Below are 144179 nucleotides of genomic sequence, written 5' to 3' on the forward strand. Positions count from 1 at the left end.
CATAACTGTCATAAATCATGACCATTGAAGACTTAAAAAACCGACCTTGTCAGAAGCACAGCTGTGGATGCGTCAATCCAACTATTCCCATAATGAATACTAAGCGCCTCTATTTTCCAATATAACAGAGGCAGGGAGCCTCCTTTCATGAGATCCAACGATAAATGAGTAGTTCTACTTGGATTGACGCCATTTTCCCGACACCACCTTCATTTTTTATTTCATTGCATCTAGCCTACATATTCAAGTGTTTCTTTCATGCACTGAGGAATCCTCATGTAGGCTCCATATGATTCTGGTCACGACGAACTTCTCCCAACCTCAACCAAATGATGTGGATAAGGTTAGGCCGCTCATGTACTGGTCTATCATCTCCCCAACATCCTGTGTTCGCAATGAAGACCATTGGGAGTTCACCGAGGAATCCTAATGGAATAACCATACGATTCTTGCCTCCAATAACTTCTCCAACTTCTCCCATCGCTGACGAAATGACGTAAGGCAGGTGAAAAACAAAAGAGAACAATGTGAGGGGTCAAGGGGGTTCATATATTTTCACTGTGTTCAATATTACAATTACGGCCTAATGGACAGACATATATCATTTTGTTGTGTTGACAATATTAGAGCAGACAATGTAATCTCTACCATATTTACAAGAAATAGATTATTCCTATTTTGTTTCTTAGATTTTTTGGATATCATAATGCGGTAAATTAAAGTGGACTCATGAGTCCTGAACAAACGTACGAAGTCACGAATAACGAACATGTGGTCCATGTTTTAGCAGCTAGAGTGTGGTAGTTGCTATATCCATGTAGTAACTAAACCATCATTTCCAGATAACATATTAAATGCAACCAAAGGGGACGGTCATAAATAATTATACTTTTTCAAGATACAGTAATAAACTGATATGTTATAAATTGTAGCAGCTTCTCAAGAGTAGCTACTACACTCTGTAGCAGTTTGTGCGGCTTAGCTGCTATAAATTATAGCATTTTCTAAATAGTAGTCGCTACACACGGTAGCAGTTAGTGCGGATTAGCTACTACAAATTGTACCAACTTATCAATAGTAACTACTACAAGGTGTAGCTGCTACACTATATAGGAATTAGTGAGGATTCGCTGATAAACATTGTAGCAGCTAATTCGGAGATGTGATCTGCTAAGGCGAAGATGTTAACACCTAGTAATACCAAATCTAATTGTACTCATTAGGAGCTACTACACATGGTAACATCATCGGTAAACTAGATACTAATGCTACACTGTGCTACAGTAGCTGATACACCTTGTAGCCGCTAGTCCGCAGTAACTACTACACGATGTGGGAGCTACATGTCTGGAGTTTTGCAGCAAATGTGTAGTAGTTAATCCCTAATAACTGCTACACAGTGTAGTAGCTACTCTTTAGAATTTGTTACACGTTGTAGCATCTTCGAATAAGTAGATGTGAATGCAACAATGTGCTGCAATACTTGCTACACCATTTAGCATCTTCTGCCTACATTTCGTACACACTGACTAGCTAAGCCATCGTCCAGCAAAAGATGCTAGAAGGACACATAGAAGCAACAAAAGACTAGCTGCTACAACGTATGCCAGTTATACTGGCGGTAAGCTGCTACACGTTGTAGCAGATACTTAGGATTAGCTGCTACAACATGTAGCAGTTATTCTAGTGGTATATTTTATGATGTAGCTGCTACTAGGGGTGTAAATGAACCAAGCCACTCGTGAACTATTCGAATCTCGATTCTATAAAAGCTCATTTGAGCTCTTTTAATTAGGCTCGTTAAGATAAACAAGTCAAGCTCAAGCTTCACAATACTCGGCTCGCTAGCTCATGAACACGTTCATTAAGCCCATGAATCAACTTTTAAATAAAAATAATAATAGTTTTGATATTGAATTTATAGATTTTACACTCTACTTATGAAAAATATAGACAAATATATTAAATTTATTTATTAGAATAAAATTATAAATTTTAATAAGAATATTATATTTTTTTCTAAATATATAATTTAGTTTTTAATGAATATTTAAATTTATAATTTATATTTATTAAACTCGTTTAGGCTCGATAAAAGCTCAAATAAACTCGTGAGCCATGAATATAATTGTTAAATAAAGTTCGAGCTCGACTCGATTATAAACGAGCCAAGCTCAAACATTCAAGAGTTCGGCTCTGTTCTATTACACCCCTAGCTGCTACAACGTGCGGTAAATAGTGCAGTGCATGCTACAACGTTGTAGTAGCTATTACTGATTAAAATCATTTCACTTTTTTTTTTACCAAGTTAATATACATAGCAATGTTGTAGCAGTTTTTTTTACCATCATTTCCATATACCGCATTAAAGGCAACAGGATGGGGTAGTGAAATATAATTATAATTTATCAAGATAAAGTATGAAAGTGATCTCCTACAAATTGCAGCATCATCTCAATAGTAGCTACTACACTCTATAGCAGTTAGTGCAGATTAGCATCTACAATTTTGAGAAGCTTCTCACGATAAGCTGCTACATGTTGTAGCAGCTACTTCCGATCATAAAAACATATAATTATATTTTTCTACATTTAATATACATAATATTTAGCTGTTATACCATGTATTAGCTTCGCAAGGCATTGACAGCAGTATTACAAATAAATTTACACCACCTAGCCTATTTTTATGGGATTTACACTACCTTTACAATCAGTGTATCAATACGTTTACACCCCCACCTTGTCATTAATCCAGTGTTTGCTATTAAAAATTTTATGACGAACATGAAAACTAAATTCTCTCATTCAAGCTTGTCCAAATTCTGTTGGCCTTGGTACATTAAACTCTCAGCGTATCGCATCACAAAGATTGCACAATCTAACCTGAAAGATATAGTTGATTTCACAATGTTAATATTATAATTGCTAGTAGAAGTATGGAGATGTATAAAAATTATGAATAAACATATGTACTTAGGATTTTACTTGTGTTGGATCTGGGATCGTAGATACCTCAAAGTCTCTTGACATTAAGGAATGTAGCCCTGGATACCACATTTCGTAGGAAGATGGGTCCATATTTTTTAAAAAATCAACCTGCACGAGTTTAAAGTTTGTAACCAATACACACATACATCCAATAAATTATGATTTACTCAACATGGAAGTTACTTACAAACTTTTGAAACTTAGATGTGTATAGCTCTGGGGATCCAAGTGAGTTATAATGTAAATATTGAGCTTCTTGGAGATCTATGATCAGTAGGTATCAGTGATCATCTGTATTATTTAATGGACAGAATATATACCTGAGTGGCTTGTCAATGTCAGTGCTTGCTGATAGGCCAAATGCCTCATATGTTGTCATTGCAAACAAATCCTGTGTATGCAGACAAACATTGGTGGAGGCATATATTGAGAATAAAAGACTAGATAGGAGGAGTTGGTGTTATACTTACATCAAAACCAGCAGGACAAAATATAGATGACCAATAAGGTCTGCCGGAAGATTTGGCTTCCTCTGTAATTATTGCAAAATATGCATTTATGCAATCACCATCTCTGAAGATAGTCCAATCAAAAATACATAGGAAATATGACAAATCCAATGATATCATTCTGTTAGATCATATTGGATTTGTTGTAGCCCTACAAAAACCAAAAATAAAACATGTCCAATAATTTGATTTACATCAACACTCCCTATTGCTGCTACAATTAAAGCAGTTACATAAATTATATGTGTTATAGCAACTTTTATATCAGACATGGTTGATTTGATTCAACAAAATGAAATGTTTGTTTCACTATTAAATAAGCAAATAATGCCAAAGTCATTTAACCTTGTATTCCCAATAAAATTATACATTCCTAATCCATCATATATTTACATTTTAGTAAGTGTATAACTCAAGAAACTTCCAACTCATTTAGCTAGTTCAGTTTCAACAATGCCTCTGCCACCACATCATCTTTATTTTTCTCAAAATATGACTTCGCTTGCTAAAAAAATACATAGAGATAACTTTTCGGTGTGAGTAATATGTGAATTAGGACTAAAAGACAACACATTTAACCAACCAAAATCGTACCTTAAGTATTTTGAATTTTTGTTTGGCAAGCGTATTCAATAGTTTATTTGATGCAGATGTGGCAGCTACAACAGTAGATGGTTTATGGCCTTCTTGTACTTTAACAAGAGGCACAACAAATGCCTCTCCTTTGCCCTTGGCCATCTTTGACTCATGCTCATCTTGAAAAGTTACTCTTTTACTCCTTTTGGCCAAGGGCACTCCCTTAATCTCTTTGGCAGTTGGGGGTGTCCTTCTCTTTGTAGCAGAAGTCTTTGTCCTGGTTAATGGCCGATTGGCAGGTAATGGGTCAATAACCTTCGCAAGCATCTGACTTTGAAGATCTTTAATTTTTCTATCTTGCTCTATAATAATTTGCTCTTTTACCTCTATAATTTTGTCCTTCTCATCTATTATTTTATCCTTGGAAGCTAATGAAGTTTTTGCATCACGGGCACATTTTTTATTATCCTCAATTAACTCACTAATTTTATGCTCCATCTGGGCAATGATTTGGTCCTTGCCCTCAACCACAGACTCCAATCGAGAATTTTCGGCCTCCCTGGCTTGACATTTTGTACAAGCCTCTTTTGTTGGAACTCCAAGGTTGTTTTGGTGTGATCAACAAGTTAAGTTAGGTCTTGAGTGTTTTTAACCTTGTGTCTAAGTGTGCAGGAGCTTAGGAGCACAAGTAGTCGAGTGGAAGATACAGCTAGCGAGAAGGACGGCACGCGGTGCATCCGAGGGACGAGGCACTGCAAAAGAGTACACTGGCAGACGAGAAGGAAGCGTGCGGTAGTTCCGAGGGACGAGAAGCCAGAGCAGAAGACTACTCAAGGAGCAAGAGACGCAGCTAGCAAGAAGGTCGGCACAGGATGCGACCAAGGGACGAAGACTGTGGATGAGTACGCTGGCGGACGAGAAGGAAGCACGCGGTGATCCGAGGGATGAGAAGCCGGAGCGGAAGCTTGGTCGAGAAGACCGGAAGTTGGGTTCGGGTGAGCCCTATTGCGGATGACAGAGATCACCCAAGTGAGCGGAAGACTCGGTCTGAGGCGAACGAAGCCGGAGCAGAAGACCTGGGCTGATAAAAGTCAATGAGGTTGACTTTCCCAACCGGGGCGCTCGGAGTTGACTTTTTGACCAGATCGCGTCAATCGCGATCTAAACGTTGGGGGATAAAGTTTTATCCCCCTCAGGGCGCCCGGAACCCCTTCGGGGTGTCCCGACCAAGGCTATAAATACAGCCTTGATCCAGAACCTTTCAATCAACTCAGATTTGTAATTTCAACACTTGTGTGCTTCTTTTAGAGTTTAGCTTCTTTCGTTTTGCACTTTCATTGTTGTAAGAGGCTTCTCCGCCTGAAGGAGATATTCTAGTGCGACATCTTCCTTGGATTAATAACCTCCCCGGTTGTAACCAAGTAAATCACTCTGTGCCTCGTCTTTTCAATTTTAATTTATTACTTTCTTAATTTATGCAAGTGTTAGTTTAAGAAAGATCGAGAAAGTTTTTTCTTTTGATTTGTTTATAGGCTATTCAACCCCCCTTCTAGCTGGCCGCCGCGAACCAACAAGTGGTATCAGAGCCAAGGCGCTTTAGGAGGACTAACCGCTGAACGAAGCAACGATATAATGCCCAGACCAAGCATCTACCCACCAAAGTTCGAAGGAGAATTCGCTAGCTGGAAAAAGCGAATGCAGGTATTCTTTAAAACTGATTATGATTTAATGTTAATTATGGAGTTCGGTTTTACAGCACCGGAAGGTAAGGAGAAATACCATTGGATGAAGAAAGAGCAGGCCGACTATGTGGTAAACGACAAAGTTGAGTACCATCTACTAACCATTCTTCCACCACAAGAAGTCAACCGGATCGGCAACTACGACTCCACGAAGGAACTTTGGGAGAAGTTCCTTGAACTGCACGAAGGAACGTCCGAAGCAAAGCTCACAAAACGGGATTTACTCCACAACCAGCTCACCAGCCTACGACTTGGGGAAGACGAGATAGTTGTGCATCTGCACTCAAGGATAAAGGAAATCATCACCGGACTTTCGAATCTCAGAGAGACAATAAGTAACCGAGATTCGCTAAGGTACGCACTAAATTCCTTTCCTAGAAATTCAAAATGGGCATCACTAGTAGATGCCTTTTATATTTCAAAAGACTTAGAAAAAATTACATTAGAAGAATTCTTTTCTACATTTGAAGTGCACGAATCAAGATGTGCGGGTACGAAGGAGCCCAAGAACAACGTTGCCCTCAAAGCATCGAGAGACGAACCTGAGTCGAAGTCTTCTCTCAATGACGAGTAAATGGTAATGATGGTAAGACAGTTCAAGAAATTATGTAAGTCTAGAACTACTAACCATCCGCTGGGTAAAAAGAAAAGGATAATCCGCTGTTACCACTGTGACAAAGAAGGGCGCATCAAGGATAACTGCCCCAAGCTAAAGAACAAGGGCAATGATAAAGGTATGAAGCCTATTCAAAAACGCAAAGCATTAAAAGCGACGTGGGACGATACGTCATCTGAATCGAAAGTCGAAGCTTTCTCTGGACTTGCACTAATGGCAAGTCATCAAGACAATGACTGCGAGTCAAGCTCTTCCGAAATGAGCATCGAGAGCATCAATGAAGGGGGAGCCACGTCGGAAGATAGCAGGAGTTCAGGGGGAGACACGGACAACGAGATCAACAAGGTAAGTCAGGTACGATCTCTTCCTTCCGATAAACTCTTTAAATTTGTTAAATTATTAACAAAAGATTGTTGCAAATTAGAAAAAGAAAATAAAAATTTAAAAGTAATACTAGCTAAATCTTGCCCTCTAGAAGATTTAGACAAAACAAAATTAGAAAATAAAAAATTGAAATCAGAAAATAATAATTTGAAAATACAAATAGATAGTCTAAAAAATCATGCATGTTCAAATAAAACATATTTTAGAAAATACAACAATTTAAATTGGTATTTTTGATATCATAAGGGATAGATTAGAATTATTTCAAATAAAAATGTCCCTAAAAAATTCCTAATTAATCCAGTAGGTTGGAACCTATATTGGGTTCCTAAGTCTTGTTTAACTTGAATTTTTAATCGGATTTAGAGCTTTCAGCGAGAAAATTAGATATTAAAATTTCTCTATGAGACTTTGTCTAAGGAAGTGGTGTTGCTCCAATAACCAAGAAGGTCTAGTGCCTCGCCACGACCTGGAAGCTAAAATACTGAAATAAAATATTTAATTAACTTTCTGATAAAGTATTAAGATTAAATTTTAATAATGCTTTAAAAAGTTTTTTTAACCATTTTTAAAAAAATTTTCTCAGATTTTTTTTTGTGTAAAAATTTTACTTAAAAGTTAAAAGTTTTTCTGAAATTAGAAATTTCTACTTAAAATATTTACTTAGAAAAATTTTCAAAAACTTTTTTGCAAAGAATTTTTTTTAAAAAATTCTCTTACTTAAAGCTTTACTTAGAATTTTTTCCTTAGAAAATTTTCTTACCTAACAAGTTTTACTTAGAAATTGTTTAACTTAGAATTTATTCAACTTAGGGGGTGCTTGGTTCATTGAAAGGAATGGTAATAAGAATGGGATTGATAGAAGTAGGAAATAGAAATGGGGGCTTTCCCATTCCTCGCTTTTTATTACGGAATGGCTCATTCCCATATTTAGGGTAATGAATCCATGGGACCCATCACTAATTCCCCAAACCAAACACCCACTTTCAATTCCTTTCCCATTCCTTATTCTCATTCCATCCAACCAAGCACCCCCTTAGAATTTCTTTTAAGAAAGTTAGAAATTTTTTTTTAACCCTTAGATTTTCTTCAGGACCCCATTTTTTGTGATCAAAGGGGAGAAGGAAAAGTATAAGTCTAGGGGGAGGTAGACCAAAATTTAAATTTTCTATCTTTTTACATTTTATTGCAAAAATAGTTATTTTATTTTTTATGTCTATTTACCTTAGCTTAACTTGGGTTGCTCACATCAAAAAGGGGGAGATTGTTAGAACCCCAAGGTTGTTTTAGTGTGATCAACAAGTTAAGTTAGATCCTGTGTATTTTTAACCTTATGTCTAAGTGTACAGGAGCTTAGGAGCATAGGTAGTCGAGCGAAAGACGCAGCTAGCGAGAAGGACGGCACGCAGTGCGTCCGAGGGACGAGGCGCTGCGGAAGAGTACACCGACGGACGAGAAGGAAGCGTGCGGTGGTTATGAGGGATGAGAAGCCAGAGCGAAAGACTGTTCGAGGAGTAAGAGACACAGCTAGCGAGAAGGTCGGCACGGGGTGCGACCGAGGGACGAAAACTACGGATGAGTACGCTGGCGGGCGAGAAGGAAGCACGCGGTGATTCCGAGGGACGAGAAGCCGGAGTGGAAGCCTGGTTGAGAAGACCAGAAGTTGGGTTCGGGTGAGCCCTATTCCGGATGGCAGATATTACCCAAGCGAGCGGAAGACTCGGTCTGAGGCGAACGGAGTCGGAGCAGAAGACCCGGGATGAAAAAAGTCAACGGGCTGACTTTCCTAGCCAGGGCGCCCGGAACCCTTCCAGGCGCCCGAAGTTGACTTTTTGACCAGATCGCGTCAATCGCGATCTGAACATTGGGGGATAAAGTTTTATCCCCCTTAGGACGCCCGAAACCCCTTCGGGGTTCCCCGACCAAGGTTATAAATACAGGCTTGGTCCAGAAGGTTTCAATCAACTCAGAAATTATAATTACAACACTTGTGTGCTTCTTTTAGAGTTTAGCTTCTTTCGTTTTGCGCTTTCATTATTGTAAGAGGCTTCTTCGCCTGAAGGAGATATTCTAGTGTGACATCTTCCTTGGATTAACAACTTCCCCAGTTGTAACCAAGTAAATCTCTCTGTGCCTCGTCTTTTCAGTTTTAATTTATTGCTTTCTTAATTTATGCAAGTGTTAGTTTAAGAAAGATCGAGAAAGGTTTTTCTTTTGATTTGTTTACAGGCTATTCAACCCCCCCCTTTCTAGTCGGCCGCCGTGAACCAACATCTTTCTCCTTAATAAATTCTTTAGTAAATGTCTCAGGGACTTGTCCAGCCTTTTCCAGAGCTTTGGATGCCTATGCAGGAACATGGTGGGGAATTTCCTGAGCATCCGCTGCCTCTTCAGTAAATTGCTCAGGAATTTGTTCACAATTACCCTCCCAAGCTAATTGTAAAAACCCCTCTGCAATTTGTTGATCAATATGCTCTACAAGATCTTCTAGGGAATCGTTTGAGAGCAGGTGTGTCTCTAGGTCCAATGGACTTAAATCAACAATTATTTTTGTAGGAGGTAATTCAGTGATCCTAGACTTTATTGTCTCAACGCGGGAGCCTGACCACTTCCATCTGCATATTCTTGGAAGGGCATGCTGTCTGTAAGGATCCATTATTCTAACATGTTCACACATCCAAACCTGCAATACAATAAAAATTGTTTAAATATGATACTCTCTGCATAAATCTTATGAGACTATCATTATATTTAGGGACTTATGAAAAGGAGATGTGCGAACCCTCTGAGCATGGGAGCTTGATTTCCCGCAAGGCCCCTTGGTTTTGGCCTCTGTGAAAGCATCGGACCAATGACCCCCAGCTATGGGCTGATATAGTCATATATAGCCTTACACCAATTATACCTACCTAAATTGGCAAAATCATCTACGCAATATATTAGTGATTGTACTGGTAATCTAGATATACTGCTAGTAGTAGTAAATAAAACAGTAACAAAGAAATACAATATTAATAATTGGCAAAAGAGAGTATCAGATTCAACAATTAGAGGTTATTTGCTGAGGGTGACCATCTTGTTCTCTAGCTCCTTCTGTATACGCTCCACATTATGGAAGTGTTGAAGAAATAGTGGGGTGGGGGTTGCATGCTATTGCAAATTAACTTCAGCGCCTTGGTCTCGGAGTCCAAGAATCAATGAAACGTCTTTCCTAGTGAAGCTAATCTCCTTATTTTGAAAGATGAAGCATCTAGCTTGAACGTCCCAATTGTCAAACATATTTTGGATTAGGCTTCGAATATTTGCAATTTCAGGCATGGCTACTGCCCAAGCAAATGGGCTTCTATTGATCATCTCCATCTACCAGTCGGTTATATGGAGTGATGATATAAACCCCTTGAAGTGAGGGTAGTTACTTTTACAGTGCACTTTCTTGCGATATGCACGGGAAGTAGCAGTTCTTTGGCTCACCATTTAGTTCTATATACTAAAAAATACATAAGATCTTAATGATACTCAGTTGCATTCACTGCAATGCAATTGATTTTCACCCATACTATGATACCTGACACTCTTATTTTTAAACCATAATCTAATACATTACAATGTCTATAATTTCTCCTATGTAGTTCATTGTGACTTGTTGCTGCTAAACATGAATACTCTACACGTTGTAGCAGTTAGTGTCAAGTAGTTACTACAATAGTGAGAAGCCAATCGACACTGTAGGGTTTAACCACGTTCTATCATTTTGTAGCAGTTCAACGACAGGAGCTGCGACAGCAAAGATAAACATTTTTTTTTTAACCTCTTGGTTCTTTCAAAGTAAACCCTCATTGAATAGTGACCTAAAAACATTAAACCCCATTGTAGCAGCTAGGAGACGGATCAAAACCCTAAAAATTCAAACTATCAAAGTAGGCAAAGCTTTGAATGATAAACCCTAAGACAATACTCACGATGGAGGCGAAGATTTGGATGAGAAACAAGTCGCCTCGGTGAGGTTGACTGACGAACACTCCATGGGACACCGATGTACTATCAAAGAAATTCCTTTGAAATATTTGTCACACTGCGAGTTTAGGGATTAAAACTTTGACCTATGAGGGTAAAAATGTAATTGCACAGTATATATTAGCACAATAATTGAAAAAAGGTATTTGGGTAGAAAAGGTTATTTGGACAGTCACACTGCTACAACGTATAGCAGCTTCTGAAGACTAACTTTTTCAACGTGCTACAGTTACTTCTGCCATGTGTAGAACCTCATTTAATTGATCTTAATAAAAACTAGATATTGCTATGAACTATTATTGGTTGAAAATACATAATAACATCTTGTTGGAGCGTAAACAAAGAAAGAGCTGTTAGATCGTTGTAGCGGCTAACCTCCCGAGTTAGCTGCCACAGGTTGTTGCAGCTACATGTAGAGGTAGCTGCTACAAGGTATAGCAGTCATTAGTCGAAGTAGCTTCTTCAACGTGTAGCAGCAAAGCAAACCGAAGGCACTCAGACAGCAGAAATAATTTTAAATGTTTTTTTTTGCAAGTTGATAATCTTTGTACAAAAATATGGCTACTAAAAAAAGGACTTACGGATTTAGCTGCCACAGCTTGTTGCAGCTACATGTAGAGGTAGTTGCTATAAGTTGTAGTAGTTATTAGTCGAAGTAGCTTCGTCAACGTGTAGCATCAAAGCAAACCGAACGCGCTACAGTAGCGGAAATTATTTTAAATCATTTTATTTGCAAGTTGATAATCTTTGAACAAAAACATGGCTACTAAAAAGAGGACTTACGGATTTAGCTGCCACAGGTTTTAGCAGCTATATGTAGAGGTAGCTGCTACAAGATGTAGCAGTTATTAGTCGAAGTAGCTGCAACAACGCATCGCAGCAAACCAAAACAAAGGCGCTGCAACAGCGGAAATTATTTATAATCATTTTTTTAGCAAGTTTAAATAGGGAGACGACAATTAAATATTTTGAGGGTTAATCTTTTTACAAAAATACCGATTTAGCTGCAATAAGTTGTGGCAGCTACATGTAGAGGTAACTGCTACAATGTGTAGCAATTATTAGTCAAATTAGCTGTTACAATGTGTGGCAGCAAACCAAAGCAAAGGCACTGCAGCATTGCAAATAACTTTTTATCATTTTTTAAGCAAGATGATATACAACTACAAACAGGTGTAGCAAGTTATTAGTCAAGGTAGCTGCTTCAATGTGTACCAGCAAAGCAAACCAAGGGCGTTGCAGCAGCATAAATAATTTTAAAGAATTTTAAAGCAAATATATATATATAGCTATAATCAATCTGTAGCAGCAAATCAAAGCATGGCACTGAAAGACTGGGAAAATAATTTTTAATCAAGTTGATATACACAATATGAAAACTATGGCTACTAGGTTAATCTCTACTAGAAAATAGGGCTGCTAGAAACACGACTTACCAAGTTAGCTGCTACAAGGTGTCGCAGCTACACGGAGAGTTAACTGCTACACGTTGTAGCAGCTACCTCTCCATGTAGCTGCTGCACCATGTAGCAGCAAAGGAAAGTCCAAGTGGATGCAGGCGATTGTTGCATAAATCATTCGGACCTTCTACGACGACCAATCCAAATCAGATGCAACAAGGGCAATTTCCTGCGAAGTAGTTAATGCAACGTTTAGAAGTGAAGCAAAGGCGCGGTGCATCTTTATACAATTATTTCAGCTAGCGCCTTTACCAATTTTGTAGGCAATAACGGTGTGGATTAACACAGTAGTTGTGCGATTGAAGACGCCAGAGAAACTTTCCCGCCAGGAGCGCGAGGGACGAGGGACAACGGAGGACGTTGAAGGAGGGAGCGAGCGAGGGAGAGAGAGAGAGTAAAATACCGAAAAAGGGCGAATAACCATAAGGGAATCTTCTGAAATTTTTAGAAAGTTTTCGAGAATTTTTCGAAGCTCGTATGATGAGTTTAAGGGGATCAAATATTAGGCCCCGGGAAAGCCTATTTAGGCTACCCCATTTAAACGAGGAAATGTTAATTTTCTTTTTATTTTTCTTTTGTTTTTCTCTCTTTTCTCCCCCGCCGAACCCGTGCCCTAACCTCCTCGCGCCGAGCCTCCTCTCACGTCGATCCTTGCCCTAACCGCACGTGACGGTTCCTTGCCTCCCTACGTACAAAACCCCTCGACCAAGGTGTTGGGAGATTGTTGGTGCAATATTCCCCAGGTCAAGGTTGACCTAGTTTGATTGAGCTTAAATTGGGTCAAGCTCGAGTCTTAATGTTTATGTTTTGATGGTTTGACAATACATGTTGATAATACATGTTTGAAAATACATGTAGACAACACATGGAGATTGCAGGTGCAATTGTTCATGTATGGAGATTGTGATGGAGAGCCAAGTAGGTCAAGGTTGACCGAATACTTGACTGGAAAATCCTGGTGAGTGAAGCCAGATGAAAGTCCTAACTTGGAGGTTAGGCAAAGGAAGTCCTAGTGAGTGAAGCTAGGTGAAAGTCTTGGTGAGTGAAGCCAGGCAGAAGAGAAGTCCCAGTGAGTGAAGTTAGGTAGAAGGGAAGTCTTGGTGAGTGAAGCCAGACAGAAGAAAATCCTGGTGAGTGAAGCCAGGTGAAAGACCTAGTATGTGAAGCTAGGCAGTGAGGAAATCCTAGTGAGTGAAGCTAGGTGAAAGTCCTGGTGAGTGAAGCCAGGCAGAAGAAAATCCTGGTGAGTGAAGCCAGGTGAAAATCCTGGTGAGTGAAGCTAGGTGAAAGTCTTGGTGAGTGAAGACAGGAACGGGGAAATCCAGATGGGTCAAGGTTGACCAGACATCTGGTGTAAGTCCAAGTAGGTCAAAGGGATTGACCGGATACTTGGCACAAGGAAGAAAAGTCCAAGTAGGTCAAAGGGATTGACCGGATACTTGGCAAGAGGAGAAAAGTCCAAGTAGGTCAAAGGGATTGACCGAACACTTGGTGAGCGAGTCCTAGCAGGTCAAGGGTGACCGGATGCTAGGCACGATGAACTAACAGGTCACGGATGACCGGATGTTGGTTTAGGGGACTTTGGACTTGTTTTTGGGCAAAAACAAGGAGCCGGATCGATCAGTCGATCGATTGGCACATGCCCAATCGATCGGCCGATCGATTGGGTGAGTCCTTGCAACAAGACTTCTCCCAATCGATCAGTGGATCGATTGGGGAGAAGCATCGCGCGAACAGAACAGCTCTGGATCGATCGGGCAATCGATTGGGAAGCTGCGATTTGGCGCGATGGGGTCTGGATCGATCGGTCGATCGATCCAGGCTATTCCACAGAGCACATCCAAAGCCTCCTCGATCGATTGGGAGTGTTCCAATCGATCGGGATCCGACCGTTGGCATCGTATTTAGCTGCAGGCGTTCGATTCCTTCGGCAGCGCTTCATCGATTCATCTCAGATCTTCACTGTGCTCCCAGAGCTTCTCCACAAAGTTTAGATCGCCAGTTCTTGAAGGTTCTTGGAGGTCTTCCAAGTCAAGAGGCGGATCTACAACTGAAGAAGAAAGCTAGGGTTAGGGTTTTCAGTTGTAAAACCTGTAAGCTATTGCTTGTATTTGTTTTCCTTTCTTTCTTCTTGTACTGTGAGCTTGTAGGGCTTCTCCGCCTTCGGTAGTTATCGAAAAGGAGTGATTTCTCAGTGGAGGGTGCGTGAGTAGGTGTGGATCCTTGGACTAGTCACCTCTTGTGAGGTGGATACCAAGTAAACCCTTCGTGTTAGCATTGTGTAGTTTGTTTCTGTATTTTTCGCTGCATATCTTGAAGAAACAAGCAACGAAGAGAACGAAGAGCGCACCGAGCTATTCACCCCCCTCTAGCTACACAATCGGTCCCAACAAGTGGTATCAGAGCAAGGCCGCTCTTCACTGAAATCATCGCCGGAAGGGGCAAAGAGCTAGAGGGTGAAGAAGTTGGAGCAAAATTCTTCAAGTCAAAGATTTCTTCAAGCTCAACTTCAACATGGAATTCCAAGACGGGCTTCGATTCGATACAAGAGTGCCTCCATCATTTATTTCAACAAGCTTCGATCTTTGGAAATCAAGGATCGAGAATTTCTTGATGATGGCGATAGAGCAATGGTTTGCTCTCATGGAAGGTTTCAAGGCTCCAACAAATTCCAAGGGCAAAGTGTTAGTTAGAGCCCTAGAGCCAATCATTTGATGATTGTATGGACTCATGTATATCATATTCTTGTATATTAATAAAGGCATTTGTTTGGTTATTATACTTAATTGTATTAGTGTCAAATAGACTAAGTATAATAGCGTCCTTGAGTAGAAGGTTCATACCTATATCAATCGATTAGTTGAATCGATAGTGAGATGATATAGGGAACACTACTCTAAATCATTCCTAGTCAAGTATTAACATTCAGGGACAATGTTAATGCAATAAGACTAGCATGTAGGTCAGCTCGATGACTTGATCTCACAAGTCATGGATATGGAGATATCAAGTTGACACATGTGTATACATTAGAGAATGTATACTGAATGACCCGCCATGAGAAAGTATCATGGATCGTTATATGAGTGTCATATACTTTCTCATGTGGCTATTAGTATGACTATTAGTCCTTGGACCTGAAGTCACCATGGATCTCTACATAAGGAGTTATGTACTTTAGTTTCGTCAAACGTCACCCGTAACTGGGTGGACTATAAAGGCGATTACTGGGTATGTAATGAATTATGCAGAGGGATGTGAGTGATGTAGATGGGATCTATCCCTCCCATATGACGGGAGCGACATCGCTATTCTTGATAGAGTGAGACCACTAAGTGCATGGCCATGCCCAAATGAGTCAACATTAGATGTTGAGCTCATTTGATCGAGTGAGTCTACTTGGAGTTCAAGATTTAGATTGATTAGAGGATGACACGGTCTATGCCTCATATTGATCAATCTAGATGTCTAGGATACAAGGACAATGTCATATATTTTGTGAGGAGTCACAATTGGTAGTCACAAGGTGATGTCGGATCTCGACATTCTTGTAACTTGGGTAGTAATGATGTGTTGCTAGATACCGCTCATACTTATGCTCCTAAATGGGTTTAGGGCATTGCCAACGTTACAAGAACCTATAGGGTCACACACTAAGGACAATTAGATGGAGATTTGGTTCATATGATGAACCAAGAGGATTAGATTCATTTGATGAATCATATTGGATTAAGAGTAATCCAAATTGGGCTAATTGAGTTGGACTCAAGTTGATTCATGTATTCAATGAGTCTAATTTAGATTATGACTCATTAAATCAACTTAATTTAATGAATTAGATTCATTATATTAAGTTGGCTTGAATTATATGGTTGGATTAGATCAACCATGAGAAGATTTGATCAAGTTTGACTTGATTTGAGAGGAAGAGAAAAAGTCATGTTTGACTTGACTTTTTGCCACATCACTAGTGAATTGGCAAGATGCGGACCAATAGGATTGCTCCACATCATCAATGTGTGCCACCTCATGGAGGTTACAAGCCTCCATAGCATTTAATGTGGCCGGCCCACATTAAATGAGGAGGTTACACTTGTTTCCATGTCATTTAGTGAGGTGGCAAGATGTGGACCAATAGTGTTGATCCACATCATCCTAGAGTGCCACCTCATGGGGGTTACAACTCTTAATGGTCTCCACATTAATTGGAATTAATGTGGGGAGTTACACCTCCAAGATGTGGTCGGCCACTCTAGTGGGGAATGAAAAAATATTCATTTTTTTCATTCAAGTGTGATTAAGTCATCTTCTTCCTCTAGAGCTCTCTCTTCTCCCTCTCCTCATCTCTTGGCCGAACAAGACAAGGTGCTAGCACACCTTTGTTTGGTCTTCTCCATCAAGGATTGTTCGTGTGGATACTTCTAGAGGACCGTACACTTGACGGTCTAGAGATCCGGCACCTTGGACGAACGAGAAGGGCTTCGCTACAAGGGTAATGATCTTAACTTTAGTGTAGATCTAAAGTTTTACAAACTCGTACAAGAAAAGGTTTTCGAAAAGTTTTGTTTACGAATCTTTGCACGAGATCCATGGCTTTGGGTGACTCGGGGTTTCCGCGACGCGAAAAAGCGGTTTTCGCGGCCCGACGAACCCAACACAAGATTCGTTTATATTTTTATGAAAAATATACCTTCTGTGATTTTCTGTAAAAATTGAGTTTTAGAGTTTTATGAGTAATTTTTCCGTAGAAGCGAAGCACAAGTGTCTCGGCACTTGTAGGCTCGGCTACCGGAAAGTTTTTTCCAAATCCGTTTGGGACAGCGGGGCGGGTGCCATTAGATCGCAAAGGAGCAACTCACGATGGTTAGATCGTGGGTAGGGCATTTCCCCTAAACCCGCAAGGGAATTTGCTCCGCGATTGCATAAACAAACCCGCCGGGAAGATTTTTCCGAAACGGCAATGTCTCGACCCAAATCGTTTTGGGACAGCGGGTTTAGGCATTGTTGGATCGCAAAGGAACCCTCGCGATGGTTAGATCGCGGGTAGGGGCGCTGCCCCTGGGCCTCACAAGGGGATCCGTTCCACGATTGCGCCCGAAACCGCTAAACGGGACCGCCGGGAAATTTTACTCATAAAAATTGTAAAAATTATTTTTAAAATTATAGAAAATTATGAAAATATATAATTTTGAATTATATATTAATTTGTGATAGTCATGGCCCAAAATACCCAATAAGATTGGATTTGTGTTGTAATTCATAATACGGCCTACGTGACGTCATATGATTGTGTGTGCTGTATTTTATTTTTTTTCCACGGCCTGCGCGTCGTGCCTTTCTCTTATTCTGGTTGTAAATTAGATTTAGACTTGAATGTAACTCGAGTTTCAAATTGTAATGTACAAATTGGAGCGGTGGAGGGTCCACACGAGACGGAGTTCCGAGGCGAGCACGAGCAACACAAGGTGGTCAAAGGGAGGAGCTTGGAGAAGCTGTTGACCCTAGGTTGACCATTCGATCTTCTCATTGGCTTGAGAAGATGGTAGGGCCATGACTAAATCACAAATAGATTAATTAATTAATTGTTATGTATCTGATGCATGTTTAATAATTAATTAATTAATTAGTGCCTTAACGATTAGATTAGATCTAAGTCGTGCACATGATGCACCCTTGCGATTAGATTAGATCTAAGTCGTGCACAAGATGCATCCTTCTCGATTAGATTAGATCTAGATCGAACCAACTCTAAATGCCTAACCGTGCTGTGATACCTATCACTACCTCGATCACATGTATTGTTGAATCTGCCAAAGCAGAGCAATACATATTATCTTGGTAGGGTACGGAGGGACAATCTTGGTCCCGCCTATCAACGCATGGGTGAATACAAACTCAATTAGATTGAGTATTCCTAGTTACTCGGTTGGATCGAGTCAACTATAGGCATTATTCCAACGGTTGGAAAAGATAGGTCAAAATCACATCTATATTAACTCTCGGGCGTATTAGCCAAAGCTAACTCGAGTTTTAATATAAATGCGGATATTGATTCTATAAACAAGAGTTGCATAGAGATGTAATTGGTAATCGTTACCTACCGATCATACTAAGCCTTGGGCGTATTAGCCAAAGCTAACTCAAGGGTTAGTATGATGTGGATCTTGTCCCACAAGAATTATAGAATTCAGTGGGAGCATCATTTAATTAAAGGCCTAATTAAATGATTTTAAAGAATATGATACTTATTTCTGCATTTATTTCTGTTGTAGAATTGCCATGACGTCGAATACGAACATTTTCTCCCTGCGATCTGTCCTTAAGAAGGACAAGCTCAACGGAGCAAATTTCCTGGACTGGTACAGGAACCTGAGAATAGTTCTCACTCAGGAACGTAAACTGTACGTTCTGGAGCAGCCCGTTCCGGAGGCTCCTCCTGCCAATGCCCCGCGAGCTGACAAAGATGCTTACAAGAAGCATCAAGATGACGCATTAGATGTGTCATGTCTAATGCTCGCAACCATGAACTCTGAACTTCAGAAGCAACATGAGTTGATGGGTGCTTACGATATGGTTGCACATCTTTGTCAACTATATCAAGGACAAGCAGGGCACTGGAGGAGGAACTTCACGGGATACCTGGAAGATCTTAACAAGAAGAGAAATAAGATTTCTACTTCAGGTATAAATGTTATAGAAGTCAACCTCTCTATTTCTTCGTCGTGGGTATTAGATACCGGATGTGCTTCGCACATTTGTACTAATGTACAAGCACTGAGAAATAGCAGAGCATTGACGAAGGGCGAGATAGACCTACGAGTAGGCAATGGAGCACGGGTTGCTGCTGTTGCTGTAGGGACTTATTTTCTATCTCTGCCCTCTGGGCTTATACTAGAGTTAGACGATTGTTGTTATGTGCCTGCATTGACTAAGAACATTATATCAGTTTCTTGTTTGGACAAGAAAGGATTCTCGTTTATAATAAAGAACAAATGTTGTTCTGTCTATTTAAACGATATGTTCTATTGTAGTGCACCTCTGATAAACGGACTCTATATTCTAGACCTTGAGAGCCCTATCTATAACGTAAATACCAAGAGGTTCAAGTCTAATGACATGAACCAAACCTACCTTTGGCACTGTCGCTTAGGTCAAATCCCAGCTCCATAAGGATGGTTTGCTGGACTCATTTGATTTAGAATCATATGAGATATGCGAGTCATGCCTACGAGGCAAGATGACCAAGACTCCCTTTAGTGGGCACAGCGAGAGAGCGACTGATCTGTTAGGACTCATACATGGTGATGTATATGGCCCTTTCCTAGAGGCGGTTATAGGTACTTCATCACGTTTACTGATGACTTCAGTAGATACGGTTATGTGTACTTGATGACACATAAGTCTGAATCCTTTGAAAAGTTCAAAGAATTCAAGAATGAAGTACAGAACCAGCTTGGCAAGAGTATTAAAATACTTCGATCAGATCGAGGTGGTGAATACTTAAGCCATGAGTTTCGTGACTATTTAGCTGAGTGTGGGATTCTATCCCAACTCACTCCTCCTGGAACACCACAGTGGAATGGTGTGTCCGAAAGGAGGAATCGTACCTTATTAGATATGGTACGGTCTATGATGAGTCACACAGATCTTCCGACATACCTCTGGGGTTATGCTCTAGACACGGCAGCTTTCATACTCAACCGAGTTCCATCAAAGGCCGTGATAAAGACACCATATAGGATATTGACTGGGAGAGGTGTCTTTCATGAGGATTTGGGGTTGTGAGGCTTACGTTCGACGTCAAGTCTCGGACAAATTAGGACTCAAATCCGACAAGTGCTATTTCATCGAATATCCCAAGGAAACTAAGGGATATTACTTCTACATTCCCAGTCAACACAGTGGCAAAGACTGGGGTCTTTCTAGAAAGGGACTTTGTTTCTAGAAAGACTAATGGGAGCACGTTCGATCTTGAAGAAGTTCAAGATGCGAACAATAGCACTGATGCCTCGATGGAAGTTGAACTGGAACCACAAAGTGTTGTGGATAATGTTGTTCCACAAAGAGTTGAGGAACAACAACCAGTTCAAGTAGACATACCTCTTCGCAGGTCTGATAGGGTACGTCGTCAGCCTGAGAGATACTCATTTCTATTGTCTGACCATCCATGATGACGTTGTGCTCATAGAGGATGAGCCTACCACCTATCAGGAAGCTGCGATGAGACCAGATTCCGAGAAATGGCTAGAAGCCATGAGATCCGAAATGGATTCCATGTACACCAACCAAGTATGGACTTTGGTTGATCCACCTGAAGGGGTAAAACCCATTGGGTGTAAGTGGGTCTTTAAGAGAAAGACTGACATGGATGGACTTATCTATAAGGGTCGCTTGGTAGCTAAAGGTTTCAAGCAAATTCATGGTATTGACTATGATGAAACCTTTTCTCCAGTAGCGATGTTTAAGTCTATTCGGATCATGCTTGCTATTGCAGCCTACCATGACTATGAGATATGGCAGATGGATGTCAAAACTGTGTTTCTGAATGGAAGCCTACTCGAGGGTTTTGTAGATCCACAGCATACTAGCAGAGTATGCAAGCTGCATAGGTCCATTTATGGACTAAAGCAAGCTTCTCGGAGCTGGAATCTTTGATTCGATGATGCAATCAAACAGTTTGGTTTCATCAAGAATGAAGATGAGCATTGTGTCTACAAGAAGGTTGTAGGGGATATAGTTGTCTTCCTCATATTGTATGTGGATGACATACTACTCATTGGGACGGACATCCCTATGCTTCAGTCTGTCAAGACCTGGCTAGGGAGTTGCTTCTCAATGAAGGACTTAGGTGAGGCATCCCGCATTCTAGGGATTCAGATCTATAGAGATAGATCTAAGAGATTGCTTGGCCTAAGTCAGAGTACATACATTGACAATGTACTCCTACGGTTTGTCATGCAGAACTCCAAGAAGGGATTTCTGCCGATGTCACATGGTGTGAGTCTTTCGAAGACTCAAGGTCCCTCTTCTAGAGAGGAGAGAGACCGCATGGATAAGATCCCTTATGCCTCAGCCATAGGATCGATCATGTACGCCATGCTATGTACTCAACCTGATGTCTCGTATGCTTTGAGCATGACGAGCAGATCAGATCCGGTGAAAGTCACTAGATAGCGGTCAAGAATATTCTTAAGTACTTAAGAAGGACTAAAGAATATTTCTTGATATATGGAGGCAATGATGAGCTAGCGTAAAGGTTACGGTGATGCCAGCTTCCAGACCGATCGGGATGATTACCGATCGCAATCGGGGTTCGTGTTTTGCTTAAATGGTGGTGTTGTGAGTGGAAGAGTTCTACCTGTGAGGTGGAATATATTCTAGCTTCGGAGGCAGCAAAGGAGGCGATTTGGATCCGGAAGTTCATCACCGAACTTGGGGTATCGCTGACCCGATTAAGCTCTATTGTGACAACAATGGAGCTATAGCACGAAGGAACCTCGCTCACACCGGCGGACCAAGCACACAGCGCTTCCATCTCATTCGAGAGATTATCGATAGAGGAGATGTGAAGATTTCCAGACTACAGAGGCTAACATCGCAGATCCCTTGACCAAGGCTTTGGCACAAAGGAAGCATGATGGTCACACTAGGTCTTTAGGCCTTAGAGCCTATACTGATTGGCACTAGTGCTAGTGGGAGATTGTTAGTTAGAGCCCTAGAGCCAATCATTTGATGATTGTATGGACTCATGTATATCATATTCTTGTATATTAATAAAGGCATTTGTTTGGTTATTATACTTAATTGTATTAGTGTCAAATAGACTAAGTATAATAGCGTCCTTGAGTAGAAGGTTCATACCTATATCAATCGATTAGTTGAATCGATAGTGAGATGATATAGGGAACACTACTCTAAATCATTCCTAGTCGAGTATTAACATTCAGGGACAATGTTAATGCAATAAGACTAGCATGTAGGTCAGCTCGATGACTTGATCTCACAAGTCATGGATATGGAGATATCAAGTTGACACATGGGTATACATTAGAGAATGTATACTGAATGACCCGCCATGAGAAAGTATCATGGATCGTTATATGAGTGTCATATACTTTCTCATGTGGCTATTAGTATGACTATTAGTCCTTGGACCTGAAGTCACCATGGTTCCCTATATAAGGAGTTACATACTTTGGCTTCGTCAAACGTCACCCGTAACTGGGTGGACTATAAAGGCGATTACTGGGTATGTAACAAATTATGTGGAGGGATGTGAGTGATGTAGATGGGATTTATCCCTCCTATATGACGGAAGTGACATCATTATTCTTGATAGAGTGAGACCACTAAGTGCATGGTCATGCCCAAATGAGTCAACATTAGATGTTGAGCTCATTTGATCGAGTGAGTCTACTTGGAGTTCAAGATTTAGATTGATTAGAGGATGACACGGTCTATGCCTCATATTGATCAATCTAGATGTCTAGGATACAAGGACAATGTCATATATTTTGTGAGGAGTCACAATTGGTAGTCACAAGGTGATGTCGGATCTCGACATTCTTGTAACTTGGGTAGTAATGATGTGTTGCTAGATACCGCTCATTACTTATGCTCCTAAATGGGTTTAGGGCATTGCCAACATTACAAGAACCTATAGGGTCACACACTAAGGACAATTAGATGGAGATTTGGTTCATATGATGAACCAAGAGGATTAGATTCATTTGATGAATCATATTGGATTAAGAGTAATCTAAATTGGGCTAATTGAGTTGGACTCAAGTTGATTCATGTATTCAATGAGTCTAATTTAGATTATGACTCATTAAATCAACTTAATTTAATGAATTAGATTCATTATATTAAGTTGGCTTGAATTATATGGTTGGATTAGATCAACCATGAGAAGATTTGATCAAGTTTGACTTGATTTGAGAGGAAGAGAAAAAGTCATGTTTGACTTGACTTTTTGCCACATCACTAGTGAGTTGGCAAGATGTGGACCAATAGGATTGCTCCACATCATCAATGTGTGCCACCTCATGGAGGTTACAAGCCTCCATAGCATTTAATGTGGCCGGCCCACATTAAATAAGGAGGTTACACTTGTTGCCATGTCATTTAGTGAGGTGGCAAGATGTGGACCAATAGTGTTGATCCACATCATCCTAGAGTGCCACCTCATGGGGGTTACAACTCTTAATGGTCTCCACATTAATTGGAATTAATGTGGGGAGTTACACCTCCAAGATGTGGCCGGCCACTCTAGTGGGGAATGAAAAATATTCATTTTTCATTCAAGTGTGATTAAGTCATCTTCTTCCTCTAGAGCTCTCTCTTCTCCCTCTCCTCCTCTCTTGGCCGAACAAGACAAGGTGCTAGCACACCTTTGTTTGATCTTCTCCATCAAGGATTGTTCGTGTGGATACTTCTAGAGGACCGTACACTTGACGGTCTAGAGATCCGGCACCTTGGACGAGCGGGAACGCGAAGGGCTTCGCTACAAGGGTAATGATCTTAACTTTAGTGTAGATCTAAAGTTTTTACAAACTCGTACAAGAAAAAGGTTTTTCGAAAAGTTTTGTTTACGAATCTTTGCACGAGATCCATGGCTTTGGGTGACTCGGGGTTTCCGCGACGCGAAAAAGCGGTTTTCGCGGCCCGACGAACCCAACACAAAGTCCTCAAGAAAAGCAAATGGAGCCAAGAACAAATCCAAAGATGTGATGTCAATGATAAAGTGACCAAGCTTTTGGTCAATCTATTGCCTAGCCACATTCTTGGAAAAATTGGAGAGTTCAAGGATGCCAAGGAGCTTTGGAGCAAATTGGCATCAATTCATGAGATCCCCTCCACTGTACAAGATCAAGAAGAATCCAAAAAGGTGACTCAGTGGATCAAATTCAAGAAGAAGAGGACTCCGAAGTTGAGAGATGCTCAACTTCCAAAGAAGAAGTCCAAGAAGCCTCATCTTCAAAGGAATGAAATGAAGATGGCAAGGAGAGGGCATACTCCTTGTTCCATGTCCAAGATGAAGATGAAGAAGTCTCCACCTCTAGGATTGAGGGGGAGCAACCTTCGGTGACACCGGATCAAGAAGAAGGAGAAGTCTCAACATCCGGATCAAGAGAAGAAGAGGATGAAGAAGCTTCCACCTCCACAAGTCGAGTCGAATCTATTGGAGGAGCATCATTATCGGATCAAGAGGAAGCCTCTACCTCCAGATCAAAAGGAGAAGATGTCATCCCTACACATGAAGGTATAAATGTTTCAAATAAAAATAAAAATCATATTATATGCTTTGAGTGTAGGGAACATGGGCATTACAAGAGCAAGTGCCCCAAATTGGCCAAGAAGAAGGGTCAGGTGGCACTAAAGGGCAAAGTGAAGCCCAAGGAGACCGTCCCCACAACGAAGAAGAGCAAGGAGCACATTGTGTGCTTCTCTTGCAATCAAAAGAGACATTATAGGAGCCAATGTCCCAAGGGGAAGAAAGCGGTCAAGGCTCATGGAGGAAGCACGACTCAAGGGGGAGCCTCCAAGGTAAAAAGAAAGGTATCATTTATTGAGCCTATCCCCTTAAATAATGGTAAAAAAGCATGCTCGTTCTAATATTTATCATTTTAATGCTATTTACCATAAAAATAGGGAGCATGGTAGTATTAAAGAAAAATATATGGCTCTTCATGCTAAAACCACTCAATCTAGGGCTAAGAAGGTAGATAACCAACTAGGAAGTAATCCTAAGGATGTTAGATATTTACCTAAGAAAAAGAAAAATCAAGATTTGAGTGAAAGACCCAAGGTTGAGGAATTATGGAGAGAAAATCAAGTCTTAAGGTCAAGACTTGATAAATTGGAAAGAACCCTTAGAAAGATCACAAATAATACACAAGGGTCCAAGAGTCAAAACCTAGGTTTAGGACAACAAAAGTCATCCAATGGCTATAGAGGTTTGGGGTACAAACTTAAGGCTAAGAAGGATGTAATTTCTTACCATAGAGTTCCATATAGCTATGAAACCGAGTCTAGGTCTAAGGGTCAAGTCAAAAGTACAAGGGAAGTTATCCCTAGGAGTATTTTTGCAACTAAGGTGACTAAGACTTCTAAGAAGTCTAACAAAGTCACTAAAAAGGTCACAAGGAAAGAAATCCCTAGGGTTGACCTAGAAAAGGTGACCAAGACTTCTAAGAAGCCAAACAAGGTCACTAGAAAGGTATCTAGGGAAGTTATTCCTAGTGAGTACCTAGAGCATCCAAAGAGTGCCAATAGGTTTTGGGTTCCTAGGAGCATCTTCTCTACCCCATAGATGGGTTAGAGAGTGTCAACTCTAAGTGGAAGGGTAGTTAACCCAATCATGATGAAGTTGACACTCAAGGAGCATTTTCAAGGTTATTATTAACCTTTGAAAATAAAAAGGATAAAGGGTTTACTCTTGGAAAGAGTAAAATGTGTCATATTTTGAGAATTAGATGAAATTTTAAATGACACAATTTGAGAAAAACATAAGAACTACCAAGTTGGGATTTTGGTATGTTCTTAGGAAGTTAAAGGCAAATTTAAGCCTTAACTCAATTGATTACTCTTTAAAAGAGTAAATTGTGCCAAAATTTGAGGAATATACTTAATTTAAATTGGCACAAATTAGGAAAAGCAAAAGAAATGTCAAATTTGGTTTTTGACATTTTCTTGGGAAATAGTGGGCAATCTAGGGTTTAAATTTTTAAGTTAGCTAAGGATTAAGGATACTTAGATAGGTAATCTAGGTATTTTATCTATGCTAACTTGCCATGCTTTGCTTGCCCATCAAATGCCATGACATCATATTTATTTATTTGTGTTTGCACTCATGCCTTATTATGAAAAACACAAAAATACCATGTCATGTCATCCATACATCATATAGTTATAGGAAATTTTCTTTTGAGAATTATTTCTTTTTGATGTATGCCATAACATCATCATGCATCATTTTAATTCCTTGTTTATTAAGGACAAATGGCATTAATTAACAAGTAACATCCTAGATAGATATGCATGATCCCTAGATTAAGGTAAAACCAAACTTTACATCTCACAAAGACCCATAAGGTGACTTGTATGTGTTTTAGTGCACATTAGATACAAGTGAGATGTTAGGATGATGAACAAAACTCAAGATGTTGATTTAGTGCATTCTTTTGAGTTTTAAGTTCATCAAAACACATAATTATGTGGTTTCCCATCATTGGAAAAGCTAATGTACAAGTCATGTACATTAAGCCCAAGGAACATGGTGGGATATTGATTTTTGAAAATTGTTTTAAAATGCTTTTGGAAAACCATTGGTGAAGGCTATCGTTTGATAGTAATCACCATTGAATAGTTAGGCACAAACTAGAAGAAAACACTAAAGTTTTTGCAAGTTTTCTAGTTTATGCAAATCTTTGAAAATATGAAGTATTTTCTTATAAAACTATTTTTCCATGATAATATATGCCCTAAATAGTGTCTACACAAATTTTCATGATTTTTAAAATTTTAGAGAAGTTTTGGGGAGTTTCTGAAATTCACCGCAAGTGAATTTCAGAACTATCAGACATTCAATCGATCACCCGATCGATTGAAGGGTCTCAATCGATCAGGCGATCGATTGAGAGCAAACTTCTCGCAAACAGAAGCTTCCTGGATCGATCCACCGATCGATCCAGCCCTCCTGAATCGATCAGTGGATCGATTCAAGCTGGTTCAATCGATTGGGACCCAACTCCAATCGATTGAGGAAGCTGATTTTGGCTGGGAAAGCCTGATTTCAGCATTCTAAACCAAGTTTAGTCTAGGAAATCATTCCTAACCTCTCAAAATACATTTATATACATAAAAAGGGTGTTTTCATGTTGAAAACAAGGATGGATTGGTTGAGGAAGACTAAATTAAAGTTTAGGTTGAGGTTTGGTTTCAATAATGAATTTTTGAACCTCAAACTTCTAAATTTGGGTTTCCTAAAAGTTTAGGGATTCCAAGTCATTGTTAGTATAATGATAGAAGTTCACGACCATGTCTTTAGGGGGAGTTACTCTTTAAGGACATGAAAAATTATTTTCATACACCTTGGAAGGTGGTTTTACCTTCTTTAGTGAAAATGCTCAAGGTTGGGTATTGGAATACAATGGAGAGTGGATATCTTCATTGTTTAAGTTAAAAATGCTCAAGGATGGGCATTTGTCTACATTGGGGAAGAATGTAGGGTTAAAGGAAAATAAAAGGTATGGGACTTTTATTATCGGGTTGATCACAATGAGTGAAGTTGTGAACAACGTTGAGTAACTCTTCAGGGGGAGAGTTTGTTTTGATGTGTGCCAATAGGAGGAGAAATGTAGGGTTTAAGTTAGGACTTCATTATCTAAGAGGGAGTTTGCCCTCTTAGGAGGAGAATGAAGGGTTTAACTTATGCCTTCATTACCTAGTGGCATGAAGGAGGTTTAGGCTATGGGATTAGCCTAACTTAAATAAGGTATTGTCAAACATAAAAAAGGGGGAGATTGTTGGGAGATTGTTGGTGCAATATTCTCCAGGTCAAGGTTGACCTAGTTTGACTAAGCTTGAATTGGGTCAAGCTCGAGTCTTAATGTTTATGTTTTGATGGTTAATACATGTTGACAATACATGTTTGACAATACATGTAGAAAACACATGGAGATTGCAGGTGCAATTGTTCATGTGTGGAGATTGTGATGGAGAGCCAAGTAGGTCAAGGTTGACCGGATACTTGACTGAAAAATCCTGGTGAGTGAAGCCAGGTGAAAGTCCTAACTTGGAGGTTAGGCAAAGGAAGTCCTAGTGAGTGAAGTTAGGTGAAAGTCCTGGTGAGTGAAGCCAGGCAGAAGAGAAGTCCTAGTGAGTGAAGCTAGGCAGAAGGGAAGTCCTGGTGAGTGAAGCCAGGCAGAAGAAAATCCTGGTGGGTGAAGCCAGGTGAAAGACCTAGTGAGTGAAGCTAGGCAGTGAGGAAATCCTAGTGAGTGAAGCTAGGTGAAAGTCCTGGTGAGTGAAGCCAGACAGAAGAAAATCCTGGTGAGTGAAGCCAGGTGAAAATCCTAGTGAGTGATGCTAGGTGAAAGTCCTGGTGAGTGAAGACAGGCACGGGGAAATCCAGATGGGTCAAGGTTGACCAGACATCTGGTGTAAGTCCAAGTAGGTCAAAGGGATTGACCGGATACTTGACACGAGGAAGAAAAGTCCAAGTATGTCAAAGGGATTGACCGGACACTTGGTGAGCGAGTCCTAGCAGGTCAAGGGTGACCGGATGCTAGGCACGATGAACTAACAGGTCACGGATGACCGGATGTTGGTTTAGGGGACTTTGGACTTGTTTTTGGGCAAAAATAAGGAGCCGGATCGATCAGCCGATCGATTGGCACATGCCCAATCGATCGGTCGATCGATTGGGTGAGTCCTTGCGACAAGCCTTCTCCCAATCAATCAGTGGATCGATTGGGGAGAAGCATCGCGCGAACAGAACAGCTCTGGATCGATCAGCCGATCGATCCAGATTCCCCCAATTGATCGGGCAATCGATTGGGAAGCTGCGATTTCGTGTGATGGGGTCTAGATCGATCGGTTGATCGATCCAAGCTATTCCAGAGAGCACAGAGGCGCTCTGGATTGATCGGTCGATCGATCCAAAGCCTAACCGATCGATTGGGAGCGTTCCAATCGATCGGGATCCGACCGTTGGCGTCATATTTAGCTGCAGGCGTTCGATTCCTTCGGCAACGCTTCATCGATTCATCTCAGATCTTCACTGTGCTCCCAGAGCTTCTCTACAAAGTTTAGATCGTCAGTTCTTGAAGGTTCTTGGAGGTCTTCCAAGTCAAGAGGCAGATCTACACCTGAAGAAGAAAGCTAGGGTTAGGGTTTTCAGTTGTAAAACCTGTAAGTTATTGCTTGTATTTGTTTTCCTTTCTTTCTTCTTGTACTGTGAGCTTGTAGGGCTTCTCCGCCTTCGGTAGTTACCGAAAAGGAGTGATTTCTTAGTGGAGAGTGCGTGAGTGGGTGTGGATCCTTGGACTAGTCACCTCTTGTGAGATGGATACCAAGTAAACCCTCCGTGTTAGCATTGTGTAGTTTGTTTGTGTATTTTCCGCTGCATATCTTGAAGAAACAAGCAACGAAGAGAACGAAGAGCGCACCGAGCTATTCACCCCCCCCTCTAGCTACATAATCAATCCCAACACAAGGGTCTCGCTTCTTCTTCTTACTGTGCCCTAGCCACAGTCCGCCACCGTCGAACGGAGCAGTGTCGACCACCAAATCTCTCTGGCGTGCCCTATATTGGGTCCATACTCGTCGAGCCCTAAACCACTGATGCTGTCTCCACCGCTAAGATCAGGACACGCCGCTCGCCCTTGTGCGCCGACGTCGCGTGATCTGTTTTCCAGCAACCCCTTTCTTCCGTCTTGCTGAGCATCCCCCTCTTCCGATTGCTGAGTTCAGTTCGACAGTTGTCCCTCAGACCCGTTCATCTCCTCGCGCCAAACAACATCGCGTCGTGCCCTAGATTTGGTCCACCGCCACCCCTGCACGAGTTGGCCTTCAACCAGAGGCGAAGATCCAAGCCCTAGTTGCTTCACCCATGCCCTAGACCTCACCATCGGGTCTTCCTTCTTCGCCACCAGCCGCCGGCAAAGAGGAAACAAGGGGTATCGAGTAGGTAAGGCTTATTGGGTATTTGGATTTTTATCTTGTGCTGAATTGATGGGCTAATCGCTGTGGTACAATCACTGTGTGTTCTCTGTAGCAGCTACTCATAGTTTCCGGCAATAGATTCCCGCGGCTGCCATATCTGTTGTGATCAACCGGAGAGGTTTGGCGCTGAGATAAGATAAGAAATAGATTAATTGTTTCATTTGTAGTAGCGTACATAGGATTTGAACTAGAAAAGGTTAAGAATAAATTGTACTTGAATTTAATTAAGTTTAGGTTGATAAGGCTAGTTGCAAATCTTAATTGGAAGGTGAAATAGTTAGAATTTGTTTAATTCAAGGATTTTAAAATATAAAGGAAGGATAATATTATTGAATAGGTTTGGAGATTTTTATTTAGCTATATAGCTAAATACATTATGTTTGATAACACAGGACTTTAACGCGAGACGAGCATCTCGACGTCGGATTTGGACCGGATTAGACCTTTCTATTGAAGGCGGGTACCTTGACTTATCTATTTTAATATGTTATGTTGATATGTTTAGTAATATTTATGTTCATTTCTGCATTGGTATGTCATTATCTATTACCTGAGCATGCTATATTTATTTCCTAGTATTGTATTCATGTTCCTTTGATTATATATGACCTTAAGGAAATGACAAATCATGCCTTATTATGTTCAGGATCTAGGTTTTTATACCATATTTGATCTATGTACCTAAACCATTGATTTGATCAATTTGTCCTATAATACATATTTTGGTAGAGATTGATAGGATCAGGATATTTTCATGCTTAGTGTCATGCATCATCTCGCATGATTGCATGTTGTGCGATTGTTGGCTCCATTATTATTGAGCACATCGCCAGTTACATGGATCTGCGCATACAACCACTCATGAGTTTGTGGTTTTTATCAGGCAGGGTGTGTTGCAGCAGGTTGCTCTATCAAGGGCTCCGCTGGTCCACTCATGGGTAGTGTGACGCAGCGTGGTAGCAAGACAGGGATCCTTCCTCTGGACTAATTCAGGGAGATGAGAGCATTGAGCTCCCCCACTTATAATTTGAGGTAAGGAGGATAGGTGTACTCCGATAGCATCCCGTCCACTCAATCACTCAGGAGCAGTGATGGCAGATTGCACGGTTGTCACAGCTCTACTCACTCGGTCTCACCATCGTGTGTGAGATGGCTGACTGGCAGTAGGGGTGACCAGAACATGTCATTGGCATCATACGCATTGATGCATTTATTGCTTGTGTTTGCTGTACTTATTTGCTGCATATTTGGTGGATACATATGTTTGACATGCATACAGGATTTATGATACTCTCGGTCTGATGACCTTGTTATCTCTATACCAGTCCTGGTTAGTACAGTTTTTCTCCTGTTTATTTCAGTTTGCATTTATCATTCCTATATCAGGAGACTATATATACGCATAATTATTGCTATTAGTTATTTCTTACTATGCATGTTAGTAGTTACCTGCTGAGGAGTTGACTCACCCCGTTGATATTACTATTTCAGGTTGAGGTTGTCCGGAGATCTCCAGTCGCTAGTCCCCCTGCAGATCGCAAGGATGTTTGTTTGGTTTTTTAGTTTTTTTTCTTATTATACTATTTAAACTTGTTCTGGTTTTGGCACTTGGATCTTGTATGATCCTTTATTATCGTTGGATTTTATTTGGATATGTTCTGCTACATGCCTACTTGGACGGCAGAAGAGGTGAGTTGATTTTATTTGCGTCATTGTGATTTTAGTTTTATGGGTGTAGTTGAGTAGGAATATGATTTGAGTTTTATGGATGTAGTTGAGTAGGAATATGATTTGAGTTTTATGAGTGTAGTGGAGTAGGATATTTGAGATGTTTTCCTTATTGTTGCTTATGTTTGTTTTCTTTACTATTAAACTATGTGGGTGCTTGCTTTATATATATTGTTATTGTTCCGGCTGTGTTGATCGAGGTATATGTGGCCCTGAGAGCATTGTAGGAAGTTTCATATTGTCACTCGTACAGGGGAAATGCTGCAGAAATTTCTTCTGGTAGGGACTACCTGGGACGTGACAGAGAGAGCGGCGAGGGAAATTTTAATATTAAACTTTCCCAGTTTTTACCCGCGAAGTTGGCTGGACGACGGAGACGGAGGTTGCGAATGGGAGAGAGAGAGTGGGGAGAGAGATTTTAATTTGGGTCATTTCTGCCGCTGAAGTTTTGAACAGAGGCCCGAAAGGGAGAGAGAATAAAAGGAATATTTTATTTGTAGGGAAACCAAGCTGACAACGTCACATCTGCGCGTCGCTCACGATTGCGCACAAAACATCGCCCAATATATATATATATATATATATATATATATATATATATATATATATATATATATATATATATATATAACGGTTTGTGAACCGATCACGCGATCTCCCTCCACATTTGTGTTGTTCTCTTCCTAGAAGTAGAAGAACTACATGAGCGGAGGCTCCGCTTCTTTTCCTCCTCTCCCGTTCCTCTCTTCCCTCTTCCGTATTCTAGGGATTGTCTCTTCCTCCTCTTCCGCTCTTCTCTCTCTCTTTCACCTCTTGAAGTGAAGGACCTAAAAATGGCTTCTTTGACATGATTTCACTTCTATATATTGATCATCATGGGGGTCCGTATGGAGGTCTGAGGATTGTGTGATTTGAGCTTTGTTTCTTCGGATACAAATGGCCGATTTCCGGAACAAGGAGTCGGAACGCGAGTTCCGTCGGAGACTGGAGGAGCTGCTCCCCCGCCCCCTCCGCGGCGATGCTTGTGCAAGCGAGGAGACCGACGAAGCAGCTGGTGCCGGAGGAAGCGAAGGCCTCGATCAGAGTGCCCGCCGCCGTCGGCGATCCGACCTCGAGGGTGATGACCTAGCCGAGTCATCGGCCGCCGCGCGCCGCCACAATCGGATTTTGAGCCAGTGGGCTGCTAGGCAGGCGGAGGAGATGATCATCACCAACATCGAGAGGAGGAACCGGGAATCAGAACTGATGGCGCTCGCGCGCCTCCACGCCGTGTCGATGCTCGACGCCTCCTTCCTCCGCGAGACGCGGCGGGCGCAGTCCTCGGTCGAGCGCCCCGTGGCTGCCCGGGCGCCCTCCGTTCTCCAGAGGTGGCGCGAGCTCGAGGGCGAGTCGGTGGCCAGGGAGAGGAGAAGACCTGCGCCATCCCCCATCTCCACTGATAATAATCATCACCATGTCGAGGTTGACAATGCTGGCGACAGGGTTTCGAGCAGACAGCAGTCTCCTGACAATGACGGAGTTCGAGAGAGGGAAAGGGAGAGGGAGAGGCGGATTGTTAATGGTTGGATGACCGACATTGCCATGGCAGACACTGCTTCACAAATTTTGCCACGGAGTGGTAGTGGCAGTCCAACGAGCGAATGGCTCGATGAGAGGGAGCGTGAGAGGGTAAGGCTGGTGAGGGAGTGGATGCAGACTCTAAGCCAGCACAGGGACACTTCGGCTATTAGGAGGGAGGAGTGGGAGAGGGATTATTTAGTAACAAACCATGAAGGTCGTCGAGCCGAACCCACGCGAAGGAACTTGCTGAGTATCCGAGGAAGGCAGGCTCGCCATGATCTGATCATGAGGAATGTCAGGGAGAGGGAAAGTGAGCTTCAGGTCTTGTCAGAACGCCAGCCCGTTTCACAGTTCTCCAATCGCAATCAGATACAGGTGAGTTTGTTCACGGTCTCGTTATCTAACTTTCAAAGTATTGCCCTTCGATCGTTGTTCATCATCTTTCATTTCTCAGTTTGTCTCTCTTTTTTTGGATATGTTGGATACACCCAGCAAATAGTCCTTCATAATCATTCTTCCAATTGTTTGCTGATTCTAGTTATGTTCCTTCGTGGTTAACAGATCCTGATCCTACTTTAGATAACACGTTGTAGTAAACCTTGCAGAGCCACTCAATTCTGTGTTGAATTTATTCTGTTCAAAAAAATCTTGTTGCATAAATTGGTGTCAGATTTGGAAGCAATAGTTTTTTTAGATCTACATGGAGGATGCTTCCCTTAACATGGGGTATTACATCTGCATGCCTAATTGCTTGAGATAACAAGTTGGTGGTGGAACCTATAGACTATAGTTGTTTAACTTTTTCTCTGTAAGGGTTGAAACTTAGCAGAGTTTCCTTAACTTGTCTAACTGGGATTTGTGTACTAGTGTTATCGTTTACAAGTTATGTCACTCAACTGGATACGAGTATATGGATATTAGGTCTCTGATATAAATGCCCTGTTACACATGATCAATTGAGTTGTAGGTGTTTGACTCTGTGTATCAGGTGCGCGACACATGAATACAGAGGCATAGAAAAAGAGTAGAGGATCAGTGACTGCTAGTATCATAATTGACGCTATTCAGCTGGAAGTTGGATCATGATATTCCCTGTAATTTAGCAAACTCTTCAGTTTATCTACCATAGATGCAATTTTGAATTGATATTACTTGAGTTTAACAAGAAGTTTATAGGGCATTCTTATTACATCATACTCATGTACGTCATCTAGTGTAAATAAATCGACAGTATCAAACTCAGATCTTGTATTTCAAATCTCCAGTTGAAGATGTGTTACTTGAATTCTTTATGTTGATTTCTTTGACTTCGTTTGTTTCTTTCACTGTGATCGAAACTAAATGATAACCATCTTCCAGTCTGTGCTCCAAGGTAGCTTCCTGAGAATAGGTGATACCATTGAGGACGGGCAACTTCATTCAGATGCTGCTACTGAAAGAATCCACCTTAGACAACATCAGACTGTATCTAGCATCAGGTATGATTTCCTGTTGGCCATAATTGTCTTGTACAAATTCAAGGATTTGTTGGACTAATTTTGGAGCATTTGCTTGTGCTAAAACAATTATCTAAACTTCAGACTGTCTAAAAATGATATAAAACTAACTACAACTCTACTGGTTTTAAAAGTAGGTAACCTTAGATCAGATTTACACTGACTGGCTAGAAGGATTTTCTGGGATCTTTAGCGGAATCCAAATAGTGGTACTGAGAACTATTTAACTGATGCATGATTTTCCTTGTGTTGAACTATTAGCAAACTTGTCACACTTAAAGTTGCATCTTCCATATCAGTGACGAACTCCTTGTAAATTCTAACAATAACATTCCTAATCATGTAGACAAGAAATTAATCATAAATTTGTCTTCTTTGTTGTGAAGAAGTTGTGGATATTGGTCACAAAATACTTAAACCTCATCAATAGAAATTGAGTGGAATCCAATTTTTATGTTTGATGAGAATCAGGAATCACATTCTAACAGAATAAGTATACTTTTGTAGAGTTTAGGAAAGGGAACATTGTATATTTGTATTTTACTATCTTTCATAAATGTAAACATGAAAAAATGTAAACATGAGTAATTATATCTAATGAGCATAAGACTAGGTTATAGTACCTTATTTTTTTATCTAACAACTCCGATAGAGTGCTTTTATGGAAACAAAATATTTTTTTAGCATGTCAAAAAAGAAGTGTCTGTCCTGATTTGCATGTGTCATGTTATTAGAATTTAAATACACCAAGCATGTTGCTATATATCCTTAACTATAACAATCGTTATAACTTATTTGCATTTTCTTGCTCATTTGTTGGTTTACTGCCTGTTTATAAGAAGAACAAAAATATCATTACTATTCTACTGTTCTTGTACACGTTCACAAAATTAGATGGTTGTCGTCAGTCTTAAAAAATATGGTAACTACTATTTTCAGGGAAGAATTTCACTCTCAAGATGACCTTACCATAACACCTGAATCGCACAGCCAATCTGTTGATGGAAACAGAAATGGAACTACTCTATCAACTGCATTGGCTCAATCAGATGAGATACTTGATCAATTCCAAGCAAGAAGTATTCCTGTTGAAATCCATCAAACAGCTGAGCTGGATTCAGAAATACCAATGGAGAGTGGCATGCAAAACAGTGACTTACACTGGACAGATTCTGTAATTCAGGAAGATGAACAGCTACAAGGTGAAACAGAACCCGAGCAAACTGATCAGCAACAGGCTGTTGAAGTCGAGTTTAGTGCACAGCAAAATGTCCATGCTGATGAACCTGATAGGGACTGGCAGGAAAATTTAGACCAAGAGTGGCTTCCTGAGACACCTGAAGATGATGGATCAGGTGATCATCTTCTGGAAGCACGTGAGAATTGGCATGACAACAATCCTCAAGTAACTGAAACAAACTGGCAAGATAGATCATCGGACCCTTTTAGCAGTCCACATTCATATCCTGATATAACAAATCGATTTATCTCATCTGAAGATGATAGTGTGTACAATTTGGAACTTCAGGAACTCTTAAGCAGGTATTCATTCGTATTAGAATGCGCATCTTCACCTAAGGATCTTCCTTTCTTTGATTTCCTTTTCATTCATCCTATAGGAGGAGTGTGTCTAATCTTCTTCACAGTGCATTTCGTGAAAGTCTAGACCATTTGGTACAATCATATATCGAAAGGCAGGGACGTGGACCATTTCAATGGGACATGGAAGGAATGCCTAACCATGAGTTACTAGAGCAAGATCAGAGACACCAAACAGACGTGGTTCAAAGCCAGCAAGATTCTGTTAGGCAACTGCGTGCTCCACCAGCACCACGGCCACCAACTCCACCTCCACCCCCATTATGGCATGCAGAAGTTCATCATAGTTGGAGTCGTCAGAGCATCCGTCGCTCAGAAGTCGTAAGCTATATTCTCCTCAGTCTTGTTTAGTGCTTACGTCAAGCTTTTATTACTACATCATGTCTCTATTTTCAGTGCAATTTGCTGATGCTTTCTTTCTGTGACCTTAAAATCTCATCTCAACCTGATTTGCTCTTATTGGTGCAGGAATGGGATATGATCAACAGTTTAAGGACTGACATGGGGAAGCTTCAGCAAGTGATGGGTCATATGCAGAATATGCTGGAGACGTGCATGGACATGCAGTTAGAGTTGCAGCGTGCAGTTAGGCAAGAGGTTTCAGCAGTTCTAAACCGTTCTGTTGGAGAACATGGTCAGCAACTTCCTTTTAGTTTCTTAATCCCTACGTTCATTTCTTATATAATTAAACTCCATGGTTCAAAACTTCATTCTCATCCTTGAGTTTTCATCTTCATCTTCTCCATGATAAAGCATAAGATTCATTAGCTGAAACATCATATCATCCGGGAAGTTCAATTTTGTAAGCATTTTTACCACGATGCAGCTTCAGTGTGCTTTGTGAGTTGTTTTGGTTGTCATATCAAAGTCAAGAATCAGAGAGAACAGAGAGCTGAGTGATCAAAAAGATTTGATGTCGAAGGATCTACCACCTTCTTTCTCTCATCCTCACCTCATTTAACTATGCATCAAAATAACAACAGATCCTTTTAAACTATTTGTCATAATTTCAGTTTGATATACATTTTGCTGGCATATCTAATGTCCAGTCCATTTTTCACTCAGGCGAGAACCAGCAGCATTTATTACTGGATGGAAGAAACTGGAATCACGTCAGAAAGGGGACTTGTTGCGTCTGTTGTGATAAGCAAATTGATTCTCTCATCTACAGGTTCCAAATTTTTGTTTTCTACTTCGAATCTTTGGTATCAATTTCCAGTTCAATTCTCATGCACCATTCTTTCCTGTTGCATCCAGATGTGGGCACATGTGCACTTGCAACCGGTGTGCACACGAGTTAGTTCGAGGCAACAGTAAGTGTCCGTTGTGCCGCGCACCCATTGTTGAGGTGATTCGAGCCTACTCCATTGTATAGGTACGGACAATTAACTAAATTGAGAGGAAAGGAATCTGCCATTAGTTCTATTAGCGAGCCCGCCCATTGTTGAGGTGATTGGAGCCTACTCCATTGCATAGGAACAATGAAGATGACATTAAAAGGAAGGGAGCCAGCCATAAGTTCTACTAGCGAGAGATTCTTTGGTGCATCAGTACTTGTTTAGGCGTAGGTAACTTTTGTGCATACCCAAGACATGTCCCAAGTCACGTTGAGTGAACATGTAAAATGGCACTTTCTCGTCGCTGAGGTGCAAGGGAAATGCATTAGTAATTATCTTATCATCATTTCTATCAAATTATCAAGCCATATTTATTGTATCTTTCTTTATTTGTGAGGCGTATCTCTACTTCATTTTATCAAGTCGACTATTTATCCAGTGTGCTTGTAACCTATGTGCCCGAGTTGAGTTGGTTTGAGACAATGTCAAAAGCTTATAGCATTGCACACCTATCATCGCAGTGATCTGAGCCCAATCAAAATAGGAAAATTTCCTTCGATAAAATCAGATTGAGTTCCAATTCCAAAACTTCCATAAGCCACACATAAATAGCATGCTAGCAGTCAAATAAGCAAAAGAAGATATCCAACACAAAAAAAAAAAATTGTTGTTTATGAACACGTGCATGACTTCCTATAGAACTCTACCCCAGGCCCAACTATTACACGAGGAGGATCAGAGGAAAAAAAAATCGCACACAATTGCATTACACTAATATGATCTATGAACTCAGTAATTGCTCAACAAACCGGAAGACCACTGATGCTGTTATCAAAAACCCTAAACCCGTCAGACTGTTACAAACTAATTTATATGCACATCCTGAATGAAGAAAAGAATCGAATGGTGGACATAAACAGAGTTTCAAGACAACAATAGAAATTAATGTTCATTCTTCACGCGTGACTTTAAAATTCCAGGTTTAGGGGGAGAAATTATTTGTCTACCCATTGAACTGGGTTGAGAAGGTTGTGATGTATGATCCTGGTGCATGCCCATCATGCTGGAGCAATTGCCTCCATTAGGACGTGGCAGAGCGTCATCTTCTTTCTCTCCTTCGCATAATCCCATTGCTTTAATGACATATGAATGATCATGGAGTTCGAATGGGGTACTGCAGTTGATAATCACAAACACTAAATCAGTGGAGTGAATGTAGGACATATGCCAATCGTCAAAGTTTTGAAATCCATCGCAGGGAATTCATGTCAAATCACAAAGATAAGTTGTAATGTCATCTATGTACGTAATTGTATCTGCAAAAAAGAAAAGTTTAATTGAATAACAAAATGCCATTTGGTCCAAGTTAATCCTGACATTGCAAGGTAACCCTTAACCTTTTTCTACTAGAAATAGAAAGGGTTTCTTCATGAATTATGACTTGGTGGTAAGATTCTAATTTTTAAATTTGCCTTCGCCAAATGGAGTTGCTCTTATATATGTATTATATATGTAATAGGAATCATGGTCTTCGACCTTCCCCTCTCCACAAAAAGTGAAAGCTAGTACTCCTGATGAATGACCTACATTGCTGGTGAAAGGAACTATCAAAAGGGGAAAACAATAGAGTTTAAATATAACATTACAACAACAACAACCAAACCTTATCTCACTAGGTGGGGGTCAGCTATATGAGGTCTATCGCCTACTATATCAAATCTATTTTATAATAAATTTTATCTATACTTAAATAAATTTTATCTTATTTTATTGTTACTAACCAAGTCTTTTTTTTTATCTTCCTCTTCTTCGTTTAATATGCGTGTTTGTCAGAGTTTCATATTACCTAACTGGAATATTTATTAATCAACTAAGTACATGTCTGTACCATCTTAAATGTGTCTCTCAGAGTTTTCTCTTAATAGATGCAACTCCGACTTTCTCTCTAATGTTCTCATTTCTCATTCAGTCTATTCTTATATGTCCACACATCCACCTTAATATTCTCATCTCTACAACTTTCATATTCTGCTCATGTGCTTGAATCATAACCCAACATTCAGCTCCATAAAATATAGCAAGTCTAACTATGACTTTATAGAATTTTCTTTTAAGTTTTAGAGGTACTTTAGGTCACATAAAACACCCGACGCTCTCCTCCATTTCAATCATCCTACTTGTATTTTATGTAAAACATCTCTCTCAATCATTCTGTCATTTTGTCAAAATGATCCTACATATCTAAAGTTCTCGGTTCCAAGCAACTCGCCATCTCCTATTTTAATAATTGTCTCATTATATCTAATATTACTAAGCTTAAATTTCATATATTCTGGCTTTATTCTACTAAGCCTAAACCTTTCCCTTTTAGTGTTTTTCGTCAAAATTTTAGTTTAGTATTTACTCCTTCGCGTGTTTCATCTACTAAAACAATATCATCTACAAACAACATGCACCAAGTTCGTCATGTGTAGATCTTGTTTTTACTATATGTTACACTAGCACCTCTCATTTCTAAAATTATCTATATATCTTGGGACTCTATCATAAACTTTTCCTAAGTCAATGAATATCATGTATAGATCTTATTTTTACTCCCGATATTTTTCAATTAATTATCTAAAAAGATGTATAGCTTTTATTGTCGACCTTTCAGACATGAACCCAAATTAATTTTCGGTCACCATAGTCTCCTGCCTTAATCTAGTCTAAACATAACATTAACATCGCATTTCTTCTCAAGTCAAAACTATGGAGGTAAAGTATAGACTTGAGTAGTCCTTGGTAACAAAGCTGAGCATAAAAAAACGTTTAGAGGAAATAGTAAGAGAATAGGGCTCATGTTGAGAATAAAAATTTGAAGTGCTCTGCTAAGAAAAAAATACAATAAGACATTTGTTTATAGTATAAACAGTGTCGAGGAGAAGTAACAAAAACCAACAAAATTACCTGTTAAAGTCAAAATGCACCAGTTGCATGTCTTCTGAAATTTCCACCTCAACTGTGGCATGAGGACGAGTCTGTCGGCCATCAATGCAAATGAAAGATTAGTTGAGCATAAGCTTAAATTGCATTAGCAATTCTGAGTTAAGTTGTTTGCATGCCCGTGTTTGCTTTTTTACATACCAAGCTTTTTAAGGAAAGTGTCAATAAGTAAAAAAACAAAAAAACAATATACATATTCAATGTGTTAGATGTTCAGTATGTTCATGCATAAGAAGTTGAATCCTGAAAGTTTTGCTTCAGGCATCAACTAAATTAGTGCATTGTTAGACAGAGAGAGATTTATAAGCTGAGCACTGTAATTAGTGGCTTGATCACCCTATCGCCAGCCACCTACTAAACTGCTTCAAATTTGCTTTTATTAAACTAGTTTGTAAGTAAACCATAGATATGCAAGAATTGTGCCCTGTACTTTGCATCAAGGAAGGAGATTGCAAGAAAGCGAAAAAAATTGGTTGAAGTCACTTAAGATAGTTCTAACCAACACCTACCAATTTCCAAGCCAATATGAAGAAATGGTGTCAAGTGTATAATACAATTCCTCTGCTTATGTCGTTATTCAGTTAAAAGATAGTTTTCCTTCAGAGTGATGGGCAAATGAACCATTTCCTTGTCAAAATTTGCAAGACACTGACCAAGCCAAATATCCTCTGCAGCAGACATTATCGTCCCCTATTATTACCTGTAACTTGTAAGGAATAGTACAGAATAGAATGAAACAAGCAATCAACGGTATCAAGATTCATCCATGGCCAACAGGGACTTAGATTTGGGCTTAAAACAAATTCAAGAAAGCTGTAGTTTTCGTCTGTTTGTGTTGGCCACATGGACCCTTTCCTAACCAACAAAAGAATGCCTATATTAGGTCAGATAGCAAACTATAATGTCTCAAACTTAGTTATTGGAGCAAAAGGTGATATCGCTTACCCCAAACGGTCTAGTATCACTCGACCCACAGCAAAATATAGGTAGATAAATCATGGGGAATATTTTTTCCTAGCACAACGATCTTTCGTATGGGGGAGGTCAGACACCCAACGAAGCATTTTACACCCGCTGAGAATTGACCTCAAGGCCTATTAGAGCAAATACTCATGCAGATACCAACTGCCCCAAGTCTCAAACTCAGTTATGCATCAACTAAGGTTAGTCGATTGAAAAATCAGCTAAGATGATTTTCTTCTGCTAGATGGAAGCACTCTTAAGAAGAGTCTTGGTACAACGGTAAAGTTGTTGTCGTGTGACCTTGAGAACATGAACGGAAACAGGCTCTTACGATGCAGGATAAGGTTGTGTACAATAGATCCAATGTGGCCCGACCCTTTCCGAGACTCACATTGGCAGGAGTGTCGTGCACCGATTGGACTATGGAAACACTCTGAAACCCATTATCTAACCCATTTGCCCTTAAATCAAGGGTTCAACAATAGTAAAAAATTGTTTAAGTAATTACCATTAGACATTTATCGAAAAACAATTGGTCATTTACTTTGGCTCGGTCCTGCTAATGATTAAACTGAAGTTGCAATAACCATTCAAAATTTCCAGAAAAGAAACTGCAAGAAAAGCAAAGAAGGCAAGTTTGTACCTGAACTAAGATAAAAGGTAGAGCAACACCACCAGATGGGAGATTTCCTGATCCATACAACTGCTCATTCCTTTGCACCAAGTTTTGGAGACCTAAATACTGGTAAGAAAAGGGGGGGAAAGTGAAACAATAGCTATGCTCAAGAGATGAATATCAAATACCAATTCAAGCATGACAATTTGGGAAATAATATGTTGCTAAATAGGATAGCTTTATGCTGCTGATCAAATCATCTTATGTAGAAATAACTGGAGAACTTTAGCCCACCCAGTCGATGGCATTGCCATAAACCCAACCAGTCATATATATAAAGTCAGCTACAAAGGTATATAAATTAGAAAAGGAAAAAAAATCTAATTTCTCGTCATTTTTCTTTCAATTCAACACCAACTTATTAGAGATCACAGGATACTACAAACTATAAGTAGCAATCACTTCTTACTTTCGCAATTAAGCAATTTATTCTGCCTTGAGGTACTAGGACCTCTAATCACTACTCAGATTAGTTAATGAAAAATGGAATCTAAGGTACAAGCTTGTAAGTGACCGAATATTGAATATCAAGTAACATAAACATAAGGTAGTTCCATTTACAATTTGTGCTGACTATCTTACTTGATCTTGCAATTCTTGCAAATATGCAGTTTTCTTTTCAATCCTATTCCTCAATCCAATTCGCTCTGTCTGTAGGAAAACATGAAATTATAGATTAGTAAATTCAACCCATATTATAAGACTAGCTATGCTGAAAAGCTCAGTAATTTGATGAAAATAACATATCAAGGTGTCAGACAAGAGTAGACCTTTAATTCTTCAATGTCATTTAAACTAGTTCGTGGTAAACCTTTCCATTGTATCTCCTTTTTATCTTTAGAGATAATATCCATAGCCATGAGAACATTCAGTGCATCATACACCCTTCGCCTTATGTTCTTTTCATCATACTGTTGCTGCTTCAATAAAACACGTCAACTAATGCACTTTAAAATATCAAACCAGATTCAATGAGCATAATCTTTGGAAGGTCAGGCCATTTTCAGTTACCTGATCTTGAGATCCTGGATTATTGTTGGGATCTGCAAACTCTGTAACAAGTTCATCTGCAACCTGAAAAAGTAAAATAAAAAGTCTGAGTTTCCAGAGTATAATTTAGGTAAATATACCTCAACTCGCCATACAGTTTTAAAAGCAGAGACGGATATTTAGAACAACAAACAACTGCTATGAAATCTCACTAAGATATATGAATGCATCAATATGTCAAATAGAACAACTCATAAAATTTAATCTTTGACTCATAGGATTAGCATTTGTTAAAGAATGGAAGTGATATAGGTGACGGAAAGATTCACGTACAATTATATCACTAAAGCTATGGAAAATACCAAAGTTGATACAGGCAGCAATGAACAACTATAGTGCACCTACAGATTGTACCAAATAAAATTTAAAGAAAGGAAATAGGTCCGGCAGATGGAAATACACCTGTTAGAGAAACCATGACGTGGTGACAAAAAGAATTTTCATACTAGTAGTGTCACCTTTTTACTCATAGGAAGCAATCATAAGCCTCAAATATTTTCATACTGACAGTGTATTTCGCTGTTTGAATTAATTAAAGTATTTGTTTTTACCATATAAGAAATATAGCCAACATTAATACTTATGGACACCAAAGGATTGTCCAAGACAAAGTTAAACCTCCATTTTCTGTAAGCAGGAAAGCCTAGCAGTGAAAGTTCAGTTAGCAGATGTGCATTTGCTGATAAAGTTAATGTCCAAGATTCTAGAATATGATAAATACAACTGGATTCGAGTCCAAAAATCCATCTCTTCTCATTATGGCCATGAAAGAATGAAACAGAACACATTTGTGTAGAAGACAGAATTACTTGACATCTTAAGATCAGCAATAATACTATTTTCTGGTGACTGATTGGTTCGTTCATGTAGTTAGGTGAAAATGTGACAGAAAGATGATCTAGTGATAGACACAATTAACACATAGATTCACCAGGAATATCAAATTGCAAGCAGAAAGAAATAAAGAAAAAGCATGCAAGCATATTTTCCAGCAAATAATCAATCCTAATAAGTTCAAAGGAAAGCTAACCTCATTGTAAGTAGTACGTCCCTTGCTTTCAACTTTCTCACAAACTGAACAGTTTGGACATGACATAAAACCAAAGAACAAAATTTCAAATAAATTCAAAAGATTACATGATATGCAGAAACATATTGTAAGTACTTTTTCATTGCACTAGCAACACATCCTTGAATACAGCATTAGTGACAACAGATTTAAATCACCTTTCATGCTGAATTGTCGGAGTCCCCTTCCACTTTTATCACCTGAAACTGCTCGAGCACCCCTTTTTTCCTTTTTAGTGCTGAATAAAACATGTTACTATCCCACTCATTACCTTAATAAAGAATAATCATGAACTATCTTATAAGTATTATGTATTCATGACAAGCATATTAGCAGGAAACAATCTTCCCGAAGTATGACCAAGACACCAACAAAACATCATATTATCCCACGGCCATTGTCAATCCATGAGCACGAATGAATATGATCATTCTTATAACATGTTTGAAGCATAAACAAGATCAGAGGATGTATATACCAAACGATATGATGCAATCTTGAAGCAAGTCTTTTGGAGGTTAGATACATATTTTAGTAAGGATTATAATTTAAAACTTTGCACAAAGGCCATGGATTATGCCCATTATAAATGAATGTGTTGGCCAATATAGCATAAATAACCAATTTGTGTGTGTGTCATACATATAATTGATATAAATTTATAGCCACTGAATGTTCCTTGAAAAATCATGCCAAATAGCACCATCATTACCAGACACAAATGTTAGTATATATTGTGAAAGGAAATATGATTGACACATTTTAGCCAATAAACTCATGTTATATTTTAGACAAGTAAATATGATCAATTATCTCAATGAACCCAAAAAAAAGTGAGGAGAAAATAGCATGCTTCAAAGAATAAAAAAAAATCTCAACAAGATGGCAGTACAACTGAAAAGATCCACAAATTGAGGAGAAAATTGCAACAAACTGATTCGAGATTAAATTGGCAAGGGCATAGTCTACTTCAGTATGCATCAAAAAATCAGTAATCAAGCCTGTAACAGCAACAGTTTTCACAGTAATTTATAGAGGTTCCAACATTCTACCAATATAATTTTTCTTAGAACAATGATTCAGAAAATCCTCAATATCCTGAAATATCCTGAAATTTCCCGAATAAAACCTTCTGCAGTAACAAAATAAATGAAGAGTCTTTGTTTTCAACAATGTGGATGCCATAAGTTATTGCAATTTCAGATTTTCAGTCATCAAGGAAAAATAATTCCTATATCGAATCTCATTACTGACGCATTAATCAAAATTCCAGTTTGCACCCGACCAAAAATCCATCCTGCACCAATATCCGCACCCCGAATAACTCATGCGCTGACACCGAGAATTACTTGTCTAGACCAAGAACCCAACCAAATCATTCATCGGAGAAAGTAGCTCGGAGCGAGAAAAATAAAAAAGAGACTAAATTTGGAAACGACCCCTCACCCCACGGCTACTTCTGGCGTTCCCACGTCGTCCCTCTGGATTTCGAGGTGATTCAGCCTGACCAAGGTGTTCTCGCTGGCGGGCGTGGTCGCCACTGGCTCGATCCGGCTGGAGGGCGAGCCCACGCTGCTGCTGGTGGAGGCCGATTGACCGCCGGAGAAGGCTGGCGTGCCGAAGGAGGCTCTTGCGGTGCTCTTGCTCCCGTCGTTCATCTCCGATATCGCGTAAGCAGATCGACGGAAGTAGATAAACCCTAATCGAGAAAGATCGCAGTGCAAGAGAGAAGGAAAGGGGACGCGGTTGCTTGCTTGGTCATGGGCGGGTCGAAGGCTGCTTATGAAAAGGGGGCGACTCTCACCGAAGGTTATGCTACCGCTACACTCGCCTTTATAGGAATTGAATGACACGCGGTGGAATTGAGTGGAATGGGTACACTGTAGCAAAGGCAATTATTAACAGTCCATCCTAGGTTAGAGGTGATAAAGGGTTATAATCAACCGTCAAATGTCCAAAGAGCGAGTTGAAATTTTTTCTGACAAAAATTAATCCTGAGGGAACTAAGTATGATAAAGTGTTTTGGCCAGATAGAAATCGAGACACAAAAAATAAATAAATCATTTTACCTCCAAACTTTTCTCTTTTTCTAAAATGGCCATGTTTGAATTTCCAAGTTCTTGTTACTTTACTAGAGAACCGTGAAAATAAAAATACTTCCATGGAAAGACTTAGAGAGTACAAATCAACTCTTGCTAAAACACTTGTTTGATATTCTACATAAACAATTTTTCCATTGTGATTTTAGCTTGAACATAGGGATGTCTCTGGCCAATACTTCTCTTTGAACTTGTGAAAGTAAACAATGATCAGAGATCAGACGCACGGAAAGAACACAGTTAAAGAAGCCATGCATGACAATAATTCCTGTTCACGTATCGAGAAGGCAACCATTTACAATGAACAAGAATAATGAGCCGACATGTTTAGCAATCGCAAATTCAATAAATGTCTTGTCTAGTGATCCTTTGGTGGCTTATCATTTGCATGCACAAAGCCATCGTTTGGTTTCATCAAACATTGGCGGTCTGACTCTTCAGCCAATCCTTGTAGGCATGACAAATCAAATATGTCCGACCCATCTGCAAATACAAAATTTTCAGATATAAATTAGTGACGAGATCCATGGTTATAAGACCAGACCAACAAGTTCTAGCCCGCCAATTCACTGGTCAAATTAGTGGTTCACTTGTTTACATTGCAAATAGATCCAGGCATAAACCCGGCCTAGATTAATAGGCAAATCATAATTAAAACATAAACCAATATGGAAAAAAAAAAAAAGTGCTAGGACACAAGAATAAGTACTGCGAAAGAAACTAAAATGACCAGAATGCAATTACACTTGAAACGGAGCATGGTTAAAATATGAAAAAGACTTTTCCATTCGAAATTTAATTATGAAAATTGTGAATGAGGAATTTTAATCTTTAAGCTATATAACAAAATGGAACGGATTTTCTTAAAACTAGCCAATTCTTACATTTTAGGGAAAATCGGTTGGTCGATCTAGTTTTTGGTCCACGAACTAACCCAAGCAGCAGTATCTGATTCTAGTTTCTTGGGGCGGTCCAATCCAAATTTATAAGTATGATAAGATCACAGCGAGTTGGTTGATCTATTTTGAAACTGGACCAGCAGGTGAACCAGTAGTTCAAAAGGTTGCTGGTTGAATCCTGATTTCTATGCTAATTCATGCAAACTAAATATAAAAGGCAAACTTACAGTTCCGATTGAATCATGATTTCTTTGTTAATTCAACCGGTCCAGTTTTTCTACTGAATCAAGGATTTACCTAACAGTGCTGTTTTGAAAACATTGACAGAAGTAGATTGACTTTGTTAATCTTTCAGAGCAACAAAAGAATGTGAAACTCACCAGAAGAAGATGGACGAGGTGGTAACTCTCCGGCTGCTTCAATCCGGATGTTTTCAGGAAAAATACAGCTGCAGCATGATCCTAAACTTCGCAATCTCCACATTAGTTAATATGTCAAAATCTTTGAATTGGAGATATTTTGGATCGGGATGTTTACCAATTTTAGCGAGTCGATTCACCCATCCTGGAATTGGCTTCCCTATCAGCAGCATGCTTACCTCATCTGTAAAATGGTTGCAGTTCTTGTCCATCAAATGGTAGGTGTCTCCATAGTATTTCTCAGAAATATCTTCGATAAATAAGCGAAATTCTGAGCGACACATATTTGTGGTGCCCAGCCACACAGATCGTCTGAAGATAAATCCAGGACAGCTTTTTGGCTCTACTTCAAATACCCCGCTCATCGAGAACTCATGTGCTCCGAATCCATATTCCATGCCATGGGCTTCACAGAGAAATAACAGTAGAATTATCAAACTATGAGCTATGGATTCAAACTAAAAGAACGAATTGCACAAGAGGTATAATATGTTGCACTAAGTACTAACATTGTTTGATGATGGGGACGATAATAAAATCCAAAGACTATTCGAAATTAGATCATTTTCATGCACATGAATGGGAAGTGAGCAAAAAATTCCAAGTTATGCTTAAATTCTGAGCCCCAGTTTAACCCTCCACATTCTGAGTTTAACCCTCCATCATTAGAAATAAAGCTTTATAAGGAAAAGTAAGCTACTATTAACTTGGTCCTGCTAAGTATCTTGAGTCAATAATTGAACCTGAAAAGTGAGCTACTATTAACTTGGAACTTTCTTTTGTAGTTCATTGTAATGCTTATACTTGTAAAAGATTTCTCCACTTCCGATAGTTGACCAAGAAAAAGAAAAATAATAGTTTTCCGTGAGTGATCCACCGACATATCATAGCCATGGAGTTGGAGCCTTGGGAGCTGCCGAACCACATAAAAAAACATGTTAGAGTTTGTGGTTAGCTTACATTTGTGCTTATGTTTATTCCATTGCTAATATGTGTGAATTTGCCAAGAATTTGCAAGAGTAGTTGTTTTAAATCGCATTTGTAGGTACATACACTATTCACCACCGCCCTAGCGTTTGATCATCTCATCCTCATGATCCCAACAGAAATCACCTTGGATATTCACTATGAGCAATACAAACCCACTTAGGCAACAATTTCCAGCAGGAAAAGTTTATTCATAGCAAGGCATACGGGTTAATCATAGCAAAACAATGCACAATTTTTTCCCCAACTAATTGAAGTTAGATATGATGTACATTTAGTTTCCATGGATTAAAACTAAATCTCACAAATTCTCAGTTTAAACGGTGATAGAAAAGCAAATTAGTGATGTTCTATGAAGAAGTTAACCTAAAAAAATGAAAAGTTTAGAGTAGCACTCGCTTTAAACTTTCACAAGAAACATCATGTAAATGAATTGCAACTTCTTCGAATTCATCACAAATGCAATTGGTACGAGAAAAGAGAAACCAATCAACTCTTGCAATGATTACGAGACAGATAGTCAACATGGAATATCGAATCGAGTTAAATCGAACACTGAGCCATTGAAGACAGACCTTCAATCCCGGAATGGAAGATGCCGAGGCCCAAATAATATAAGTACTTATTTACCGGCGAGATGTCGTAAATGTTCAAATAGAGATGTGTCTTCCCACTCCCGTCTCCGCTCCCGTCTCCGTCCCCATCAATAAGAGTCCTCTGGTAAGAGGACTTTGCGACGACGGAGGGCATATTAGACGGGACCGGCGAACGAAGAGCGGAAGAGCCCGATCTGCCCTAGTTTCGCATAAGCATTGCCAGCACTTCGTGATTCAGGAATCCCGGCGAGGCAAGAGGCATCGATCGGATCAATCGCCGAGGAGGTGCGAAGCCGGTAGACTTGACTCAACCGGCGGGAAGGGGTGGCTGGCGCGATGGAGAACTCGCGCCGCCCGCTTCTTCGCCGATCGAAGAAAGGGAAAAGGAAGTAGAGGCCCGACATTTTGTTCCATTTTGACCGCGACATGAAACAACTTACCGATGCAGTTGCCACGTGGAAATTGAAGAGAGAATGTGAGCTTTGAGCATTTTACAGAAGCAGCCTTCGTATTTGATATTTTCCTAACTATGCCCCTATGACTTTTTTTTTAATCAAAAATATCCTAAGTTTTTCCCATATAAATTAAAAAGCGGTTACAAATTGAGTTGGATCGATCGGCACATCCATATTTCATTACAAATTGATGGCGAGATTAACAGCCGTTTGATAATTCTATTAACGTCGGCTAACAGCCGGTTAATTAGTATCAAATCCGTCGCCTCGCTCGTATCGCCGGCGGAGTCGTCCGCATAAGCCACGCGTGGCTCCTGCTCGCCATGCAGCACCACCTCGCTGCCGTTCCTCTAGCCACGCGTCGCCCTTCGCCCCCGAATCCACCTATAAATATCACGTAAATAAATTCAAGGCAAATATATCCCCAAATCTATTTTTTCACGATCGAAGAAATACCGATGGCCGACGTGCAGTACGGACGCGATCAGCAGCAGCCGCCGTCACACGCGGCGGTGAAGGCTGTGGCGGCGGCCACGGCGGGCGGCTCGATGCTGGTGCTGTCGGGGCTGACGCTGGCGGCTACAGTGATCGGGCTGGCGGTGGCCACGCCGCTGCTGGTCATCTTCAGTCCGGTTCTGGTGCCGGCGGCTATCGCGGCGGCGCTGGTGGCGGCCGGGTTCCTGACCTCCGGCGGGCTCGGGATGGCGGCGCTTTCGGTGCTGTCGTGGATGTACAAGTATCTGACCGGGAAGCAGCCTCCGGGGGCGGACCAGCTGGAGGAGGCGCGTCGGCGGGTCACGGCCAGGGTGAGGGAGTTCAAGGACCAAACCACCGCCCACTAGTGATTCATTTAAACAAAAAAATTTTAAAAAAAATAAATTAGCAAAATAAGAATAAAGTAAAATAAATGGATAAAATGGCTTTTCTAGGAGGTCTGTGTAGGCCTATGGTCGATCGATATATAATGTGTATGTAATGTAGTTCTTAACTATGTATATAAGATATGTGTGTGTTAATCTTATTCTACTATATAAATATATAAAAAAATAGAAAAAAAAAAAAAGAGACAAGTTTATTACAATACATTGTCCTTCTAACTACCGTCTCGTGTCGTCTCTGCCCAACCATAAGGCACTCAGAAGTCAGAAAACACTGTTGATGCTCCTCTTACATGGTCACCAACCGTTTGAATAAATGCCTGAACGGAACCATGCTTATTGTATGTCATAAATAATAAATAATTGATTAATTAATATTCGATGGTCCAATTTAACTCCAAACCGGTTTTTTTGGTTGAGGTGGATATAATTAGCTCATCCAACCCAATTATGTCTTAAATAGGCACGTCTTTAATTTTCCCAACGCCAAGTGGTTGCGAGTTTGCCCAACTGCCTTCTTTATTATTGCTCCAAATGTTTGCATCGCCGCGGATTAATTTGTTCGCCGCCCAAATTGCTCAACTAATTCCATTTAAAGCATCCAACGTGAATAAACACTCGACTTACGAGCAGCCGCACAATTTAATGTTTTTTTTTAAAATAAATATGTATTTCGTGATAATAATAATAATAATAATAATAATAATAATAATAATAATAATAATAAATAATGTTAAACGATAAAGATCATACGTTTCATGTGTCTTATAAAAGAAAATAGCAGAATATTTTATGAGAAAAAATATTATAAGAAGTTTGAAAATAATAGAATTTATTTTATTTTAAAAGAAAAAAAGGACATTAAAAATAAGATTAATTATAATTTTTTTAAGGGATTCCGAATAATACTAATATTTTAAAATATTATTTTATTTTTATTAAAATTGTTTAAATTCAATTAAAATCACTTTAATATTGACTGGTGTTAATTAATCGGGCAACTACGTCACCTAATCCGAACGAGCCTTTAAAGAGAGGAAGTGGCCGAAGTCTTTCCCCCAACGTCTCCCCGCCATTTTCCCCAAAAATGGCAAAGAGGCTCCACATCGACGCCATCCAGACGGCGCCACCAGGGAAGGTGACGCCGCCCGACCAAGCCCGGTCCGTCTTCATCTCCGTTCCCCCCGCCACCGTCGCAGTGATAGCGCAGACCCGGTTCCAAGTGGTGATGTACTACAACCCGGCAGGGACGGAAGAGTCCCCGTTGACGGTGGCGGCGCGGGTGAAGGAGTCTCTGAGCGCGGCGCTGCAGGAGCGCCCGGTTCTATCCGGCCGGCTCCGGAAGAAGGAGGCAGAATCGGCCGGAGGTGGCCGGTGGGAGGTCAAGTTCAACGACGCCGGAGTGCGGCTGGTGCACGCGACGGCGGAGGTGACCATGGCCGACGTCATTGGGTCAAAGGAGGCCCATGAAGTGCAGGCCCATTTGGCCTACTGGGACGACGTAAACATGGACCGTCCAGATTTTTCCGCGCTTTTTTATATTCAGGTAAATGTATTTATTTATTTATTTAGCACATGAAGAAAAGAAGAAAAAAAATTTGAAATTATCGATCAAACGTGGCAGGTGACCCAATTCGAAGGAGATGGCTACTCCATCGGTGTGAGTTGCAGTCTCCTCTTGGCTGACCCCTTCTTCCTCATTAAATTCCTCGTGTCATGGGCTGAAATCCACACCCAAATGCTGACACCGGCAACCCTCCTCAAATCCTCCATGTTCCACTTGAGCTACTTCCAACGACCCGACCGCCCCAACCGTCTCAGGTCGATTGAACTCGCACTCTCAGACACTAACCGCCATCCCTCCTCCTCCAACCCTTACGCCACCATGTTGTTCGAGGTTCGTCAGCGAGACAGTTCGCAGTCGTACGACGCAATGGCAATCGCTTGCCTCCGAGAGGCTACCGCTAGGCTCAAGGCGAGGCCTGTTTCGGAGTTCGTGCTCATCGTCAGTCACCATGTCGGCGACTTGACGGTCAAGACCCTGGCGAACTCAAGCTCGACGACGACAGTGCAGTCCGACGACGTGGAATGTGACGTGGCTTGGTGGGACCAGTTTGGAATGGAGGAATTGAGTCTGGCTCCGGGTAATAAGCCTGTGCACGTGTCGAGTCAGATTATCTTCGATGGGAATGATGACGGGCTCGTGGTGATCATGATACCTGAATCCGAAACTCGACTCTTGATCAGTGTCACACTGCCAAATGTGTAATTAATTATTCAATGTTTGTCTGTGTAGTCTTAATTTGCCTTCGAAATATGTGAAGATCATATTTTGTATTATGTTTCGTTATATATAACTATCCATATTAAATAGGCCATTGAATAATAATCACATCGATACAGCCACGTTGTGGCCAAAGATGAATGATGTCATCTCAGATGTTCTTTATTTTCCTTCTAAGATATTTAAAAGGGAGTTAAATTACAGTAACTGAGTGGTTAATCACGTTAAATCACATTGGAGAGATAGTTTCCCGGAGATTCGAATTGTACAATCGTCGTACTACTTTCAAGTTAAAAATAATTAAATATCCAATTGAGCGGCTCTTAGATATTGTAAATCATAAAATGTTTAAAATTTAGGTGTTATTCAAATACTCATTCTGAAACTGGAGACTGGACGAGGGTGAGATATGTACAGGGGAGGGAACGGGTCGAAGCTGGAGACTGGGCACTTAGATTGGAAGAGGATCAATGATGCCCTCGACAAGCACTTGGAGAAGTCCTCGCCGTCGACGTCCAGGGGCATGATTGGCAAGGACAGGGGCAGGCTCACGGTGCCCTCGTCCTCCTCCGGAAACCATCCGGAGCAACGGTCCTTAACCAAGCACAAGACCTCCGATGGTAAAGTTCCTACATTTGGAATTGTATTGTGGTATCTGCGAATATCTCTTTTGATTATGTGCTCGGTCTCTGCTTATTTGGTTAGGTTCTCACATTTGTGTATACTACTAAATTTGTTATTCAATCAAATGCATGTATTAGCTTGTAGCACCGAAATCATTTGCACATGCAATGGCATCCTCTTTTCCTAGAAATCTCATTCCAGTGAACCTATCAGGTTCATTTCAGGTGGATAAACCTGTCATCAGGCATTGTTCCATAATTGCACAAGCATACCTCCTTGGGAAGCATAATTGTGGCATATAGAATCTTACTTTAAGAGATTAGCAATCCTACAAATTTTGTTCTGCCATTTAGGTAGGAACGATAAGCCGTTTTTGGACATACTAGTAGTTCACTTTTGTAGTCTGTAGTCATTTTTCATGTTTCTTAGCCATATTTTTTCATAACTTTGTATTTTGTATCTGGTGTCATAGAAGAGTTAGAAACAGATAGGGAAGAATCTGATGTCAGTGGTTCTGATGGAGAAGATGCATCTTGGATTTCATGGTTCTCTAACCTAAGAGGGAACGATTTTTTCTGTAAAGTTGACGATGAATATATTCAAGATGATTTCAACTTATGTGGACTAAGTAGTCAAGTTCCTTACTATGACTATGCTCTTGATCTGATCTTGGACGTTGAATCTTCTCATGGTAAGCTTGGCTAATGTGTTTATGCAATCCTTGGCTAACTATCCTAGCTATCTAAACCCTTGAATAGCTAATAAGTAGTCTTTGGGACCATTTTTTCATATATGGATGCTCTAAATATAGTCATAAATTATTTAGTTACCCATGCATTTAGAAAATTATAAAACAACTAATCTAACAGATAGAAACTTAGACTTGGAAATGGACAAATTAACTTAGTAATGATGAGGTAAATAGCAAATGAATAAGTGATAATGAAACCAAAACTCTAGTTTTCACTTAGCATGCACAGATTGGATGCTTGAGCTTGACATGTCATGTATGGTTTCATTTCATATAAGCTTCTCTATACATATTGTGTGATAAAATGAGTGATCTGTCCCTGGGGTTCAATCTGAACAGGAGACATGTTCACTGAAGAACAACATGAGTTGGCTGAATCAGCAGCAGAGATGCTCTATGGCCTGATCCATGTTCGATATATATTAACTAGTAAAGGAATGGCTGCAATGATAAAACCCTGGATTTTCTCAAAATTTTCAATTTTCTCAAGTGATTGATCATGTTGACCATCTGTAGTGACTATTTGTGTAGCTAGAAAAATTCAAGAACTATGAATTTGGAAGATGTCCTCGAGTTTACTGTTGTGGCCTGTGGGCAGCCTTGTCTTCCTGTTGGACCATCGGATATTCCTCGTTCAGGCACTGTTAAGATTTATTGTCCCAAATGTGAAGATGTATACTATCCAAGATCAAAGTACCATGGCAGTATCCTTTCCCCATCTTCAGTATGACTGCTTAGGTTCATCTTGGGATAAAATTTCACGACCAACAGCTTTGCATTAATGGTATATAATAGAACAATTAATTTACGTGAACTTCACTTACCTTGCTTAGATATTGATGGAGATTACTTTGGAACAACATTCCCTCACCTGTTTTTGATGACATACGGGCACCTGAAGCCTCAAAAACCTTCACACCGCTGCATTCCGAGGGTATTTGGTTTTAAACTTCATAAGCCATTATGGACGAGTTGTGCTAAAGCATGAACCATTAAGCTGTGCTGTGAGCATGGAGGGACTCCAAGAGTGTAGCAGCATCAACTACTACAGATGATCCAGAAATGTTAGCTTTGTAGCATCGTGATGTTTATATATTAATTTTGTTAAAAGAATGGAACAACTGTACTATCTTATTTTTGATGCTTCTATTCACTACATTCGTATCACAAAGTAGCATGTTGGCTTTATGACACTGTACAGATTAATGTTCAGTGGATTTTTTTTTTGGCGATTGAAGAACGGAATGCAGCAGATAAAAAATATTCTGATAGTAGGAACAAGAGATCCTAGTGCAACACATAATATTTTATTTGATAGAAATAGATCAGTTTGCTAATTCGGGAAGGAAAACTTTCAATTATTACAGAAGATTTATAATCACCAAAAAGGATGGGAATTTTGAACTAGAAATGACTAGCACGAAAATAAAAAATAAAAAACTATTTTATGTTTACAAATGCATAAAGAAGATTCATTGTCAAAGATACTAACAAGTATCAAAATAATCAGAGTATACTTGAGCTTCCATCGTGGCTGGGTCGTAACCAGAGAGATGGTCAGCAGCATGATCTGAAGCCTTCTTAGCTCTGTAGTCATCAAGGCATTCCTGATAGAGGTAAGAAACAAAACCCCAAATGGCAAGAAGCATTGCCACAATCTTGATCCCATTCATCTTGTCATCAAAGAAGATGACAGCAAATATAGGCACGGTAGGCAGCGCCAGGGTGCTTATCACGTTTGAGAAGAGAGACGACACGACAAAGATGAGCCCCACGACGCCTACCGATGCCAACTGCCAGGAGAGACCAATCCAAACCAGAGTCATAACATATGCCAATTTCCCCTTTTTAAATCCCTCCATCTCACCCTTCAAACTCTTCCACTCCCCGCTCGCGAATAACCCAGCCACCGCAACACAACTCGCCACAAGAGCAGTATAGATCTGCATTTCCAATACAACTGTGAAAGTCTCCTTTCGGATAACCTTTTGAAATGAAAGCTGCATCAAGGAGAGGATGAGCGAGTAGGTAGCTGAGGCTCCTAATGTCAATATGAATCCGAGCACATACTTCCCCTTCGAAACCTCTTCAGAGCTCTCCGAATCCTCATTGACACCGAGTAAGGCCGCAGAGAGTGTCAGCAGAACAACAGAGTTGAGTATAGAAGCAGTAAACTTCTGGTCATTCAGATAGTAGGAAAAGATGGCATTGAAGGCTAGTTGAGTGGCACAAATGAGGGAGTAAGTCGAAACCGGAACGTATAGAAGACCATACGAATACATTAAGTTATCAGCGGCTATTAAACCGCCCAAAGCAAGGTATATGAAAGCAATCTTGATGTAAAGAGGAGTTGTGGCTACAACTGCTGGAGGAGGTTGTTTAGAAGGCAAAAGAAGTAAGGGAATGAAGAGGATAGGAAAGCATGCAGTTTGAACAAGAGTTGCCATCCACTTGCTATTGCCTCCTTGGTCATAGTAGAATCTCCCGAGAAGAGTTGCCACAGTTTGGCCGGCGAGAAGGAAGAAGATGTTGAGGGCCACCAAGAACCACCATCGCCAGCTTTTAATCCTTGATGTTGATGTTGTTCCTGACAGTGTTTATCAACTTGCATTAGAGATTTTGAAAAAAATAAAAAATAAAACAAAATTTTAAAAAATAGGATCTTGAAAACTAATCAAACTTCAATTTAAGCCAGCAGTATGTCACTTTGTGTGGCATGCATTAAGCCTTCAAAATCCGCATTGGGACTGCATTTCTAATTGGAACTAGAAAATTGATAATTCATAGACTTTTGTGATGTGGAAGTTAAACTCAAGGTGACGTGATAATCAATGAGTATAAGCAGATGGCCAAGTTACTCTCATCAAAACTCAGCTTCTCACTCTTTAACGCTAAGGTATTTAGTACGGAGCCGGTCAGCTTTAGCGTCGTCCGAACTTAAGGGCCACAACGTTCCACACCTCGGTGCCAAGACACATGGAATAAATCCAATCAGCCCCAATGGCCGGTCGGGTTTACAGGGCATAGCTCCCTATCTCTCATAATATGGTCGGTCGACCCAAGCGTCTGTCGAGTTTACAAGGAATAGCTCTCTATCTCTCAGCATATGATCGGTCGGTCCAAGCATCAATCGAGTTTACAGGGCATAGCTCTCTATCTCTCAACATATGTCTGGTCGGCCCAAGGGCCGGTCGGGTTTACAGGGCATAATTCCCTATCTTGCAGCGCTCAGGTAACTCTCAGCATATGGTCAGTCGACCCAAGTGCCAATCAGGTTTACAGGGCATAGCTCCCTATCTCTCAACATATGCTCGGTCGGCCCAAGGGCTGGTCAGGTTTACAGGGCATAATTCCCTATCTTGCAGCACTAAGGTAACTCTCAGCATATGGTTGGTCGACCCAAGCGTCAATCGGGTTTACAGGCCATAGCTCCCTATCTCTCAACATATGCTCGGTCGGCCCAAGGGCTAGTCCGGTTTACATGGCATAATTCCCTATTTTGTAACACTAAAGCAACTCTCGACATATGGTCAGTTACAACGGCAGTTGGGTTTACGAGGCTCAATGCCCCCACTTATATATAAGGCAAATGTATGAGGCAACTCTCAATACAAATCTGGTCGGTCTAAAAGTCATTCGTACTTAAGGGACTTAGTTTCCCATTTCTATTGTCAATCTCTCATCATATAGCTGGTCGGCTATTAGGTCGGTCGGACTGCCTCCAAGAGACATCATTGTTAAGGAATCGTAACAACCCGTTAGAGAATAACAGAATATTCTATTGCTATAACATATACGTGTGATGGAACCTTCCTCGAAGGTAGCTATACATCTTCCATCACCCGACATTCTGACAATATATTCTCTCAATTGCCTCATTAATGGCAAAAGTTATAAGAAGTGATTCATATACCGGTAACAGAAAATTCCTCGAAGGATAGTAGCACATCTTCCATCACCAGACATATTCTGACAATAAATATTTCCTATTGTCTCATTATTACGGAGGTTATAAGAGGCAACATAAAAGGAAATTCTCTTCGTTGGCCAGGTACGCAAAAAAGTCCTCACGTTTTACATTGCGTGCACGCATCTATTGTTCATTTTCTTTTCACTCAACCACCGTCATTTTCTATGAGGTTTCCTTAAACATGATTGTTTCCTAAGGTATCCTGCGCTCCTCCTTTTAGATTTGATCACCTTAAATAAAAGGAGGAAATGACGTCTGTATCTACCAAATCCTCCGGCTCCTAATTAAACCCTAAAAAGCACATCTTTACCAGTCAAATTTAAACTTGTCGCATCTCCAATTAAATCCTAGAAAAAACTCATCTTTACAACGAGATCAGAAAAGTAGCTGCCTCTGCATTAAGATCGAAAAAGTATGTGTATATTTTGGAGCGAATTAACAAAATACATTGATGATTAGAGGAGAATTAAGAGAATAATTGTTCTCACACCAAGACAAACAATTATTTTGTCTAATTCTCCTCTAATCGCCAATGTATTTTGTTAATTCGCTCCAAAATGTATACCTACTTTTTCGATCTCCATGTAGAGCAAGCTACTTTTATGATCTCATCGTAAAGATGAGTTTTTTCTAAGATTTAATTGGAGATGCGACAAGTTTAAATTTGGCTGGTAAAGATGTGCTTTTTAAGGTTTAATTAGGAGCCGGAGGATTTGGTAGATACAGATCGTCATTTCCTCCTTTTATTCAAGGTGATCAAATCTAAAAGGAGGAGCGCAAGATACCTTAGGAAACAATTATGTTTAAGGAAACCTCATAGAAAATGATCTTATCTAAAAACAGTGGAGATGACACGCTGGACAAATGACTCTGTTGTTGACTAAAAGAAGACTCTGGAGAGATGACACGCTGGACAGATGACTTTGTTGTTGACTGAAAGAAGACTCTCGGGTGGAGAAGAAATTGACACCTAGCACTCCTCTAGGGCACTCCTTCCTGCGTACACCATAAAGAGAGTAAAGGAAACGTTAGAGCTAGAACCAGGGAGGGGGTCCCTGGTATAGACCCTCTGACACTCAAATCAGTACGGTGGTTGAGTGAAAAGAAAATGAACAATAGATGCGTGCACGCAATGTAAAACGTGAGGACTTTTTTGTGTACCTGGCCAACGAAGAGAATTTCCTTTTATGCTGCCTCTTATAACCTCCACAATAATGAGACAGTAGTAAATATTTATTGTCAGAATATGTCTGGTGATGGAAGATGTACAACCTGGATTAAATGAGCATAATCTTTGGAAGGTCAGGCCATTTTCACTTAGCTGATCTTGAGATCCTGGATTATTGTTGGGATCTGCAAACTCTGTAACAAGTTCATCTGCAACCTGAAAAAGTAAAATAAAAAGTATGAGTTTCCAGAGTAGAACTTAGGTAAATATACCTCAACTCGCCATAAAGTTTTAAAAGCAGAGACAGAAATTTAGAACAACAAACAACTGCTATGAAATCTCACTAAGATATATGAATGCATCAATATGTCAAATAGAACAACTCTCATAAGATTTAAGCTTTGACTCATAGGATTAGTATTTGTTAAAGAATGGAAGTGATATATGTGATGGAAAGATTCACGTGCAATTATATCACTAAAGCTATGGAAAATACCAAAGTTGATACAGGCAGCAATGAACAACTATAGTGCACCTACAGATTGTACCAAATAACATTTAAAGAAAGGAAATAGGTCCGGCAGATGGAAATACACCTGTTAGAGAAACCATGACATGGTGACAAAAAGAATTTTCATACTAGTAGTGTCACCTTTTTACTCATAGGAAGCAATCATAAGCCTCAAATATTTTCATACCGAGTGTATTTCGCTGTTTGAATTAATTAAAGTATTTGTTTTTACCATATAAGAAATATAGCCAACATTAATACTTATGGACACCAAAGGATTGTCCAAGACAAGGTTAAACCTCCATTTTTTGTAAGCAGGAAAGCCTAGCAGTGAAAGTTCAGTTAGCAGATGTACATTTGCTGATAAAGTTAATGTCCAAGATTCTAGAATATGATATATACAACTGGATTCGAGTCCAAAAATCCATCTCTTCTCATTATGGCCATGAAAGAATGAAACAGAACACATTTGTGTAGAAGACAGAATTACTTGACATCTTAGATCAGCAATAATACTATTTTCTGGTGACTGATTGGTTCGCTCATGTAGTTAGGTGAAAATGTGACAGAAAGATGATCTAGTGATAGACACAATTAACACATAGATTCACCAGGAATATCAAATTGCAAGCAGAAAGAAATAAAGAAAAAGCATGCAAGCATATTTTCCAGCAAATAATCAATCCTAATAAGTCCAAAGGAAAGCTAACCTCATTGTAAGTAGTGCGTCCCTTGCTTTCAACTTTCTCACAAACTGAACAGTTTGGACATGACATAAAACCAAAGAACAAAATTTCAAATAAATTCAAAAGATTACATGATATGCAGAAACATATTGTAAGTACTTTTTCATTGCACTAGCAACACATCCTTGAATACAGCATTAGTGACAACAGATTTAAATCACCTTTCATGCTGAATTGTCGGAGTCCCCTTCCACTTTTATCACCTGAAACTGCTCGAGCACCCCTTTTTTTCTTTTTAGCGCTGCATAAAACATGTTACTATCCCACTCATTACCTTAATAAAGAATAATCATGAACTCTCTTATAAGTATTATGTATTCATGACAAGCATATTAGCAGGAAACAATCTTCCCGAAGTATGACCAAGACACCAACAAAACATCATATTATCCCACGGCCATTGTCAATCCATGAGCACGAATGAATATGATCATTCTTATAACATGTTTGAAGCATAAACAAGATCAGAGGATGTATATACCAAACGATATGATGCAATCTTGAAGCAAGTCTTTTGGAGGTTAGATACATATTTTAGTAAGGATTATAATTTAAAACTTTGCACAAAGGCCATGGATTATGCCCATTATAAATGAATGTGTTGGCCAATATAGCATAAATAACCAATTTGTGTGTGTGTCATACATATAATTGATATAAATTTATAGCCACTGAATGTTCCTTGAAAAATCATGCCAAATAGCACCATCATTACCAGACACAAATGTTAGTATATATTGTGAAAGGAAATATGATTGACACATTTTAGCCAATAAACTCATTTTATATTTTAGACAAGTAAATATGATCAATTATCTCAATGAACCCAAAAAAAGTGAGGAGAAAATAGCATGCTTCAAAGAATAAAAAAAAATCTCAACAAGATGGCAGTACAACTGAAAAGATCCACAAATTGAGGAGAAAATTGCAACAAACTGATTCGAGATTAAATTGGCAAGGGCATAGTCTACTTCAGTATGCATCAAAAAATCATTAATCAAGCCAGTAACAGAAACAGTTTTCACAGTAATTTATAGAGGTTCCAACATTCTACCAATATAATTTTTCTTAGAACAATGATTCAGAAAATCCTCAATATCCTGAAATTTCCCGAATAAAACCTTCTGCAGTAACAAAATAAATGAAGAGTCTTTGTTTTCAACAATGTGGATGCCATAAGTTATTGCAATTTCAGATTTTCAGTCATCCAGGAAAAAAAAATTCCTATATGGAATCTCATTACTGACGCATTAATCAAAATTCCAGTTTGCACCCGACCAAAAATCCATCCTGCACCAATATCCGCACCCCGAATAACTCATGCGCTGACACCGAGAATTACTTGTCTAGACCAAGAACCCAACCAAATCACTCATCGGAGAAAGTAGCTCGGAGCGAGAAAAATAAAAAAGAGACTTAACTTGGAAACGACCCCTCACCCCACGGCTACTTCTGGCGTTCCCACGTCGTCCCTGTGGATTTCGAGGTGATTCAGCCTTACCAAGGTGTTCTCGCTGGCGGGCGTGGTCGCCACTGGCTCGATCCGGCTGGAGGGCGAGCCCACGCTGCTGCTGGTGGAGGCCGATTGACAGCCGGAGAAGGCTGGCGTGCCGAAGGAGGCTCTGGCAGTGTTCTTGCTCCCGTCGTTCATCTCCGAGATCGCGTAAGCAGATCGACGGAAATAGATAAACCCTAACCGAGAAAGATCGCTGTGCAAGAGAGAAGGAAAGGGGACGCGGCTTACCGCTACACTCGCCTTTATAGGAATTGAATGACACGCGGTGGCAGAGGCAATTATTAACAGTCCATCCTAGATTAGAAGTGATAAAGGGTTATAATCAACCGTCAGATGTCCAAAGGGTTATAATCAACCGTCAAATTAGTGGTTCACTTGTTTACATTGCAAATAGATCCAGGCATCAACCCGGACGGGTTAATTTGTTACACCAGCCTAGATTAATAGGCAAATCATAATTAAAACATAAACCAATATGGAAAAAAAATTGCTAGGACACAAGAATAAGGGGACGTTGGGTTCAAATTTATCAATCGGAATGATAATGAGTTTGATTATGGATTCAATGGGAATGAGAATCAAGATTGCATTATCAGCGTTTGGTTCAAAATCTGGAATGAATATGATTATAATTGATGATGTTTGTTTCGAATCAACATTAGTAATGGGAATCAAATAAATTTCTAATTTTACCTTTATTAGTTAATGCATTAAAATATATTAAAAAAATAATATCTCTATTTTTCAAATAACATACATGTTATAATTATCACAAAAGATATTTTAATTTTTGATCAAGTTCAGAATAATAAGCTTTTATCTAAGTTTTGATCACAACTATCCGCAACAGAATCCTTATTTCAATTACTTTCTTAACACCAACACGTAGTTGCTCAGGTTCTCGTCTTCACAATTAGATGAAGAAACATCTTTGAAAACAAATATGTGAGATTAGACTTAAGCAACACTGTTCAAATCATCTTGCCAGATGCATACCGAGTCTCTCTTCAGTTCCACTATCAAAATATACTGTATAGACCCATATATAATAGTTTTTTAGGTAGATTATATCTTTGAAGATGGCAGCATATGAAACACGGCAAGTCTCTATTCAGTTCCCTAATGCTCCAACATGGAACTCACTATTAATTCGATATCCTCCATTAGCATATTGACGTCGGTAACAATCCGATCCTGACATGAATGTTACAAATATATCTTCAATTCATTTGCTTGAATCTCCAAGATTCGACGAGGCAAAATAGTTTTCATTTGGCCACTGGTGCAAGAACCCTTCTCCTGTAGTAATTTCTAGTGATTCACTTTGTTGTTTTACTCCCGATTCAAACTAGTAGAGAAAGGAACAGTTCTTAGTTAACTTCAACTTATGCATATGATTAAATTGTTGACTGTTTTACCTGTTGAGCCTCAATATTGGAAGCTGCCATAGCTCCTACATTAGGAAGGCTTTCGATAACAGCATCAGCAAGATCTGAAATAAATGTAGGCTCACATCCTAAAGTAGGAACAAGTCCCCAATTCTCAATGCCTGATTTCAGAGCCAATTCTTTATATTCCACATCAATTTCTTCTAGTGTTTCAATATGCTCACTAACAAAACTACAATGGATGCAAGAAGAAAACAAGTATATGATAGCTCAAAAGTCAATCAAAACATGCATAATCTTCATAGAAACAAATTCTTGAGGTACACAAAATGAATAGATGATACACAGATGCAATAGTAATAGAGAGGGCAGGCAAGGTTTTATATGTATGGATGAGGCTAGAGTTGAGTGCTCAATTGTTGAATAAAAAGAAGATGGAGGAAGATGCAGGAACACTGGAGAGAGTAATAGAGGTGAAGAGAAATGGAGGGACAGAGGAAGAAGGCAGAGGAAGAGTGAATCAAGAATGAAGTTGGCAAGTTCATGCATACATCATCTATCCATTTTTCAAGTAACATATTCAAAATACCACCAAACCATTTTAAACAATTATCAAGTAACATATTCAAAATATCACCAAAGACAATATCAGTAATAATGCTACCCATAACCATTTTAATACAAAATGAAATGTCTCAATGTAAAACCAACAATGAGAAGCAAAATATAAACCTATCCATAAAACATTAACCTCAATAGTTGAGGATAACAATGCCAAAATCAGGATCTTAATCGACTTTAGTTATATTAAAGTGAGCACATATTCCCTCACTTCAGTGGAATCTAAACTGAATAATAAGTCAACATTCAAAGGATCTTGACAAATTGCTTTAAAAGCCTTGTACTTATCTGGACCACTGAACCCATGCTTTTCCAGCAGTTCAAGAACTTGTGGCATTCTTGAGGTTGTACCTTGCATCCAAGTTGACATTGTGCTAAGGTGACCATCAAGACTCTTCATAAAACCCCGAATTTCATCATTAAATTCCTTGTACTCAGTTTCAGCATTCTTCACAGGTGCAAACTTGGTCTTCTTTGAAGCTTTATGAACTTGATGAGGGCATTTTTTCTTGGCAGCACATGAACTGGAAGAATTAGATGGCAGTGACTCCATGGTAGATAAAAATTCAATTTCAATGTTGGAATCACTCTCATCTGTCACAGTCAAAGTAACATCAATATTTCCTAAATTCTGTTCAGCAGCAAGTGGATCTTCAGCCACATCCCCCGTTGCTCGATCCTTGCCATACACAATATCCAAATCCGTAAAGTAAGAGAATGAGACATTATATAAGCCCTTAGCATCTTTGTGAATCTGTAAAAAAAAAAATACAAAGCCAAAATTGTAATTAGATTCTACATAAAATAATAACATAGCCTTTTAATTACAGATTCATAAATGGTTCAAATTTGTCAAAGACATACCTTAATCCATTTGGTATACCATGTAAATTCACATGCAATCTTTTTTTCAACATCATTCCAAGAACATCCACTCTACTTGCACATTTCATTAATAGCATGGTACCTTCCCTTCAAGAACTTGATCCTAGAGTCAATGTGCTTCACTTCAATTATCAACTGGGGTAACTTTTGCACCATTAATCTTCTTATCTCGTTTATATAATTGTTCTTAAAACCACCATCTGTTTTCCAAAGAGGATCAATGGTCATATCTTGTAAACATCTAATTAAGACCCAACTTTCCTCCTCTGTCCAAAACCGCTTATTCTTGCCTCTTCCGTATTCCACATCATTTGTCTCTTGGTTATGGACATCCACTGTACTACTTTTCATCATACTGTGGTTCAAAAAATATAAAGTAGAAAAGATAAGAAAGCAAATATGCAAATGTTCTACAACTCAAAAACATAAATATCAAATAATGTTGAAACAGTTAGGCAGTACATAAGACAGCTAGCAGAGTCATACAAAATCCTACATCACATTGAAAATGTTCTAATCAAAATACAACAAAAGCACAAACATATGCAATAGTCATCCCATATTAAAAACTCCATTTCTCCAACTATTAAACATTTCAATTACCATATTATTTCTGAACGCATTCCACTAGTCAGTTGGGGCAATTGTTCGTATGTATTCCACTTCATCATCATCATCATCACTTTCCTCATCTTCGCTTTCTTCATCATCCTCTATAGATTCCTGAGGATCTGTACTCATAAATTTGCGAATCAGATTATGGAGTAGACAACAGGAAATAATAATACGGACTTGAGTTTGTATTGGGAAAAAAGAAGGGGATGCTAGAATTTTCCAATGCCCCTTCAACAAACCAAAACACCTCTCAATTACATTTCTTGCTCGAGAGTGCTTCATATTAAAATATTCTTCCGGAGTCTCGGGTCGATGACCATCAAACTCATTAAGATGATACCTATGTCCACGATAAGGCGCAAGAAATCCAGAAGAATTACAATAACCAGCATCCACCAAGTAGTAACAACCTTCGGCAATAAAACAATACTAAATGTAAGACTACAATAAACAACTTAATTTAGAAATTTAAAATTAAAGTAATTAGTTAATTCACAACTTTTTATATATACCTTGAGGTACTTTAAGCCTAGTAGGCCTACTAATGGCATCACGAAGAATACGACCGTCGTGAGCAGAACCTTCCCATCCAGGTAACACATATATAAATTGCATATTTGGGGAACATACTCCCAACACATTTGTCGCTATACCTCCTTTCCTTGTGCGATAACGTTGTTTTTCTTCTTTAGGAGGTGTCACTGGAATAAAAGTACCGTCTAACGCGCCTAAGCAACCCTATATTATTCAAATGAATTAATAAGAAATACTACTAAAACATAATGACCCTAACATGTTACTAAATATTTATCATATGTTATTACCTTAAATGGTTTTCATCTGTCATCTTCACAGTTTTCGGATATAGGTTCTGGTGTTTTGAGTAATATGTGGTGAAGCTTCAAAATTGCATGAAGACACAGATTGAAGTGACAACTCACAGTCTCTTGACTTCGATGAAAAAGTAGACTAATTGTTCTGTTTTTCTTGTGATGTGCCAGAACATAGATAAAAAAATACAACAATTTCATCAACGGATGCATTTCTTGTATCTTTTAATCCCCCAATGTCTCTTACCATATCACATAATATCTCAAAGGTTCTCCTATCCATACGGAGTTCACTAATACAAAATGCATCACTCTCTTTTGTAAGGCTAAATATCCATTGCATTCGCTTAATTTGTTTTTCTTCCTTATTTTTTATTCGGCAAATTTTAGTACGTCGATATATTCGACACGAATGTTGATAGAATATGAGAACCAACACAGCCATAAGTGTAATATGTGTAGCCCATAATGTGTACATTAAATTTTGACTTCTGCTATTAAAAGGAGGTCGTGCCATGTTTTTCTACAACAATACGAGTAAAAAAACATCAATGAAATATAAGAGAAACAAACAGAAACTAATGCATAACTAACGAGGATATATAACAAGAACACAAAGTTTAATAGCAAAAATAAAAAAAAACCATGTCTAGTTGAATAATAATATATATGAAACATTCGTAAATCTGAACTATAGTTCCTTTTTAACGTTGTTGAACCTGGACTAAAGCCCATGTTGACACCAACTATGAGACATGAGTTATGATACAAACATAAATATTTGAGAATTATTGTAAGGTCATATATGTATGCGGTTTGGAGGGTATGGGATGGAATTATCTTCAACATCATGGATGCTTCCAACAAAATGCTTCATTTGGAGGATGCTAAATGATTGGTTTTACAAAGTTCCCTCTGCTTTAAGAGCAGACTAATTTCAGAATTCTTCTGGAAAGATTACATATACGATCATGGTTTATTGGTAGCCACAACAGATGATAATCATCCTTTTTGGAAAGGTATTCCGCTATATTTTCAGAGCTGCAGGATTTCTATTCTATTCTAGACATACTACTGTAGTGGCTGGAAATTGTAGTATATGATAGTTGTGATTGCTATTAGTAAAAATTTCACTCCATCAAAGAAAACAATTAACGGATTGAGTATCCTATTTTGGGTGTTTATTTCACAGACCTAGGGATTACATCAATTATGTTCGAGGACACAGATATCTTCGAATCGAGAGGAAAAAACATTACATTGAAGGGGTACCTGGTGGTGAGTGTGGGGAGGAGACGCAGCGGTTCGTGATCCAGTTGGAATACCTAGGGCACCGGTACGACGCTACTGGAGAAGGCGGAGGAGTTCAAATTCGGGGAGGAAGGGGATCTTCGAATTCCTAGCGAGGTGGGGCGTTCGGCGAGGTGGCGGCGTTCGACGAGGTGGAGGCGTTCGGCGAGGTGGCGACGTTCAACGTCGAGCGGCGTTGGCGTCGTTCGAGAATAGGTTGCAAAGAGGAGAGGAGGAGAGAAATGAGATGGGAAATTAAGTTAAGGGTATTTTTGGTATTAATGAGAAATTGTGATTGCTGCAAATACATGAATGGGTGATTGAAGGGGTGGGACACCGGAATAAGCCATTACCCACTAATAAAGAATCATTCCCTCATTTATATTCTCATTATTATAATCCAAACATTAACATTGATTGCTATTCTCATTCCTTACTTCTATTCCCTTAAACCAAACGCCCCCTAAGTACTGAGAAAAAACTAAAATGACCAGAATGCAATTACACTTGAAACGGAGAATGCTTAAAATATGAAAAAGACTTTTCCATTCGAAATTTAATTATGAAAATTGTAAATGAGGAATTTTAATCTTTAAGCTATATAACAAAATGGAACGGTTTTTCTTAAAACTAGCTCATTCTTACATTTTAGGGAAAATCGGTTGGTCAATCAATTTTTGGTCCACAAACTAACCCAAGCAACAGCATCTGATTCTAGTTTCTTGGGTCCAACCGGCGGTCCTATCCAAATTTACAAGTATGATAAGATCACAGCGAGTTGGTTGATCCATTTTGAAACTGGACCAGCAGGTGAACCAGCAGTTCAAAAGGTTACTGGCTGAATCCTGATTTCTATGCTAATTCATGCAAACTAAATATAAAAGGCAAACTTACAGTTCCGATTGAATCATGATTTCTTTGTTAATTCAACCAGTCCAGTTTTGCTAGTGAATCAAGGATTACCTAATAGTGCTAATTTGAAAACATTGACAGAAGTAGATTGACTTTGTTAATCTTTCAGAGCAACAAAAGAAAGTGAAAATCACCAGAAGAAGATGGACGAGGTGGTAACTCTCCGGCTGCTTCAATCCGGATGTTTTCAGGAAAAATACAGCTGCAGCATGATCCTAAACTTCGCAATCTCCACATTAGTTAATATGTCAAAATCTTTGAATTGGAGATATTTTGGATCGGGATGTTCAATTCACCCATCCTGGAATTGGCTTCCCTATCAGCAGCATGCTTACGGTTGGACCGCTGAGGCCGGCTAGAAAAGGGTTTTGAATAGTCTGAAAAAAAATGAAAACAACCCTTCTCGAACTTTCAACCGAATAACACTTGCATAAAATAAATTAACTAAACATAACAGAAAGAAGAGGCAAGAGGATTTTTACTTGGTTACAACCGAGGAGGTTGTTAATCCAAGGAAAGTGTAGCACTAAATACTCCTTCAGGTGGATAAGCCTCTTATAGCAGTGAAGCGCAAAAACAACTAAGCTAATCTAGAAAGGAAGTGTACAAGTGTTGGAAATAAATTGCTTGAGTTGATTGAAAAGCTTCTGGACCAAAACTGTATTTATAGTCTTGGTCGGGGCGCCCTGAAGGATTCTGGGCGTCCTTAGGGGGATAAAACTTTATCCCCAACGCACGGATCGCGATTTGACCACGATCTGGATAAAGACTCGGTCCGAGCGCCTGGAATGGATCTAGGTGCCCGCAACCCAAAGTTAACTCCGGTTGGCTTTTTCGGTCCGGGACCTCTGCTCCGGTTCAGCTCGCCTCGGTCCGGGTCTTCTGCTCCGGCTCCGCTCGTTTGGGTGATTCCGACCATCCGAAATAAGATTCACCTAAACCCAATTTCGACCTTCTCGAGCAACCTTCCGCTCTGGCTTCTCGTCCCTCGAAAACGTCACGCGCCTCTTTCTCATCCGCTCGCGTACTCTTCCGCAGCACCTCGTCCCTCGGACGCATCGAGCCCGTCGGCTCTCTCCCGTACTGTCCTTCTCGCTAGCTGCGTCTTTTTCTCAACTCCCTGTGCTTCTAAGCTCCTGCACACTTAGACACAAGGTTCAAAACCACAGGACCTAACTTAACTTGTTGATCACACCAAAACAACCTTGGGATTCCAACAATCTCTCCATTTTTGATGTGAGCAACTCAAGTTAAGCTAGGGTAAATAGACATAAAAATGAAATAACAACTATTGCAATAAAGTGCAAAAAGATTAAAAAAATTGGTCTACCTCCCCCTAGACTTATACTTTTCCTTCTCCCCCTTTGATCACATAAAAAATTGGGGTTCTAAAAAAACTCTAAGGGTAAAAATTTTAAAAAAAATCTTTGAAAGATTTTGCAATAATTTTCACAGAAAGAATCTCTAAGTAAAAAATTTCTAAGTAAAATTTTAAGTAAGAAAATTTTCTAAGTAAAAACTCCATGTGAGAAAATTTTCTAAGTAAAACTTTAGGTAAGAGAATTTTCTGAGTAAAAAGAAATTTAGAAAATTAGAAATTGTTCTAAGTTAAATATTTTTTTAAAAAATTCTAAGTAAAAAAAATTTAAGCAGAAATTTCCTATTTCATAAGAAATTTTAACTTAAGCAAAAATATTTTTAAGAATTTTTCTAAGTAAGAAAATTTTAAGCATAAAAATATTTTTGATAAATTTTCAAAAAAATTTGGAAAACTTTTTAAAGCATTTAATTTTGAAAACCTTTTTAAAGCATTTAATTTCAACCTTAATGCTTTTATCAGAAAGTTAATTAAATATTTTCTTTCAATATTTTAGTTTCCAGGCAGTGGCGAGGTACTAGGTCTTTTTGGTTATTGGAGCAACAACCACTTTCTTAGACAAAACCTCATAAAGAAATTAATTGTTTAATTTTCTCGCTGAATGCGTTAAATCTGATTTAAAAATTTAGATTAAGCAAGACTTAGGAACCCAATATAGGTTCCAGCCTATTGGATTAATTAGGAATTTCTTAGGGACGTATTTCTTTGAAATATTTTTAATTTGTCCCTTATGATATCGAAAATACCAATTTAAATTGTTGTATTTTCTAAAAAATATTTTATTTGAATATGCATGATTTTTTAGACTATCTATTTGCATTTTCAAATTATTATTTTCTAATTTTAATTTGTCTAACTCTTCTAATGGGCAAGACTTAGCTAGATTACTTTTAAAATTTTAATTTCCTTTTCTAACTTACAGCAGTCTTTAGTTAACAATTTAACAAACTTAAAGAGTTTATCGGGAGGAAGAGATCGTACTTGACTTACCTTGTTGATCTCGTTCTCCGTGTCTCCCCCTGAACTGCTGCTTTCTTCTGACGCAGCTCCCCCTTCATTGATGCTCTCGATGCTCATTTCGGAAGAACTTGACTCGTAGTCGTCATCTTGATGACTTGCCATTAATGCAAGTTCGGAGAAGACCTCGACTTTCGATTCGGACGACGTATCGTCTCACGTCGCCTTTAAGACCTTGCGCTGTTGGACAGGCTTCTTACCTTTGTCCTTGTCCTTGTTCCTTAGCTTGGGGCAATTGTCCTTGACGTGCCCTTCTTCGTTGCAGTGGTAGCAGTGGATCGTCCTTTTCTTTCTACCCTATGGATGGTTAGTAGTTCTAGACTTACATAATTTCTTGAAATGTCTTACCATCATAACCATTTCTTCGTCGTCGAGAGAAGATTTTGACTCAGGTTCGTCTCTCGATGCTTTAAAGGTGACGTTGTGCTTGGGCTCTTTCGTACCTGCACATCTTGATTCATGCACTTCAAATGTAGAAAATAATTCTTCTAATGTAATTTTTTCTAAGTCTTTTGAAATATAAAAGACATCTACTAGTGACGCCCATTTTGAATTTCTAGGAAAAGAATTTAGTGCGTACCTTAGCAAATCTCGATTAATTACCATCTCTCCGAGATTCAAAAGTCCGGTGATGATTTCCTTAATCTTCGAGTGTAGATGTGCAACTGTTTCGTCTTCTCTAAGTTGCAGGCTGGTAAGTTGGTTGTAAAGTAGATCCTGTCTTGCGAGCTTGGCTTCGGGCGTTCTTTCGTGTAGCTCAAGGAACTTCTCCCAAAATTCCTTTGTGGAGTCGTAATTGCAGATTCCGTTGACTTCTTGTGACGGATGAACGCTTAGTAGATGGTACTCTGCTTTGTCATTTGCCACATAGTCGGTCTGCTCCATTTTCGTCCAGTGGTATTTCTCCTTACCTTCCGGTGCTGTAAAATCGAATTCCATAATTAACATTAAATCAAAATCCGTTTTTAAAAATACCTGCATTCGCTTTTTCCAGATAGCGAGTTCCCCTTCGAACTTCAGTGGGTATATGCTCGGTCCGGCCATCCCGTTGCTTCAGTCGACGATTAATCCTCCTAAGGCGTCCTTGCTCTGATACCACTTGTTGGACCGCTGGGGCCGGCTAGAAGGGGGGTTAAATAGCCTGAAAAAAAACAACCATTCTCGAACTTTCAACAGAATAACACTTGCATAAAATAAATTAACTAAACAGAACAGAAAGAAGAGGCAAGAGGATTTTTACTTGGTTACAGCCAGAGAGGTTGTTAATTCAAGGAAAGTGTAACACTAAATACTCCTTCAGACAGAGAAGTCTCTTACAACAGTGAAGTGCAAAAACAAAGAATCTAATCTAGAAAGGAAACGTACAAGTGTTGGAAATGAATTGTTTGAGTTGATTGAAAAGCTTCTGGACCAAGACTGTATTTATAACTTTGGTCGGGGCACCCCGAAGGGTTCCAGGCGCCCTGGGGGGATAAAACTTTATCCCCAATGCACGGATCGCAGTTTGATCGCGATCTGGATAAAAACTCGGTCCGAGCGCCCGGAAGGGTTCCGGGCACCCGGAACCCAAAGTCAACTCTAGTTGACTTTTTCGGTCAGGGACCTCTGCTCTGGTTCAACTCGCCTCGGTCCGGGCTTCTGCTTCGGCTCCGCTCGTTTGGGTGATTCCGATCATCCGAAATAAGATTCACCTAAATCCAATTTCGGCCTTCTCGAGCAACCTTCCGCTCCGGCTTCTCGTCTCTCTGAAACGCCGCGCGCCTCCTTCTCGTCAGTCCGCGTACTCTTCTACAGTACCTCGCCCCTCGGATGCACCGAGCCCGTCGGCTCTCTCCCGTGCCGTCCTTCTCGCTAGCTGCGTCTTTTTCTCAACTCCCTGTGCTCTTAAGCTCCTGCACACTTAGATACAAGGTTAAAAACTATAGGACCTAACTTAACTCGTTGATCATACCAAAATAACCTTAAGATTCCAACACTTACCTCATCTGTAAATGGTTGCAGTTCTTGTCGAACAAATGGTAGGTGTCTCCATAGTATTTCTCAGAAAAATCATCGATAAATAAGCGAAATTCTGAGCGACACATATTTGTGGTGCCCAGCCACACAGATCGTCCGAAGATAAATCCAGGACAGCTTTTTGGCTCTACTTCAAATACCCCGCTCATCGAGAAGTCATGTGCTCCGAATCCATATTCCATGCCATGGGCTTCACAGAGAAATAACAGTAGAATTATCAAACTATGAGCTATGGATTCAAACTAAAAGAACGAAGTGCACAAGAGGTATAATATTTTGCACTAAGTACTAACATTGTTTGATGATGGGGACGATAATAAAATCCAAAGACTATTAGAAATTAGATCATTTTCATGCACATGAATGGGAAGTGAGCAAAAAATTCCAAGTTATGCTTAAATTCTGAGCCCCAGTTTAACCCTCCACATTCTGAGTTGTGAACTAATAATAAAGCTTTATAAGGAAAAGTAAGCTCCTATTAACTTGGTCCTGCTAAGTATCTTGAGTCAATAATTGAACCTGAAAAGTGAGCTACTATTAACTTGGAACTTTCTTTTGTAGTTCATTGTAATGCTTATACTTGTAAAAGATTTCTCCACTTCCGATAGTTGATCAAGAAGAGGAAAAATAATTGTTTTCCGTGAGTGATCCACAGACATATCATAGCCATGGAGTTGGAGCCTTGGGAGCTGCCGAACCACATAAAAAAACATGTTAGAGATTGTGGTAAGCTTACATTTGTGTTTATGTGTATTCCATTATTTATATTTGTGTGAATTTGCCAAGAATTTGCAAGAGTAGTTGTTTTAAATCACATTTGTAGGTACATACAGTATTCACCACCACCCTAGCGTTTGATCATCTCATTCTCATGATCCCAACAGAAATCACCTTGGATATTCACTATGAGCAATACAAACCCACTTAGGCAACAATTTTAAGCAGGAAAAGTTTATTCATAGCAAGGCATACAGGTTAATCATAGCAAAACAATGCACAATTTTTTCCCCAACTAATAGAATAAGATATGATGTACATTTAGTTTCCATGGATTAAAACTAAATCTCACAAATTCTCAGTTTACACGGTGATAGAAAAGCAAATTAGTGATGTTCTATGAAGAAGTTGAACCTAAAAAAATGAAAAGTTTAGAGTAGCATTCGCTTTAAACTTTCACAAGAAACATCATGTAAATTAATTGCAACTTCTTCGAATTCATCACAAATGCAATTTGTACGAGAAAAGGGAAACCAATCAACTCTTGCAATGATTACGAGACAGATAGTCGACATGGAATATCGAATCGAGTTAAATCGAACACTGAGCCATTGAAGACAGACCTTCAATCCCGAATGGAAGATGCCGAGGCCCAAATAATATAAGTACTTATTTACCGGCGAGATGTCGTAAATGTTCAAATAGAGATGTGTCTTCCCACTTCCGTCTCCGCCCCCATCAATAAGAGTCCTCTGGTAAGAAGTAAGGGAATGAAAGCAAGGTATATGAAAGCAATCTTGATGTAAAGAGGAGTTGTGGACAATTGCTGAAGGAGGTTGTTTAGAAGGCAAAAGAAGTAAGGGAATGAAGAGGATAGGAAAGCATGCAGTTTGAACAAGAGTTGCCATCCACTTGCTATTGCCTCCTTTGGTCATAGTAGAATCTCCCAAGAAGAGTTGCCACAGTTTGGCCGGCGAGAAGGAAGAAGATGTTGAGGGCCACCAAGAACCACCATTGCCATCTTTTAATCCTTGGTGTTGATGTTGTTCCTGACACTGTTTATTAACTTGCATTAGAGATTTTGAAAAAAAAATAAAAAATAAAACAAAATTAAAAAAATAGGATCTTGAAAACTAATCAAACTTCAATTTAAGCTGCAGTATGCCACTTTCTGTGACTTGCATTAAGCTTTCAAAATCCGCATTGGGACTGCATTTCTACCTCGAACTAGAAAATTGATAATTCATAGATTTTTGTGATATTGCTTTGACTGAATTGTTCGTTGTTCATATCATAGTATGTTACGAGTGAATCCAATAGTGAGGTGGAAATTAAAACTAGGTGACAATTAAAGTCAAGGTGGAATGACAATCAGTGAATATAGGTAGATGGCCAAGTCATTCTCATCAAAACTTCGCTTCTCAATCTTCAACACTATCATCTTTAGAGCCAGCCGGACTTAAGGGCCACAACGTTCCACACCTTAGTGTCAAGACACATAGAATAAATTTGATCGGCTCCAATGGTCGGTCAGGTTTACAGGGCATAGTTCCCTATCTCTCATCATATGATTGGTCAACCTAAGCGTCAGTCAGGTTTACAAGACATAGCTCCATATCTCTCAACATATAGTCGGTCGACCCAAGCATCGATCGGATTTACAAGACATAGCTCTCTATCTCTCAGCATATTTGGTCAACCCAAGGGCTGGTCGGGTTTACAAGGCATAGTTTCCTATCTTCAGCATATGGTCGGTCAACCTAAGCGCCAATCGAGTTTACAGGATATAACTCCCTATCTCTCAGCATATGCTCAGTCGACCCAAGGGCTGGTCGGGTTTATAGGGTATAGTTCCTTATTTTGCAACACTAAAGCAACTCTCAGGATATGGTTGGTCATAATGCCCCAGAAGAGTCCTAGGTGTCAATTTCTTCTCCACCTCATCTGTCCAGCACGTCATGTCTCTAAAGTTTTCTTCTAAATAACAGAGTCATCTATCCAGCACGTCATCTCCACCGCTTCCACACAAGATCATTTTCTATGAGGTTTCCTTAAACATGATTGTTTCCTAAGGTATCTTGCGCTCCTCCTTTGAGATTTGATCACCTTGAATAAAAAGAGGAAATGACGATCTGTATCTACTAAATCCTCCGGCTCCTAATTAAACCCTAAAAGGCACATCTTTACCAGCCAAATTTAAACTTGTCGCATCTCCAATTAAATCCTAGAAAAAACTCATCTTTACAACGAGATCAGAAAAGTAGCTGCTTCTATATTGAGATCAAAAAAATAGGTGTACATTTTGGAGCGAATTAACAAAATACATTGACGATTAGAGAAGAATTAAGAGAATAATCGTTCTCACACCAAGACAAACAAAATATATATATATATATATATCATAGTGTTGGAATTTCGTTCGATGATAAAATCAATCCAAACATTCCCTAGTCGATTGCAAAACAGGTGCGGAAGGTTCAAAAAAGGACAGAAAAGAATAAAAGCGATCGATTAGAAAAAACAAATAGATCGAGAAGTAGGGAAAGCGCACCGGCCATGAAAAGCTGCGAAGCTCTCTTGGTGTTGTGCGATTCCTTCTTCGGCCTCCTTGTCGTCTTCTTGCTGTCGCTTTGCTGCGTCACAAGAAATGAGTGGATTGGATGATTGGATTCATTTAGAGGGGATTGAATTGGAGTTATATATACATAGAGAAGGGTGTTTGAGAAGCGACGAATAAAAATACTTGGTCGATTTCGTTGCAGCCGTCGTCACCCCGGATCCGACAAAGTTGCATGGTCTTAATAAAATTCTTTCGTATGGCTCGGTCGCCAATTAGGGGTGTCAAGAATATTTTTTAAAAGCAATTAAAAAAATAATTTTTTAATTTATTTTACTAATTTGACTACTTTAATTTAACATCGACCATCTAGGTCCGTTGAAAGATATCCAATAAGAATAAAATATTCCCATGATGTGCATAGAACCGTCCTGAAAATATTACTAAGGTGTCGTTCACTCGTTTGATGACAAAGAAAAAGATAAATATCTAAAATATTTGAAAAGTATTTTGATTATAAAAAATCAATTCATCTTTTTTTATTTATATTTATTTAAAATAACAATAACTCAGAGTGAGAGAAAGTGTAAAAACGAGACTTGATTGATTGCTTGATATTATCAAGCAGATGGCTTCTACGTTTGATGTATATCATCTGTACCCCTCTCTCTACTAATAAATAGAATTTTGTAAAACAAATATTGAAAATTAAATAATAATTTTTATTTTAATGAAATATGAAAAATCGTTAAAAAAACAAAAAAACAAATGGTTTCAAATGTCGAAACCTCGCACATGGAACTTTCTTCGATGTCAGTATCAAATGCACCATTTTTCAAATGTAATGCTCTTTTAAGTTAGAGATATCTGTTAATCAACATCAAATGCACTTGTTCTTCAATATAAATGTACTGCTTCTGCAAAATTTTCCGTAAATAGAGTATGCACGTTAATTTCGTTCCAATGAACAATCCAGCTTTAAAATCAATAACCATGATATTGCACTAACAATTATCTTACCAAACAAAATAACTCAATTACATCTACTAAATTCCAATAAAATATATGCTATCAATTAATGCCAGCAACAGAATAAGATGCATAATAAACCTCTACAACCGGAAATAATATGATCTTGTTGAGAGAATACCAACCCTCGCCTCAAGAACCATGGCTTCTTCAGTTGACTAACGCAATAAGGTACAACAAAAAATTGTGAAGAATGAAATTAACAACTACAGCCTCCAGATTGTGACTGTGACTGATACGAATGTGCATTGGTTGCTCTCAAATTAACATCGACCATGTCATCCTGCTTTTCTGAAGAAAGATTTTCCATCCCAGGCAAGGCAGCCGCAATCTTCTGAAAGAGAGCCTGAAAAGATTGAGGAAGCAATTAGTAACCGCAGTCCTTGAAAATCTGAAATATGGTGATAATTTTTTTCTCTTTCAGATAAATAAATAAGAAAGCCATTGGATTTGATGGAAGAATTGATCCACAAACTTATTCTCAACCATGAGAATAAAATATTGAAGCCCGAGTTAATAATAGTGTATCTATTAAGTCCATATAAATCCTATTCATTAGCTAACTTCCCTTGCTAGCCTTGTGAGACTAAACTAGCATGCTATGTTAAGCATTTTGTCTGGACTAGAACATAATTAGGCACGTAAAGATGACATATGTTTGCTTTCAGTGCATCTGTCTAACAAGTATAACATCATTAGTTTAAGGATCTTTGGGCCAAGTCATTGGTGCACCTAAAGGAGATGTTTGCAGTACAAGTATTTGTCAGTTTCAGCTGTGATCAGGCATATATATCCATTGGTAATTTGAAAAGCATAAACATGAAGTGATTTTGAAGCATACTAGGTTCTTGTCATGGTATGATAGCTACCTTTATATTGAAGCCAGCTTTTGCGCTTGTTTCGATAAACATGACACCGAGCTCTTGCGCTTTACCTTCTCCTTCTTCTATGGAGACTTGCCTATTAATAACAATAAAAAGAACAATGCAATGAGTAAGTTCCCATCCTCAAGGACAGATTGGAAAAAGAAGCTGACATGAGATGATAAGAAAGCAACCAAGCAAAAGATAATCCTTTGCAGCATTTATAGTGACTGATGGTATTTTTTATGACCACTTTTTGGTGACCACTTTGCAGCATTGGTGCTGAATTCAAGCAGAGCTTATTCACTTGAGAGGGCAACACAATTGTAATATATAGGTATAATGGACAACTGACACTCGTCCATGTGGGACTAATGAATAAAACTCATTTCATCCTAAAATGACTAGTCACTCTATGAGGGATACACTTTCAATATAGGTCATAGTGATCTATAAACTCAAGTAATAGAACATAATTACATGCTACTCGAGCAATTGACCAATTAAATGAATAAGATAAAAATTTGTCAATTGAAAATGAGAAAAAAAAAACATCAAGTTCTTTTTTAACCATTGGTGAGCTTACATTCTCTATATGAACTTCACCAACTTTCACAATCTCAATCCTCTACATACGCAAGAATTTGTTGTTTTCTTACAAAAAATTCTCAGATTCACTTTGAACAGGCCCAAAGTATGGAACATGGTGATACATGAAGATATAGATAAACATCAAAGTAACAATGATAACACTTATTCTTTGGTAAGCATGTTACCTAAGAATAGCAGAGTTTCGAAGTAAACCAAATTAAATAAGAGATATCAATCACCTCTTGTCGACCAAGTCAGTTTTGTTCCCAACAAGGACAATAATAACATCGCTTCCCCTCTCCGTTCGAACCTCTTCAATCCATTTTAAAGTATTTAAGAAAGACTGACGATCTACATCAAATACAAAGCAGCTAATAAGTTTTCTATATCAAATAGAGGATATAAAACTAAATGTTTACCTACATTTACCATACATTAATATTGAGTGAAACAATCAAAGTTACAAGAAGCATAAGAGAGTCAAAAAGAAGAAAACACTCAGGGATTGAGCCCTTTGGACAATTATTGTTAAATACAGCACAAGATTTACCAAGGAAGCATACTTGCAACATCATAAGCAATCACTGCAACTGATGAGTCACGAATATAACTTGGGATGAGGCTCCTAAATCTCTCTTGTCCAGCAGTGTCCCTAGAGATGATTGAGATTCAGAAAAACTTTAAAAGAGAACATTTCGGATATAGAAGCTACTAGCCAATGCTTCCTTCAAAAGAATGAATATTTAGGGGAATAAAAAAAACATGAACTGTGTTATCTCTAAGAACAAATCATGCAAGTAGACCGTCCAAACACATTCAAGGAGCTTTCCACTTAATATGATTTCTACTGAGAATTGCTTGGTATGGTATTTCTCAGTATTGAGCGGAACATCATGTGCCCAAGTGAGTATGACACCTGTGCGCAGCATGCATGACCTACACAAAGCATGTGATGAGTCGTAACTTAGGTACTATGATTTTTTTTATCCCAATTGCATACTAAAGTTCAAACAACACATTAACACATGTGCAGTGAATCTTGGAGACCAAAGAACTTGTAGAGACGAGTTTTCTTCTCGAGTAGAGTTTTTGGAATCTAGGGAGTGTTTCAGGTGACGTTTTGTTTCTATTGTTCCATTGGAGTTGAAACAAGGAAAGTAAAGGCGAGAGCTTTAGTGTAGATAGTATGAGCACAGCTTGTCTAAGTATCAAAGTATAGTGATTTTGCTTTAATATTGTATACACTTAGATTCTATTTGAACAATGTACTTTTGTTGAATCATGTTAGATCACTTGTGTTCCATTATTATGTCATTTCTATTGTGTCTTCTTGTGTTAGATGAGCTTGTTCTCAATTGCAAAAAATGTCGGTTTATAGAATCTACCATGGGAAACAAAGATTTAGCACGTGGTTTGGTGGGTGTGGTGATATTCGAATACTAAGCAGAGGGCAATTCAAGATGACAGATTAAGGCATCTACCTTATTGGGACTGATCCTATCATAATTTCTCTTTAGTGCCAGTTAGTAACAAATGGCCTCGGAGCAGTTTCAACCCTTCAAGAGGTAGCAGAATTTATTTGGCATCAACAATTTTATATGACAGATAGGTTTATGTTAGTTAATGCTCCCTAGTGTTCATTTAATTTACCAAAATAGAATATCAGAAAAATATAAGGTAATGTAATGGATATCCATGCTGCTAATGATTAGACAAATATGACATGAACTCTCAGAACATTCAGCAATAAGAAGATGTATCTAAGAAAAGTGCAGGATATAGATTGACCCATAGAGTTACAAAACACTGATGGATCACATCATCTGGTTAATTAAATGGAGTTCCCCATAATAGAATACTCTGAAAGATTGACAGTAACAGAGTTTGCAATCTCAAAAATTAATAAGAAAATTGTCTTAATAGTCATCAATGCTCTTCAATATCACAATAAATATGCTCTATATAATGGATGATAAACAGCTCATGATGTCAGTATCAAAATCCCCAACATACTATACTCATTCCTAGGTGTTAAGCATCATCATAACTGCAATACTCCATATAATAAATGTAGCAAGCACTCAAGTATCTGAACATTATATTGGCTGATCTTTCTAGTGAGTCCAAATATACCCGAATATCATTCATCTCTGCTAAGAATTTCAGAGACTAAATTAAATGCCAGATGCCAATGGCCACTCAAATGCCAGCTTTAGTTTTATTATTAATTCTCATTTTGACCAGGTGAAATTTTGTGTTCCGATCATACCTACATTAGAATTCACCATATCAAGAAGATGAATTATAATTGAAACCATAAATTTATCTAACATTATGTGTCAACCATTACCATAAATGGAGATAGCTTTCATAAAATTCAACTGTAGCAGAGCAGATGCAATAACCATACCAAAGTTGTAGTCTGACAGTTCGGTCTTCAAGGTACATAGTCTTTGAGAGAAAATCTATACCAATCGTAGCCTATTGATCATGTTAACATCAAGCTGTCAGATCAAAAATCAAAAGGAGAGTACAGATGCTACATTTAACTGGGCTTGGCATAATTTAGATGGTAGATCATTTCCTCTAGATAAAGGAGACTAATTCCATCTTACAATCAATCAAGAGAATTTCAAGAATTAGAAATGCCTTTGTTGGGTAATTGACTTCTTCAAATAGCACAAACAAATATCATCGCTACAAAATGCAATGTTCTGCTAGCCTTTATGTTTGGAGACAGGCTCTTTTACCAAGCTAATGTGGGGGAGTATTTGCACGTGTGTGTGTGTGAATGTATCTGTGAAGCTAGATGGCAATGAAAAGTGGAATAAACTCTCGATGTATTACCATTATTATAATTCTTTCCCGCCAATATGTGAGCATATAATTCAATAGAAGATTCACATTTAGTTAGTTATTTTCCATTTATGTTTGTTGTTTTGAAAAGTGCTTGTTAAATTATCTTCTTTAATTGCACATTCAGTAGGTAACAATATGTAATAGAGACAAACATTTAAACATCTGAGAAACAAGAAGACATAGTGTATTCTGTTATCAATAATTCAAAATTAAATTCAGCTCTCTAATGATTTATTACAATATTGCACTCTTTTCCCATATTTTTTTTTTTTCAATTTCTAGCTTTGTAATCATTGATAGGAAAAAGGTATGGTTTTGATGGAACTGATTGCGATCAATGATACGTCAACTAACCAATTGGAATCAGAATTGTATTCCATTATGTTCTTGCTAAAACCATCATATCACCGAAATCTATAAATCTGCATTATAATTAGATTCCCAGTACGTGATAGGAACCTGGGGCGTAATGCGTGGAAAAATTGAAGGAAGGAAAATGAAAAGGGGATAGGGTGATCACTTCGAGGGGATCGGCCTCCACTAATAAGTGAAATTGATTAACCAAAAAGAAAATTCTTTCCTTCCAAAATTACATAACGTCTCTTTAAATAGACACCTAAACTACCTTTTCAAAAGAAAAGGTCTAAAAGAAAAATAAAATAAAAATATATTTTCAAGAGAAAAGGTCTAACTTATCTAAAACTTATCTTAGAAAAGGAAAAGGTCTAAAACTTATCTTTAGAAAAGGGAATAAAGTTAAAGGATTTATTTGAATAGATCCATTAAAAGATCCTATCATTCCACCGCCCTTCAAAACAATCTTGTCCTCAAGGTTGTTTAGCAATAAACTCTGGAAATTTTTCTTGAATTGTATCATATTACTCCCATGTTGCATCATCGATAGATAAGTTGTCCCACTGAATTAATAGTTCAACCGTCGCTTGATTGTTATTCTTTAGAAGTCTCCTTTCTAAAATAGCATAAGGTTGAAACTTAACTTCACCATCTGGATTCAATTTAGGAAGGTGTTGTTGAGGAGTAAATTTGTCACCTAATTTCTTTTTTAGACAAGACACATGAAATACAAGGTGTATTTTAGAACCTTGTGGAAGCTCCAAGCGATAAGCAACCGGTTCAATACACTCTATCACTTTATAAGGGTCATAAAATTTTGGTGACAACTTCATAGAGGTTGAAAGACGAATTGAAACTTGTTTGTATTGTTGAAGTCTTAGAAAAACCCAATCTCCTATTGCAAATTCTCTTTCCGAACGATGTTTGTCGGTGCTTCATTCTTGCTAGTTGGTTTTCAAAAGTTGCAATATTTGGTTCCTTGTGCGTAGGTTTTGGTCGACTTGATACACAGTTGTTGATCCACATGTGTATGAGCTAACTGAGGGTGGTACACATCCATAAACGATCTCAAATGGGGTAATCTTTGTAGCTGAGTGCTAGGTCGTATTGTACCACCATTCTGCCCATGAAAGCCAATAAACCCACTCCTTGGGTCTATCACCGGTTAAGCAACGTAAATAATTCTCTAAACATCGATTAACCACCTCTGTTTGTCCATCTAACCGTGGGTGGTAAGATGTGCTAAAATTAAGTTTAGTGCCTTGCAATTGGAATAGTTCTCTCCAAAATTTATTTGTGAATACCAGATCCCTATTAGTGACAATAGATCTTGGTAGCCCATGTACTTTGATTATATGGTCAACAAATGCTTGAGCAACACGGACAGTTGTATAAGGATGTGATAATGAACAAAAATGGGCATATTTTGTGAGACGATCAACGACCACCATGATAGTGGTTTGTCCTTGTGAAGTGGGTAACCCATCTATGAAATCCATGGATATATCGATCCATATTTGTCCAGGTATGGGAAGGGGTTGAAGAAGACCTGGTCTTACTACGTTTTCTCCTTTGTTTCTTTGACATACATCACATTCAGCAACAAAGTTTTTGGTGTCTTTCTTTATTCCTTTTCAAAAGAAAGCTCTTGAAATCCGTTTATACGTGCATAGGAAGCCAAAATGCGCTGCAATTGGTAAAGAATGAAATTCCTCCAATATTAGTCTTTTTTCAACTGAGTTTGTTGGAAGGAAGATTCTATTTTTATATCATAAAATTTCTCCATCCCAAGAATAGTGGGGTTTTAGCAATGAATTTTGTAATATGTTTTGGATGAGAGCCCGTGCCGCTGAATTTTCCTTTAGTTCTCTTTTTATGTTGTCCAAGTTTTTACAAGTTACTAAAGATATAGCAGTGAACTCTATTTGGTTAGGAAGGCGAGATAAAGCATCAACTATTGTATTTTCCGTTCCCTTCTCATAAACAATTTCATAATCATATCAAAAGAGCCTCTTGATCCATTTTTGTTGATACATATTTGAGATACGTTGATCCAAGATGAACTTCAGACTCTTATGGTCAGTTCGTATTTGAAAGCGTCGACCAAAAAGATAGGGTCTCCATTTTGTAACGGCATGTATGATAGCCAACATTTCTTTGTCATAAATAGACATCTGTTGATGTAGAGGAGATAGTGTCTTGCTAGTAAAAGCTAATGGTTGTCCTTCTTGCATAAGTATTGCTCCGATTCCAACTCCGGATGCATTGGCTTCAATGACAAATTGCTTATTGAAATTAAGTAGTGCAAGAACTGGTGTTGTCATCATAGCCTCCTTTAAATTCCGAAATGCCTTTTCTACTTCAGGACACTGTCTAAATGCATCTTTCTTTAACAAAGCTGTTAGTGGAGCACTAATCTTTCCATAATTTTTTACAAATTTACGATAATAACCTGTGAAACCTAGAAAACCACGTAATGCCTTGATATTCTTTGGGGTGGGCCACTCCTTCATAATTAGCACCTTTGAGGGATCAATAGCTACTCCTTTTTGGCTTATAATATGACCAAGGTATTCCACCTTAGTTATCCCAAAGCTGTACTGATCTTTTCACAAAAAGAGAATGTTCTTGCAAAAGAGTGAGTAGTTCACGCAAATGATCTTCGAACGATGAACTATAAACAAGGATGTCATTAAAGAAAATCAAAACAAACTTACGGAGGTAAGGCCTGAAAATATCGTTCATCAAACTTTGGAATGTAGAAGGTGCATTAGTTAAACCGAAAGACATGACTAAAAATTCATAATGACCATCATGAGTCCGAAAGGCTATTTTTGGAATATCTGGCTGATGGATTCTTAACTGATGAAAGCCTGAGTGAAGATCCAACTTTGAGAAGAATGAAGAACCTCCTAATTCATCAAGTAATTCATCAATGATGGGGATGGGGTACTTATCTTTCACTATAATTTTATTGAGTGCCCGATAATCTACACACATTCGTCAACTTCCGTCTTTCTTTTGCACAAGCAGTACTGAAGAAGAATATGGACTTACACTTGGGCGAACAATACCAGCTTGAAGCATCTCTTGTACAATCTTCTCAATTTCCTCCTTCTGTATATAAGAGTAGTGATACGGCCTAACATTTGCTAGTGCACTCCCAATATTAGAGGTATACGATGATCATGTGAACACGATGGAGGAAGTCCCTTTGGCTTAGCAAATATCATAGAAAATTTTGAAAGAAGTGCCTCTAATTCTTGGGGGGTATGTGATGTACCTTTAAGATCCTTTTTGATAAAGAGTTGCATGAGAAAAATGGAGCAATCTTTCTTTAATAATAGCTCTACCTGATAACTACTAATTGATGTGATAGTATCTTGCTTCTTGCCTCTGATGCAAACTTCTTTTCCTTGATCTTGGAAGCACATTGTTTGTTGAGAGAAATTCCATATTATGTTTCCTAATGTTCTCAACCATTGTGCTCTAAACACAACATCACATCCATCTAGGGGTAGAAGAAAAAGATCTATGATTAATTCATAATTTGATAAGAAAATTTTAATACCATCGCACTTTCCTGGACTTGTAAGTGATCGTCCATCCGCCACCTTAACATCAAATGTAGATGCTTGCTCTATTTTTTGTTTAAGCCTTCTTGCCAAGTTTGAGTTTAGAAAATTGTTGCTGCTTCCTGAATCTATAAGTATCATCACTAGTTTTTAAATGAATCCTTTTACCTTCATCATTTGTGGAGTTTGTAGTCCTTCTAAGACATAAACTGATATTGTCATAGAGTCATCTTGCATTTCATTGATATTATCTTGTGTTTCACCTTCATCGAAATCATCTTCTTCCTTAGAGTTCTCTATTGGTTCAATTATCAGTATCCTCTTTTGCTTGCATTGATGACCACGGCGCCACTTTTCATCGCAATGCTAGCATAATCCATTTGTCATTCTTTCCTTGATCTCTTCTTTTGTCAATCTATGGGGTGTTGAATAATGCAATATGTTTTCATGAATTGCCTTATTATTTCTTCTTCCTTCCTCATTGATCTTCTCTTCTTGTAGTCGTGCAAAGGATAAGACAACCTTCATGGTGCGGGGTTGATTCATTTTTACTTCTCGTCATATAACAAGGCGAAGTCAATAAAAGTGCCTAATAATTGCTTTTCTGACCAATCACGAGTTTGATTAGAGAGTCGCTCGAATTATCCTTGGTACACTAGTACGACTGTAGTCTGTTGAATTTTGGCTAATTCTCCATCAAACATTCTCATAACCAGAGGGACCAAATCGATTGAGGAGTTCTTCTTTGAAATCCTCCCATTTTGGAGGTTCATGGCATGCATCAAGCCAGTCATACCATTGGATGGCATCACCTTCGAGGTTTATAGATGCTAGTTTTACCTTTGCATAGTCCAATGTGCTGTGGAAGCGAAAATATTTTTCAGCCCTTGAAATCCATCCAATTGAATTGTTGTTCTCCCAACGAAGAAATTCCACCTTCATACGTGGAAGGTTGTGCTCTCGATCTTTATTTGAGTTCGCTCTATGGTCATATTGTCATTTGCAAGACTATTGATTTGTTCTCCTTTTGATTAGTATGCTTGAGCTAGAATCCACCTCTAAACGATCCTTCAATTCATGTATTATTGTGACCAACAATGGTACAGTTTTTTTTGAATTTATCCATTCTTGTCTCATGCTTAGCTTCAAATTCCAAATCCCATTTGGCGTCAGGTTGAATTCTCCAGTCGTCATGGATTTTCTTCTCTTGAAGTCGGGTTAAGACCATGCACTTGTTGGTGGATGCAACTAGAGGTGTTGAAGAAGTTGATGCTTGATACTATAGGGCGATGATGAAGTGAACCTCGCTTTGATACCAAGTTGATAGGAACCAGGGCCTATGCGTGCAAAAATCGAAGGAAAGAAAATGAAAAGGGGGATAGGGTGATCACCTCGAGAGGATCGACCTCTAATAATCAAGTGAAATTGATTAACCCAAAAAGAAACTTACTTGTATTCCAAAATTATATAATGTTTCATTAAATAGGCACCTAAACTACCGTTTCGAAAGAAAAGATTTAAAAGAAAAATAAAATAAAAATATATTTTCAAGAGAAAAGATCTAACTTATCTAAAACTTATCTTAGAAAAGGAAAAGGTCTAAAACTTATCTTTAGAAAAGGAAATAAAGTTAAAAGAATTATTTGAATAGATACATTAAAGATCCTATCAGTACGATAAAATTCAATAGTCGCATCCTCCATCCATAACCATCTAGATCACGACAGATCTCATAGATGAAGCATACTCTGCGACGGACCAATATAGGAGCAGCATTTGCTAGAACGAAAACCCTAACGAAGCCTCCCAGCAGTCACAGGATCGTCGACAATATTGCAGAAAACAAGCATATGAAAGTCTGATCTGGATCCCGGTATAAAATAGAATCTAGGATAATAGAAATCGACCTGGTAGGTGTTGTCGAACTTGTCGTACATGAATCGGGTGATGATGCTAGTCTTCCCCACCGACTGATCGCCCAGGAACACCAGCTTGTACTTGGCGAGCGCCGAGACCGGGGCCATGGCGATCCTTCAAAGAGATCGAAAGCAGGGAGGATCTGAAGGAGATAGATAAAGAGAGTTTGGGATCTGAAATCAAGGAGAGGAAACAAGAGATTTCGAAAAGATCCAACTTAATAATCTTTTTTGGGCGATTGCTATTTCCGTTTTATTCTCCGCGGCCTGCGAAATCAAAATCGCCGGCATTGCCGGTCGAGTTGGTAAAATTTCATTTTAAACCCCAGTACTTTATGTTCTTTTATAAAATCCATTGAGAGTTTAAAAAAAATCCAAATAATTGATTGTATTCTAATTTATTTATATTAAAAGCTTCATTGAGTTTTTTTTTTAAGTTTAACTAAAAATATTATTATCCGTATAACTTAATTAAAATATTATTTCACTGAACTAAATTTCTATTATTTTTAACATATTATAGATATTTTACAATTATATAGTATAATATATTATGTATTTAAAAATTCAAAAATACCGAAGTATCCCTGTTATAAATCTTTCCCACGTATTCTTCCACCCATCATGGTCAAAAGTTATGTTAATCTATAAGTTAAACTTAAAATTGATCAAATATAACCCAAAAAAAATTAGACTCTGCTCAGATTAAATTTGGATATGATTAAACTGGCACAGTGCATTCATTCTAGATATTCAAATTTAGTTAAGTACAAGCTAAGTCAGTAATGGTGACTCCTATCTCAACTCCTAATCTGGACACCCATCTCGGTCTTAGTCATTGATCTCACTCCTATATTGACTTCCGACTCAAACATTTTGTGATTCTCAACCTTCAATCCTGATGCATCTAATCTCAGCTTCAGATCTAGACATCCTCCATGACTCAATTCCTGACCTTGACACCATCTAATTCACTTTCAAATCTCGACACCATCTACCTGGCTTGGCCTCAGTCACTGACATCATAAATGTCTCGCCTTAGTCGTCGACATCAAATATGTCTCACCTCAGTTAACGACACCGCTTCCGGTTTAATCTCAAATCTCAGTACCATTTGCCTGGCTCGGCTCAATTGCTGACATCGCCTATACATTTAAAAAAACCTTGATTTGTGAGGAATTTTAGCAACGAAATTAATTCATCACAAATTAACAACAAATATAACAACGAAAAACTCTTTCATTGTAAAACAACAACGAAATTAACAACACAAAAAATTTCATCCTATAATTTGTAACAAGAATATTTGTGGCAAATTTCATTATTAATTTATGACTAAAATTGAATTTGTTGTTAAATTATGATGAATTCTATATTAGTTGTAAATTAGTAACTAATTTTGTGATAAATTATGGATTCATTTAGAAATTTAGCGATGAATTATATATTCATCATTAAATTTACGACAACATCAGATTTTATCGCTAAATTTGTGACAAATTTACAATTTGTCACTAAATTTAAACTAAATTGTGGATTGGAATAATAGATTTAGCGATGAATATATTATTCATTGCTAAATCAAGATGAATAATTTATTCGATACTGAATCAATAAGCGACGAATACTTGGATTCGACGCTCACTGATTCAGCGACGAATCCAGGTATTCGTTGCTGAATCAACGACGAATACATTATTTGTAATTAATTTAGTAACAAATCCTAGATTCGTGCTAAATTTAGGGATCTGAATCCTTGGCTCTTGACCCTAAATTTTCAACCTCGCGAAGAATCTACGCTCGCACTGCACACTCTCCTGTGTTGGTTCTCTCCAACTCGTGAAGCACTCCGAGCACAGTCGGTAATCTTCGATCCTTTCTCCCTCCCCTGTCCCTTCCCTCCCTAGCACATCGCTCGCAATCAGCCATGAGCATAGCTGGCCTCGCTGCTTAGCGCGAGCGCACCGACATATGCTTTCCCCTCGTCGGAAAGTAGCCACAACATCCGGTTTTCTATAGATCTGGACAACAGCATCTTCATCTTCTCCAAACTCCAATCCGACATCATCCGCAAGCTTGGTTGATTTCCTTGATGTGTGATTTGATTGTTTGATTGCTTGTGTGAATTCACCGTTGATTGATTGTGCTAGACTCCTCTTCCATGTCTAAGATGCCACCGATTTAATTTGAATTGAATGGTGCATGACTCGTCTTCCATGTTTAAGATGTCACTGATTTAATTTGAATTGAATGGTGCATGTGAAGTGTTTGATGAATGTTCCCAAACACTACTTTAAATTGATTAAATCTGGATTGGTTCATTTGTGTGATGTGTTGATTGTCTACTTGATGTGTTGATTGTTTGTATGAATTCTTGTTGAATGCTTGTAATAGATTCAATGTTCAATACTTATAATGCCATGCATTTGGTTTTGATTGAATGTTGCTAGTTAGGTGTTCTATTAAATGTTTCTTACATGTTTGTTACTTAGTTAATGTAATTCTTAGTGTTTGTCGACTTTGTAATATTGTTTGTACATGGTGGTAAAAAGACGAATATGCTCGTCCCCGTGCCTCCGTCAACCCGTCCCAGGGTCAATTTTAGGTATATCTAAAACAATAATTATTTATTGATAATCAATGCTATTTATCTAGGTTACTTTATAATAATTATTGATATACCAATTTAGTAGTAATTAATTATTGTACTATTGTTAATGAAGTCTATACTAGCTTTTATTTGTAGTAGATGAGAGTTAATATTCTAATAATTTTAAATTTGAAAATAGGAAAAATGGAGAAAGAAAGGAGTTGGATGTATAAAAAAACTTATTTGAATGTTAGGTTTAACTGATGAGTTTATTATTGAATTGGAATAATTTTTGGATTTTACTTCGAGTAATGTTAAGTTTATGGGTGAGAATAATTTAAGGTGTTCGTGCAAAAAGTATCACAATAGAAAATTTTTATAGTCTGATCAAGTTTAAGAATATCGTTATAGATTTGATTTTATCTTGAATTACTGTAATTTGATATATCATGGTAAGTCATTCATATTTGATAAAGATTATGGACAAAACATACAAATCTCAATTAATGGGGATCCGAATTATTATGATCAATTAAATCCATATTAGAGGATAATAATTGATGCATCATGTCTGATTTTTTTTTTCTAGAACCAAGCACTACAAGTTCTAATGGCAAGGTGATCGCCTACGCCTCCAGACAACTCAAAGACTATGAGAGGAACTATCCTACTCATGATCTTGAGCTTGCAGCAGTTGTCTTCGCTCTCAAAATTTGGAGACATTACTTGTATGGAGCTCAGTGCAGGGTGTATACAGATCATCAGAGTCTGAAATACTTCTTCACTCAGAAGGATCTAAATATGCGACAGCATAGATGGCTCGAACTGGTCAAAGACTACGATATAGACATCCTCTACCACCCAGGAAAAGCCAATAAGGTGGCAGACGCACTTAGCAGGAAGTCCAGTGCCACCTTACTATCCCTAGCAGCCATGTCACCATCCCTACAAAAGGAGATTACAGATTTTGGTCTCGAACTTATAGTGGGACAACTCTCTACTATGACTTTAGCATCTACTCTGCTTGGTGACATCCAGACAGCTCAGGATTAGGACCCTGAAATTCAAAAAACCAAGCAAGGGTTAACAAAATCAGAAAGTGGAGAGTTCAGGGTCTCAGATAGTGGGGTATTATATTTTGGTGACAGACTATGTGTTCCGGATCGAGAGGAACTACGGAGGAAGATTCTAGACGAGACTCACAGGACTCCTTATGCGATGCATCCTAGCTCCACCAAGATGTATCAAGACCTAAAGAAACATTTTTGGTGGCCGGGGATGAAAAGAAACATCGCTAGATATGTCAGTACCTGTCTGACCTGTCAGAGGGTCAAGGCAGAACATCAGAGACTAGGAGGAGTTCTGCAGCCCATTCAGATCCCGGAATGGAAATGGGAGGATATTTCCATGGATTTCATAGTGGGATTACCCAGAACCACGAATGGTTTTGATGCCATCTGGGTAATAGTCGACAGATTGACTAAATCAGCCCAATTCTTAGCTATCAGAATATCCTACTCCATGGAACAGCTAGCTCAGTTGTATCTCAAGGAGATTGTTAGATTACATGGAGTCCCACGGACCATCATTTCAGACAGAGACAGCAGATTCACATCACACTTCTGGGAGTGTGTATAGTCAGCGTTAGACACTAAGTTAAAATTTAGCACAGCTTTCCATCCTCAGACAGATGGTCAGACGGAGCGGGTGAATCAGATACTCGAAGATATGCTACGAGCGTGTGCCCTAGACTTTAAAGGAAGTTGGTGCAAATACCTGAGTTTAGCAGAATTTGCATACAACAATAGCTATCAGGCCACCATCGGCATGACACCTTACGAGGCTCTCTATGGGCGGAGGTGTAGATCTCGACAGATCTAGTAGCAGATACCACAGCAGCTATACAGCAGATCCGCCAGAGGATAGAGACAGCTCAGAGCCGCCAGAAAAGCTATGCTGATACACGGCGCAGACCCTTAGAATTTTCAGTTGGGGATACAGGATTCCTCAGAGTAGCTCCCATGAAGGGAGTAATGCGTTTTGGGAAGAAGGACAAACTAAGTCCCAAATATGTGGGACCATACCTCATCACAAGGAGAGTTGGCAAAGTAGCATATGAGCTAGAGCTACCCCAGGAGATGTCAGCAATCCATAACATATTTCATGTCTCTATGCTGAAAAAGTATATCCCATATGCCACCCAGGTGATTAAGCCTCAGTCGGTACCAGTCCGCGAAGACCTCAGCTATGACAGTCGACCTATTCAGATAATAGACCGAGCAGTTAAGAAATTACAGAACAAGGAACTACCATTAGTAAAAGTTATTTGGCAAAGTCACACAGCAGAAGAGGCAACTTGGGAGACAGAATCTAGTATGAGACAGAAGTACCCAGAGTTATTCTAAGTTCGAGGATGAACTTTTTATAAGGAATGGGGGATTGTAACACCCAAAAATTCTCAAATAAATTTTATAAATATTCTATGATTTTTCTGGAATTTTAGAATATTTTTACGGAATTTTTGGAGTAGCAGAAGTAGCAAAAATAAATAAAATCGTAAAACAGCTTAAGCGGGAATCGAACCCGAGACCTAGCGAACTCTATGCTTTATGGATGACTTAGTAACTAGGTGGCCCCAGCAGGGGTGTGCTAAAAGAAGAGAGGAACAATAATATTTATGATTGAGTTGGGGTGAAATTAATCACTTAATATAAATAGGAGATTTAAGTGGAGATTAATTATTTTGATCGATAGTTTCTCTTCCTCAAACCCTCACCGCCGACGCCACTTCTCTCTTCCTCACCCTCTCAGCACACTAAGCCAAGGAAAGGCTAGGGTTTCATCTCTAGGGTCATAAGGGCTCCTTCCGGCAACAACTCCAACACGAGGACTCTCCTCTCAGCGAGAAGAACGCATAGACACGAGAAGATCGTCGAAGAGATCCCTTCTCTGGAAAACCTAACGATTGGATTGTAAGGAAATCTAGCGCAGGAGGTAAGAAACCCCTCACCTGCAGTATAAGTAGCTATTCGTGTGTTTTATACATTAGTTAAGTAGTATGCAGATTTCCAGTTCGTAGGGTGTGTTCTAGTGCACACCAAGTGCTTGATAAAATATTTAGCTCAGTAAAATGCTACAGAAGGCATTTTAATAGATCAGTAAATGCAGTAGGAGCATTTAGAATAGCATATTTAGTCTTGTTACAGCTTATATGGGACTACAGTCCAATGGGTGGGCTCCCACAGTCGCCTCTAGGTTCAGACAACCTAGTTCTAGGTTCAGATAACCTAGTAAGAGCAAGGTAAAGTATATTAGCTACAAATCAGTATTTTACTTTTCAGTGGCACTGTACTGGACTTCAGTTGTCCATGGGCTAGGCTCCCATAGTCGTCCCTAGGTTTAGATAACCTAGTAACTCTACTAAATTCAGGATTTGCAACCCCGGGTCTAGTTAGGGATGCGTGCATAGAAAGTACAGTTGTCGGGCCCAACAGCAGCATGATTAGTATTTTCATCTATTTATGATAAATAGTTTTCAAAACTTCACAACTTAGTTATGTGATCACAATTCAGAATTTATATCAGCTTAGCATTTATTTAGATAGCTGTTGTATCAGTTTAGTTCTATCTTGTTGATACCAGAAGATATTTCCATGCTCAGCTTTTACTTTCTATGTTTTGTATGCCAGAATGCCATGTTTTAGCATGTTCAGCACATTTTTTGAAATAGCATGTTTCCAGAACATAAATTGCATCGTATGCATGGTTTTGTGAGGTAGATGGTTTCTTACTAAGCGTAAGCTTACAGATACTTCTTTCCCTTATACTGCAGATAAAGGTAAAGGAAAGATGGACTAGCGGAGGCTGAAGGTCAATGCAGTGAAGATGTGTGTGGATGGGAACATGGAATAAAGATGTTTGGGATCTAGCAAACTTGCACTTAGTATTTCTGATTTTAGTTACTTTCCTACATTATAGAATGTTTGAGTAGCATGAATTGTGTAGTATGCATTAAGTTTGTTATTAGATAGTACCTTATGAGTAATGTTATGCCTAGTAGTTTGGTTTTATGCTTATAGAGTTGACACATGTGATTTGGGCACGAAACAGTGCTGAAATCAGATTCCTGGTGCGAAATCAGAAACCTCAATCGATCAGTCGATTGATTGGAGGCTTCTCGATCGATCAGTTGATCGATTGAGAGCTGATTTCCGCGAACAGTAAGCTCTGGAATCGATCACTGGATCGATCGAGGAATTAGCCTCGTGAACAGAGAGCTTCTAAATCGATCGCTGGATCGATTGGCAAGTCTGGATCGATCAGTCGATCGATCCAGAATATTACCCCCGCGCACAGTAGCGCGCTGAATCGATCAATGGATCGATTAGTCAGGCCGGATCGATCAGCCGATCAATCTAGAATTTCATCCGTGCACAGTAGCACGCTGAACCGATCAGCGGATCGATCAGATGACTCCAATCGATCAGCCGATCGATTGGAGTGTCTGATTTCAGCTGGAAGGGTCTCATTTCAGTCTTTTGATCAAATCGAAAGTTCGGGTTCCTTCCCTAGTGTATGCATGTCAATGGAAAGGTCTTTGAACCTAGTCTTACAGACTGTGATGGTCATTAGCAGAGTAAGATTCTAATTAGCACAGTTTTCCGCACCTTATAGTTAGCACAACATAATGTGACGGTCCGGCCTCGCAGCTTAGTGTCAGTAGGAGGCGGGGCGTTACATCAAGTCCATCCAAATATAAGCCCATCTTGGTGTCCAAGAAGGGGGTTGGTCCAATGCTTGGTGACCAAGTAAGGGTCGGCCACATCCTCTTCTATAGGGGCCGACCCTATTGCTTAGTGTCCAAGCATGAAGGGGTCGGCCACAATATTTAAATAAGGAGGGTTGTTTTAAATTTTTAAAATCTTCTCTTTGTAGAAAACTATAAGTTTTAAAAGAGAGATTTTAATTTTAAAAACTTTCATTATTTGAATTAGGCCACATGTTTTAAAAGAAAGTTTAAAAGATTTTAAAACTTTCCTTTTAAAACCATCCTCATGGTTTAGAAAAAAAAAAGGAAGAGAAATTTTAAAATTTAAATTTTCTATCACCATGTTAAAAAAGGAAATTTTATAAGAGAAATTTTAAATTTTAAAACATGGTTTTAATTTTTAGAACTTTCCTTTTTTAACTCCTACTTTAGGAAAGAGAGCTTGTAAAATTTTATAAGAGTTTTTCTTCTTATAAAATTTTATAAAAAATAATATTCCTTTCCTCTTATAGGGGCCGACCACCCTTGCTTGGTGCCCAAGCAAGGTGGTCGGCCAAAATAAAATTAAAATAAAATCATCATCCAACTAATTTGGTGATTGATTCAATCAAGAGGAAAGAAAAGGAAAAATAAAAGGGAAAAGGAAAAACTCTTGGAAGATTTTAATTTTTGTAAAAATTCTTCCCTTATTTGCCTTGGGCAAGTATTATAAAAGAAGGGGTGAGGAGGCTTCATGAGACACAATTCTTATTCTCTTGGTGGAGTCTCTCTAGGTGGTCGGCCCTCCCTCTCCCCTTCTCTTTTCCCTTTTGCTCTCTTCTCCTTGGTGGAGGTGGTGGTCAGATTTTAGTGGAAGAAGAAGAAAGCTTTTGCGTGGTGTTCATCTTGGAGGATCGTCGCCCACACGATGTCCAAGGCGAGGCGAGGAATACGGCAAAAGATCTCGAGGTTATTAGCATACAAAGAGAAGGTATAATTAGCAATTGTTTTCCGCATCATGCTAGTTATTTCTTTTTGTAAGAATTCCAAACACAAGAGGCATTAGATCTAGTTTTTCGAATTAGTTTTTCGAGTTTGTGTTTTCTTCTTTTTCGAATTTGTGATTCGATTGTTCTTTTTGGTTAACCTAGAGTTATTTAAGGAAATTAAATATTAGCTTTCCTTAAAAGGCTTTGTCTAGGCGGTGGTGGTTGCTCCCATATCCAAGAAGGTCATGTGTCTCGTCATGCAGTCCTGGAAGTGAATTTTAGAAATTAATATTTAATGAAATTAATAACATAGGTGGATTTGAATCAATAGTGTTAAGTTCCGCTTGCGATTCAAATCTAAACCATTAAGAACAGATAAGTTAAATTTGGAATCAATGATGTTAAGTTCCGTCTGCGATTCCTAATTTAACTTCTAAAGAACACAATAGGTTATTTAAGAAAAGGTTCGACACTTGTACAAAATTTTTGTACAGTGGAACCGGTACGTTTTCCTAGGACTAACCAACACGTAAAGCATATATTGAAGTACTTGAGAAGGACTAGAGATTATATGCTGGTTTACCAAGCATATGATTTGATCCCTGCGAGTTACATGGATTTTGACTTTCAATCAGATAGGGACAATAGTAAGTTGACCTCGAGGTTTTGTATTTACTTTAGGAGTTAAAGCCATAATAATGGAGGAGTGATAAGCATAGATGCTTTTCGGACTCCACCATGGAAGCTGAGTATGTGGCAGCCTCTTAGGCAACCATAGAAGTTATATGCCTCAGAAACTTCATGATGGACTTAGATGTGATTCCTGGTTTGCCCAAAAATTATTACAGTGTATTGTGATAATAAGTGGTGCAGTAGTAAACTTGAAGAAACCACGAGCCCAAAAGGCAAGTAAACACATAGAGCGCAAGTACCACCCAATACGAGACATCGTATAACGAGGAGAAGTTGTTGCCCCTAGATTGCATCAGATGATTACCTAGGAGATCCTTTCACTAAGGCCCTTAAGGTAAGAGCTTTTGATGGCCATGTTGAAGGGTTGAGAATCAGATATATGGCAGGGTATATGGCAGCATAGTCTTTTAATATAAGTGGGAGATTGTTAGAGTGTATACTAAAAGCCTAGCTTTTTGTAAATATTTATTTTGAAATAAAGAATCACATTGGTCAAATATCTACATTTATATGATAAGTGTAGTTGTTTAATTAATTTATATTGTAAATAATATGGTGTGTGATGTCACATACAAAAGATCATGTTATCAATTCCTTATAAATTATAAAAAGTTGCTCACGACTAAGATGGATAGGAACAAACCATTGAAATAGTCATAGTGTAATTTGGTATTAGTTTATCTTGACTATAAAATTACACTAGTTCACTCTGAGTATATTGAGCAGGACCATTTAAGGTAAGTTCTTTTTATACTGACTGCATAAAAGAACAAGACCTTTGTTATTATGGAAGTGTGTGCTCTTAATCCTGATATAATAACAAGCGCATATATTTAGTATTTATTTCTTTAATTTATCAAAGGGTGTGATTTAGTTCAATAAATCAATAGGCCCGATAAGTTGAGAAATAATATTATTTATAGTGTGTGTTGTTGATTATTGTTAGTTAGAGCCCTAGAGCCAATCATTTGATGATTGTTGTATGGACTCGTTGTATCATATTCTTATATATATATAAAGGCATTTGTTTATGGTTATTATGCTTACTTGTATTAGTGTCAAATAACTAAGTATAATAGCGTCCTTGAGTAGAAGGTTCTTACCTATATCAATCGGTTAGTTGAATCGATAGTGAGATGATATAGGGAACACTACTCTTAATCATTCCTAGTCAAGTATTAACATTCAAGGACAATGTTAATGCGACGAGACTAGCATGTAGGTCAACTCGATGACTTGATCTCACAAGTCATGGATATGGAGATATCAAGTTGACACATGGCTATGCATTGGAGAATGTATACTGAATGACACGTTATGAGAAAGTATCATGGATCGTTATATGAGTGTCATATACTTTCTCATGTGGCTATTAGTATGACTATTAGTCCTTGGACCTGAAGTCACCATGGTTCCCTACATAAGGAGTTACATACTTTGGCTTCGTCAAACGTCACCCGTAACTGGGTGGACTATAAAGGCGATTACTGGTGATATGGGTTAGGTTTAGTAGGTCCCTAGTGAAAAGAATAAAGGAGATAATAGAATCTAGGGGAGTAAGCCAGTATTGATCGGGATAATATCTTAAGAAAGATAGGCCAATATTGGTCGGGATAAAGATAGACCAATATTGGTCGGGATAATACCTTAAGCAAGGTAGGCCAATATTGGTCAAGATAATATCTCAAGAAAGATAGACCAATATTGGTCGGGATAATGATAGGCCAATATTGGTCGGGATAATACCTTAAACAAGGTAGGCCAATATTGGTCGAGATAATACCTTAAGAAAGATAGGCCAATATTGGTCGGGATAAAGATAGGCCAATATTGGTCGGAATAAAGATAGGCCAATATTGGTCGGGATAAAGATAGGCCAATATTAGTCAGGATAATACCTTAAGCAAGGTAGGCCAATATTGGTCGGGATAAAGATAGGTCAATATTGGTCGGGATAAAGATAGGCCAATATTGGTCGGGATAAAGATAGGCCAATATTGGTCGGGATAATACCTTAAGCAAGGTAGGCCAATATTGGTCGGGATAATACCTTAAGAAAGATAGGCCAATATTGGTCGGGATAAAGATAGGTCAATATTGGTCGGGATAAAAATAGGCCAATATTGGTCAGGATAATACCTTAAGAAAGATAAGTCAATATCGGTCGGGTTTACACGTTTAAAATAGATAAACCAGGATTGTTTGAGTTAGCACATCTAGACATAGACTAGTATTAGTTGAGTGTATATGATCGCCCGGGTATGAAAAGATGCAGGACTTTACAGAATTTATAGTATATTACTGGACGATTAGGATCTATATTGAACAATAGCAATAACCAGCTCGAACATAACTTAGGTTCAATCCTGTTCAATATAAATCATAACATAATATCGGGATGTCTGTAACATAATAAGAACAAAGTAGGCAAGTATGGACGATAAATATATCTCTATATAGCTTATATCTTAAGGATATTCATAAATAGCTTAATGAAGATATCTGTAGTATGTGATTGTATAACAGGTTTTCTAATTTGACGGGAAGAATGTTTATAGACTTTTCTACAGGCACTAGGCGACAAAAAAGGTACATTTCGGGTACAAAGAAGATTCCTTAAAAGCTATTTTGTGCAAGTACATGGCTTACATCATCTCATAACAAACTCTAACAAACCGGGGTCCACTTCATGACTACGGAGGTTATATGAAGTGGTATAAAAGGAGGAATCCTCTCCGTTGGCTAGGTAAGTTCATATCATTGCGCACATTCCTAACCCTAATTTTTCAACTACTGTTCATCTTCTTCCTCCTTCTTCCACACCGAGAGAGATCACTGACTTGAGCATCGGAGGGCCTAGCCAGGGATTCCCACCCCAGTCTTAGGTCACTGACGGTAGTGTTGGTTGGTCTCTTGTGCGCAGGACGCTTTGGGAGCTCCGGATCTGGGTGTTCTTCGATTGGATCTCTCTATCGCCATTGGTATCTTGCATCGAGAGGACATTCTGGGGCTTCATCTTCTTAGATCCGCTTTGGGTTTCTCGGATCGGCGTTCTCTAGGTATCATTCTCCATAAACAGTGGATTTTTTCTCCCGGATCTCCGTCTTGTCCAGCTTCTCAGACAGGATCAAATTTGGCGCCATCTGTGGGAAATTCACCTGAATCTGAGACTACAAGATGGAAGAGGCCGGAAAATCAAACCTACTCACTATTAGCTGCGAAGATCTAGATTTTCTCATCAATACTCATGTATAGAAAGCTTTGCAACAACATCAAGCTCATACTGGGGCTACTCCGTCGGTAGCTCATAATCCAGCGATTTCGACTACTGAGCGCCAGAAGGGAAAGGAGCCAGAAGAAGGAGAACATGTATATTTCCCCCGGCTATAGCTTCTCCGACTAGGCGTCCTCGAGCTTTCCTTCGTACTCCTTTGGGACAGGGAGGACGAAGGCATGTATTCCAAGAATCTTCTGGCGATGCATCAAAAGCGCAGAGCTAAAATGATGGTGGCTAGTGATAGCTCACCAGAGAGAGTTATTTCTCCGTTCTCTCAAAGTGTACTAGACGATCTACTTCCTAAGAGATATCAAAATCTTCAGATCGGTGAATACTCTGGAACCACAGATCCAGAAGATTATCTATTAAAATTTGAGAATGTAGTATTATTGCAGCAATTTTTTGATGGAGTAAAGTGTCGGATGTTCTTTACAACACTTGGAGGAGCAGCTCAACGCTGGTTTAAAAGATTGCCGGGGAATTCTATTCGAAGGTTTAAAGATTTCAAGAAGGTTTTCTTGCATCATTTTCCAACAACAAGAGGTAGCCATCGATATGCCCAATGCTACCATTGAGATATTGGTAAGTGCTTTTTCTCAAGGCTTAAATGATAATGATTTCTTTAAAGATCTGGTGAGAAATCCTCCTGCCAATTTTGACTTATTAATTGAACGTACTACTGAGTTTATTAATGTCGAAGAAGCTCAGGCTGCACGCCGAAAAGAAGATACCACTTCTTCTCCTGCTCCTATTAAGGAGAAAACTCCTGCTCCTATTCCTCCACCAAGAGGACCTAGAGTAATTCACTCACCCCATCATCATCCAGAATATCATCCACAAGCAATACAGCATGTGGAGATGCAGCAAGAAGCACCAAGAAGATGGTGCACTTATCACAAGACCAGCAACCATCATACAGAAGACTATTTTGTTTTGAAAAATAAGAAAGCAAATAGGGATCGTTATCAAAGGCGAAACTATTATTAACAGCAATATCCCAGGCAGCAAAGTCTGCTCAAGTATCTGTCAATTGGGGGCTTTAAGTAGAAACCGACCAGACTTCCTTAAGGATTCTCAAAGACGTTAAAAATATCACAAGGTTGGTGCAAGTATTTTCTCTCAAATAATAGTCGATCGGGAAATCTCATGAAGTAACTCAGACGGGTCTTCATGGGAGGAACCGGAGACTTTAAACTATCATAAAAGCATAGTCGATCGGGAAATCTCGTGAAGTAACTCGGACGAGTCTTCATGGGAGGAACTGGAGACTTTAAACTATCATAAAAGCATAGTCAATCGGGAAATCTCATGAAGTAACTTGAACGGGTCTTCATGGGAAGAACCGGAGACTTTAAACTATCATAAAAGCATAGTCGATCGAGAAATCTCATGAAGTAACTCGAACGGGTCTTCATGGGAGGAACCGGAGACTTTAAACTATCATAAAAGCATAGTCGATCGAGAAATCTCATGAAGTAACTCGAACGGGTCTTCATGGGAGGAACCGGAGACTTTAAACTATCATAAAAGCTTAGTCGATCGGGAAATCTCATGAAGTAACTCGAACGGGTCTTCATGGGATGAACCGGAGACTTTAAACTATCATAAAAGCATAGTCGATCGGGAAATCTCATGAAGTAACTTGGACGGGTCTTCATGGGAGGAACCGGAGACTTAAACTATTATGAGTAAAATCATGCGAGATTGATACAACACAATAATTTGTGGACCCGAATTGTTGGATCGAGACGCGCTAGAGGGGGGTGAATAGCGCTCGTGGCTATTTTGTACGTATCGGAATCGAAAACAGTGTTAGAGTAATTAAAGCAGCGGAATTAAAGAAAAATAAACATAAACAGAAGGACATAGAGATTTACTTCGTTCGGAGCCTGTGACGACTCCTACTCGAAGGCTCGCGATCCTTGATCGCTTCCGGTGGGCAACAACTATAAGCTCATTAAAAGATTACAATTATGAGTACAATTAAAAGCTATAAGTATTATACCGACAACAAGAAATGCTAAATCTGAAGCTTCGGGTCGTCGGGCACTTGTAGCAGCACTTCGGAGTGTCTTTTGGAGCAGCACGTTGATGAGAGATCACTTGATATTCGTTGTTCTAAAGTGCTGGTTGAAACCCCCTTATAAAGGGTGTTCAAGGCGCCTTGAAGGCTGTTCAAGGCGCCTCCATGCTGCCTGGTCTTCCGCGTGGATCAAATCTGACCTGGTCGAATTTCATCCATTCAAGGCGCCTTAAACCTCACTCAAGGCGCCTTCCAAGGCGCCTTCTGCCTTCTTCAAGGCGCCTCCAATGGTGCTTCGCAGCCAGCTCATCCTTTGCAGGCGCCTCGGACACTGTTCATCCGAGGGAAAACTACCTTATTTTGTACCTGCAAGACTTGTTAGTCCCAAACAATATCCTGCAACACAAAATTAGCACAAAATAACAGTATGAATAATAAAAGAATGTTTATGACAGTCTCCGGACTGTCCGGGTCTGACTTCGGATTTCCAACCGGAAACCCTAGGTCGACCCGACGCCTACTGTTCCCTCTATGAAGAACGCGTTCTCACCTACTCCACTCAGGAGATTTACCTGTTGCCAGTGCGATCCTCCAGATCGACTGGACTTTCCGCCTAGGGTTACCACCCCCTAGGACCTAAGGTTGCCACCCCTTAGGGTTTTCCTCCACCTAGGGTTACCGCCCCCTAGGACCTAAGGTTGCCGCCCCTTAGGGTTTTCCTCCACCTAGGGTTACCGCCCCTAGGACCTAAGGTTGCCCCCCCTTAGGATTTTCCTTCACCTAAGGTTACCGCCCCCTAGGACCTAAGGTTGCCCCCCCTTAGGATTTTCCTTCACCTAGAGTTACCGCCCCCTAGGACCTAAGGTTACCCCCCCCTTAGATTTTCCTTCACCTAGGGTTACCACCCCCTAGGACCTAAGGTTACCCTCCCTTAGGATTTTTCCCTACCTAACCGCAGTTAGGACTTTCCTGAAACCTTATTTAACCACGTTAGATAACAAGGAATCTTAACTTTGAATCCCTTTGCCATTATCAAAACTGAGGTTCGATTGTCGGATGCTTACTGCACCAACATGAACCACTCGATATCACACGCCTGATCCAAATTCAAAAGCATCTGGATTTCTTTGTCACTCAGAATTACACTCCTGACCAGGATTCAAAATTTAGAGGGAATTCTTTAAAAATTATACTCCCGGTCAGAATTCATAGTCTTATGAGATTCTTATGATTTCCTTATATATTACTGCTCGGGATCAGGCACTTGATCAGAAGTTACAATCATATGGAGTTATTTATATATAATCATTCAAAATTATACTCCCGGTCAGAATCAGAATTCATAGTCTTATGAGGTTCTTATGATTTCCTTATATATTACTGCTCAGGATCAAACACTTGATCAAAAGTTACAATCATATGGAGTTCTTTATATATAATCATTCAAAATTATACTCCCGGTCAGAATCAGAATTCATAGTCTTATGAGGTTCTTATTATTTCCTTATATATTACTGTTCAGGATCAAACACTTGATCAGAAGTTACAATCATATGGAGTTCTTTATATATAATCATTGAAAATTATACTCCTGGTCAGAATCAGAATTCATAGTCTTATGAGATTCGTATGATTTACTTATATATTACTGCTCAGGATCACGTACCCGATCAGAAGTTACAATCATATGGAGTTCTTTATCTAAAATCGCTCGAGGTTATACTCCCCACCGGAGTGCATAAATCCTAGGGAATTTTTCACATAAAGTTGCTCGGGATTATACGCCCTTCTGGAATACAGATAGAATCTTATGATCGGATTCTCCATCCATCCCGCCCGACAGATCTTTGGCGACTAGGAGAAGGCTCAGTCTAAGGTACCATGCCTACCCTAATCTAGTAAAGGTGTCGTCGAAGAGCAAGGAGCGAACTCAAGTTAAGCAGAAATGAAGAGAGCTCCCGTGACGCAGGGCGAAGAGAGGAGCTCTCTTCCTAATATTTCCTAGTGAAGCAGATCAGATTGAAAAAGCATTCAAAAGCAAGCAATGCAGAAAAAGCAATAGTGGCTATAGCAAGCAAGCATGAAGACATAGTGGGATCAGTTGATGCTGCAAAGGAGAACTATGATTGGGATTTAGGGTTTAGGGTTTATATATATATATATATATATATATATATATCATGCCTGATTGAAGTTCAAGGAGTTTATGGAAAGTCTTATTGTTCAAAATCATATGATCAATTAAGATACCACAAATGGAGGAGTTTATCAAAACAGTGCCTAACTTCGAGAAATAAGAAAGAATTCTTGAACAAGATAGTACTTATTCTCACGAACATCTCAAAGGAAGCAGTAGCAAGATAACAAAGGTCAGGAAAGTAGGTAAGTACAAATTTTTACAAAAATGCAAGTATTTAATTACAAGTCTTTTATGAATACATAATCATGCTTACTTAAAATTGCTTGTCAAATTTTCGAACAATTCCTGATTAAGTCTGCGATGGTTTATGAATAGAGAGGAGGGTTCTCAAGATAGATAACCACCTTCCCTTAATTGTTGAATAACCCCTATCACGGAATGATTTAAAGTCCCTATTATACGGCGGACATATTCATCATTAAACTTCGAAGACCTCAGATAGGCTAAACGCTTGTCCTCCCATCGGTCTTCCTCATGCTCCTTATAACTCTGAAATTCGGCTTGTAGTTTAGTATTTTCATCTTTGAAAGTGTCTCTTTCCAATTTAAGTTGTTCTAGTTCTTTTTGGAGTAAGGATATCTCTGCATCCTGAGCCTTTCTTTGTTCTTGCTCTTGTGGAAGAGCAAATTCTTTTGATGATAAATCTTGAACCTGCTCAGAAAGAAAAATATTGTGAAGCCTCTCTACTTTCTCTAAGACAATATTTTTATGAGAAACATCTGAAATAGCTTTGTCCTTTAAAGTAGTTTACACCTGGAGGCTGGAGTTTAACCGATCCACTTGTAACTCCAAGGTTTTCCTCTCAAGCTCTTTGTTTTCTAATAATTGGTGTTGATGCTGCAGTTCTTTCTTCAGAGCTTCCAATTGTTGATTCTGTAAGGCTATTTTTGTTAGGACCAAAAGTGAGCTAGAGAGGGGGGGGGTGAATAGCTCGTCGCGTGCTCGGTGCTTGTCGTTGCTTGTTTCTTCAAGGATGCGCAGCGGAAATACAAAGAAACAAATACAAACACGCTAACACTTGGATTTTACTTGGTATCCACCTCCAAGGGAGGTGACTAATCCAAGGATCCACACAACGCACGCACCCTCCACTAATGAAACTCTCCTTTATGGTAACTACCAAGGGCGGAGAAGCCCTACAAGACTCAATACAAGAAGAAGAAAGGGTAGTAAAGAAATACAAGCTTACAATGAGTGCACAAACCCTAACCCTAGTTTCTTCTTCTTGCTTTGATCCGCCTCTTGACTTGGAAGAGCCTCCAAGAACCTTCAAGAACTGGCGATCTCGAGCTTGAGAAGAGCTGTGGAGGAGCTGGTCAAGATCTGAAATGAATCTGTGAAGCGATACCGAAGACAACGGCTATAACATGCGCAGCGGTCGGATCCCAATCGATTTGATTTTCCCAATCGATCGGGAGGCTTTGGATCGATCCACGGATCGATCCAGAGCCTCTGTGCTCGAAAACGCTGGATCGATCCACGGATTGATCCAGAGTGCCTCGACGGCGTCCCAATCGATCCAGCGATCGATTGGGACCTCTGATCGATCCACCGATCGATCGAGGCTTCTGATTTCGGATCAGAAGTCGATCCATCACTTGGTTTTTGACCAAAACCAAGTCCCAAACCTCCCAAACCAACATCCGGTCAACCTTAACCTGTTGGTATGTCATGCCTAGCACCTAGTCACTCCCTTGACCTGCTAGGACTCCCTCACCAAGTGTCCGGTCAATCCCTTTGACCCACTTGGACTTTTCTTTCATGCCAAGTATCCGGTCACTCTCTTGACCTACTTGGACTTTCACCTAGCTTCACTCACTAGGGTTTTCAATCTGCCTAGCTTCACTCACTAGGTCTTTCACACTGCCTAGCTTCACTCACTAGGTCTTTCACCTGGCTTCACTCACCAGGATTTTCCTTCTGCCTGGCTTCACTCACCAGGACTTCCATACTGCCTAGCTTCACTCACTAGGTCTTTCACCTGTCTTCTCTCACTTTTTCCTTCACCTGGCTTCACTCACCAGGACTTCTAATCTGCCTAGCTTCACTCACTAGGTCTTTCACCTGGCTTCACTCACTAGGATTTTCCTTCTGCCTGGCTTCACTCACCAGGACTTCCACAGTCAAGTATCCGGTCAACCTTGACCTACTTGACTCTTCTGCAATCAACCTTTCATTGTCAAACATCGAAATCCAAACCAAGACTCAAGCTTGGTCAATCAGGTCAACCTTGACCTAAGGGATATTGCACCAATAATTTTTTCTCGTAATTGAGGGAGATCATTGTGGGAAGGAGGAAGAATAGCTTTCAAAACTTCTATTTGGGCCCTTAATTTACTATTATCCCTTTCCAGAGCAATGAGCAGCTGGTCTAAATAAAGACTTGAGGCAAGGAACTAAAAAAAATAATAATGCGGTTAGAGGAAGTGATAAGAAGTTAATAACATATAATTAAAAACACATACAACAACAGCTTGATGACTGTGACTCCTCGTCGTGCGACAAATCGAATCATGTAAGGGTGGGTGACGCCTCATCGTGCGCCTCCAACATTTTCTTACCGTCGAAAAACCAATCATAATCAAAGAAGTTCTAGAAAAAGTGTGCAGTTTACCAAGCGTAATAAAGAAAGATGGGAGAAGAATAAGAAAAAATAAAAACTCATGTCTAGCCAGTCGGTTGACACCTCCTTCGACTAGACTTGGAGGGAAGACTAGTGATATGGGTTAGGTTTAGTAGGTCCCTGGTGAAAAGAATAAAGGAGATAATAGAATCTAGGGGAGTAAGCCAGTATTGATCGGGATAATATCTTAAGAAAGATAGGACAATATTGGTCGGGATAAAGATAAGCCAATATTGGTCGGGATAATACCTTAAGTAAGGTAGGCCAATATTGGTCGGGATAATACCTTAAGTAAGGTAGGCCAATATTGGTCGGGATAATACCTCAAGAAAGATAGGCCAATATTGGTCGGGATAAAGATAGGCCAATATTGGTTGGGATAAAGATAGGCCAATATTGGTTGGGATAAAGATAGGCCAATATTGGTCGGGATAATACCTTAAGCAAGGTAAGCCAATATTGGTCGAGATAATACCTTAAGAAAGATAGGCCAATATTGGTCGGGATAAAGATAGGTCAATATTGGTCGGGATAAAGATAGGCCAATATTGGTCAGGATAATACCTTAAGCAAGGTAGGCCAATATTGGTCGGGATAAAGATAGGTCAATATTGGTCGGGATAATACCTTAAGTAAGGTAGGTCAATATTGGTCAGGATAAAGATAGGCCAATATTGGTCGGGATAAAGATATGCCAATATTGGTCGGGATAATACCTTAAGAAAGATAGACCAATATCGGTCGAGTTTACACGTTTAAAATAGATAAACCAGGATTGTTTGAGTTAGCACATCTAGACATAGACTAGTATTAGTTGAGTGTATATGATCGCCCGGGTATGAAAAGATGCAGGACTTTACAAAATTTATAGTATATTACCGGACGATTAGGATCTATATTGAACAATAGCAATAACCAGCCCGAACATAACTTAGGTTCAATCCTGTTCAATATAAATCATAACATAATATCGGGATGTTTGTAACATAATAAGAACAAAGTAGGCAAGTATGGACGATAAATATATCTCTATATAGCTTATAAGACAGGGCGAGAACAAATATCTTAAGGATATTCATAAATAGCTTAATGAAGATATCTGTAGTATGTGATTGTATAACAGGTTTGCTAATTTGGCGGAAAGAATGTTTCTAGACTTTTCTACAGGCACTAGGCGATAAAAAAGGTACATCTGGGTACAAAGAAGATTCCTTAAAAGCTATTCTGTGCAAGTACATGGCTTACGTCATCTCATAACAAACTCTAACAAACCGGGGTCCACTTCATGACTACGGAGGTTATATGAAGTGGTATAAAAGGGGGAATCCTCTCCGTTGGCTAAGTATGTTCAGATCATTGCGCACATTCCTGACCCTAATTTTTCAACTACTGTTCATCTTCTTCCTCCTTCTTCCACACCGAGAGAGATCACTGACTTGAGCGTTGGAGGGCCTAGCCAGGGATTCCCACCCCGGTCTTAGGTCACTGACGGTAGTGTTGGTTGGTCTCTTGTGCGCAGGACGCTTTGGGAGCTCCGGATCTAGGTGTTCTTCGATTGGATCTCTCCATCGCCATTGGTATCTTGCATCGAGAGGACATTCTGGGGCTTCATCTTCTTGGATCCGCTTTGGGTTTCTCGGATCGGCGTTCTCTAGGTATCATTCTCCATCAGCAGTGGGTTTTTACTCCCGGATCCCCGTCTTGTCCAGCTTCTCAGACAGGATCAACTGGGTATGTAACAAATTATGCGGATGGATGTGAGTGATGTAGATGGGATCTTTCCCTCCTATATGACGGGAGAGACATCGATATTCTTGATAGAGTGAGACCACTAAGTGCATGGCCATGCCCAAATGAGTCGATATGAGATGTTGAGCTCATTTGATTAAGTGAGTCTACTTGGAATTCAAGATTTAGATTGATTAGAGGATGACACGGTCTATGCCTCACATTGATCAATCTAGATGTCAAGGATAGAAGGACACTTGTCATATATTTTGAAGAGTCACAATTAGTAGTCACAAGGTGATGTTGGATCTCAACATTCTTATAACTTGGGTAGTAATGATGTGTTGCTAGATACCGCTCATTACTTATGCTTCTAAATGGGTTTAGGAGCATTGCCAATGTTATAAGAACATATAGGGTCACACACAAAGGGCAATTAGATGGAGATTAGGTTCATTTGATGAACCTAAAGGATTAGGTCCATGTGATGAACCAAATTGGATTAAGAGTCATCCAAATTAGGCTAATTGAGTTGGATTCATTTTTGGTTCATATGTTAGATGAGTCTAATTTTGACTTAGACTTATTGAGTCAATTTAATTCAATGAAGAGAGATTCATTAAATTAAAAATTGACTTGAACCAATGGTTAGATTTGATCAACCATGGGAGAGAAATGGTCAAGTTTGACTTGACTTGAGAGGAAGATGAAAGGTCAAGTTTGACTTGACCATTGCCACCTCATTTGTGAGTTGGCATTAAGTGGGCTAATGATGATGTGCCACATCATCAAGATTAGCACATGTGTGTGCCACATCATGAGGGAGATCATGAGTTGTGACTCTTGATATCCCATGGAGTATAAAACTCCTCCTTTAGTGGCCGACCACATTCAAGGGTGTTGAATGTGTTTATGTGCTCATTGTAACTCTCATCTTCTTCCTCAACCTCTCTCTTCTCTCCCTCTCCTCCACCTTGGCCGAACCTTTCAAAGGTGCTAGCACACCTTTTGTTTGGTTTCTCCATCTCTTGCTTGTGTGGATACACATAGAGGAGTATCTACATTGATACTCTTGAGATCCGACGAACCTTGGACGAGCGGGATTAGCGAAGGGCATCGCATCAAGGGTAAAGCTCTTCTCCTTTGTATATCTAGTTTAGATCTAGGCTAGAAACTCGTACTCTAAGTTTTACGTAAATTTTATTTCTTCGCATGGATCCGGTGGCGGGGTTTCGGGGTTTTCACAACGCAAAAAGCGGTTTTTACGGCCCAAAAAATCCAACAATTATAGAAGAAAACTGTGTCCTAGGAATCTAGCTTGATGATGTCCCCAAGAGGAGCTCATAAGAACTGTCATGTAAACCCTGCAGGTGGACTTAAGTCCGACATGATAATGAAGATGAGTGGTACTACTCTTGGAGCTAGATATTAATTAAGTGAGTTGTCAGTAACTCATTTAATTAGTGGACATTCTATATCTTAAACACAGGGAGACTAACACACTCATGATAAGAAGGAGCCCATATAGTAATATGGGATTGGTGCGGTAGTTCAATAATAACTCTTTAGTGGAATGAGATATTATTGATGAACTCGAGTTGGGTGTTCGGGGTGAACACGGGAAGCTCAAGTTCATCGGGAGACCAAAACCAATTCCTCCTCTCGGTCCCTGTCGTAGCCTCTTATTTATAAAGTCTTATACCCACCTATACCCACCTTCTTACCCATCTTTAGGTGGCTGGCCAAGCCAAGATTGGAGCCCAAGCAAGGGTCGGCCAAAACATGACTTGGATGGGTTGAAGTGTGGCCGGCCTAGCTTGAACCCAAGCTTAGGTGGTCACCCACAATAAATTAAAAGGATTTTATTTTTTAAAATACTTCCTTATGTGGAAGCTATGGTTTTAAAATAGAGTTTAAAATTTAAATCTTTCCTTTTATAGTTTTCTACAAAAGATTAAGAGAAAGGTTTGATATCTTTCCTTATTTGTAGTTAAAAGGAAGATTTTAATTTTTTGATAAAACTTTCCTTTTTTGTAACCATCCTCATGATTTTAAAAGAGAGTTTTAAAATTAAATCTTTCGTTTTATAGCTTTCTACAAAAGATTAAGAGAAAGATTTGATATCTTTCCTTATTTGTAGTTAAAAGGAAGATTTTAATTTAGAGAAAACTTTCCTTTTTGTAAATCATCCAAGAGAGATTTTTATTTATAAAATTTCCTTTTATAACCAACCATGAAGGTAATTTTTAAAAGATAAATTTTTATTTTAAAATTTCTGGAAACAAATTAGGAAGTTTTAATTTTGTGTTTAAAACTTTCCTTCCTTGGAGGATTTGATATGGCCGGCCACATCCATAGAAGAAAAGGAAATTTTTTATCAATTAAATTTTCCTTTCATTGGCAAGGAAAATAAGGAAGTTTTTATTAAAACTTTTCTTATTTGCTAAGACCAAGGAATATAAAAGAGAGGGTAGAGGTGCCTCACCTTATAACAATATATGATCTAGTATTCCTCTCTTCTCTTCCTTGTGGTGGTCGGCCCTCATCCTCTTCCTCTCCTCCTTTTCTTCTTCTTTCGTGGCCGGCGGCATCAACTCTCAAGGATCTTGTTGGTGGCCAGACTTTGCTTGGAGAAGAAGTAGAGAAAGGAGGCTTTGTTTCTTAGCATCCCTTGGAGTTTGGTTGGTGGCTAAAAGTTCTTCATCTCTTGAAGATTGGTGGTGGCTGAAACTTGCTTGGAGAAGAAGGAACCTTGGGTGGATTCTCATCTCGGTAGATCGTCACCCACTCGACGTCCGAGATAAGAAGAGAAATACGGCAGAAGATCGTGAGGTCTATAAGCTATAAAAGGTATAGCTAGTTATTAGTTTCCGCATCATAACTTGTTCATCTTTTTGTTTAGATCTTGAAATACCAAACACAAGAGGCTAGTGATTCTAGGTTTTTGAATTTATAATTTGAGTTTGTGTTTCTTTTGTTTTTTCAATCTTGTGATTCGATTGTTCTTAATGGTTAAACCTAGGGTTACTATAAGGAGATTAAATATTGAATTTCGTTGAAAGACTTTGTCTAGGAAGTGGTGGATGCTCTCATAACCAAGAAGGCCTAATGCCTTGCAATGTTTAACCTGGAAGCCGATCTTTGAAATAAATATTTAATCAAATTTGTAACATAAGTGGATTTTGGATTAATAATATTAAGCATCGTTTGCGATCCAAGTCTAAACCTCTAAGAACAGATAAATTGAATTTGGAATCAATAATGTTAAGTTCTGTTTGTGATTCCAAATTTAATTTCTAAAGAACACGATAGGTTGTTAGGAACAAGCTTGTGGCCGGCCATGCAATGATAAGAAAGGAAGTTTTATTTTTTGTTACAAAACTTTCCTTTTTTGCCAAGACCAAGGAATATAAAAGAGAAGGAGGGGACCTCACTCAATAACACATCTTCTATTCCTCTCTATTCTTCCTTGGTGGCCGACCCTTGTTCTTTCTCTTCTCTCCTTTTGTTTTCTCTCTTGGAGGCTGGCGGCATCAATTTGTGGTGATCTCTTGGTGGCCGGTTGCTTGAAGGAGAAGAAGAAGAGAAGGAAGCTCTCTTGTCTAGCATCCCGTGGAGGATAGTTGGTGGCCGGATCTTCAAAGCTTTGGAAGAAGCTTGGGTGGACTACCTCTTGGAAGATCATCGCCCACACGATGTTCAAGAGAAGGAGAGAAATACAATAGAAGATCAAGAGCTCTATAAGCTACGAAAGGTATAACTAGTTATTAGTTTCTGCATCATGAATAGTTCATCCTTTTGTATAGATCTTGTAAAACCAAACACAAGAGGTTATCAGTTTTAAGTTATCATTTTTGTTATCGATTTTATTTTTTGATTTTATGTTTCGATAATGTGTTTCTATTGAGGTCTCTATAGTTAAACCTAGTTTACTGTAAGAAGTTAAATATCCAATTTCTCTGTGAGGCTTTGTTTAGGAAGTGGTGGATGATCTCATACCCAAGAAGGCCTAGTGCCTCGCCATGTTTAACCTGGAAGCCGATCTTAGAAATAGATATTTGATAACTTCTGTAATATGGTTTAACTTAGGAAGATTACATCGTTTGAACTTGAAGTAAGAATGTTAAGTTTCGTTCCCAATCCAAATTTAACTTCTAAAGGGAAATTTGGATTAATAATGTTAAGCATCGTTTGCAATCCAAATTTAACTTTAGTAGAACACATGGGTAGCTAGGATAGTTCTATGCTTGCATAAATTTTTGTACGGGGGAACTAGGACGGTATTCCGAGTAGCAACCAATAGTTTCCATGTTCAATTTAGAGTTCAGGTTCTCTATCTGTAATTCCAGGGTCCTCTTTTCCCCTTCTCGAACCTGTAATAGTTGTTGATGGTTTTGAAGATCTTTCTCCAAGAGAGTCATATGTTGAGCTTGAGCGCCCAATTTCTCTCTTAGCTGAATAATATTGTTGCTAGGAGGAGAAGGAATTGTCCTTAAGATCCTTAGCTGATCTTTCAAGGTATTGTTTTCTCGCTCTAGTTCAGCAGCTAGATGACCCATATGTAGGCTTGAAGCAAAAAATTGAATGTAACGACAACACATTTATTGTTTAATCCCACGACCTAAGAAAATTAAGAAAACTAATAAGACATATTCAAAATACTCACAACAGCGGCTTGGCGGTTGTGATCGTCCGCTCGATCAAAAATACCTTTTCCTTTCATAGAAGATTGACATTATAACCAAGACTCATCTAAAGGGCTTCTCAATTGAAGAAGCCCAAAAGAGATAGGAATAGGGTCTGGCTATCCCAACATAGAAGGTAGTCCTTGGGCCTGTCTAAAAACAACTCGGGGAGGGATAGAGGTTGAAGGCCTCTCAGAAGAAGTAGGCAAAGGTTCCGGAATAGAGGGTGAAGTCCTAACACTGGAAGTAGTAGGAAGATTATGTACAGGGGCATGAATGGGAGACGATAAAACAAGGGGTAAGAAGCCAGGGTTTGAATCAGTGGAAATATTTTGGGAGGTAGGGCCAGAGGTTCTCCTACACGGGGTTCTCCTGGCTCTCACAACGGTGGGAGAAGAAGAGAAAAATGATGGAAGTTGAGAAGATATGGGCATTGGTTTAGAAACAGGAACAACTAGAAGAACATTAGAAATAAGTAAGCCCGGTCTCATCATGTTAAGGGATAAATTATAACGAATTATAGTATAAGGCATAGGTTCCTTACCTCTCTCCTAAGAAACCTCAGAAGGGACAATAGGAATTTGTTCAATTGTGGGAATGGTGAGCCCAAGAGAGGTGGATTCGTCAACATTTGTTCTCCTACGCCGGACAATAAAGGGGCAGTCCTCCTAAGAGGATTCAAACTTCTCTGCGGACATTTCATTAGGAGGGAGCGATCCAAGAGTAGAAGATATGGGATTGAGACAACGATCTTTTAATAAGTCCTCCCAAAACTTGGTTAAAAATGATCTGGATAATGCTGCATTCTTGTACATAAGAGCTGGGAGGATGACGTCAGCTGAAGAAAATAAAAGATCATAAGTTTAAAGGAAGGCTAATTTAAGGGTAATAAACAAGCAAAGTGTTCCACTCACCAAAAGGGACATCTAATTCTGTATCAACAGAACTTATCCCAAAGGTAAATAGCAGGCCTTCAGTGATTAACACCGACAGACTAAATTTGGCACCCCTTAGTATTGAGAGAGAAGATTTAAAGGTTAAGTCGGCAGACACATCTTGGGGATTAGGGAGGACAGGAAGAGTCCGCTACCAAGTTATAGGATATGGAGGAGAATAAGGAAGGCATAGAAAGAAAAACTTATACTTCCATTCTCCTTGAGCTGGGATTCTATTAAACAGAATGGCTTTAGGACGACTCTGAAACTTAAAGAGATTATCTTCTACCTGACGAGGGACGAAAAAGTGGTGGAACAAACGAGGAGATAAGGTAAAGCTAAGTAATCGAGAGACAACTATGAAACTAGCCAAAATATAGAAAGATTAAGAGATGAATTGATTCAGCGGTATATGGAAATATATGCTAACCTCGACAAGGAAAGGGTGGAGAGGAAATCGAAACCCAGATACAACTTGTTCCCAAAAGATAGCAACGCTCCTTGAGGGTGGAAGATGAGGGTGATCCTCAGGAGTAGGAAGAGTCATATATGAGGGGAAGCCATAGTTTACTTGGAGTTCATATGCTTCTGGTTCTGAAAGATCAAAAGAGCAATGGGTGAACCATTCCAGAGCATAGGAAGAAGCCATTATGAAAAAAGGGGGTTAGTAGAAGGAATCGCGAATTGAACAAGAAGGAGAAAAATCTCTAGAAAGAAGAAGACGATGAAATAAAACCCCTACTCGCCCCTTTTTCAAACCCCTTGCACAATTACCGAGATTGATAGCATAAGAAATGATATTCACGATGTTGGAACTTTCGAGCCGCAAAAACTACTTTTTGCGTTGCGGAAACCCCGAAGTTCTTAGCCACTGGATTCGTGCGAAGATAAAATTTTCATGTACTTAGTTTTTCTACTCTAGATCTACTTTAGATCTACATGTTAAGGAGTATACCTTTGAAGCGAAGCCCTTTGCAAATTCCGCTCGTCCAAGGTTCTTCGGATCTCAAGTGTGTTCAAGTGTACACACCTCTAAAAGTATCCACACGAACAAGAGATGGAGAAAACAAACTAAGTGTGTGTTAGCACCCTTAGATGTCACAGCAATGGAGGAGAGGGAGAGGGGAGAAGAGAGAAGGAAGAAGAAGCCTTGAATAGAATTAACTCTTAATACATTTCCTCCCTTAATCCCCTTTAAGTGGTCGGCCACTCATGGAAGACCAAGAGTCATGGCTCTTGGTTTTCCTCATGAGGTGGCACACACATGAGCTAGCTTTGATGATATGGCACACCATCATTGGCAGGCCCCATGCCATGTAACCAATGAGGTGGCATATGGTCAACTCAAACTTGACCCTTCATCTTCCCTTTCAAGTCAAGTCAAACTTGACCTCTTATCTCCCATGGTTGATCAAATCTAACCATTCGATTCAAGTCAATTTAAATTAATGAATCTATATTCATTGGATTAAATTGACTCAATGAATCCAAGTCTAAATTAGATTCATTTGACACATGAATCAAATTGAATACAACTCAATTAATCTAATTTGGATTACTCTTAATCCAATTTGATTCATCACATGAACCTAATCCTCTTGGTTCATCATATGAACCTAATCTCCATCTAATTACCCTTTGTGTGTGACCCTATAGGTTCTTGTAACGTTGGAAATGCTCCTAAACCATTTAGAAACATAAGTAATGAGCGGTATCTAGCAACATATCATTACTACCCAAGTTACAAGAATGTTGAGATCCAACATCACCTTTGTGACTACTAATTGTGACTCTCACAATATGTGACAATGTCCTTCTATCCTTGACATCTAGATTGATCCAATGAGGCATAGACTGTGTCATCCTCTAATCAATCTATATCTTGAACTCCAAGTAGACTCACTCTAATCAAATGAGCTCAATATCTCATATTGATTCATTTGGGCATGACCATGCACTTAGTGGTCTCACTCTCGTCATATAGGAGGGATAGATCCCATCTACATCATCCACATCCCTCCGCATAATTTGTTACATACCCAATAATCGCCTTTATAGTCCACCCAGTTACGGGTGACGTTTGACGAAACTAAAGTATGCAACTCCTTATGTAGGGAACCATGATGACTTCAGGTCCAAGGACTAATAGTCATACTAATAGTCATATGAGAAAGTATATGACTCTCATATAGCGATCCATGATACTCTCTCATGGTGGGTCATTCAGTATACATTCTTCAATGTATACCCATGTGTCAACTTGATATCTCTATATCCATGACTTGTGAGATCAAGTCATCGAGTTGACCTACATGATAGTCTCATCGCATTAACATTGTCCTTGAATATTAATACTTGACTAGGAATGATTAAGAGTAGTGTTCTCTATTTCATCTCACTATCGATTCAACCAATCGATTGATATAGATATGAACCTTCTACTCAAGGACGCTATTATACTTAGTTATTTGGCACCAATACAAGTAAGTATAATAACCATAAAGAAATCTATTTATATATATATATGAATATGATATATCGAGTCCATACAACAATCATCATATGATTGACTCTAAGGCTCTAACTAACACCCGAGAGGGGCATTACGTTTAAAAAAGGCGAGGAATCCCAAAATGAAGGATCATTCTCAATCCTTGGTAAGACCCGATCAGTCAAATCTCGCTAACCAAGCTTATCAAATAAGGAGGGAGTACAAATACCGACAAACACACTCGGGCATTATAAACCGAGCGAATACCCAGCGTAAAGAAATTTCGCTCGTCTTTTTAAACCGGGTAGATATATTAAGTCAATTCCCTATTAGGGTGGATGAATAGGGGCGTCCGATCTATATCAGTCGGTCGAGCCAAAGAAGAAGAGGACTAAAGCATATAGAGGAGCCGGACCACTCAGCCAGGATAGATTGAATAAACACCCCCCACACAAAGACTGATAAAGTAACCGCATTATCTGAATAGACTAATCAAATAACTAAAGCTAACAGGAAGAATATAGGAAACACTTAATTAAATAATGGGTTGAAGTGTATAACATTAGAAAGGGAGAGATGTAAGTTCATCACAAACAGCCACAATGATAACACCCAACACAGAAAACACTGATTCACTCTTGATTATAGCAGCTTGGGAAGCAGATTAGAAGGTCGATTTTTCACCAATCTTCTTCGATCCGGGAAGCTGGCTGGAGGATCAGAAACTAGTATCCCTAACTCTTTCAGTTGTAAGGCTCCATCACCAGCCCCATAGACGAGAGCTCTTAGGAAGGAGTTCGTCATAGGAGTGATGAAAGCGGGGGATTCAAGGTATACCTTTTTTCACCGCTCAAAATGGGCATCCTCACCGGCCTTATAATCCGCCAATTCTTCTTAAGAAGCTTTTAAAGCAGCTTCTTTAAGGTTCAAGGTAGATAGTTGGTCTGCTAGTTCCACTGCATAAGCATCTCTCAGTGACTGTAATTGAGAGAACAATTGATCGATTTTAGAAACTGTTTCTTCCAACTTAGATGATAATTCGTCATTACGGGTAGTTGCTGACCGAAATTGAGATTGAAGGCTTCCCAGATCGACCTTGTATTGGTTCAATTGCTCTATCTTAGTCTGTAATGCTTGACGGGTTTCTTGTAACTGAGAGGAGAGATTGTCCAGTTTCTCAGTGGTCTGGGCAGAAGATAATTCCAAAACTTGTCTTCTCAATACCCCATTCTCTTGGATTAGGTTATGCAGTAAACGATCCATATTCATGTTATCTATCCAGCGCTGCAGAAGCAATCAAGAAAACGCTTAAGGAAAGGTAAGTATAAACGTAAACAATTTTACCTTCGTCTCCTCAAGAGAGAAGCTATCAGTCATTTCAGAGAGGTCGAGCCCCTCAATCAATTGGCGGACTTCCTCCCATGCTATAGTGAAGGACCCCCCCCCCCCCCCCAAACAATACAGGAAGAGTACGAGTAGAGGAAGACGTGGAAGTTAGAGTAGTTTGGATTGAAGGGGGACAAAAAATAAAAAATGGTGAGTCCTGACCTTTTTCCCCTTGGGTGGGTAAGGTCATTGGCTCAGAGAAAGTCATAAACAAAGTAGGAGGGGAGCTATCACTGCAAATAGCAATTTCATGGAAGAAGAAGAAGCAAGAGTAGGATATAGAGTGGAGAGGGGAAGATCAGGAGAAGAAGGAGTAACATTCATAAGAGGAGTATTGGTAGGGAGGGATACAATTCTCTGCTGTGGGGAAGGGGCGAGAGTCAATTTGCGGCTCTTCTTAGTAGGGTCTCCTCAGGGGATTTCTCCGAACCTACTGGAGAAGTTAGCTCGATGATTGGAGGAAGGTCAGGGAAAGATCCCTCGGGGCTGCCTCATGAGAACTGGAAGCAACCCCTGTTGGGGCGGGAACTTCCGCCAAAGGAGGTTCTCCTAAGGCATCACAAAGTTCTTTTTCTTTGGCACGGAGTGCCTCCTCTTCCAAGCATAGTTGCTCGTCAACTGCGGCTTCAAACAGAGCATTCACTACACAAAACAAAAGATATTTTAGTTAGTAAAAAGAAATTTTGATAGATAAATTATAACTCACCCAGAGAACCGCGAAGCTCTATCTTGACTAGGCTCAAACCAAACAGATAGAGAAGGTCATTGTGTATCCATTTATGAATGAATAGGTGACAACCCAATAGTTTCTCTAAATAGGTGATGAAGGAAGAGTATCGATGCAATTCTTTTATGTCCAGGAGAGCAGGAAAGGAGGATTTCCAAGAAGAAGACCAAGAGACAGGAGTAGAAAATTTCACAAAGAAAAAACGTGATTTTCAACCCTTAATGGAAGTGGGCATCTCTTCAAGAAGGTCATTTTAGGCCTTGATTGAAACAAAAAGACACCAGGGTCAGATCTCTTGGGGTAGGAAAATATAAAGAAATTTTGGGGAGTCGGGGGAATGTCAAAAAGATGAAATATTATGTATAAACCACATAGATAGCGGAATGCGTTAGGAGCAAATTGTTGTAAAAGGATGTCGAAGTATTTGCTTATTTCTACTAGAAAAAGAGGAATGGGAAAGCGTAGGCCAGCTATCATTTGATCTTTGAAAAAAAGTGATATAGCCGACAGGGGGAAGATAAGGGTGAGCGTCAAAAGTAGGAATCATAATGCGGTATTCTTTAGAAATTTCATACTCCAAGCGGATAGAAGCCCTATCAGCCTTGCGGAAGGTGGAGGAAGTTTGGGCATACCAAGCGAAGAAAGACTCTTCGGCCATAGTATAACGCAAGAACACAAGAAAGATAACTTACTGGAGCCTTGGGAGAAATGAACGAAAGGAGGAAGTTAGGAAGGAAGAAAAGGCAGTAGAAACTAAAAAACGTTAAACAACAACACTAGAGAAAAGCGCGAGGGGGAAGATGAAGAAGGTGAGAAGATAAAGGGTTTAGGGTTTTCCAAATAATATTATAGATAATAAGGGTCATTGGATATGAAGAACCCTCACAAGAGAAGCCATTGATTTGCTAAGGGAAGAATGCGATAAGACGTTATTGAAAAAGCGTGCGAACCATTACGTCAGGAAGAAGAAATAGGCAACACGTGTCAAGAATCCATGAACGGACATTTATGATGGATGTAACACCCGTAAATTTCCTTTCCTCCAAAAGAACAAAAAGAAATAGAAGAAGAGAAAAAAAATAAACATATATATATATATATATATATATATATATATATGACCCGGGCTGAGATTTGAACCCTAGACCCTTGATTTAAGAATGGTTTAAGTAGCCATTAGGTAGTGGTAAAGCATCACATTAGAAAAAGGAAACTATCATTATATGTTGATTTTGTATGAAGAGATGCTTGAACTTCCACTTAGTATAAAAAGGGAAGGAAAGAGAAGAAAACCTAACTTTTCATTCTCTCTTCTGCTCCCTAGCCGAAACCTTCTCCTCTTTTCCTCTTTTTGGTTTTCGGCCAAGAACCCTAGGGTTCCAAGGTGCTAAGTTCTTCAAGGGAAGAATCTAGGAGAAGAGATTTCATAAGAATTAGGACGCACGGGAAGGGTGTCTTGGAGATTAAGATGTACAAGCGAGGATTGTCTTTCCTTCACCCAATAATAGTAAGAAATAGCAAGAGGATGTAAGTATTACTCACCTGCAGTATAAGTTGTTTTGATGATGCATGTTGTGATATCTTTTATGCCTGATTAAGAAGACACATGTTATGATATGTTTTTTTTACATGTCAAAAAAGATGCATGATATGATATGTAAGATGCCCTCTAAAGTTTTGGGACTAAGAGCATGTTTAAACACTTATATATTTGCATTTTCTTATACTGCAGATAAAGGAAAAGGAAAGCTCGAGTAGGAAGAGGCAGCAAGAGCAGTGTTTTGTGTGTGTGTGTGATGGAATAATGGAAGGAGATCAGGAACTTGTTATTTTATGGAACATGTTGGGAACCTGATGTTAAAGTAATTTCTTCTTTTTGCTCTACATGAAATATTATCAATAATTGTTTAGGATGAAGTTGTTAGTTTGACAGTAATTATTGTGGCAAAGAGGGGAGCTCTAGGGTCTCCCCAAAGGGGAAAACAAATCCTTTTGCAGAGTAGGGTGTAACCTCCACACGGCCCATGTCACGGTCGTGTGAATTCACACGGCCCCCTTACCTCCTACTCTCGGCCAAGGTGACACGGTGGTGTGGATTCACACAGTCGTGCACCTCTCCTTCTCGGCCAAGGGGACACGACCGTGTGGAATCACATGGATGTGCACCTCTCCTTCTCGGCCAAGGGGGCACGACCATGTGGATTCACACGGTCGTGCACCTCTTCCTCTCGGCCAAGGGGGCACGATCGTGTGGATTCACACGGCCATGCACCGCTTCCTCTCGGCCAAGGGGACACGGCCATGTGGATTCACATGGTCGTGCACCTCTTCCTCTCGGCCAAGGGGACACAGCCGTGTGGATTCACACGGCCATGCACCTCTTCCTCTCGGCTAAGGGGGCACGGCCGTGTAGATTCACACGGTCGTGCAGCTCTTCTTGGCTCCAGGTCATGTCCTATCAGTCGAAACAAGTTAGAGTAGATCTATGGACTGAGCAGTATATAATGTGTAAGAATGACAAAAAATTAAGATATACAAAAAAGGATAACGTCTGTCCTGATAGGTAAGGGTTAGAAGGTCGAGCATTACAGTTTGGTATCAAAGCAAATTCCGCCCTTCCGCCACACACACACATCAAGCATTGATCCTACAGCCTCTAAGTAAGAAAGTACTTTCTCACAACTTTTATGCATTTTATTCCTATTATGATTAGTAAGAATTGTTTGTTAAGGTTAATCATGCTTATACTTGAAAGTATTGAGGGCAGCAAGTAAGAATGATGGTGGACTGACGTATGTCTCACTGGTTGATTATGAATATGTAGATGGTCAGAGGACGGTCGGCTAGACAACCGAGAGTTAATGAACCTCAACCAGAGACAAATGAGTCTGTACCATCGGTCAATCTTTTAGAAGTAGTAACTCAGTTGCAGAGACAATTGGCAGAACAGCAGCAGGTTATAGCCACCCTGACTGCTAACCAGCGAGCTCCTCCCATAGTCCCACCGGAAGCTAATGTGGTGGCCCAATTACGACCGAGGTTCCATCAGTTACACCTGCAGCCCCTGCATGGGTAGTGAGGCAGGAAGCATACCTTATCCAGTGGCAGAAACTGAAACCGGAGAACTTCTCTGGCACCAACGAATCGTGGGATGCTCAAGCATGGTTCAAAACCCTAGAGAGTATAATGGAGTTGTTGGACTGGCCAAAGATAGAAAAGATAAAGTGTGCTTCCTTCTGCCTCACTGGTGATGCAAGAATGTGGTGGGAACAGGTCAAGGCGAAAAGAATAGTGAATCAAATGACCTAGTCTGACTTTGAGACTGAGTTCTTCAAAGAGTTCTTTCATATGCGGGTCACGAACAAACATTATGACGAGTTCACGGAATTCCGACAAGGAAGTTTATCAGTTGACGAAGTTGTGAAGAAATTTAATAGGTTGGCTCGCCTATGCCCTGAGCTGGTCAGCACGGAATGAGAAAGGGTAAGACTAATGCTCAAGATGTTGGTTAGTCCTAGGAAGATCGTACCGGTTCCACTGTACAAAAATTTTGTACAAGTGTCAAACCTTTCCTAAACAACCTATTGTATTCTTTAGAAGTTAATTTAGGAATCGCAAACGGAACTTAACATTATTGATTCCAAATTTAACTTATCTGTTCTTAATAGTTTAGATTTGGATCGCAAGAGGAACTTAACACTATTGATCTAAATCAACCTATGTTATAAATTTAATTAAATATTAATTTCCAAAATTAGCTTCCAGGACTGCATAGCGAGGCACATGACTTTCTTGGGTATGGGAGCATCCACTACCGCCTAGACAAAGTCTTTTAAGGAAAGCTAATATTTAATTTCCTTATATAACTCTAGGTTTAACCAAAAGGAACAATCGAATCACAAATTCGAAAAACAAACAAAAAAAAACACAACTTCAAAACAAATCCATAATATAGCAAGATTCTTGTTTTCATTACATTACTAACATGCTATTAAGTTGATGTTTTGCATGATAAAGTTGTTTAAAAATACATGTCATGCACATATTTCTGAATTATGTGTTTTAGCGTGAATAACTATCAAGTGCATGTTTGTGTGTTTCCCCAAGAAGTTTGAAAAGCATGTTTCCATTGTTTGTGTTTTCCCCAAGTAGTTTTAAAAAAATATGTTTCCATTTTAATGCTTATTTTGTGAGTAGATGGTACTTACTAAGCATTCGCTTATAGATTTGCATTTCCTTATAATACAGATAAAGGAAAAGGAAAGCTCGAATAGGAGGAGGCAGCAAGAGCAGTGTTTTATGTGTGTGTGTGTGACGGAACAGTGGAAGGAGATCAGGAACTTGTTATTTTACGGAACATGTTGGGAACTTGATGTTAAAGTAATTTCTTCTTTTCGCTCTACATGAAATACTATCACTAATTGTCTAGAATGAAGTTGTTAGTTTGACAGTAATTAAAGTGCCGAAGAGGGGAGCTCTAGGGTCTCCCCAAATGGGAAAACAAACCCTTTTATAGAGCAGGGTGTGACCTCCACAAGGCCCGTGTCACGACCATGTGGATTCACACGATCCCCTACCTCCTACTCTCGACCAAGGTGACACGGTCGTGTGGATTCACACGACCGTGCACCTCTCCTTCTCGGCCAAGGGGACACAACCATGTGGATTCACACGATCGTGCACCTCTTCCTCTCGGCCAAGGGGGCACGGCCGTGTGGATTCACACGGCTATGCACCTCTTCCTTTCGGCCAAGGGGACATAGTCATGTGGATTCACACGGCCATGCAGCTCTGCTTGGCTCTAGGTCATGTCCTATCAGTCGAAACAAGTTAGAGTAGATCTATGGACCGAGCAATATATAATGTGTAAGAATGATAAAAAAAATTAAGATATACAGAAAGGGGTAACGTCTGTCCTGACAGGTAAGGGTTAGAAGGTCGAGCATTACAATGGACATAACAGATTTAACCATGCTTGGGTTATCGTCGTAGAGCCGTATGCCTCCAATATTCTCTTTTCGTTGAAGAACCAATCAACAACGAGGAAAGGTGGAAAAAGGTGTTCAATTTTCTAAGCGTAATAAAGAGAATAAGGAGAAAATATAGATAAATTACGGTGAGGCTTAGCTTCAAATAGTCTGACCGAACGCAATTCCGATCGATTTTGATAAATAAGTCCAAAACCCTAGTTAAGTTCATACTCGCTCGGACGTGTACCTAAAATTCTCCATTTAATCACTCTTAAAGTAGTGGATCACCTAATTTTATACACATCCCTCAAACATAAATAAAAGCTTTTGATATCACTATCAGAAATTTTACAATCATAACCTTCGAGTTTCCATAAACAAATACAAGGAGTTTGATGGAATAACAACCTAAGCAAAACATGGAGCAACAAGCCGACTCATTATCATGTTCTTTGGGATGAAAACAAATTTCACTCGTTATTATTACCGATATAAAAAGTTATCACCCAACAGAATCTAATGAGAACCACCCGACTGCTCTTCCCTGTTAGGATGTATACTAAAAGCCTAGCTTTTGGTATAAACATTTATCTAGAAATAAGAATCACATTGGTCAAATGTCTACATTTATGATAAATATAGTTGTTCAATTAATTTATATTATAGATAACATGGTGTGTGGTAACACACACAGAAGATCATGTTATCAATTCTTTATAAATTATAAACAGTTGCTCACGACTAAGATGGAATTGAACAAACCATTGGAATAGTCGTAGTGTAATTAGGTATTAGTTTATCTTGACTAATAAAATTGTCACGCCCCTAAAGGAGTCTCTGCCAGACAAAAATCCGGCAACATCTCCCATGTACCGGTGACAATCTGAAGCATCACTACAAGCAAAATACATCAGCTACATGCGGCTGGAATATTTATATATACAACCACGCAGTTATAATAACAGCTTATACGGCTGGAATGAAACAATCACAACCACGCAGTTATATATAAAACAGCCCACACGGCTGTACTAAAAACCAACACAGCGGAAAAACGAAAACGGAAAGCCCAATACAACACAATCAACACACTGCTAGCCTGCTAGGCTTTATACAACAAATACAACACCAAAACCATAAGATAGCCACATGGCTATACACAAATACAATGCCAAAAATAAGAAAAGAATATACAAAAGAAAACAATCACGATCTTTGGATGTGACGTAGGACCCGGCAGACAGGATACTCCGAGCGACACCAACCATCTACAAGCTACCTGAAAACATAAATGTATACATGCGGTGGTGAGTATAGATAACTCAGCGGGTAATAGACAAGATAGTGCATGGTCCATAAACAACATGAAGATCACAAGTATACAGTCTCAGTAGGGAATAAGAACATGATCATACTATCATAATCAATGCATCTGAACATACCTGACATAATAACCTGACATAAACTGTACAAACCACAGCTAACATAATGACATATACATACCCAATCTGGAATCGACACATGGTACAATGATCAGTAAACTCATCGGATCTGCAACAGATATACCCGTGGCACCTGTGCAATATAGATACGACTGCATATACATGTAAAATAAATGACATGTATGCAGCATGGCAACCAAATGCAACAACCACATCTCAATCAAATGCAACAACGACAATCACATGCAACTAGTATCTACTAGGCATGTATGCAAATATAACCCCCAGATGCATCGCGCATCATATGCAAAAGTGCATGCATGCTCCATGGTCACCCCCGCCACCTCTCTAGACACCACGACCCCTGTATGGCCGAGAGGCTTGGGTCTGTGACGACAGTACTACCCTCCAGCCCACTATATAGTGGTCGAGGCGGACAGTCCACTAATAACTATCTAGCTACATAGTATCAGGGTCCCTGACTGCTCACAACGCCGGATCTCACAAAACCTCGTGACCGGGTGGCACGACAGGACTAGCCGCAACTGCTCCAGATACCACTACCCATGAGTGGCCGAGTGTGCGGCGCTAAACCAAACCGATGACTCTCTCAACCACAAGGGAGACAATAGTCATCAGATGCAATGAATGATGAACATGATATATATATATATATATAATCATCATCCATGCAACACCCCAAACCTCATAAATACCTCCAACAAGAGTATAATCGTCATGATACCTCCACGTATCCCACCAAACATATGTACACACTACACATGTATAATCAACCAAAAATCTCCAATAATCCTACCAGACACATGTACACAAAAGTATAAGTACAATCAACATGTATCCTCCAATAAAAACACAACGGACATGTGTATATACTCCAAACATACAATCAACACAACTCCTCCAAAAGTACATGACAAATACGTGTGTACATACAACATGCAAATGCACGGTCAACAAAATGACTCCTATAACATATCCCCACCTATGTACAGTCAACATCATATACCCAATCAGCATGGTAATACCAACAACCTGACAATCCCTATAAGACACACTCTACACGTGTAATCACAACAGAGTAGATATCAAAAGTGGAGACTGTATATGAATTAAATAGATCATCACAAGGGTCAAGCATAAGTATCATGCAGGAAAAACAACAATCGATCATGATATAAGATAAAGCAACCTAATTCATCCAATAATAACCATGCACTAAGTACAAGAAAATCTACATAGAGGCCAAGGAAGAAATACCCGCCTTAAATCTGTCGATCGTGATCTGGAAATCCCACGTCGAGACGCTCGTCCCAAATCCAAGTCCTGCATCAATCAATATATATATTTTTATTTAGCTAAATTCACAAGAATTAAAATAACTAAATAAAATCTCTACCCAATTCGAATAACTCCACTTAAATCTGATCACTATTTAATCCTCCAAATAACCCTTAATCCAACTCCTTCTAGATCCAAGCAAAATCCATAATCTATTAATCAATCCAAAACTCACTAATCAACACCTCTTGATTCCAACTCACATAATTCATCATCAAACAAACACTAATCCAAACTCATCATAAATCCTTCTAATCATAAACTAAACACCTCACATCTAATAATCAATCTAATGCTCCTAATGACAAACATGAAATCATGATATTCATCCAATCCCAATACAACTTAATCCAACTTAATGTAATAAATCCATAGCATAACTTACCCAATTCCATTGCACTCCACTGTTAGCTTACGATTGGAGCAACCCACTGCTGGAAATCACAATATGAAACTTACTATTGCCCACAATTCCATCACTTACTAACCTAACCACCAAATCAAAGAAATCTATCAATTACCCTATAATGAAATACAAGATTAGTGCTTAACCTTACCTTAACTCCATGTCAACAACCACTTCTCCAATGGTTCACTGATCCGACAACGATTTCTTGCAATAGGTGGCCGGCGACAGTGTAGATAGCAACAGCAAGATTCAACAGATTCTGGGCTGGAACAAGGGCTCCAGTGGTTAAAGCCGCAACACACGGGTGAGGTAACGAGGGACTAGATCTAGGGTTCAGATCCCCTTCCTCTTGACCGCCGGTGGGTTGATCAGAATCGACGGCGCTAGGGCATCAACCAAGAATTGAACTCCTCCCTTGTCGCGATCACGTTTGGCACGAGTAGCTGTGGGGATCGACAATGTCAAGGCGGCAGCGACCATATCGGGAGAGGATCGACGATTAGGGTTTGGCTTTCCTCCACCTTGCCGAAGATCTTCCCGTGTAAGCGACGACCCGAAGAGGAAGATGACCCAATAGCCTCCGATGAGCAGCGGAGAAGAAAGAAGGGTCAGTGGCAGCTCAACACTGATGCGATCGGGAGATGTCCGCCGGCAGCGTGTCATCGACAACGTCGGCAGTAAAGATGGATCGGGGAAGGTGGAAGTCGCGCGAGAGAGAAAGGGGAGGAAGAAAAACTCCACGCCTCAGGAGGGAGAGGAAAGAGAAGGCCTTAACGTGAGGAGAAGGTCATCGGCATCGATGCCTAGTCGCCGGAGATCGTCGTCGATGCCTTGTCGCCGGAGATCGTGAGATGGGGACCGAGGGAAGGGGGTCGGGAGAAATGAGTCGGGTGAAAGGAGAAGGAATATAAACTTAGGTTAATTTAATTAAATCCTAAGTCCATTCCCAAATCAACTCCCACTTAAATGGGTATTCCAAACAGGCTTTCACTGTACCCCAAATCCATCCCCTCAAAACGGGTCATACGGACTCAGTTTAAATCCTGAAATTTTTTTAAAAATTCCGGTAAAATCCAATAAGATTTTTCGTCCAATAATAATTATTATTTAATTTTATGGTATTTTACAAAATTACACTAGTACACTCTAAGTGTATTGAGTAGGACCATTTTAGGTAAGTTCTTTTTATACTGACTTGATAAAAGAACTAGACCTTATTTATTATGAAAGTGTGTGCTCTTAATCCTAATATAATAACAAGCACATATATTTGATATTTATTTCTTTAATTTATCAATGGGTGAGATTTAGTTCGATAAATCAATAAGTCCGATAAGTTGAGAAATAATATCACTTATAGTGTGTGTTGTTGATTATAGAAGGAAACTGTGTCCTAGTGATCTAGGTTGATAATGTCCCCAAGAGGAGCTCATAAGGATTGTCATGTTAAACACTGCAGGTGGACTTAGTCCGACATGATGATAAGGTTGAGTGGTACTACTCTTGGACTAAGATATTAATTAAGTGAGTTGTCAGTAACTCAATTAATTAGTGGACATTTGACATCTTAAACACAGGGAGACTAACACACTCATAATAAGAAGGAGCCCAAAATGTAATTTGGGATTGGTGCGGTAGTTCAATAATAATTCTTTAGTGGAATGAATTATTATTGATGGAATTAAGTTGTGTGTTCGGGGCGAACACGGGAAGCTTAATTTCATCGGGAGACCAAAACCAATTTCACCTCTCGGTCCCTATCGTAGCCTCTTGTATATAGATATTTATACCCACCACATACCCACCTTCTTACCCAACCTATAGGGGCCGGCCAAGCCAAGCTTGAAGCTCAAGCATAGGGTCGGCCAAGCCTAAAGGTTGAGCCTTAAGGTGGCCGGCCAATTGCTTGGAGTCCAAGCTTAGGTGGCCGGCCACATCATATTAAAAAGGAATTTTTATTAAAATTATTTCTTATGTGGATATCATTGTTTTAAAAAAGAGTTTGAAATTTAAATCTTTCCTTTTATAGCTTTCTACAAAAGATTAAGAAAAGATTTAAATCTTTCCTTATTTGTAGATTGAAAGGTAGATTTTAATTTTGAGAAAACTTTCCTTTTTTAACCATGTTCATGATTTAAAAGAGAGTTTAAAAATTAAATATTCTCTTTTATTAGTTTCTACAAAAGATTAAGAAAAGATTTGATATCTTTCCTTATTTGTAGATTGAAAAGACATTTTAATTTTTAAAGATAACTTTCCTTTTTGAAAATTATCCACATGATTAAAAAAAAAATTTTAATTTATAAAATTTCCTTTTTACAAATCACCATGAAGGGAAAAATTATTGGAGAAATTTTTAAATTTTTGGAAACAAATTAGGAAGTTTTAATTCTTATTTTAATTAAAACTTTCCTTGTTTTGGGGAGAAAGTGGCCGGCCAAGTAATTTGGAAAAAGAAAGTTGATTTTAATTAATTAATTTTTTTCTTTTTCATGGCAAAAGAATTAAGAAAGTTTTTATTAAAATTTCCTTATTTGCCAAAACCAAGGATTATAAAAGAGGGAGTAGAGGTGCCTTAATGGCTAACGACTCTATTATTTTTCTCCTCTCTTTTCTCCTTGGGTGTGGCCGGCCCCTCCTCTTTCTCTCTTCTCTATCTTGTGGCCGAACCTCATCTCATCCTTGGAGTCCTTGTGGTGGTCGGATCTTGCTTGGAGAAGAAGGAGAGAAAAGGAGGCAATATTTCTAGCATCCCTTGGAGCTTGGTGGTGGTCGAACCTCACATCTCTTGGAGTTTATGTGGTGGCCGAAACTTGCTTGGAGAATAAGGGTTTGGGTGGTTCTCATCTCGGTAGATCGTTGCCCACACAACGTCAGGGATAAGAAGAGGAATACGGTAGAAGATCAAGAGGTCGTTGTTGTTGGTGCGGGAAGCATCCGACGATCGAACCCAAGTTTTGATAATGACAAAGGGTTCAAAGTTAATTCTTGTTGTTATCTAACATGTTGAATGAGTGTTTCAGGAAAGTCCTAACTTCGGTTAGGCAGGTGAAAATCCTAGGGGATGGTAACCCTAGGTCCTAGGGGGTGGTAACCCTAGGTGGAGAAAAGTCCTAGCTGCGGTTAGGCAAAGGGAAAACCCTAGGGGTCGATAACCCTAGGTCATAGGGGGTGGTAACCCTATGCAGAAAGTCTTGGCAGGTCGATGGCTTCAGGCAAAAGTCCTAGGGGGTGGTAACCCTAGGTGGAAAGTCCTGGTGTCGCGAACCAGGTGAAAGTCTGGACTAGCCGGGAAGCGGATGTCCAGCAGAAAGTCCGGAAGCGTCGAGTGCTGAGCAAAAGTCCAGTCAATCTGGAGGATCGCACTGGTAATAGGTAAATCTCCTGAGTGGAGTAGGTGAGGACGCGTTCCCCGTAGAGGGAACAGTAGGCGTCGGGTCGACCTAGGGTTTCCGGACGGAAACCCGAAGACAGACTCGGACAGTCCAAAGACTATTATTATCACATCTATTATGTTTTATATGCTAACTTTGTGTTGCAGGGTATATTTGGGACTAATGTATCTTGCAGGGACCAAAGTGCAAAGATTAACCTCGGATGAACAGTGTCCGAGGCGCCTTCATGGAGCTTGGAGGCGCCTCAGGTGCAAAAGCTGACCTGGCCGCGAAGCAGGGCTGAAGGCGCCTCGGTTGGCTATGGAGGCGCCTTGGAAGGCGCCTTGAAGACCTATGAAGGCGCCTTCAAGGTGATAAGCGTAGAATGGTCAACGCTCATTTGCACGGTGGACTCGGAGCTATGGAGGCGCCTTCGGAGGCTTTCAAGGCGCCTTGGATGCCCTTTATAAGGGGTCTTCTAGAAGCAGTGAAGATCAACAATTGACAAGCTTTCCTTCTGCTATGTGCTGCTCAAGAAACGACTCTAAAGTGCTGTTGCAGTCGCCGACGACCCGAAGCTTCAGTTATTATTTTGTTGTCGGTATTATTTCAATTCCAGTTGTACTTATTTCCTTGTACTTATTCACGATATTTTAGTTGTTGCCCACGGAAAGCGATCAAGGATCGCGGGCCTTCGAGTAGGAGTCGATCTAGGCTCCGAACGAAGTAAACGACTGTGTTTCTATGTTTGTGTTTATTTACATTTCCGCTGCGTATTTTACTCCGATAGTTTATCGATAATCGAACAAAATAGCCGCGAGCGTTATTCACCCCCCCCCCCCCTCTAGCACATCTCGATCCAACAATTGGTATCAGAGTGGGGTCGCTTTGAACTGGTGCAACCACCATTCAAGCATTTTTCGTGGCTTTCATTTTTTCCCTCCAAAACTGTTTTTGAAAAATTAATTTTCATCTTTTCACCATTGGTTGGAATTAACGAAATATTGCGTTTTCAAAAATTGGTGGTAATATTTTTTAATAATATTTTATTATTTTTTTCTCAAAATTCCTGAATTACTATTTTTATCTCTCTCCCACACTACTAATCTAAGACTAAGTCTTGGAACAAGTTTTATTGGTTTTATTTTGCGAGATTGTCTTTCTAAAATGGCCCATCAAGAAGGCTACAACACTGCTCGCCCACCGCTCTTCTCCGGAGATGATTTCAGAGATTAGAAGGGTCGGATGGAGGCGTATCTCCAGACTCACTTTGAAGTCTGGATGATCGTTAAAACCGGGTTTCAACTATCAACTGACAGTGCCGACAAGCCACTACCGTACGAGAACTGGGACGCGAACCTTATCAAAAAGGTAGAAGCAAACGCAAAAGCAACGTGTACACTTCAGTGTGGCTTAACGAATAAGGAGCTAAATCGCATCGGCCCATTCTCAAGCGCCAAGGAGTTGTGGGAGAATCTGATTGAGCTACACGAAGGTATTCTTGATACGAAAATAGGTAAGCATGTTTTAATAAACAAATTATTTGAGCAGACTAATGCTATTCCGGCCGAGGAAGGTGTTGCGTTATTTGCAGGAACAAGCAAGACGAAGAAAGCACTGAAGGCAACTTGGTCCGAGTCATCAGATGAATTCGAATCGGAGGAAGAAGAGAAAGCAAGCCTTCTCGCTCTACCAGTACTAGCACATGTTGTTGAAACTGAGTCCGAGTTCGAGCCCGATTCAGAAACCGAGAGCGAATCAGACACCGAGTCCGAGCGAAGCCACGGATCTGTATCCGTTTCTAAAGGATCCAAAACCACTGTAAGTGCTCTAATTTCTAGTATTAGCTTAGATGATTCAGAAAATTTAATTCCTTACTTATTAAAGAAGTTGGCTAAATCCAACGTACGGGTTAAGTCGCTCCAAAAGGAGGTAACAGCCCTTAAGGAAGCAACTGACTTGAGTGCTTTAACTGAGCCAATTCAAATTAGAAGTTCGACTCAAGTCCAACAACTTGAGGAAGAAAATTCTAATTTGAAAACTCAAATTAAAGAACTCAAAAATACGTTGGAACGGTTCACCTTGGGTTCCAAGAATTTGGATCTAATTCTTGGAAAACAGCGAGCCATTTACAACAAATCCGGACTTGGATTTAAGACCAAAACAAAATATAAATCATATCTGTCTCTAGTTAATAGAAATAATAGAAACATAATTCAAGCATGGGTCCCCAAGTCCAAATTGATTAATCAAGTTGGACTTGGTCAATATTGGATCCCGAAGGATCAAATATACTACCTCGATAGGCCATATCGAGGCTATGATCCAGGGGGAGTTAACAGAAAAACCATTAAAATTAAATAAAATTAAATTTAAAAATTAAATTAAATTCAAAATCAAATTAAAAATTTAAAATTAAATTCAAAATTCAAAATCAAATTAAATATTCGAAATTAAATTATAAATTATAAATTCAAAATTCAAAATCAAATTAAAATTTCAAAATTAAATTACAAATTCAAAATAATTCAAATTCAAATATAGATGGAGGATCCAGAATAGCTGGCACCCCCAAACTGAACTACCCGACTGGGTAACTGAACTTAATGTACCCGAAATGGGTAAACAAGAGTAGACTACCCGGTAGGGTAATTAAGGTTAGATTAAAACGGGCTAGGTTTAACTTGATCCACAGTACTAGTGAAATTTTTTGGATGATAGTACGTTAGGGAAGCTTGGGCATCGCATGTCTAGGAAGATATGGCTTCGACCTGGTGCATTTGGCCAAGTGGAACTGACCGAAGCTACCCTTAAATGGATCCTAACTAGTTAGACCAAGGTTTAGTATTAAGTTCAATGGGTAGTGTTAGGATCGTTCGTACTCGGCTAGAGAGGGGGGTGTGAATAGCCGACTCCAAATCGTCGCGTTTCTTTCTACAAACTAGGGTTAGCGCAGCGGAAACTAAATGCAGAAAGAAAACAGGAGAAGAAATCAAACCTCAACGCAAGGATGTAACGAGGTTCGGAGATGATACTCCTACTCCTCGGCGTGTCCGTAAGGTGGACGAGCCCTATCAATCCGTCGGTGGATGAGTCCCCGGAGAACCGGCTAATATCAACTCCTTGTGGGTGGAGAAACCTCGCCACAATCACTTGCAACAGCAAGCTAAGAGTACAAGAGAATAGCAAGAACAAAATGAATGTAAAACAAACAAGCTTGCCTTCTCGTCGACTGGGGTCCCGGATGAAGTAGCAACTCCACGGACAGATGCAACAGCAAGCCAGTCGAGAAAACTGTCGGGGAAGCTCACGCGAAGCTTCAGCAGCGGTTGAGCTCAGCAAAGCTCGGAGCACCAGAAGAAGCAGAAGCTTCAGGCAGGAGAGAACTTCCAGAAGGAAGAAGAAGTCGCAGTAGAAGATACCCTCGATCCTTTATACCTGCGAAGAAGAAACAGCGAAGAAACTAGCCGTTGCGTCGCAACGGCTAGAACCCTGATCGGTCTGTGGACCGATCAGGGAAGAAGCCTTCGCTTCTGTTCCGTCCCTGATCGGTCCATGGACCGATCAGGGAACCTCCTGATCGGTCGTGGGGACCGATCAGGCCCTGTGCTGATCGGTCCCCAGACCGATCAGAAGGCTTCACAGAGAGTTGCCCAACTCTCTGTGTGGAATCTGATCGGTCCACGGACCGATCCCGTGGTAGCGTCCCTGATCGGTCCCGGGGACCGATCAGGCTCCAAGCTGATCGGTCCCCAGACCGATCAGATACACAAACGTATCGCTGGATCGGTCTGCAGACCGATCCAGAGCTTGGTTTTTGCCCAAACCAAGTCCCAAACCTTCCAAACCAATATCCGGTCAACCTTGACCTATTGGTACATCATGCTTAGCATCCGGTCACTCCCTTGACCTGCTAAGACTCCGAACCAAGTGTCCGGTCAATCCCTTTGACCCACTTGGACTTTCCTCTTCGTGCCAAGTATCCGATCACTCCCTTGATCTACTTGGACTTCCCAACACCAGATGTCCGATCACCCTTGATCCATCTGGATTTTCCCTTGCACGGCTTCACTCACCAGGACTTTCACCTGCTTCACTCACCGATTTCCACACCGCCTAACATCCCGTTAGGACTTTCTCCGCTCGGCTTCATTCACCGGACTTTCCAACCGCCTAACATCCCAGTTAGGACTTTCCACTGGCTTCACTCACGGGACTTTCACCGTGCCAAGTCTCCATACTTGACTTTTCCAATGCCAAGTCTCCATACTTGGACTTTTCCGCCAAGTCTCCATACTTGGACTTTTCGCGTGCCAAGCCCTGCTTGACTTTTCCGTGCCAAGTCTCCATACTTGGACTTTTCCGCCAAGCTCCTGCTTGGACTTTTCCGTGCTAAGTCTCCATACTTGGACTTTTCCCGAATCAGTCAACCAGTCAACCTTGACCTACGGTTGCACCAATAATCTCCCAAACATCTATTCTTGTCCCACATCAAGAATAGAACTCTCTCACGAGTGTCAAACATCAACATGCAACACAACTAGGTCAACCTTGACCTAAGGTTGCACCGACAATCTTCCCAAGTCAAACATCAAAATACAACTCGAGTCCAGCTCGAGTCGGGTCAACCAGGTCAACCTTGACCTAAGGTTGCACCAACAATCTCCCCCTTTTTGATGTTTGACAAAACCATAATCAAGTTAGGTTAACCCGATAACCTAACTTAGGTTTTCAATCATCTTCCAATGTCCAATGTTCTTTCCTTGAACATTCTCTGGACATTCTCCCCTTAGGTTAACCCAATAACCTAACTTGGGCTCTCCAATAATTCTCCCCCTTTTTGACACACATCAAAAAGAATTCCAATGTTCTTCCTTGAACATTCCTTGACATTCTTCCCCTAGCTTAGGTTAACCCGATAACCTAACTTAGGTTCTCCAATGAACACTCTCCCCTTTTTGACACACATCAAAAAGAATTCCAATGTTCTTCCTTGAACATTCCTTGACATTCTTCCCCTAGCTTAGGTTAACCCGATAACCTAACTTAGGTTCTCCAATGAACACTCTCCCCTTTTTGACACACATCAAAAAGAAAAAGGAGGGTATCAAGGTCAAGAGTTTCTTTCTAATGAAAGTCCCATACCTTTCATTGAAACTCTTAATTTCCCTCTTGATACTAAACTCAACAATCAACTTAGTGATAATTCCATATCACTAATCCTTAAAAGTCTTTTTGAGTAAAAACTCCCCCTAAAAGTCAACTCCCCCTTGACAATTAGGTAAAACTCCCCCTAAAGGTCAACTCCCCCTTGACCATTGCACCAATAATGTCTTGGAGAGTTTCAAACCTTTAGAAATCCACAAAACCTAACTTCCAGCTGAAATTTCAGACCAACAGCTGAAAATCAGAAACTGGCATGCATTGATCGGTCCCCAGACCGATCAGAATCCCCCTGGATCGGTCCCCAGACCGATCCACGCTTCACTGATCGCACTGGATCGTTACTGATCGGTCACCAGACCGATCAGAACTTCCCTGGATCGGTCCGGTGACCGATCCACACTCTGAAATCAGAGATTTCTGATTTCCCTTCCCGGAAATTCAGAAACTCCTAATAAATTCCAGAAAATTCCAAAAATCGTAAAATTTTGAGGATACACTCCTCATACCATACACTATCAAGGAAAAATAGTTTTCCATGAAAATAGTTTCCATTTTTCAATCTTGATACAAAGTTCAAAAACCTTGAAATAGTTCAAGTTTAACTCAACTTTGTATCACAATGTTCAATGATGAATGCTATCACTAGGAAAGCTTCATCAAGGGTTTTCAAATCAATTTTAAAATGCTTTTAAAACCATTTGAATTTAGGACCATAATCTTAGGGCTAAATATACATGACTTGTACACAAGCTTTCCCTATGATCCTCCATTTCTTGAATTAGGCTCATCTAGGTACAAGAACTATGCACCTTGATCCTAACTCATGATCCTAATATCTCACACACATCTAAGGTGTATCAAACCACATCCATGTCAATTTTGATGTGAGATATGGGTTTAGGTATCTTAGACTAAAGTCTCATGCATTTTCTAAACACAACTTTGATCTCAATATCAAAATGTGTTTTTCATCCTTAAATCAATTCAATTGATTATTAATGCAAGAGATGATGACATGACATAAAATGGTATCATAAATGAAAACATGTGCCAATGTCATGATGTCATGGCATAAAGTTTGAAACTTAAATAAACATGACATAAAAGCTAGCCTAAACATTATCATGACATTTCAAATGATAATAAAATAAATATGATGTCATGGCATGGCATATGGCAACCAATCATGGTAAGTTGGCACAAATAAAATACCTAAATTCCCTATCTAAGTATCCTTAGCCTTAGCTAACTTAGAATCTAACCCTAGATTGCCCATATATCCCTAAGAGACAACCAAAATCCCAATTATGGTATTTCTCTAGGTTTTCTTAAATTGTGCCAAATAAGATTAAAATCGATATTTTTCAAATATGGCACAATTTACTCTTTAAGGAGTAAATAATAATTCTTTTTCATTTTCAAAGGTTATCAAAATCTTGAAAATGCTCCTTGAGTGTCAATTTCCTCAAAGTTGGGTTAACTACCCTTCTAATTGGAGTTGACACTCTCTAACCCATCTATGGGGTAGAGAAGATGCTCCTAGGAACCCAATACCTATTAGAGCTCATTGGGTTCACTAAATATTCACTAGGGATAACTTCCCTAGCAACCCTCCTAATGACCCTCTTAGGCTTTGAAGCCTTGGTCATTTGGGTCTCATCAAGGTCAACTATAGGGGTGACTCCCCTTGTAACCTTGGTAATGGTCTTCCTAGCCCTAGGTTTTGTTCCATAATCAAATGGAACATTGTGGTAAGTGGGCTTGACCATTTGGGACTTAGGTTTGTGACCCAAACCTTTCTTGTCCTTGGACTTGGGTTTTTGACTCTTAAACCCTAGAGATGACTTCTCCATGTTTTTAAGAGCCTTTTCTAAATTATCAAGTCTTGACCTCAAGACTTGATTTTCCCTCTCCAATACCTCAAGTTTTAATTTGTCATTTTCTCTTGAGATATTCCTAGGCATGTGTCTAGTCTTCTTGGGATTTCTACCTAGGTTTTCCTTAACTTTAGAAGCGTTAAAACTAGGGTTGGTATTTCTAGTGTTATCCTTACCTAGGCTAACATGTTTAGCTCCTAAGCACATGTATTGGTTCCTAAGGTTATCATGCTTGTTATTATCGACAAGTGCAATAAAATTCCTAGCATGCATTTTATTAGAATTGCAAAAATGAACCTTAGAGGTTACCTTAGGGTTTGCCTTAGCTCCCCCTATCGATGTGCCCGGTCTCTTGCCCTTGTGAGGTTGCCTCCCCCTTGGACAATGGCTCCTATAGTGTCCCCTTTGCTTGCATTGGAAGCACACCATGTGCTCCTTGCCCTTGCGTTTCGGGACTCCGGCTTCCTTGACCTTTGGCGCCGGTGGAGTCTTTCTTACCCTTTTTGGACACTTACTCTTGTAATGTCCATATTCCCTACACTCAAAACACATTATATGCAATTTACTTGAAATTAACATGTTTGAGTTACCTAGGTTTGAAGATGGATGAATGCTCTTTTCTTCATCCCTTCCGGAGGTAGACGCTTCTTCTTCTTCTTGCTCCGAACTTGAAAAAGAACTCTCCTCCTCTTCTTCTTTAGATGTTGAGTGGCCCTCAACTTCTAAATCCATTCCTCCATGAAGTGAGCTACTTGGCTCACTTAACTCCTCTTCATGGCTTGAAGTGGAGCTCACTTCATGGAACTTGGCCAAGTTGTTCCACAACCCCTTGGCGTTGTTGTAACCACCTATCTCACACAAAATGTCATTTGGTAATGAAAACTCAAGAATTTTCGTTACCTCATCGTTGATCTCGGATTGGTGGATTTGTTCCTCCGTCCACTTCTTCTTTTCTAAAGGTCCTCCTTCTTTATCCATCGGAGGATTGAACCCTAATTGTACACAACTCCAATGCACTAAGTTAGTCATAAGAAAATATTTCATTCTTACCTTCCAAAACGCGAAATCGTCGCGGTCGTAGAAAGGCGGAATTGTGACATCTTCTCCGAATCGATCCATTCTCTAGCGCTTGTGCTCCCACGGGTGTGAATCCGATGAAGAGCGACCTCGCTCTGATACCACTTGTTAGGATCGTTCGTACTCGGCTAGAGAGGGGGGTGTGAATAGCCGACTCCAAATCGTCGCGTTTCTTTCTACAAACTAGGGTTAGCGCAGCGGAAACTAAATGCAGAAAGAAAACAGGAGAAGAAATCAAACCTCAACGCAAGGATGTAACGAGGTTCGGAGATGATACTCCTACTCCTCGGCGTGTCCGTAAGGTGGACGAGCCCTATCAATTCGTCGGTGGATGAGTCCCCGGAGAACCGGCTAATATCAACTCCTTGTGGGTGGAGAAACCTCGCCACAATCACTTGCAACAACAAGCTAAGAGTACAAGAGAATAGCAAGAACAAAATGAATGTAAAACAAACAAGCTTGTCTTCTCGTCGACTGGGGTCCCGGATGAAGTAGCAACTCCACGGACAGATGCAACAGCAAGCCAGTCGAGAAAACTGTCGGGGAAGCTCACGAAGCTTCAGTTGAGCTCAAGAAAGCTCGGAGCACCGAAGCGAAGCTTGGGAGAGAACTTCGGAAGGAAGAAGAAGCGCAGAGAAGATACCTCGATCCTTTATACCGCGAAGAAGAAAAATGAAGAAACTAGCCGTTGCGCAGCTAGAACCCGATCGATGCGTGGACCGATCGAAGAAGCTTCATTCCCCGATCGGTCCATGGACCGATCCTCCTGATCGGTCGTGGGGACCGATCAGGCCATGTGCTGACCGATCGAAGCTTCAGAGAGTTGCCCAACTCTCTGTGTGGAATCTGATCGGTCCACGGACCGATCCCGTGGTAGCGTCCCTGATCGGTCCCGGGGACCGATCAGGCTCCAAGCTGATCGGTCCCCAGACCGATCAGTAAGCCCACATGGTTTGTTTGTCATCTGATCGGTCACCAGACCGATCAGATACACAAACGTATCGCTGGATCGGTCTGCAGACCGATCCAGAGCTTGGTTTTTGCCCAAACCAAGTCCCAAACCTTCCAAACCAATATCCGGTCAACCTTGACCTATTGGTACATCATGCTTAGCATCCGGTCACTCCCTTGACCTGCTAAGACTCCGAACCAAGTGTCCGGTCAATCCCTTTGACCCACTTGGACTTTCCTCTTCGTGCCAAGTATCCGATCACTCCCTTGATCTACTTGGACTTCCCAACACCAGATGTCCGATCACCCTTGATCCATCTGGATTTTCCCTTGCCTGGCTTCACTCACCAGGATTTCCACACTGCCTAACATCCCAGTTAGGACTTTCTCACTGCCTGGCTTCATTCACCAGGACTTTCCAACTGCCTAACATCCCAGTTAGGACTTTCCACTGCCTGGCTTCACTCACCAGGACTTTCACCGTGCCAAGTCTCCATACTTGGACTTTTCCAGTGCCAAGTCTCCATACTTGGACTTTTCCAGTGCCAAGTCTCCATACTTGGACTTTTCGCGTGCCAAGCTCCCTGCTTGGACTTTTCCGTGCCAAGTCTCCATACTTGGACTTTTCCAGTGCCAAGCTCCCTGCTTGGACTTTTCCGTGCCAAGTCTCCATACTTGGACTTTTCCCGAATCAGGTCAACCAGGTCAACCTTGACCTACGGTTGCACCAATAATCTCCCAAACATCTATTCTTGTCCCACATCAAGAATAGAACTCTCTCACGAGTGTCAAACATCAACATGCAACACAACTAGGTCAACCTTGACCTAAGGTTGCACCGACAATCTTCCCAAGTCAAACATCAAAATACAACTCGAGTCACGTCAACTCGAGTCGGGTCAACCAGGTCAACCTTGACCTAAGGTTGTACCAACAGGTAGGACTATTTGGAAAACCTCGAAGACATGGTTACTTTAATGAGTTCCTTGTGACTCACCATAGCCCAGAAGTTTATCCAAAGAATGCTTACTTGTTGAACTCAAAGCTAAACCTGAATCTAACACAAAGTTAAACCAAACCCTTAAATTGAACCTCAATTCATCTCACTAAAATTATAGGATTCCCTGATTGAAAATTTAGATCGGGTGAGATGACTAAGTAATTAAAATCAAACTGATAATTAATTCAAATACAAATTTAATTTTAAAATTATTTAAAAATCTTTTCAAAATCAATTTCAAAATTCCTTTAAAAATCTTTTCAAAATTCTTTTAAAAATCTTTAAAACTTAATTTCAAAATTTCTTTAAAAATATTTTCAAAATCAATTTCAAAATTATTTAAAAATATTTTCAAAATCAATTTCAAAATTATTTAAAAATCTTTTCAAAATTCTTTTAAAAATATTTAAAACTTAATTTCAAAATTCCTTTAAAAATATTTTTAAAATCAATTTCAAAATTCCTTTAAAAATCTTTTCAAAATTCTTTTAAAAATATATAAAACTTAATTTCAAAATTCCTTTAAAAATCTTTTCAAAGTCAATTTCAAAATTATTTAAAAATCATTTCAAAATCAATTTCAAAATTCCTTTAAAAATCTTTTCAAAATCAATTTCAAAATTCCTATAAAAATCTTTTCAAAATTATTTTAAAAATATTTAAAACTTAATTTCAAAATTCCTTTAAAAATATTTTCAAAATCAATTTCAAAATTATTTAAAAATCTTTTCAAAATTCTTTTAAAAATATTTAAAACTTAATTTCAAAATTATTTAAAAATCTTTTCAAAATTATTTAAAATTTTTTTCAAAATCAATTTCAAAATTATTTAAAAATCTTTTCAAAATTATTTGAAAAATCATTTCAAAATCATTTTAAATCTTTTCAAAACTAAATTTCAAAATCATTTTAAATCTTTTCAAAACTAAATTTCAAAATTATTTGAAAAATCATTTCAAAATCATTTTAAAATCTTTCAAATTTAATTTCAAAATTATTTGAAAAATCATTTTAAAATCTTTTCAGAATTTAATGTCAAAATCATTTTAAAATCTTTTAAAACTTAATTTCAAAAATATTTTAAAAAATATTATTTGAAATTCAAAACTTATGTTTTATATCAACTGCAAAGTAAGCTCCATCTCACACTCACTCATATGCTAAACATGCTTGTTAATCTAGAATGAGTGAGATGGAAAGATAGGAAAATAATTTATTTTTCTCTCATGCTTGGACTCCTGAACTCAAAGAATTTATTAAGGTATTAATTAAGGGGGAGTGATTTTGAGTTGGTTTTAAAATTAGTTTTTCTTTAAAATAAAATTTTGACTTGACCTCAAAATTAAAAAAACTATTTTTACTTATCTTCAAAAGTTCAGGTTATTTTTAACTTAACTTTAAAATTAAAATTATTTATGACCTGACTTTTAATTTACAACTCTTCTAAAATGCTTTCAAAGCTAAGCCTTTATGTAAAACCTCATTAAGCTAAGTACTTAATCAAGTCTTCTTTAACTAAGCTTAGTTAGACTATACTCTAAACTTAGCTATTTGGCAAGAAGTTCTCTCAAGGCAATCATTTTTAAGCTAAATATTTAACTAAATATTTTCAAGTCTAGCTAAGTACTTTTTAAAGTTTTCAAAAAAAACAAAAAGGAAATTTAGCTAAGTGTCTCTCAAAACAATTGTTTTCAAATGTTAAGTCTTTTCCAAAGCATTCTCAAAATTTCATCAAAACAATTTTTTTAAAAAACTAAGTCTTTTTAAGATTAAATACTTAACAAAACTATTATCTTCATAAGTATTTTTAAAGTAAAAATCTTAGCTAAACTCCCTCTTTAAAAACTAAGAATTTAAAGTGTTGTGATATCACTTAGTTACTTGTTAAAGACAAAAACAACCTTATCTTAGCTAAAAGTATCTCTCAAACTAAGGGAAATGGAAATATTAAGATTACTTGTACTTTAGTGTAACGACCCACCTTCTACTGGCTAAGCTGTGAGGTCGATCGTTACATTCATCTGTGCTAAACTATTCCCTGACCATTACTAAATCTAGATGCGGAAACTGTACTAATTAAAATTTTGCTAAACTATTGACATTTCTTGATTCTATACATGCTCAGGGGTGTAATCTAACTATTCATGACACATTATATTTCCCCCATGGTCAAGGAACTGAACTAGAGGCTTCCTAGCACCTTTCGGGCCTCCCAATCGATCCACAGATCGATTGGAACAGTTGAATCGATCCAGTGATCGATTCTAGAGCGAGGCTTGGGTTGGATCGATCCGTGATCGATCCAAGCCTCCCTGTTTCGGGCGATATTCGGATCGATCGATCGATCGATCGCCCGCCAATCGATCCATCCGAGCCTACATCGCTCACGATCGAATTGCTGGATCGATCGGTGATCGATCCAGCGACGCAGAACAACTTGCCCAATCGATCAGCTGATCGATTGGGAACCCTCGAATCGATCAGCTGATCGATTCGAGTTTTTGATTTCAACCAAGGGTCTGATTTCAGCACTTGTTCGTGCCAAAATCACCTATAACATTTCTAAACTAAATGCCAAACATTCTAACATCACAAAAATAGTATTCTAAACATGATAGGATGCTTGATTAACTAATTCATAACATTTAACATGCTAAGGTGCAAAATAACCAAATACTAAAAAGTTCTAGTGCTTAAACAAGCTTGCTGAAATTCCCTAAGATCTCTATTCCAAGTTCCATCCACACACATCTTCGTAGCATTACCCTCCAGCCTCCGCTAGTCCATCTTTCCTTTACCTTTATCTGCAGTATAAGGAAAAGAAAGTATTTGTAAGCTTTCGCTTAGTAAGAAGCCATCTACCTCACAAAAACATACATTCGATGCAATATGCCTTTAAAACATGCTATTTGAAATATGTACTATTTAAACTAAACATGGCATACTGAAATCACTGAACATGAACACTAAAGCATGGCATACAAAGCTAATCATAAACTAACATGTGTATCAATAAGAAAGAACTGAGCTGAAACATGAACTGAGCTAGACTGAAGCTGAATTCAAACTCAACTAATATAACTGATCTTTGTGAGTTTTGAAAAGCTAATAACATAATAGATTAAAATAATAATCATGCTGCTGTTTGGGCCCGGTGACTGTACTTGCTGTGCGCGCATCCCTAACTAAACCCGGGGTTGCAAATTCTGAATCTAGTAGGGTCTGCTAAACCTAGGGACGACTATGGGAGTCCAACCCAATGGATATCTAATCCAGTACAGTTCCAATGAGAAAGTAAAATACTGAACATAAGCTAATAACTATTGTCTTGCTTCTACTAGGTTGTCTAAACCCAGAACTAGGTTATCTGAACCTAGAGGCGACTGTGGGAGCCCACCCATTGGACATCTGGTCCTGTAAAAGCTGGAGCAAGACTAAATAGGCTATGTAAATTCTTCTAGTGCATTATCCAAGCTAATAAAATGCCTAATTTTCATTTGACTGCGCTAAACATTCTATCGAGCACTTGGTGTACGCTAGTGCACACCTTATGTGCTGAAATTTGCATACGACTAAACTAATGCATAAAATCACACGAATAGCTACTTATACCGCAGGTGAGGGGTTTCTTACCTCCTGTACGGATTTTCTTACGATTCT

General features: G+C 39.3%; 9 protein-coding genes, 2 long non-coding RNA genes and 1 pseudogene across 13 annotated transcripts; 5 read left to right on the forward strand and 7 right to left on the reverse strand.

The window, feature by feature from the left end:
• The first annotated feature begins 32467 nt into the window (after positions 1–32467).
• LOC122024362 lies at positions 32468–38551 on the forward strand. Of its 2 annotated transcripts, XM_042582975.1 has the most exons (8): positions 32468–33684; positions 34669–34787; positions 35745–36347; positions 36425–36725; positions 36873–37038; positions 37470–37575; positions 37662–37779; positions 37881–38551. In XM_042582975.1, exons 1-7 carry the CDS (start codon positions 32686–32688, stop codon positions 37777–37779), a joined length of 2412 nt encoding a protein of 803 aa, XP_042438909.1. In that variant the 5' UTR covers positions 32468–32685; the 3' UTR covers positions 37881–38551. The 2 variants fall into 2 exon arrangements, with proteins under 2 accessions (XP_042438909.1, XP_042438908.1); XM_042582974.1 differs by having other exon boundaries at positions 37662–38551.
• Positions 38552–38569: 18 nt separating this feature from the next.
• Positions 38570–46310, reverse strand: LOC122024364 (transcription factor-like protein DPB). The gene is made up of 9 exons (XM_042582977.1): positions 45931–46310; positions 44643–44722; positions 44446–44489; positions 43377–43439; positions 43136–43282; positions 42948–43016; positions 42333–42431; positions 40691–40761; positions 38570–38915 (listed from the first exon to the last, which is right to left on the reverse strand). The coding sequence occupies exons 1-9, from the start codon at positions 46140–46142 to the stop codon at positions 38684–38686; spliced, it is 1017 nt and encodes a 338-aa protein (XP_042438911.1). The 5' UTR covers positions 46143–46310; the 3' UTR covers positions 38570–38683.
• A 436-nt stretch (positions 46311–46746) lies between these two features.
• Positions 46747–49889, reverse strand: LOC122024367 (deSI-like protein At4g17486). The gene is made up of 4 exons (XM_042582979.1): positions 49464–49889; positions 48020–48307; positions 47863–47943; positions 46747–47066 (listed from the first exon to the last, which is right to left on the reverse strand). The coding sequence occupies exons 1-4, from the start codon at positions 49636–49638 to the stop codon at positions 46942–46944; spliced, it is 669 nt and encodes a 222-aa protein (XP_042438913.1). The 5' UTR covers positions 49639–49889; the 3' UTR covers positions 46747–46941.
• A 508-nt stretch (positions 49890–50397) lies between these two features.
• Positions 50398–50781, forward strand: LOC122023083 (oleosin 16 kDa-like). Its single transcript, XM_042581175.1, has one exon. The coding sequence runs from the start codon at positions 50398–50400 to the stop codon at positions 50779–50781; it is 384 nt and encodes a 127-aa protein (XP_042437109.1).
• A 1108-nt stretch (positions 50782–51889) lies between these two features.
• LOC122024363 lies at positions 51890–53207 on the forward strand. The gene is made up of 2 exons (XM_042582976.1): positions 51890–52363; positions 52442–53207. Exons 1-2 carry the CDS (start codon positions 51905–51907, stop codon positions 53084–53086), a joined length of 1104 nt encoding a protein of 367 aa, XP_042438910.1. The 5' UTR covers positions 51890–51904; the 3' UTR covers positions 53087–53207.
• Positions 53208–53510: 303 nt separating this feature from the next.
• Positions 53511–55582, forward strand: LOC122024366 (annotated as a pseudogene).
• A 179-nt stretch (positions 55583–55761) lies between these two features.
• LOC122024365 (probable purine permease 11) lies at positions 55762–58580 on the reverse strand. Its single transcript, XM_042582978.1, has one exon. The coding sequence runs from the start codon at positions 56921–56923 to the stop codon at positions 55964–55966; it is 960 nt and encodes a 319-aa protein (XP_042438912.1). The 5' UTR covers positions 56924–58580; the 3' UTR covers positions 55762–55963.
• LOC122024368 (transcription factor-like protein DPB) lies at positions 58311–62647 on the reverse strand. 2 transcript variants are annotated; one of them, XM_042582981.1, is made up of 5 exons: positions 62311–62647; positions 61033–61112; positions 60836–60879; positions 59739–59830; positions 58311–58445 (listed from the first exon to the last, which is right to left on the reverse strand). In XM_042582981.1, the coding sequence occupies exons 1-5, from the start codon at positions 62520–62522 to the stop codon at positions 58382–58384; spliced, it is 492 nt and encodes a 163-aa protein (XP_042438915.1). In that variant the 5' UTR covers positions 62523–62647; the 3' UTR covers positions 58311–58381. The 2 variants fall into 2 exon arrangements, with proteins under 2 accessions (XP_042438915.1, XP_042438914.1); XM_042582980.1 differs by lacking the exon at positions 58311–58445 and having other exon boundaries at positions 59520–59830.
• A 1885-nt stretch (positions 62648–64532) lies between these two features.
• LOC122023085 lies at positions 64533–66511 on the reverse strand. Its single transcript, XM_042581176.1, has 6 exons — positions 66409–66511; positions 66136–66306; positions 65910–66012; positions 65343–65636; positions 65293–65299; positions 64533–65150 (listed from the first exon to the last, which is right to left on the reverse strand). The coding sequence occupies exons 1-6, from the start codon at positions 66509–66511 to the stop codon at positions 64578–64580; spliced, it is 1251 nt and encodes a 416-aa protein (XP_042437110.1). The 3' UTR covers positions 64533–64577.
• Positions 66512–72604: 6093 nt separating this feature from the next.
• Positions 72605–76728, reverse strand: LOC122024369. Its single transcript, XR_006123403.1, has 4 exons — positions 76608–76728; positions 74680–75111; positions 73304–73529; positions 72605–73215 (listed from the first exon to the last, which is right to left on the reverse strand). It is a non-coding gene; the product is annotated as an uncharacterized LOC122024369 (long non-coding RNA).
• Positions 76729–77624: 896 nt separating this feature from the next.
• Positions 77625–88097, reverse strand: LOC122024356 (ras-related protein RABH1b-like). The gene is made up of 6 exons (XM_042582969.1): positions 87792–88097; positions 81507–81577; positions 79660–79748; positions 79336–79447; positions 78512–78602; positions 77625–77988 (listed from the first exon to the last, which is right to left on the reverse strand). Exons 1-6 carry the CDS (start codon positions 87906–87908, stop codon positions 77842–77844), a joined length of 627 nt encoding a protein of 208 aa, XP_042438903.1. The 5' UTR covers positions 87909–88097; the 3' UTR covers positions 77625–77841.
• Positions 88098–89451: 1354 nt separating this feature from the next.
• LOC122025344 lies at positions 89452–94460 on the forward strand. Its single transcript, XR_006123671.1, has 2 exons — positions 89452–89662; positions 94223–94460. It is a non-coding gene; the product is annotated as an uncharacterized LOC122025344 (long non-coding RNA).
• The last annotated feature ends 49719 nt before the right edge of the window (positions 94461–144179 follow it).

Source organism: Zingiber officinale, chromosome 9B, assembly GCF_018446385.1.
Source record: "Zingiber officinale cultivar Zhangliang chromosome 9B, Zo_v1.1, whole genome shotgun sequence".
NCBI lineage: Eukaryota > Viridiplantae > Streptophyta > Magnoliopsida > Zingiberales > Zingiberaceae > Zingiber > Zingiber officinale.

Coding starts and splice junctions, on each gene's coding strand:
- LOC122023083 (XM_042581175.1), top strand. CDS start 50,398: ATGGCCGACGTGCAGTACGGACGCGATCAGCAGCAGCCGCCGTCACAC.
- LOC122024356 (XM_042582969.1), bottom strand. CDS start 87,908: ATGGCCCCGGTCTCGGCGCTCGCCAAGTACAAGCTGGTGTTCCTGGGC. Junction 81,578..87,791: donor AGTTCGACAACACCTACCAG/GTCGATTTCTAT, acceptor CATGATCAATAG/GCTACGATTGGTATAGATTT. Junction 78,603..79,335: donor ACTGACTTGGTCGACAAGAG/GTGATTGATATC, acceptor TGTTATTAATAG/GCAAGTCTCCATAGAAGAAG.
- LOC122024368 (XM_042582980.1), bottom strand. CDS start 62,522: ATGAACGACGGGAGCAAGAACACTGCCAGAGCCTCCTTCGGCACGCCA. Junction 60,880..61,032: donor CCGACAATTCAGCATGAAAG/GTGATTTAAATC, acceptor CAAACTGTTCAG/TTTGTGAGAAAGTTGAAAGC. Junction 59,831..60,835: donor GACGCACTACTTACAATGAG/GTTAGCTTTCCT, acceptor TTACTTTTTCAG/GTTGCAGATGAACTTGTTAC.
- LOC122023085 (XM_042581176.1), bottom strand. CDS start 66,511: ATGCAATTTATATATGTGTTACCTGGATGGGAAGGTTCTGCTCACGAC. Junction 66,307..66,408: donor TAGGCTTAAAGTACCTCAAG/GTATATATAAAA, acceptor TTATTGCCGAAG/GTTGTTACTACTTGGTGGAT. Junction 65,637..65,909: donor ACAATTGCCCCAACTGACTA/GTGGAATGCGTT, acceptor TTTGAACCACAG/TATGATGAAAAGTAGTACAG.
- LOC122024364 (XM_042582977.1), bottom strand. CDS start 46,142: ATGAACGACGGGAGCAAGAGCACCGCAAGAGCCTCCTTCGGCACGCCA. Junction 44,490..44,642: donor CCGACAATTCAGCATGAAAG/GTGATTTAAATC, acceptor CAAACTGTTCAG/TTTGTGAGAAAGTTGAAAGC. Junction 42,432..42,947: donor TGCAAGAATTGCAAGATCAA/GTAAGATAGTCA, acceptor TTTTCTTACCAG/TATTTAGGTCTCCAAAACTT.
- LOC122024362 (XM_042582974.1), top strand. CDS start 32,686: ATGGCCGATTTCCGGAACAAGGAGTCGGAACGCGAGTTCCGTCGGAGA. Junction 36,726..36,872: donor GCATCCGTCGCTCAGAAGTC/GTAAGCTATATT, acceptor TTATTGGTGCAG/GAATGGGATATGATCAACAG. Junction 37,576..37,661: donor ATTGATTCTCTCATCTACAG/GTTCCAAATTTT, acceptor TGTTGCATCCAG/ATGTGGGCACATGTGCACTT.
- LOC122024367 (XM_042582979.1), bottom strand. CDS start 49,638: ATGCCCTCCGTCGTCGCAAAGTCCTCTTACCAGAGGACTCTTATTGAT. Junction 48,308..49,463: donor CTTCCATTCCGGGATTGAAG/GTCTGTCTTCAA, acceptor TTCTCTGTGAAG/CCCATGGCATGGAATATGGA. Junction 47,944..48,019: donor GAATCGACTCGCTAAAATTG/GTAAACATCCCG, acceptor TGCGAAGTTTAG/GATCATGCTGCAGCTGTATT.
- LOC122024365 (XM_042582978.1), bottom strand. CDS start 56,923: ATGGCAACTCTTGTTCAAACTGCATGCTTTCCTATCCTCTTCATTCCC.
- LOC122024363 (XM_042582976.1), top strand. CDS start 51,905: ATGGCAAAGAGGCTCCACATCGACGCCATCCAGACGGCGCCACCAGGG. Junction 52,364..52,441: donor CCGCGCTTTTTTATATTCAG/GTAAATGTATTT, acceptor CAAACGTGGCAG/GTGACCCAATTCGAAGGAGA.